Source organism: Lactuca serriola, chromosome 8, assembly GCF_051521515.1.
Source record: "Lactuca serriola cultivar US96UC23 chromosome 8, Lser_US96UC23_V15, whole genome shotgun sequence".
Taxonomy (NCBI): domain Eukaryota; kingdom Viridiplantae; phylum Streptophyta; class Magnoliopsida; order Asterales; family Asteraceae; genus Lactuca; species Lactuca serriola.
Window position 1 is genome coordinate 331,557,479 of NC_136415.1, and position 144,179 is coordinate 331,701,657.

The following is a 144,179-nucleotide window of genomic DNA, read 5'->3' on the forward strand; positions in this document are numbered from 1 at the left end:
AATAGTAGAAATGAGCCGAGTACCATACGCTTCCGTAGTTGGCTCAATCATGTATGCTATGACTTGTACTCGCCCTGATGTAGCCTTTTCTTGGAGCATGGTTAGCAGATATCAAGGGAATCCTGGCAGAGCCCATTGGATTGCGGTTAAGAATATCCTTAAGTACCTTCAGAGGACGAAATAATGGTTCTTAGTCCTTGGAGGGAGTAATGACTTGAAGGTGTGAGGGTATAGTGACGCCAGCTTTCAGACCGACAGGGACAACTATCGTTCACAATAGGGCTAGGTCTTTACCCTGAATGGAGGAGCAGTAACTTGGAAAAGTTCCAAGCAGGAAACCGTAGCTGATTCAACGTGTGAATCAGAGTACATTGCAGCAAGCGAAACGTCGAAGGAGGCAATATGGCTAAAGAACTTCATCGGTGATCTTGGAGTTGTACCTACCATAAAGGAGCCCATGGAGATTTTCTATGATAATGAAGGAGCGGTTGCCTTGACCAAGTAACCGAGGGATCATGGTAGATCTCGACATATCGACAGAAACTATCACTTTATTAGACATCGTGTAGAAGAAGGACAACTTGTAGTGAAGAGGATATCATCAGAAGATAACCCAACATATCCGCTTACGAAGGGACTGAGTAGGGTTAAGCACTTGCAACATGCTAGGAGTATTGGGCTGAAGGATGATATTAGTACAGATTAGATAGTAGTGGAAACATGTAATAGATAAATGTAATTAACATTTGATGATTAAATAAAAGAGTATTATTTATGAGTAATGTTACTGTCTTATGTTAATTGTTTAACTATTGTTTCATTTTGCATGTTTTGACTTCCAGAATAATTGAGTTTATTAAGAATAATCGAATTGTTCAAATTGTCCGCAATCGTTCATATGTTGGAGGTAGGTATGAATGAAGATTGTCATGAATTGGTGTGTAGATTGTCTAAATGGTATTAGACATAGCAAAAGTTTGCTGCAATGTTCATGAGTGCTTATGAAGTAGTTTTGAGCATTGGAACAAACCCGCGCTTGCTGGAATCACCTTATGGAATGTGATAAAAAGGATGATCGCAAGACGATAATATCATATAGTCTTAAAACCAAGATATTGTTGGATTAATGTCTAAGTCCATAACTATATTTGGTATGTACTTGACCCGACCCGGCATGGTCCATTTGGGTTGCACTTCACCGACACAATTTATATGGATAATCTTTTGAGAATAGTATGTTTATGATTAATATTAATATATTATAAGTTCTAATATATTAATATGGAATCATATTATTTAATTAGTATTGATCAAGAATTAATTTATAATTAATTAAGTGATCAAAAGGAACTAATTAAATATGGACTCTTATATATATGGAATGGACCAAGTTCATTTAGGTTGGGCTAAGCTTTCATGGATAGTCCATGGAGTGTTTAACCCATGGATCCTAGGAAATGAAAGGTCATGGGTATTAGGGTTTAACCCTAATCCTCCATACTATATAAAGATGTCTTTGGTTGGTGAAATTAGCACTAGTGTGGATACACTAAAGAAGGGCTAGCCAATTTCACTAGAGAGAACCAAGTAATCATATTCTCTAAAGTATTCCAAGGTGTCTTGGTGATTTGTGATTCCACTTGAGGCTTCCACACTATTGGGGCTAAGCTCTTAAAGCTTGAAGACATCAAGCTACATCAAGAGGTATGTATTCTATCTTGTTACATTCATAGTTTTTGTATGCTAGATTAGGATAATACCTTGGATGTTCTTATTTGCATGTATAATAGAGAAAACATAGATCCAAGGTATTTAGGGTTGCATGTACACTTAGGAAGTGTTAGAATGCTCAAAACCCAACAGTGGTATCAGAGCCACGGGTTGTTTTCTGTTATATTGATGCAAATATTTTATTTTCAAAGTTGAAAAAAAAAAGAAAAAAAACATGAAGTTTGTCAAATTTTAAGATAATTACTTGTTCTTGTGAAAAACTAATTATTTGTAAAATTTGAATAATTTGCTTTATGAGTTGAATGAGGTCAAATTTAATAAAAGATAAAATGATATGATTATTTTATTAGTTTTAAAAGTTTGATCTAAAGAGTTTTATTTTTTGAAACCTCCATAAGTTATGGATATGAAAAGGTTTAAAAAAAAGTTGATTCAAAATTTTTATGGAGTTACAAAATTTGGTGTTAATGTTTTAAAGGATTCCATAACTTAAGAATAAGTTATGGATCACCAAAAGTTTTTTGTGTTACCTTGTTTTATGAGTGAATTTAGATTAATGAATAAAATTATGTGATAGTTGGTTTTAATCCAAATTAATCTAAGAATTGATTCTAAAATGTGTTTTTGTAACTTGTCCTCAAGTTATATGAAAAGTCACATTTAAGAATCATAAAACTCATAAAAATTGGCAAAGGTTACAAAAATGAAGAGTCTAGTTCTAATTAAATGGTTTTATGACTTCATAACTTGTCCTCAAGTTATGGAGGACCAAGAGTCTCTTCATTTAATAAAATAAAAAAAGGTGTAACCTTAATTAATTCCATAAGTTATAAAATAAAGAAAAGTTAATTCTTTTATTAGTTTAAAGTCTTTCATAACTTGTCCTCAAGTTATGGAACTTGAAGAGTTTTTGGATTAAAACCACTTTAAACACATAAGTTATGGAATTAATTAGTTTTGAATAATTTCAAAACTTGCCCTCAAGTTTTGGAATTTGTAAAGTTTTCTCTTATGAATACTTTAATTCCAAGTTAGCCCTTAGAATTTTAAAAGTTAAAATTCAACCCTTATACTTTATAATATTATAAGTTAATAATATATATATATATATATATATATATATATATATATATATATATATATATATATATATATATATATATATATATAAGAGTAAAGTCAGTCTTACCGTTAGTACGCCTCATTCACGAAGCCGGTCTATAAGGTGGGTATAAGGTTGTTGCCTATAAAATGGCAACTTAATGGGTGTCCACTCTCACCCACCGCTTGCTTGACTGGTGGAGGGTCGTTAGCCGAACGGGTTTGACAGGACTAGAATTCTCCCTTCATTAAAAGTATTAATGATAATACTAAGTAACTAAACTCTTAATAATACCCAATCTTAGTTACTTAGGAAAAATGTGAATAAGGTGCTAACCCATGAAATTACACTTTACACTTTGTCTAAGTCGTTAGTGGAGCGTGTGTGGTTAACCGGCACACTAACTTGGACTTAACAAGGTAGGTAAAGGGTGACTTAATATTTATCATAGTATCGATGGAGCGTGTGTGGTTAACCGGCACATCGATTGAGGGGTAATTTATTAAGGGTACCAAGTGATTTGCATGGTTACTTCACACCTTGTTTTGTGATCCTCGGCATCACAGTCACAAAACCTGAAGGGCACACTCGAGATTGAAACATGCCTTTGAAAAGTTCAATGAATCTCAAAGATCTAGGAGTTTCAAAACCAATTAAAACCTAATAATTCATTTCGTTTATCTTGGTGGAAATTGGTGAATCGTCATTCACCTACCTTCAAATATTTTATAGCTTGGATTACGGCATACCTCTTCTAAGTTATAAAATAGTTTGTTGGGTCCTAGCCTTAATATTTCATATTGGGTGTCATATTAAGGACTTTAAATCAACTATCTTGAATATCTCCCAAAAGATGTCTGTAATAGACACCTATGATCTTCCCAAATCTAGTGAAACAAGGTTTCCTAAATGAAGATGATGTCCTTTGGAAATCATACTTCTTTCACCTCCTCCAATTATTCACCCCAACCCACAAGTTCTAGAAAAGTTTAAGGTCACTCAAGCCCTATTGGCAAGGCAAGGTCTAGGTGTGAGCACATCTTGGAGATGTAGTCACATATTGACAAGCCGGGAGAGTTGGGTGTCAAAGTCTTGAGAAAGTTGGTGGTTCAATCACTTTCTAAGTCACATAGTGAGTTCCTTTGGGACACCTATGAAACAGACTATGACAAGACCCTTAACGATCTTATCTATTTGCTAAGATCAACTTCCTAAAACTTTATGGACATTGACAATGATGACATTGGATATCCAGTAAAGCATTCTCTTCCCAATGGAAAGGGATCGGCCATAGTCAACTCGGTTGACCAAATGGTAAAGAGAAAAGCTAAGTCTATGATAGTCTCGTGTACCATTATCAAAGGGTCCATATGTTTATATTGTCAAGGGAAGGGGCATTGGTTGCGAAGCTGCCAAATTTACCTAAGGATGTTAAAGTCAATAAGTTTGACTCTACTTCAGGTAAAGACCACTATCTAACTCTGTTAAGTTTCTATTCTGAGATTCCTGATACATGATGTGACTGGGTCACATGGTGATGTTTTAAGAATCAAAGAAAAATGAAGAAACTTAAAGAAAGAATATGCTGAATCTGATGGCTTAGATGGATTTCTATCGCATAGTTTGAAGATCGGATTCTTGAGCAACTTCTTAGGAGTTATGAGATATTGCTTAGGAATAGATAACAACAAGTTTTCATATGGATTGTAAGGATAAGTTTTTCCGCAAAGTTTTAAAATAAAAGAAAATTTTTTTGATTTTATTTATTTTAAAATATCCTTACAATGGCTTTTGAGGAAAAATTGTTGCTTATATGATTCCATTAAAAGCAAGAGTGGAAATATGAAATTGATTCTTTCATTTGTGGTAATGTCTAGATTTACCAAATAAGGAAAGATTCTCATCACCCAAGTTTCAATTGGACCGGAACTTGGAATCATGCAAGTTGTATAGCATGATGAATGAGAACTTTCAAGTTTTGGAAAATTAAGACTAATTACTCGGCCACATGGATGTGTGAGTCAAGTAAAGGACTAAGGGATCGAGTACACATTCTTGTGCACTGATTAAGTCCACCACAAAAGATTGATAAGACTATTCGTCATAGTTTACTAAAGCTCAGTAAATATGATTATACTTACAAGCTTAAGTGGAACTCTGAGACATTGGAAAAGGTTCCAATGTATGGCAGGGCGAATAAGAAGAATCAAATTAGGCAGAAGGATAAAAGTTTCTTATATCTGAAAAGATGGGAGAGTACTTTAGTATCAGTTTTGTGATCATCTTAATGATTAAGAAACCATATCAAAATTAGTTCTCTAAGGAAATCTTAGTGCATTCTTATGACTAAGAAGAGGAACTTGAATTGTTGAAATGGTTAAATCAAGAAGATGAGTCATACTTCATTCCAATACAAGTCTTAGAGTCATACTCCAAGATTATCATTTGAGTGACATGTCTTAAAGAAGGTTTAAAACACTTGTCAAATGTAAGAGTAAAAGTTTTCTACTCTTGTACATTTGAAATTGGTAAGTTGTGATGTTTTGGATAAAACAAAGACCAACTTAGGCCAATTGGGTAAAGTGTTTTTCTTGATTAGAATCCGCACTATCTCTTGGATGCTTGACAAGGGAGTCTTATATGTCAAGAGGACAGTGGGAGTCTTAAAGGTCTTGAAAGTCTCAAGAAATAATCAAGAATAAAACCTGAAGTTCTTCACTAGCACACGACTTGAGGTTTATAACCTATCGTGTTGACATATCTGTGCCCATTCCAGTTAAAGTTGGCTTTGCATATGAGTTCTTAGAGTTCTCAGTTTGTTGCATAACAACTTGGAAGCAATGGTAGGCCCTTGAGCTGCCAGGTGGCAAGAAGTTAAGATTGAGTTCAATCCATATGGTTTTGGATTTGTCATTATCTTTGTCTTGTGATTATGGTTTGACAAATTCATATGGGTAGGAACTCATACACCATATAAATCTAAGTGTCATAAGGTTTCTCTCCGATTCATGAAAATGATGGTGAGGAAACGCTTTCACTAAGTAGATTTTACGAAGATATCAATTGTGTTATTTGCATTTTCAAAAGTCGTTAGTGGAGCGCGTGTGGTTAACCGGCACACTAACATGGACTTGTGAGAAATGGCAAATGCCTAAGCAATTGAGACCATGATTACGGTATCCCTTTTCATGGTTCTTGAAATTGCGTAGACACACAGGTGAGCTATCTACGGAAAGGGTGTATGAATCTAAATTTCAAACTGTCCAGCTGATTTCTGAGTACATGTCAAAGCTAGTGGGAGCATAAGTGTTATGCTAATAATCATCATGTTAGTGGGAGCATGATAATTATGATAAGTATTGCAAGTTAGCAATGTTAATTATAGAAAACAAAAGTTTCAATTGGGAAAAAGTTGTTTTGCTATAATTAAGGGAGAGGAAATTATGCTTCATCTCAAATCTATAAGCTTAGATCGTGAGGTTTTAATCATTTAGTCAAGGATATATATGAATTTCATGTTGGAATGGCTCAACATAAGGAAATTCTGTATATGGGTCCATTATTTGCGTTCTAAAATTCGATTATGATTACGGTATCCCTTTTCATAATCTGAATTATGAGAACTTGGCAAATTGAAATGGAAATATTATAGCAAAAGACTGGTTTAGTCTTTATGTAAGACATCATGAATCGTGTCCCATATGCTTCGGATATAGGATCGATTACATGTGCTATATTCATCCGTTCTAAAATTTTCCAAATGCCTGGGGCATTAAGAAGGGAAAAGGTTTAGAACTGGATATGACTAAAAGGATTAAACAATTGTCGAGGACAATCTAAGGTTTACCAAAGATTGGTTACTCAAGGACAATTAGAAGTATAGCGATAATTCTGGAAGGACCATATTGACATAATCTGTAAGGAGGCAACTCTTGTTCAGAAGTGATAGTCAAAATGGAATCTGGAAATGTTTCAAAGTTAGAATTTTCAATCTGTGTAAGATTAAGGAAACTTAATGCAAGAAGGATATTTCCAAGGAGTTGATCTCCTTTGGAATACTCTGTAATGATTGTTGCCAAGTCTTTATGACTTTGTGCATAATCATTACGAGAGGATCAATGCATATAAGTTTAGAATCAAACATATTTCAGTAAATGGCATGCATTTGGAATTCTTGCATTTGCGGTAAGGATTTGGGAGTGTGAAAAGAGAATCATTGAAGTTATGTTCAATTGATCTAGTTCACAAAGTAAGGATCATAGACAAACATAGTATGCATACTTGGTGTGTGGCATGACTAGTGTTTAAGAAAACATAGTGTACATGCTTGGAGCATGGGACAACTATTGTTTTAAATTCAAGAATAAAGTTGATAGCTGAAACAGTATACAATGAATAATGTGTAATCATATGGTGATAAATAAAAGGTGTTTTATTTATGTTCAAAGATTTGATACCATATTGGATTCAATTATTATTGTGTTTCACTTTGCATGTTTTGACTTCCCGAATAAACTAGGTTATTCTTCCGGAATGACTAAGTTATTCAAACCATCCACAGTCGGTCATATGTTGGAAGTAGATATGAATTAAGACTGTCATGGGTTGGCTTGTAGAGGTCTAAGGTGTTGGACAAAGGGCTACAACACTCATGAGTGCTCATAAGTTCTGAGTATTGGATTCAACCCGCGCTCATTGGAATCACTTCATGGATTTTATCACGAGTGATCATGAGACGATAATATCTTATATTCTTCAAACCTAGAGATATGAGTTGTTACTATGAGTTGGTTGTACATTGATTGCATGAAAACGCATTTGGTAAGTCGGTGCTATAAAACGTGCCTTTGTGTATGATTCAACAAGTAGTAGAACAAGCCATATGAGTCGAAGTTTATCCATTCCTTTTACCTTCGGGATAAAAGCGATATCTGTGGGCCCCTCGATGATTTGATGATGACAAATGGAAGTGCTCGGCCGGGCCAGGACTGATTTGATTTGTTCAATTAGTCAGTCGTCATAAATCGGAAATCGGGAAACAACAAATGGACAGAGAGAATGATTATGATCCATGTCTCAGTCCATATGATATCTAGAATGGAGGAATATATGATCCCTTATCTAATGGACAAGTTCGTTGACAAGATCAGAGTTCGACAGCAGCTTTAAGAGCTACGATTGCCAGTTAGGTTTGAAGTCATACGCAATAATAGTTTTAGACTTATCCAAGTGGGAGACTGTTGGATTAATGTCTAAGTCCATAACTATATTTGGTATGTACTTGACCCGACCCGGCATGGTCCATTTGGGTTGCACTTCACCGACACAATTTATATGGATAATCTTTTGAGAATAGTATGTTTATGATTAATATTAATATATTATAAGTTCTAATATATTAATATGGAATCATATTATTTAATTAGTATTGATCAAGAATTAATTTATAATTAATTAAGTGATCAAAAGGAACTAATTAAATATGGACTCTTATATATATGGAATGGGCCAAGTTCATTTAGGTTGGGCTAAGCTTTCATGGATAGTCCATGGAGTGTTTAACCCATGGATCCTAGGAAATGAAAGGTCATGGGTATTAGGGTTTAACCCTAATCCTCCATACTATATAAAGATGTCTTTGGTTGGTGAAATTGGCACTAGTGTGGATACACTAAAGAAGAGCTAGCCAATTTCACTAGAGAGAACCAAGTAATCATATTCTCTAAAGTATTCCAAGGTGTCTTGGTGATTTGTGATTCCACTTGAGGCTTCCACACTATTGGGGCTAAGCTCTTAAAGCTTGAAGACATCAAGCTACATCAAGAGGTATGTATTCTATCTTGTTACATTCATAGTTTTTGTATGCTAGATTAGGATAATACCTTGGATGTTCTTATTTGCATGTATAATAGAGAAAACATAAATCCAAGGTATTTAGGGTTGCATGTACACTTAGGAAGTGTTAGAATGCTCAAAACCCAATAGATATATGGTTTGTTATTTGTTAATTGGTTGTACATTGATAATGCGAAACCGCATCAGTAACTTGATGTTATAAATCGCATTGTTGTGTGTAGTTGATTAATGAATAAGTAAATGCATATAAGTCGAAGTTTATCTGTTACTTTTATCCTAAGAGGGTAAAAGCGATATCTCGGCCGCTCGATGATTTGATTTGACTTATGTGCCAGGCCCGGTCAGAACTAAATTGATGTGTTCGATTAAGTTCTATGTCAAATAAATCGGAGATCGAGAAACCAAATGCTAGAGAAATTAGTTCCATATAAATGTAAGCATGATATCTGAACAGAGGACTGTACGATCCCTTATCTGAAGGACAAGATTGATTAGATCAGAGTTTGACAGCGTCTTTGAGAGCTACGATTGCTAATCGGATTATACTTGTGTATATAGTTACTAGACTTATCCAAGTGTGTAACAACCCAAAGTTGTTCATCACCGAAATCCGTTCCGTGCGTAAAAATATGCCTTTATCGATTCATCTCGTTTTTGTTTTTGGGCTAAGTTATATAAACTTATAAGTTTATTTTACTCTTGTGAGTGTTCAAATCCATTTAAAAACTCATGAAAATGGCCCAAAATCATTAATTTGAAATTTCTAAATTCTATCCCGTCGAATTACGGAAACTTAATCGGGTGCGACCAAAAGCCCCGTTTAATGCCGGTATCGGGTAGAATTTCACCATGTCCAAGTTTTGGGACCTATATAAACGTGTTCAAGATTTCATTTGAAGCTTTTGCTTCATCTCTCTACTCTCTCTCTAACCTCTCTCCTTAACCAAGTTTAAGGGTCCAAAACCTCAAATTTAAGGCTTCTAATCACCAAGGTACCTTCCCTAACTTCTTATACAACCCCTCTATCCTTCAAATTCGAGTTTAAACCATGGATTAGGACCATTATCATGTGTTTACGGACCTACATCAGTCCTAGGCCATAAACTCATATAAATGGGGTTTTTTGAGCAACAAAACCCTTCCAAACCACAATTAGACCTTAGATATGGCTAGATGACTTAATGAAATGGACTTAGAATGCCTTAAAGCATGATTTAGAGCCTTGTTCATGTGTTTACGGTCCTAGAACATGCTTGGGCCGTAAACACATATAAAGGGGGTTTTTAAGCCCTTAAACCCGTCCAAAACTCCAATAAGGCTTAGATACGACTTGTAGAATTATGGGATTGGCCTTGGAACACATTGAACTATAATTTAGAGGAGTAAACTTGAGTTTACTGCCCAAGAACATGCTTGGGCCATAAACTCATATTCTTGGGGAGTAAACTCCTCTAAATGTGTTAAGATGCCACTTAAACACACCTTAAGCCTTGAGATAAATTCTAGAAGTGTCTACCATCAATTTAGAAGCCTAAAACATATAAAAATACCCTTTTTAATGATTTCATGGCCATGTGGGGGTTCATGGGCCGTAAACTCCAAAAATCATGCCAAAAGTCCCCTAAAATCCATACAAGGCTTGGGAAAAATCATTGGAATCACATGTGATTGTGTAAAGACCAAAACTTTAAGGATTGGATGTGAGGGGGGAGTTTATGGCCGTAAACTCCAATAAATGGTATTTAATTAAGTCTAAATTCATCCTAATGCCCTAGATAAATTTCTAGCTAAATTATCCTTGTATTTTGAAACCATTTTGCATCCAAAAGCACCCTCCATGAGTTCACGGCCGTGAACTCATGTGGATGAGGTATTTAGGGCAGTAAACTCCTTAAGGAGTTTACTCTTGAAGAGTAAACTCCATTCCCTAGTCATACAAGTCCTTAAATGCCACCCGGGTCCTTCCAAACACTTGTAATGGGGTGTTTCCGCGACTTGAAGTGTATGTCCTTAACAAATAAATTAATCAAGTCCTAATTAGATACAAATGTGTATCATTTGATAATCCATAGGAATCTTGTGCGTTCGCGAACCCAGATCTGACGTTTAGGATCCAAACTGATGCGTTTCTCAACCAGTGACTTCATACCCCTACCCTTTTTCAAATGTTTTCAGGGGGGAATAGAAGCAAAAATACAAGGAAATCTAGTACTTAAACGTATTTTCAGTTCAAATGTTTTACTTTATGTATGTTTCTAATATTGAAAATCGTGATAACTAATGCTTCGAATTGCAGGGTAAACTGTCAGACTAAAGTGAACATTTCTTTAAAAAGAGTTTTGAACTATATTACTTTTTGTAAAAGAAATCATATTAATCCTAACTATGACTAATAATAAACGAATACGAATATAACTAATACGATAGTACGAATACGAATAAGAATATGAATATAAACCAATAGGATAGTACGAATACGAATATAACTAATAGGATAGAACGAATACGAATACGAATACGAATACGAATACGAATACGAATGCGAATACAAATATAAATAATAGGATAGAACGAATACGAATACGAATACAAATGCGAATACGAATATAACTAATAGAATAGAACGAATACAAATACGAATAGAAATAGGACTACGAATGCGAAATAACGCCTTTTGATGACACCAAGACGTCGAATATACAGTTAGTGTACGCCTTGACTGTCACAAGAGTTTCGAATTTAATATGAAAGTACGCCTCTAGACATCTACTGAGTTTCGAGTACATTCGCCTTAGAATGTCGTCAGAGATACGAAAATACAACTAATGTACACTTTTGGAAATCACCAGAATAGTCGAAAATACTGTAATGTACGTTTCTGGCGAATCCAAATATTCAAAAATACAACTAAGTTAGTAGATGATAAACATTATAATGTAGGATTCTAAGAGTTTAGAATACTTAACTAATACTACAAGTATGGAAATTACTAGTACTTCAAAATCCAAACCTAAGAACCAACCTCAACACATAGGAAAATATGGGATTTTCCTAGGATAACGTAACAACTAGTAACGAAATTAGAAACGAATAGACAAATCATCACATAGGAAAATATGGGATTTTACTTGGGTAGCATAACAACTCATAAACGAATAAAGTAACAAACGAATAACTAAACTAATAGGAAAATATGGGATTTTCCTGGATTGACATAACAAACCGTTTTCGAATTTGTAACAAAAGATAACTAAACTGTTTTCATAAGAAAATATGGGATTTTCTTGAATATCAACTTTTCAGAAAGCAAAGGAAACTCTTTCATTTCAAAACTAAACCGCTTATGAACTCACCAGCTTTTTGCAAATTTTCAAACTGCTTGTATTCTCAGGTCAGCGTTAGATAGGTACACCGCTATCCTTTGGAGAAGACGGAGCTTTCCGAAGACTCGTCTTTGCTTTTGTTCATATGATATATGTATACAATACTTGTATAACTTTTCTTTCAAACAGATGTAAACAATATTATGTAATGTAATGTTTTGTGTTTACTGTTTTACTATGTGCATTGGATTTGATACTCAACGTGGAGTCAACCCCGTAAATGTTTCCGCCTTTGGTTTTCGGGGTGTGACAGATTGGTATCAGTGCCCTTGTTTATAGTGAACTAGTATACCAAAGCTTACATGGTATAAGACTATAAACATTAAGGGGTCTAAGTGCTCTGAACTAAAAGTATACTTTACAAATATAAGTATTTTCTAAAGTATACAAGTATACCGAACCGTCGAAATCCGTAACTACAAGTAGAAAAAAATATAAGTAAATGGGTGTTCTACACTGCGGTTAAACCTGGGCAGTTATGTAGTCGTGTCTAGGATCAATATAGCCTGGCTAACTATATTAATTCGAGACATGACCAACATGTGCTTGGGAGTGACTGTGGTATGCAGCATACCTAAAACTTACCCAATATCCCAAACAACGAGTCGTCGTTGCAGCGAACCATGAAATACTATGGGAGTATCTCTCGAGCCGATCCGTTGTAGAAGTTCTTATTCAAGCGTTGTTCCTTGATCATTTCTTTAGCAATAAATTATCTGCTTTGATAACTTCTTCCTGCTTTACCGCTTAATAGAATATATGTCTTAATGAGATATCCCCTGTTCCGTATCTCTTGATTTAATTCAGAGGACTTATGGTCCTCTCTTTCCTGGTTATTTTAGATTAAGATGCCTCTGAGGAAAAGACCTAGCTCAAAGACCAGCAACCCTCCACCGCCACCACCTCCTATTCAAATCGATCTGGAAACACTTCAGGCAGCCATTACTGCCACAATATCAGCCACCATGTCTCAACTAAACCCTAATGGTTCAGGGGTTGGTACCCAAACCCAAAACCTGGAAGGTAATCAGGGACACCGGAAGGAGTGTTCCTATAAAGACTTTATGAACGCAAAACCCATGTTCTTCGATGGCACAGGGGGTGTCATTGCTCTAACTCGGTGGTTAGAGAAAATCGAATCTATCTTCGAAATTTGTGCCTGTTCGGAATCCGACAAGGTGAAATTCGCCGCCTGTACGCTCACCGATAAAGCATTGATTTGGTGGAACGGCCGAGTGAAATCCCTGACTCTACCTGTAGCCAATGCTATGGGATGGGAAGTTATGAAGGAACTTCTGCGCGCAGAGTATTTCCCTCGGGGTGAAATCTAGAAGCTGGAGCATGAACTCTGGAACCTGAAGATGAAAGGTTCTGATATCGTCGCTTACACTTCAAGGTTTGACGACTTGGCACTTCTTTGTTTGGGGATGGTTACCCCGGAGAGCAAAAAGGTAGAAAGGTTCATCTGGAGGTTAACCCAGCCAACAAAAGGGAACGTTATAGCGGCAAAGCCAGATACCTATGACAGCGCCAAATGTCTAGCGCAATCCCTAATCGATCACAATGATGACCAAGAAGATGTAGACACCACACCCGAGCCAACAGAAAAGAGTGGCGAGAAAAGAAAGTTTTGGAAAAAGAAGAAGAAGAGTCAGTCTTCCCCGGAACCCTCGAAGAAACAGCATATAGTGGCAGTCCACGCTGCCACTACCCCTGTTGCTGTATCTGTTGTAGGTTCCTCAGCCCAAGCACCTGTCACCGGATATGCCGGTATCCTACCGTGGTGTAACCGATGTATCTACCATCATCGTATCCCTGGTCCTTGTCGTGCAAATTTTTGTAAGAGCTGTGGCCAAGAAGGTCATCTCGCGCAAAGCTACAAAACCCCAACCCAATCAACTAGTCAAGCTTCCGGAGCTGGTATCGGTCAAACTTGCTATAGTTGTGGAGAGGTCATGCATTATAAACGAAACTGTCCTAAGGCAGTAACATCTGGCAACACCGGGAGAGTCCTAACTATGGGACAAGAAAGGACAGCCACCGACCCCACCGTTGCCACAGGTATACTTCTCCTCGATGAATCTTGTACCTATGATCCTTTTCGATTCTAATGCTGAAAGAATTTGGTAAAATATCTTTCTAAACTAAATCCTTTGTTAGTAATCGAAACGTGTACCGTCGAGAGGACCAACCAGTGAGAAAGAGAACGTTAACGTCATACCCTTAGATCGTATCCTCAATTCGGATGATTATTCCTTTCCATTCGATCTAATGGCAAACTTTTCATGAAAAGCTTTGATGCGATCTTCAGCATGTAATGACTGAGTCTCATTCATGTGGTTATTCTTGTCTTCGAAAAGGTGTCGTCCTTCCGAATCTTTCCTCTGACCCGACTCACATGATTTTCGGCATTAAACCTAAATCCAACCTTCGCATCTTCGTGCATCAAAGCTTAGAAAGTTTCCCATGCATTCCTCATCCGTGTGATATTCGGGAAACGAAAAGTCTGCAACTCCTTCCCCAATGCCTCTCCCAAAAATTCTCGAGAATTCCTTCCAAACGTCTAGTTAAATCTAGTATCGATCAAATTCCTGGAACTACCTCGTAGCCGAACCTCCGGGAGGATGATGTATCCAATACAACGACCAGGACCTGATCACCACGAGTTCGTAGTGGTGCCCTTCGGTCAAAGCATTTTCCTTGGTTATGTAGATAAGCAAAGCAATTATACCCGTGATCCTTCCAAAAGCTAAGGCAATATGGAACTAGTCGGCACCAGAGATACCTATAGAAACCTGTAACTTAGTAACATTAGACCCTTCGCGATCCTTGTAGGAACGATTCCGTAACCTTCAAACTTCGGTTACCCTCGGAACTTAGTAACACCCATCTGGTACTTCATGTCTCGGTCTTTAAGAAGTATCTACCCAACGAATCAAAGACGCGTCCCGATAGTGAAGGTCCGCTGGAACGTCAAGTGGAGACCCGATTCCAATAGGGAGCGTGAAAACCCGGAGCAGCTGATCCATCCGTATCTCTTTTCATTTCATGATCTGTATCTAAATCTTTGAATTTCGGGATAAATTCCCTCTAACGGGGGGATAATATAACAACCCAAAGTTGTTCATCACCGAAATCCGTTCCGTGCGTAAAAATCCACCTTTATCGATTCGTCCCGTTTTTGTTTTTGGGCTAAGTTATATAAACTTATAAGCTTATTTTACTCTCGTGAGTGTTCAAATCCATTTAGAAACTCATGAAAATGGCCCAAAATCATTAATTTGAAATTTCTAAATTCTATCAAGTCGAATTACGGAAACTTAATCGGGTGCGACCAAAAGCCCCGTTTAATGCCGATATCGGGTAGAATTTCACCGTGTCCATGTTTTGGGACCTATATAAACTTGTTCAAGCTTTCATTTGAAGCTTTTGCTTCATCTCTCTACTCTCTCTCTAACCTCTCTCCTCAACCAATTTTAAGGGTCCAAAACCTCAAATTTAAGGCTTCTAATCACCAAGGTACCTTCACTAACCTGTTATACAACCCCTCCAGCCTTCAAATTCGAGTTTAAACCATGGATTAGGACCATAATCATGTGTTTATGGCCCTAGATCAGTCCTAGGCCGTAAACTCATATAAATGGGGTTTTTTGAGCAACAAAACCCTTCCAAACCACAATTAGAACTTAGATATGGCTAGATGACTTAATGGAATGGACTTAGAATGCCTTAAACCATGATTTAGAGCCTTGTTCATGTGTTTACGGCCTTGGAACATGCTTGGGCCATAAACACATATAAAGGGGGTTTTAAGCCCTTAAACCCTTCCAAAACTCCAATAAGGCTTAGATACGACTTGTAGAATTATGGGATTGGCCTTGGAACACATTGAACATTAATTTAGAGGAGTAAACTTGATTTTACTGCCCAAGAACATGCTTGGGCCGTAAACTCATATTCTTGGGGAGTAAACTCCTCTAAATGTGTTAAGATGCCACTTAAACACACCTTAAGCCTTGAGATAAATTCTAGAAGTGTCTACCATCAATTTAGAAGCCTAAAACATATAAAAATACCCTTTTTAATGATTTCATGGCCATGAGGGGGTTCATGGGCCGTAAACTCCAAAAATCATGCCAAAAGTCCCCTAAAATCCATACAAGGCTTGGGAAAAATCATTGGAATCACATGTGATTGTTTAAGGACCAAAAGTTTAAGGATTGGATGTGAGGGGGGAGTTTACGGCGGTAAACTCCATGTTTACTACCGTGAACTCCAATAAATGGTATTTAATTAAGTCTAAATTCATCCTAATGCCCTAGATAAATTCCTAGCTAAATTATCCTTGTATTTTGAAACCATTTTGCATCCAAAAGCACCCTCCATGAGTTCACGGCCGTGAAATCATGTGGATGAGGTATTTAGGGAAGTAAACTCCTTAAGGAGTTTACTCTTGAAGAGTAAACTCCATTCCCTAGTCATACAAGTCCTTAAATGCCACATGAGTCCTTCAAAACACTTGTAATGGGGTGTTTCCGCAACTAGAAGTGTATGTCCTGAAAAAATAAATTAATCAAGTCCTAATTAGATACAAATGTGTATCATTTGATAATCCATTGGAATCTTGTGCGTTCGCGAACCCAGATCTGACGTTTAGGATCGAAACTGACGCGTTTCATAACTGGTGAGTTCATACCCCTACCCTTTTTCAAATGTTTTTCAATGTTATTCAAATGTTTTTAGGGGGGGGGGGGGGGAATACAAGCAAAAATACATGGAATTCTTGTACATAAACATATTTTTAGTTCAAATGTTTTACTTTATGTATGTTTCTAATATCGAAAATCGTGATAACTAATGCTTCGAATTGCAGGGTAAACTGTCAGACTAAAGTCAGATTTCTTTAAAAAGAGTTTTGAAGTATAATACTTTTTGTAAAAGAAATCATATTAATCCTAACTAAGACCAATACTAAACGAATATGAATATAACTAATAGGATAGTTCGAATACGAATACGAATACGAATATAAACCAATAGGATAGTACGAATACGAATGCGAATACGAATGTAAATACGAATATAACTAATAGGATAGAACGAATACGAATACGAATATAACTAATAGGATAGAACGAATACGAATACGAATACGAATGCGAATACGAATATAACTAATAGAATAGAACGAATATGAATACGAATAGAAATAGGACTACGAATGCGAAATAACGCCTTTGGATGAAACCAAGACTTCGAATATACAGTTAGTGTACGCCTTGACTGTCACCAGAGTTTCGAATTTAATACGAAAGTACGCCTCTGGACCTCTACTGAGTTTCGAGTACATCCGCCTTAGAATGTCGTCAGAGATACAAAAATACAACTAATGTACACTTTTGGAAATCACCAGAATAGTCGAAAATACTGTAATGTATGTTTCTGGCGAATCCAAATATTCAAAAATGCAACTAAGTTAGTAGATGATAAACATTAAAATGTAGGATTCTAAGAGTTTAGAATACTTAACTAATACTACAAGTATGGAAATTACTAGTACTTCAAAATCCAAACCTAAGAACCAACCTCAACAGATAGGAAAATATGGGATTTTCCTGGGATAACGTAACAACTAGTAACGAAATTAGAAACGAATAGACAAATCATCACATAGGAAAATATGGGATTTTCCTTGGGTAGCATAACAACTCATAAACGAATAAAGTAACAAACGAATAACTAAACTAATAGGAAAATATGGGATTTTCCTGGATTGACATAACAAACCGTTTTCGAATTTGTAACAAAAGATAACTAAACTGTTTCATAAGAAAATATGGGATTTTCTTGAATATCAACTTTTTAGAAAGCAAAGGAAACTCGTTCTTTTCAAAACTAAACCGCTTATGAACTCACCAGCTTTTTGCAAATTTTCAAACTGCTTGTATTCTCAGGTCAGCGTTAGATAGGTACACCGCTATCCTTTGGAGAAGACGGAGCTTTCCGAAGACTCGTCTTTGCTTTTGTTCATATGATATATGTATACAATACTTGTATAACTTTTCTTTCAAACAGATGTAAACAATATTATGTAATGTAATGTTTTGTGTTTACTGTTTTACTATGTGCATTGGATTTGATACTCAACGTGGAGTCAACCCCGGAAATGTTTCCGCCTTTGGTTTTCGGGGTGTGACAAAGTGGGAGACTGTTGGAATAGTGTCTAAGGCTGCAACTATATTAGGCAAGTATTTGACCCGGTTGTGCATGGTACTTTTGGGTTGCTCTCACCATAGCAATTTGACAGGATGATTTATTATGAGAGAAGAAATATTATTAATATATTATGAGAATAATATAAAGAGTAATAATATTATTATTTGATTAATATAAGTCATAAATTAATTAAGAATTAATTTGGTGACTTAAAGAGATTAATAGAATAAAGCGGCATAAACTGTCAATTGTATGATAGTTGTACTTTGGGCTGTAAATCCCTTATGGATAATGGTGGACGGTTTTAAGGACTTTGAATAGGCCTAGAAAATCGTCCAAATGCTTATCATGAAGGGGATTGGATTGCTTAGGGCCTAAGCTATCCAATTAGGGTTTAAGGGTGAAACCCTAGGAGCCTCATTAGTATAAATAGACCCTAGGGGTCAAGGGAAATCGGCACTTGTGCTTTAGAGAGAAACCCTAGCCGATTTTGATCCGCACTCCTCTCTCTCAAATCATCCTCTTGCTAGTTGGTGGTTGTAAGCCATTAGAGGAGTGACAATTGTGACTCTAAAGCTCCAAGGACAAGAAGATCAAGCAAGTGATTCAAGGTATACTTCTAATTCTGATTTCATATTGTTATTATAGTCTATTAGCCATTAGAAGTCTTGGATTGAATGCATGCTTAATTAGAGAAACCTAGATCCAAGCATTAGGGTTGCATGTGCACATAGGAATGTTCATATGGCTAAAACCCATCAGCCCACACTATATAAATATAGAAGCCCATATTTAATTAGTAATATCTTTGACCTCTAAATTAATCCTAGATTAATTATAGATCAATACTAATTAAATAATACGATCTTATATTAATATATAGAACTTATAATATATTAATAAATCATAACTTGTACTATTGTCAAAAGATTATCCATAAATTGTTTGGCTGAAGTGCAACCCAAATGGACCATGCCGGGTCGGGTCAAGTACATACCAAATATAGTTATGGATTAGACACTATATCCAACATTCTCCCACTTGGATAAGTCTAATAACTATACTTGCAAGTATGACTTCAGGAACCGATCAGCAATCGTAGCTCTTTAAACTCTGTTGAAGTAGAACGCGCCATTTTAGATAAGTGATCATATAATCCTCTGTTCTAGATATCAGCCGGACAAATACATGGAACATGGTCTTAGTTATTGTCCATCATTTGTTTCCCGATTTCCGATTTGTTTGACATAGAAATTAAGTGAACACATCAATTTAGTTCTGACCGGGCCAGGTACATAAGTCAAAACAAAATCATCGAGGGGCCCATATATCGCTTCTAATCCTAGAAGGAACAGATAAACTTCGACTCATATGTTTGTTCTACCACTCATTGAATTACACACAAAAGCATGTTTTATAACATCGAGTTACCAATATGTTTTCGTACAATCAATGTATAATCAACTCATAAGTAACAAATCATATCTCTAGCTTTGGAGACTTATATGATATTACTGTCTCATGATCACTCGAGATAAAATTCCATGAAGTGATTCCAGTGAGCGTGGATTAAGTCCAATGCTAAGAACTTATGAGCACTCATGATTGTTGTAGCCATGTCGAACACCTTAGACCTCTGCAACCAATCATGACAGTCTTGATTCATATATACTTCTGACATATGACCGACTGTGGAGGTTTGAATAATATGATATACCAAACATAATTATTCTGGAAGTCAAAACATGCAAACGAAATATAGTAAACGATCGACAAGAGATAGCAACAATTTACTCATAAATAAAACACCTTTTATTCTTCATCTAATGTCAATTGCACTTTACAAATTTCATAATTTATCTAACTACTGAAACTTATATCATCCTTCAGCCCTATGCTACAAGCATGCTGGAGATGCTTAACCCTACTCAGTCCCTTTGTGAGGGGATCTGCTGGGTTCTCATCCGATGATACCCTCTTTGCCACGAGGATTCCTTCTTCTATTCGATGTCTGATGAAGTGATATTTTCTGTCAATGTGTCTGGATCTCCCATGATCTCTTTGTTCCTTGGCTAAGGCAACCGCACTATTGCCGTCACAGAAAATCTCCACTGGCTCTTTTATAGCTGGTACAACTCCAAGGTCTCCGATGAAGTTCTTTAGCCATATAGCCTCCTTTGTTGCCTCGCTAGCTGCTATATACTCTGATTCACAAGTGGAATCACCCACTGTCTCCTGCTTGGAACTCTTCCAAGTGATTGATCCTCCGTTTAATGTAAAGACCCAGCCCGATTAAGAGCAGAAATTATCCCTATCAGTCTGGAAGCTAGCATCACTATACCCTACAACTCTCAAGTCATCACTCCAACCGAGGGTAAGGACCCAGTCCTTAGTCCTTCGCAGGTACTTGAGGATATTCTTTACCGCAGTCCAGTGTGCCTTGCCAGGGTTCCCCTGATACCTGCTAACCATGCTCAAAGCAAAGGCTACATCAGGTCGAGTACACGTCATAGCATACATGATTGATCCTACAGCTGAAGCATAAGGTAGTTGACTCATTTCTGCTATCTCAACCTCAGTACTAGGGCTTTGTGTCTTACTCAATCCGGCATTACACTGAATGGGTAACTCACCTTTCATGGAGTTATTCATGTTGAATCTTTTAAACACTTTGTCCACATAGGTGCTTTGACTAAGTCCAATTAGTCTTTTACTCCTCTTTCTCAAAATCTTTATCCGTTGGATATAGGCAGCTTCACCAAGGTCCTTCATAGTGAAACACTTCCCAAGCCAGGACTTTACTTCCTGCAGGGTTGGGATGTCATTTCCTATGAGTAGTATGTCATCCACATACAGTACCAAAAAGCTGACTATGCTCCCACTAGCCTTGATATAGACACAAGATTCATCTTCACTCCTTGAAAAGCCAAATTCCTTGACTTTCTCATCAAAGCAAAGATTCCATCTGTGAGGTGCCTGTTTCAATCCATCAATGGATTTCTCGAGTTTACACACTCTATTAGGGTACTCTGTACTAACAAAACCCTCTGGCTGAACCATGTAAACATCTTCAACCAACTTTCCACTAAGGAAAGCGGTTTTGACATCCATTTGCCATATTTCATAATCATGAAATGCAGCAATGGCTAATAGAAGCCTAATAGACTTTATCTTGGCCACTGGTGAAAAGGTCTCATCATAATCAACTTCCAGAGTTTGAGAATAACCCATTGCAACCAGTCATGCCTTATAAGTGTGTACATTACCATCCATATCAGTCCTCTTCTTGAAGATCCATTTGCAGCCAACTACCTTATGATCAGGTACATGGTCAACCAAGTTCCAAACATGATTGTCATACATGGACTGTATCTTGCTATCCATAGCCTCTTTCCATTTAGCAGCCTCAGGGCCTGCCATGGCTTCCGTGTAGCTGTTAGCCTCATCCAGACCTACTAGTGTCTCATCACTAATAAGTGTCTCACCTTCTGCAGTAATATGGAAACCATAGTAATGCTCAGGTGCATTCCTAACTCTCGTGGAACGTCTAAGAGGTACAGACTCATCAATTGGCTCAACAGGAGTTTCCTCCTCAAGTTGAGGGCTAGGGTTTGAAGTTCCTTCACCACTTGACTCTTGAAGTTCTTCAAGGTCAATTTGCCACCCACTATCTCCTTGGCTTATAAACTCTCTCTCTCGAAAGACTCCTCTTCTTACTACAAAGACCACATTATCACTAGGTCAGTAGAAGAGGTAACCAAAGGATCTTTGTGGGTAGCCGATGAAAATACACCTCTCGCTTCGGGGTTCTAGCTTGTCACGAGTCTCGCGCCTGACAAAAGCCTCGCAACCCCAAATCTAGATGTGCTCTAGTTTAGGTACTTTACCAGTCCACATCTCGTGAGGAGTTTTGGAAACTTTCTTTGCAGGGGCTAGATTAAGAATATGGGCGGCAGTCTCTAAGGCATACCCAAAAAATGAGATTGGTAGCGAAGCTCGACTCATCATGGAACAAACCATATCCAACAAGGTTCGATTACGCCTCTCAGCTACACCATTCAACTGTGGTGTCCTGGGAGGTGTCAATTATGAGACAATCCCACATTCCCTAAGATAGTCGAGGAACTCTGAACTAAGATACTCACCACCTTGATTGGATCGAAGCATCTTAATGTTCATGCCCAATTGATTCTCGACTTCTTGTTTAAATTCCTTAAACCTTTCGAAAGTCTCTGACTTATGCTTGATTAAGTAGACATATCCATATCTACTGTAATCATAAGTAAAAGTCAAATAATAACAATTAGCATCCCTTGTGGCATGTTTGAATGGTCCACACACATCCATGTGTACAAGGTCCAACAACCCTTCACCCCTCTCACAAGAGCCTGTGAAGGGTGACTTTGTCATTTTTCCAAGTAAGCATGATTCGCAACTATCATCTGACTTTAGGTCAAATGACTCCCGTACTCCATCCTTTTGGAGTTGGCCTACGCGTTTCTTGCTTATATGCCCAAGACGACAATGCCATAATGATGCTTTATCCAAGTTATTATTATTAATAGAATCAATACACATCACATTATTTCCTAAGTTATCTACAACAGACACAGCTTCATACACACCATCACAAGGTAATGCTTTAAAATAAAGAACATTATTAAAGAAAGCATCAATAGAACCAACTTCATTATTAAATGAAAAGGTAAACCCTTGTTTATACAATGCATGAAAGGAAATAATATTTCTTGCCATTTCTGGCGAGTAACAACATTTATTCAAATCTAAATTTAACCCACTACTTAGCGACAAAGTGTAAACTCCAATCTTGGTGACAGGTGTAACTTTCCTATTCCCCATGATTAAGTTTATCCTTCCTTGCTCCACGTTCTCACTTCTTCTTAGTCCCTGCAAGTCACAACAAATATGAATACCATAACCGGTATCAAGGACCCAAGAATTAGAATGGGGTGAGTTATTATATATGATAGTGTAAGTACCTACATGGTTGGGTTTAACTTTCCCATCCTTCACATCTTGCTGGTACTTTGGGCAGTTCCGCTTCCAATGTGCCTTTTCATGGAAGTAGAAGCATTCAGCCTCTTTTGGGTCAGAAGAAGCAGTGATGAAACCTTTCTTGGTTCCACTTGAAGAAGAGCCATCAAGGGTCGTAACCTTGGTACCCTTCAAAGAACTCTTTCTCTTCTTTCCTCGTCCTTTCCTGATTGCCAAGACAGGGGCGGAGTTGGTAGGAGTAGGAGTAACGATCGCCTTACACTTAAGACCACTTTCCGCGGTCTTTAGTGTCCTTCAAGTTTGCTGAGTGTGACCTCTTCCTTGTTCATGTGGTATATCATGCGGAATTGATCATAACATGAAGGTAAGGAGTGCAAAATGATATCTATTGCAAGCTCCTCGGGGAAGTTCACATTTAGCTTTAGCAAACGGTCCAAAAATCTTTGCATTTTCTACATGTGGCTCGTGATGGGTTCACCATCCTTCATGCGAGTTGTTATCATGGAGGAGATGATTTCATACCTCTCTTGACGAGCACTTTGATGGTATCTTTCCATCAAGTCTTGGTGCATCTCATAGGGGTAGAAATCTTCATAGGATTTTTGTAGATCTGCGTCATAGTTGCCATCATGATGCATGCCACTTTGGTGGCATCCCTTTCATGTGCCCTAAACTCAGCGATCTCTTGTGGAGTAGCAACTGTCTCATCAATATCCTTAAGCTCCTTATGAAGGACATATTCCTTGTCCTCGTAGCGAGTAATCATTCTGATGTTTCTGATCCATTCATTACAGTTGGATCCATCAAAAGTGACTTTCCTACACAAGTTCATAAGAGAAAAGGAGCCACTAGGATTAGAGCCAGAAGCAGCGTTGTTTGCAGACATCTTGTAAGAGAAGAAAGAAAGGATTAGTTTAGATATAGAGATAGTCCTTAGTAAAACACCCAAATGTAGTATTAAGGCTAGGACCCAATCACAATATATTATACTTAGAAAAGGTATGCCGTAATCTAAGTAATAACATATTTTAAAGGTAGGTGAATGACGATTCACCAATTTCCAACAAAGTCGAAATATTAAAAAATATTTAATTTTGTTTTTTTTAGAAACTCCTAGATTCTTTTGAGATTCAATGAACTTTTCAAAGGCATGTTTCAATATCGAGTGTGCCCTCCAAGTTTTGTGACTGGGATGCCGAGCATCACAAAACGAGGTGTGATGTAACCATGCAAATTACTTGGTACCCTTAATAAATTACCCCTCAATTGATGTGCCGGTTAACCACACACTCTCCATCGATACTATGATAAATATTAAGTCACCCTTTACCAACCTTGTTAAGACCAAGTTAGTGTGCCAGTTAACCACACACGCTCCACTAACGACTTAGACAAAGTGTAAAGTGTAATTTCATGGATTAACACCTTATTCACATTTTCCTAATGTAAATAAGATTGAGAATTTAATAAAACATTTAGTTACTTTATAATATTCATCATCCTTTTAAAGAGAATTTATAAGTCCTTGTCTTACCCGTTCGGCTAATGACCCTCCACCAGTCAAGCAAGCGGTGGGTGAGAGTGGACACCCATTAAGTTGCCATTTTATAGGCAACAACCTTATACCCACCTTATAGACCGGCTTCGTGAATGAGGCGTACTAGCAGTAAGACGACTTAAATCTTATACATATAGATACATATATATATATATATATATATATATATATATATATATATATATATATATATATATATATATATATAAACTTATAATATTATAAGTATAAGGGTTGAATTTTAACTTCTAAAATTCTAAGGGTTGGAACTAAAGTTTTTTCATATGACTGTAACATCCAGAATTTCAGGTATTATATTTATTGATTTTTATTTTTAGTTTTGTGAAAGACTCGGCGAGTTGGTGCGTAGACTTGCCGAGTGGAGACGCGATTTCTCACCCGGATTAATGAACGGACTCGATGAGTCGCATTGGTGGACTCGGCGAGTCCGCGCTGTTTAATGAAACCCTAATTTCTCGGGTTTGGGGCCTGTTTAAAGGCCCTTATGGCCGTCATTTGTGCTCACTAGTCCCCAAAGCGAAACCCTAGTGAGCTTGAGCGTTTGAAGTGAGAGAAGGAGCCATTGTTAACCTTGGTGGTGTTGTCTAGCAAGGGAAAGGAAGCTATAGCCAGGAGGAAGCAAGAGGGTTAACTTCCTGAAGATCTGAGGTCCAGAACATCACGTTTGAGGTACTATTTTCGAACCCTTTTCTGTTAAGGTGATGTTCATGTTGATTTAGGGCTTATTGAGCCCTTTTGTGGCTAGATCTAGTGCTCCCTTGGTCCCTTAAGCGAGTTAGGTTCTGGATCTGGACCATTGGAGGTCCAGAGTGTCCCTTTGTCCAAGCTTTTTATGAATCCATGGAGGTTTTGGTTTGGGATCTTTGTGCTTGAGGTTAAAACACCATTTATGAGTCATTAGGTGTGATATGAGCGTCAAGACATGAACTTTACATGATAAATAAGCTTGAAAGGATTGGATCTATGAGTTAGTGGAACAAATCTGACCTCAGAAGGTCGTTTGGGGTTGTGCATGGAATGCACTCGCCGAGTCCATTGGCAGACTCGACGAGTTGGTGTGGGTTGTTCAGTGAATACGAACCAGGGGTTGAGTAACCGAGTTGGCTGAGTGACACGGTGATTCGGAAGGGACTCAGAGGAATCGTGTCCCCGTAGAGACTCGGCGAGTCCACGCCAGACTCGGCGAGTTGGGTTGACCGTTGACCATTGACCAGAGTTGACCGGTGTTGACTTGATAGGGTTAGTCAACCCTAGTTGGGAAAGTGTTAATTAGAGATGTATTGTGTTATAGGAGGACTATAGCTCGGGAGATCGAGCACCAGTGATTTTCAGGGATTTACGAGTTACCGAGATACGCGAGGTGAGTCTTCTCACTATACTTTACCTTGAGTAGGTAATTAGAGTGATGTGATATAGTGTTTGTATGTTATATATGTGTTATGTGTTGCACTACATTATTCTATGTGATTTATGTTGTGCATGTTTACAGAGTTAGAACTTGAGGGTTCATAGAGTTTGGGTGCACGGACCCACAGAGTTATAGCCTCGAGTGGCTAATATGTGTTATATGTGGTATTTTGGGAAACTCACTAAGCTTTGTGGTTACAGTGTTTGGTGTTATTTGTTTCAGGTACTAGTGAGGATCGCGGGAAGGCGCCGGCCTGATCAGTACACACACGGGATTTTTATGTCATGAGATCTTGGGAAATTGTTATACACTATGAATTTGAGTTTCAAACAATGATGTTTTTATGAATAATATATGAATTATGCTCTTATAAAATGCGAAAAAATGTTTTGAAATTTACGGTGTTACAAGTTGGTATCAGAGCCTTGGTTTGAGGGATTCGAGTACACCTTCGGGCGTATTTGAACTCAAACTGAGGATTTGAGGAATAATTTCAAAAAGAGTAAAAGGTTTTTTTAGAAAAACGCAGAGCAGAGTCGTGTGAACGATCAGTCAGCGCCCGAACGGTGATTTCCCAAGATACCCTTATATTATATGTTATGATATTCATATGATGTATTCTCATGCTAGAGTGGGCTAGGTACTCCTATTAGGACTAGAGTGGCCTGATTTGTGATGCCTTAGCCTAGGGAGAGGTGAGCTGCTATGAGATGCTTGAGAGTGAGTAGGTAGTAGCGAGGAGCTTATGAGAGATCTGTTACAGAGTGGATTATGCATAATAGAGTACTTGGGATTTGGGATCCGAAGAGGAGGACTTGGGGTGTATACTGATACGGTGCGGACAGTAGTATTGGGCCCGTACTACTGAAAACACCGGGGCGGTGTACAGTCCAAGTAAGAATCTTCGGATGCCAGGGATCAAGGAGGGATGAGTTATCGAGTGCGAGTATGCTCGAGAGAGTTTCTAATATATCGTATGTTGTTTTTCAGAGGTAGATAATGGTGAGGACACGTCGTATGCCAGAGAGCAGCGGGGCTAGTGATGAGGAGATCCGCCGGATCATCCATGAGGAGGTGGCTGCGGCCATCAGGGCAGAGATACCAGAGATGTTCGGGTCTATTAAGACCACGTTGACTGAGACTTTTGACGAGTGTTATGCCGCTCTTTCTGAGGCTGGTGTTGCGGCGGCCACCGCAGCCATTGCTACTGCTAGGCCGCAAGGGGCTGAGTCGTTGTTGTTCAGGGAGTTCAGCAACACGAAGCCACCAGAGTTTGACGGGACGCAGGACCCGATTGCAGCGATGCAATGGGTATTTGACATTGAGGGTTGCTTCTACACATGCTCGTGACCGGAGCATTTGAGGGTTCGGCTTGCGCTGAACCAGCTTCGCCTGGGGGCGAAGGACTGGTGGAAGTTCACGACAGCACACTATTCTCCAGCAGAGGTCGTTGCGGTGACCTGCGAGAGATTCACCACCATGTTTCGTGATGAGTACGTTCCTCCGGTGGAACGGGATCGGTTGGCACAGGAGTTTTTGACCCTCAAGCAGGGTACAGAGTCCGTTAAGGTTATCACAGGATGTTCCATGAGACGGTGTTGTTCTGCCCTGAGCACGTGTCTACTGAGCAGGCACGTATGAGCCGTTATTTGAGTATTTTGCGGAGAGATATTCGGGAGTTTGTGGCGAACTCCTCATACCGGACATTTTCCGAGCTTCAGGCAAATGCTCAGAAGAGGAAGATTGAGCTAGAGACTCAGGCTAGGGAGGAGTTGGAGTCTCAAGGGACGGATCGGCGGCCGGCACAGTCCCAGCCGACAGCGAAGCGGGCCAAGCCCGCTGATCCCAAAACAAGGAGCCAGAAGGGTCGCAATTGTGGAAAGTGCGTAAAGGGTCATGATGGAGTTTGTAAAGCTGGATCTTGCTACAAATGTGGCAAGGAGGGGCATATGGCTAAGGACTGCCCCAAGGGGTTTGCAGTGTGTTTTAACTGCAACCAGACCGGACACCGGAAGGCAGAGTGTCCGCAGTTGTGGGAATCAGCTCAGGGAGCACCTCAGGGATCTGCCCCTGCCGCCATCAGAGCTACCGAGATTCGGCCAGTGAAGGCCACGGCGCCGAGGGCACGAGGGAGAGCCTTTCATTTGACCACGGAGGAGGTCCGCGCATCGGCCGATGTCGTGGCTGGTATATATTCTTTCGTGTATTTATTTTGATGTTGAGATATTATGCTTATATTATGTTATGCATAGGTACTTTTCTTGTGAATTATGTACCTGCCTTGGTGTTATTTGACTCGGGTGCGAGTCGATCTTTTGTATCTTTGGCTTTTAGTCAGCATATCAGTGTTAGTCGTGAGGCATTGAGTCGGCCTCTGAGAGTTTCCATAGGTTACGAGAGGGTCATATATGCCATGGAGGTGATCCGTGGGTGCGTATTCGAGATTTTCGGTGTTGAGTTCCCTATTGATTTGGTTCCTATTGTGATGGGTGATGTCTGTGTCATAGTGGGCATGGACTGGTTGAGCAGATTTGGTGCGGTTATCGACTGCGAGCGGCAGCTGGTGACCATACGAGACCCTAGTGGGGGAGTTCTTACGGTGTACAGTGAGGGTACACGTTATGGGTCAGCGTTTTGTTCGGCCGCTAGAGTGAGGCAATGTCTACATCAGGGCTGTAAGGGCTTTGTGGCGTATGTGATGGATTCGCGGGTTGATTCAGAGAGGCCGAGGTCAGTTGAGGAGGTTCCGATAGTGCGTGAGTTCCCGGATGTATTTCCAGAGGAGTTGTCAGGTGTGCCTCCCGTGAGGCAAGTGAAGTTCAGTATCGATTTGGTTCCAGGGGCCACGCCTATCGCCAGGTGCCTTATTGCCTTGCACCTCCAGAGATGCAAGAGTTATCCTCGCAGCTTCAGGAGTTGCTGGGAAAGGGATTTATTCGGCCGAGCAACTCACCGTGGGGAGCGCCTATCCTTTTTGTGCATTGATTACCGGGAGTTGAACAAGCTAACAGTCAAGAACCGTTACCCGTTGCCGAGGATCGACGATTTGTTCGATCAGTTACAGGGAGCATCTTGGTTCTCCAAGATCAATTTGAGGTCTGGATATCATCAGGTAAGGGTGCGAGATGAGGACATCTAGAAAACAGCGTTCAGGACGCGTTATGGGCATTACGAGTTTGTGGTGATGCGTTTCGGGCTCACCAATGCCCCGGCAGTGTTCATGGATCTCATGAACCGAGTGTGCAGGCCGATGTTGGATCGGTTGGTGATTGTATTCATCGACGACATTTTGGTATATTCGAGGTCTAGAGAGCAGCATGAGGAGCATTTGAGGGAGATCCTCGGAGTTCTGAGATCGGAGAGGCTTTATGCCAAATTCTCCAAGTGTGATTTCTGGTTGCGAGAGGTCTAGTTCCTAGGGCATCTCGTTAACCAGAAAGGGATATTGGTCGACCCGGCCAAAGTTGAGGCAGTGATGAGTTGGGAGGTGCCAAGGTCACGCTCCGAAATCAGGAGTTTCTTAGGATTGGAAGGTTATTATCGGAGATTTATCAGGGATTTCTCTAAGATCGTAGTGCCACTCACCAGGTTGACCCAGAAGGGTGTCGCTTTTTCATGGGGCCCCGAGCAGCAGGCGTCCTTTGAGACGCTTCGCCAAAGGTTATGCGAAGCCCCGGTGTTAGCCCTCCCAGAGGGAATGGAGGACTTCGTGGTATACTGTGATGCGTCGATCTTGGGGTTGGGAGTGGTGCTGATGCAGAGAGGGCATGTGATAGCATACGCATCGAGGCAGCTGAAGCCTCATGCGACGAGGTATCCAACCCATGATCTTGAGTTGGAGGCAGTGGTGTTCGCCCTCAAAATTTGGCGTCACTATCTGTATGGGTTTTGGTGTACGATATACACGGACCATAAGAGCCTGAAGTATTTGATGGATCAGCCTAACCTAAATATGCGGCAGAGGAGGTGGTTGGATGTGGTCAAGGATTATGATTGTGAGATCATGTACCATCCGGGCAAGGCTAATGTCGTAGCCGATGCACTGAGTCGCAGGGCAAGGCTAATGTCGTGATGGCTCCGGTGTTGGACACCATTCGTGGAGCACAGGCTGAGGCCGTGAGATCGGAGAACCAGAAGAGTGAGCGAGTTGCTGGTTTGGTATCGGAGTTCGTTACCGATGGTCGGGGGATTATGACATTCCAGGGGCATATATGGGTACCGTTTGTGGGAGGGACGTGTACCATTTTGATGGAAGAGGTTCATCGGTCGAGATTCTCGATCCATCATGGGGCCACTAAGATGTATTTAGACCAGAGGAGAGAGTATTGGTGGCCCTGTATGAAGAGGTGCTTAACCTGTCGTAGGGTTAAGGCCGAGCACCAGAGACCGCATGGTAAGTTGCGGCCGTTGGAGGTTCCTGAATGGAAGTGGGAACATATTACCATGGATTTTATCACCAAATTGCCAAAGACTGCTAGGGAGTCGATGCAATTTGGGTGATTGTGGACAGGTTGACAAAGAGCACCCACTTCCTTGCTATCAGTGAGAGTTCTTCCGCAGAGAAATTAGCAGAGATGTACGTGAGGGAAGTGGTATCACGGCATGGAGTACGGATCTCGATTGTCTCAGACCGAGATGTGTGTTTCACTTCTAGATTCTGGAAGAAGTTTCACGAGGAGTTGGGTACTGGGCTGCATTTTAGTACCGCATATCACCCTCAGACTGATGGACAGAGTGAGCGGACGATTCAGACGCTCGAGGACATGCTCGGGGCATGTGTGTTGGACTTTGGGGGGAGTTGGGACACATATTTGCCCTTGGCATAGTTTTCCTACAACAACAGCCATCATTCGAGCATTGGTATGCCACCCTTTGAGCTGTTGTATAGGAGGAGGTGTCAGACCCCCATTTGCTGGGGAGAGGTCAGGCAGCATGTTATGGGTAGTACGGAGATTGTGCTGCAGACGACTGAACAGATACAGCAGGTCAGGGAGAGGTTATTGACCGCTCAGAGTCGTCAGAAGAGTTATGCGGACAGGCGCCGGTCCGAGCTCGAGTTCCAGGTCGGCGACCTTGTTCTCTTGATGGTCTCTCCTTGGAAAGGAGTGATCCGATTCAGGAAGAGGGGCAAGCTAGCGCCCCGGTATATTGGGTCGTTCAGAGTGATCGAGAGGGTGGGCAGGGTAGCGTATCTCTTGGAGCTACCTGCGGAATTGGAGCAGATTCATAATACCTTCCACGTGTCTCAGTTGAGAAAGTGTATAGCCGACGAGTCGGCGGTAGTGCCGTTAGAGGACATTTAGGTGGATGCGAGCCTGAACTACGCGGAGAGACCAGTTGCGATTGTGGATCAGAAGATCAAGGTTTTGAGGAACAAGGAGCCATCGGAAGGGATCCGAGTTGAACTGGGAGCCAGAGCGTGAGATGCGGGAGCAGCATCCGGAGCTATTTCAGGAATGAGACTTCGAGGGCGAAGTCAGATTCAAGTGGGGGATATTTGTAACATCCGGAATTTAAGCTATTATTTTTATTTATTTTTATTTTGAGTTTTGTGAAAGACTCGGCGAGTTGGTGTGTAGACTCGCCGAGTGGAGACGCGATTTTTCACCTGGATTAATGACCGGACTTGACGAGTCGCATTGGTGGACTCGGCGAGTCCGTGCTGTTTAATGAAACCCTAATTTCTTGGGTTTAGGGCCTATTTAATGGGCCTTATGGCTGTCATTTGTGCTCACCAGTCCCCAGAGCGAAACCCTAGTGAGCTTGAGCGTTTGGAGTGAGAGAAGGAGCCATTGTTGACCTTGGTGGTGTTGTCTAGCAAGGGAAAGGAAGCTATAGCCAAGAGGAAGCAAGAGGGTTAACTTCCTGAAGATCTGAGATCCGGAACATCATGTTTGGAGGTCCCTTTTGTGGCTAGATCTAGTGCTCCCACTGGTCCCTTAAGCGAGTGAGGTTCTGGATCTGGACCCTTGGAGGTCCAGAGTGTCGCTTTGTCCAAGCTTTTTATGAATCCATGGAGGTTTTGGTTGGGATCTTTGTGCTTGAGGTTAAAACACCATTTATGAGTCATTAGGTGTGATATGAGCGCCAATACATGAACTTTACATGATAAATAAGCTTGGAAGGTCTGGATCTATGAGTTAGTGGAACAGATCTGACCTCAGAAGGTCGTTTGGGGTTGTGCATGGAATGCACTCGCCGAGTCCATTGGCAAACTCGACGAGTTGGTGCTGGTTGTTCAGTGATTTTGAACCAAGGGTTGAGTAACCGAGTTGGGTGAGTGACTCGGTGATTCGGAAGGGACTCAGAGGAATTGAGCCCCTGTAGAGACTCAGCGAGTCCACGCCAGACTCGGCGAGTTGGGTTGACCGTTGACCATTGACCAGAGTTGAACGGTGTTGACTTGATAGGGTTAGTCAACCCTAGTTGGAAAAGTATTAATTGGAGATGTATTGTGTTATAGGAGGACTATACCTCGGGAGATCGAGCACTAGTGATTTCAGGGATTTACGAGTTACCGAGATACGCGAGGTGAGTCTTCTCACTATACTTTACCTAGAGTAGGTAATTAGAGTTATGTGATACAGTGTTTGTATGATATATTTGTGTTATGTGTTGCACTGCATTATTCTATGTGATTTATGTTGTGCATGTTTACAGAGTTAGAACCTGAGGGTTCACAGAGTTTGGGTGCACGGACCCACAGAGTTATAGCCTCGAGTGGCTAATATGTGATATATGTGGTATTTTGGGAAACTCACTAAGCTTTGTGCTTACAGTGTTTGGTGTTATTTGTTTTAGGTACTAGTGAGGATCGTGGGAAGGCGCCAACCTGATCAGTAAACACACGAGAGTTTTATGTCATGAGATCTTGGGAAATTGTTATACACTATGAATTTGAGTTTCAAACAATGATGTTTTTATGAATAATATATGAATTATGTTCTTATAAAATGCGAAAAATTGTTTTGAAATTTAAGGTGTTACAATGACTTTACTTGTTCCAAAACTTGAGGGCATGTTTTGTAAACTTTCAAAACTTTTTATTTCTTGTAACTTATGAGTTTATTAGGGTATTAAAAATGAAGACTCTTCATTTTTATAACCCATGTGTTCTTTTAATGGTTTTTAAACAAAGTTACTGTTGGTTTTTCCATAACTTGAGGACAAGTTATGGACTCCATTAAAACACATAATGATCAAGAATTAATCTACCACATAGGTTACAAATAATTCCTATGATCATCTAAATATCATAAGATCAAGAACATGAATATGAAAACTTTCATGAATCAAAAATTACACTTAACACTTTGTAATTTTGATAACAAGTTGTTGTAAATGAATGAGCAAAGACATTACACCATCTAAAAACCAGTTTTCAAGTACCAAAACAGTTTAGGGTAATGTTTCTAGTCCATTTCCACCAACTAAAGTCGAAAATCTGCATTCTGAGGCTCCTACTCGCCGAGTGCATGAACCTACTCGCCAAGTAGGATGAAGATACACATGAACTCGGCGAGTCACCCCATGGACTCAGCGAGTTCATCAGGCAGACAACAAGTTTTTCGACTTTTTCCAATATTTTGCATCAAGTATCAAACAAACAAGCCTAGGCTCTAATACCACTGATGGGTTTTGAGCATTCTAACACTTCCTAAGTGTACATGCAACCCTAATAAACCTTGAATCTATGTTTTTCTAAGATACATGCAAATAATTATTTTTCCAAGGTTCATATCCTAACTAGCATGGCATGGGGAACTTGAATCAAATAAAGCTAGTACAAATACTTACCTTGTAGTTGTAGTTGATTCCTTGGAGTTTGAGAGCCTAGCACCAATAGTGTTGATGCCTCAAATGGAAATCACCAATCACCAAAAACTTGGAACTTTGAGAGAATAGTCACTACTATCTTGAAATCGGCCCTTTTGCTTTACTCACCTCAACTAGTGTCCACTAGTTTGATTTCAAGAACCAAAACCTCCTTTATATAGTGTGGTGGATTAGGGTTACATCCATGTAAACCCTAATACCAATGTCTCTACATTTCCATGAGATCCATGGGTTAAAGCTCCAAGGAGTATCCATGGACTTTCCATGCAAGCCTAGCCCATTCCAAATAAGCATTAGCCCACACTATATAAATATAGAAGCCCATATTTAATTAGTAATATCTTTGACGTCTAAATTAATCCTAGATTAATTATAGATCAATACTAATTAAATAATATGATCTTATATTAATATATTAGAACTTATAATATATTAATAAATCATAACTTGTACTATTCTCAAAAGATTATCCATAAATTTTCCGGGTGAAGTGCAACCCAAATGGACCATGCCGGATCGGGTCAAGTACATACCAAATATAGTGATGGACATAGACACTATATCCAACACATTGCTCGTTTATGTAGAACTACCTCCACCACTGGAGCAAGCCTAGTTTGCTATAATTGTGGTGAGTTTGGGCATTATAAAAGATATTGCCCGAAAATGGAAATCAAGGAAAGAACTCGCGTCCCCATGACTCCCACTCGACACTTCACTTCCACCACCAATGTTGGTGCTGTCCATATATGTCACCGGTGCGATGAGATTGGACACTTCAAGAAGGATTGCCCGATAGCGAAGAACTCAGGTGCAGATGGGAAGATTCTCAGGAACACAGTTGCAGGAGAACCTACTCCCGAACCACGTTAATGTAATTTAGGCGTTTCGTTGTAACAGACTTATAAACTATCCGAAACTAGTGCAACTAGAGTCTTACCTTTTGCGAGATCCTGTCTGTATAGGGATGCTCGTGCTGCGTATACTTGTCATTTGTAGTATGCCTTATTCGCAGCATTAATCTTGTAGTAAATCTAAAAGTACTGTAACTCTGTTCATGGTTGCACGGTTGTGTTTGGTCTGTAAACGCCTTATGTTCAAATCTAATGTCTTTAAGTTTCCGTATGATCCCGACATTATCATACAACTAGATTCAATTTGATCCACACCATACCAGCTTCTCAAGTACATCTCTTTACCAGTAAATGTCTTTTTAGCGAAACCATCATATCGGAACACCGAAGTACTCATGCAAGGAGTACTTCTTAGTTCTTTTCTTTTTCCGAAAAAATCCACGAAGTACCACTCGTGCAGTACGTCAAGTTTAATCCAAGGATTCATGCGGTCGAGCTATCACTAAGGAATGTATACATTAGAGTGATATATAATCAAGGTTCTATAGGATTAGAATTGATGATTCCACTTTAACTTCTTTTTCCTCGATGGGATGTGAGCTTAAAGAAGAATCAGTTATTCGACTACCTTTCCAATCTTAATTATATACGACTCGTATAGATGAGATTGTGATTTTGAAACCATGTATGAATTCTAATATGAACTTCAGGATGGAGAACTGCCTAAGTCTACGAGTAATCGCATTGTCATGTGAACAAACTTAGAACCCAGTATGACTCATGTAAACAGATCGCCCTACAGCCTAAACACCTATAGAGAAACAAAAATAGTACAAACAACTTAGCGAACTACACATAAATAGAATTAAAAGACTAGGCTTCTCACCCTGGAGAACTCCGGTCTTATTCTTCCAGAGATCGACAGATTGCATCGTATGTACCTCGGATATCGAGGACTCCGTCAAGATTCTTCATTAGAAATCGTTATCTCTGCCTCGCATAGATGAAATGGAGATTCCAAGTGAGGGACCAAGTTCTTTAGGAAGTCTCACTCTGGGAACGGCTTAATACGCTTCGTAAAGCGTGGAAAGCTAAATCCAAGATAGATAGGACCTCCGAGATTCTTACCAGAATCGGTCCTATATCTCGCATACTAGATCTACCCCGCGAACTCAGTAACGTACATTCTACTCTTCGCGTCTCGATCGTGAAACCATACCTTTCCGTTAGGACTCTTGTAAGTCCACTCTTCGAGATCCTCACCTTCGTATTAGAACCGTAGTGACCCTCGACCGAGAGGTCAAGCGGACAAAGCAACACCGTCGCCAGTTAGTGAAGGTTCATTGGAATACCAACTGAGAACCCGATTTCACTTAGGAGCGCTAGAACCAATCGATTAAGAAGTTTCCACCTCACGACTCAATCATTCATACCTACTTCCTTATTTAAATTCTAATTTCGGGACGAAATTCCCTTTAAGAGGGGGATGATGTGACAACCCAAAATTTCCATTTTGAACAAACCATATCAAGCCAATAGAAGTTAGAACAGTTACAGTGAAATTCCAGACTTTGGGTATAAGTTTGAGTATTTAAGGATTAGCACTTAAGGAGATATTAGGAGAGTGGATGCACTAGGGTTTTGTGCAACATTGTTATTCCAATACTCTATGATATTAGAGTTCATTCCAGGAATAAAATATTTTCTGCCAAAAATCTCAGGACTATATATAGAAATCTGAAACATATTTATTCATTAGTTACATTTCTAACTAGAGAAAAGTCAAATTCTCTCTCACGGATCTTCGGGTTTTTATCCGAAATCGTGAGTACTTCTATCTAGTTGTATTATATAGCTTAGATTGTGTTTTATAACATCAAAATCAGATCAAAACCCCAAGATTTGGGAGTTTACCGCCCAAGAACACTTGGAGAGTAAACTCCTTTTTAAGGGCCAAAAGAGTGCCCAATGTCCCTCAAAGCCTTGGAACTCAAACTAGAAGCCACCATTACATGTTTAGACCACAAAATCAATTAGAAACAAAGGCTAGAAGTGAGTTCACGGCCAAGGATGTTCTTGGGCCATGAACTCCATTTTTATGTTTAGGACTAGCAAACACCTTTAGAACACCAAGAAAAAGGTGTTCACGGCCCAAGAAGTTCCAGGGTCGTGAAATCCAAGAAATAGTGCCAAATGGTGCTATAAACTCTCCTAAAGCCTTGGACAATTTCCTTGCTTTATTATTAGATAAATTAGGGACTTGAAAACACCACAAACACCCTCCCAAGGGAGATTACGGCCGTAATCTCCATGGGATATGGTCCATGGGCCGTGAACTCCTCAAAGGAGTTAAAAGGAAGCCCAAACACTTCTTTAAGCCTTGAAGCACTTCACCACTTAAGTTGTAATAATGTTAGGCTTCATTTAGTGACCCTATAGAGAGTTTACGGCCAGGAGTTTACTCCCCTGGGCAGTAAACTCCAACACATATGGTATTTTGACCATAAACTCCTATAAGAGGTCTTGCACTCCTTTGTTGCAACCCATTAGCCTCCTAGCACTTGTCCAAAGTGTTTTCCTTGCATTAGGATGTTTATACATGTTTAATTAGTGTTATAATCACTAATGAGTCAGTTCATTCATGAGTCAATACTTTCTAGAACATTACAGTACATTACTATACTATTACATAGATATGGTTACATGATCACACTTACATGAGTACAACTATATGATCACTTACATATACATAGGACAGACGTAACTAGGTGCTATAGCATGGAACAAGTTCAGGATCTAATTATACCGATGAATCACAACACGATTTTGATAGTTATATCGGGTATACATGATCATAGTAATGTGGTTGCTCACGGCTTGCATACATGCAGGGGTCGTGTGTAGGTCCCAAAATCCCTTTGACAGGGGAGCGTATAGTCTGGGGTCTAGACATCACATTATACCTTATCCCTCAAATAAGGTCATTCCAGTACAGTTGTAGTTCGACACTACACCATAGTACTATTTCATTTTCCCATTACATTCACTTCGTGAACATTCACACGACGCACGGTAATGTAGAAACTATATTTTTTGTTAATGATAGTCAGATTTGGGAAAATACACACTCTTACAAGAGACACACATAGACACTAGATGCCTTGGTAAAAGGCTATATATAGATCAGTTAAGTTTTGGTAGAAGACTCCCTGTTATAATAGTAGGAATCATAGGAATTTCTAGAGTTTTTCAAACGTTTACAGTTGTTTTACATACATTTTCAATACTTACAATTCATATACATACAAATTCTTACATACCAAATAAGACACTAAAATACTTATGATCTCACCAGCTTCAAAGCTGAAACTCGCTTTCAAAATTACTTGTACCCTCAGGTCATCAATAGACAGGTACCGATGCAAGGTTTAGAGAAGATGGAGCTCATTCAAGACTCATCTTTCATTTTGATTTATGCTTTAGTGTCTATTATAATTTGACAGAAAACACTTGTATAATAATTATATTATTAATGCAATGGATGATGTTGTTGCTTGTTTACTACATTTCATTGCTGTGATACTGTACATGACGTCCTCCGCCCCAGAACGTTTCTGCCGTTCTTGGTTTTGGGGTGTGACAAAGGACCTATGAGAAGCTGCACATATTCTAGGGATAAGGTGTTGAAGAGATTCAGCATGCAGGACTCCAAGATAGGAGAGTTACCCATCCAGAGTAACGCCAAATTGAGTATGACACAAAGCCCTAGCACTGAGGCTGAGATAGAAAAAATGAGTCGAATACCTTATGCTTTGGTTGTAGGATCGATCATGTATGCTATGATGTGTACTCGACCTGATGTAGCCTTTGCCCTGAGGATGGTTAGCAGGTATCAGGGGAACCCTGGCAAGGCATACTAGACAGCGATAAAGAATATCCTCAAGTACCTACGGAGGACTAAGGACTGGGTCCTTACCCTTGGTGGGAGTGATGACTGTTGGGTTGCACTTCACCCAAACGATTTATGGATAATTTTATGAGAATTGTATACTTATGATTTATTAATATATTATAAGTTATAATATATTAATATGAAGTCATGTTATTTAATTAGTTTTAGTCTTAAATTAATTATGAATTAATTTAGAGATTAAAAAGAAGACTGATTAAATTATGGGCTATTATATTTTATATAGTGTGGGAGCATACTCATTTGTTAATGGGCTAAGCTAATATGAAAGTCCATGGATGATCTATGGAGCTTTTAACCCATGGATCCTTGGAAAGGAAAAGACATGGGATATTAGGGTTTCACCCTAACCATGCACACTATATAAAGAAGCATATGATGCAAGAAATGTGACACTAGTTGTGTGAGACTTAGTGGTGGCCGATTTCATAAGAAAGTATACCACCATCAAAAGGTATGTATTTCTACTAGTAGTTTTATGATTCATAATCCTTATGCTATGCTAGTTAGGAAGAAACCTTGGAAATTATTATTTGCATGTATTTTAGAAGAAAACATAGATCCAAGGTTTATTAGGGTTGCATGCACACTTAGGAAGTGTTAGATTGCTCAAAACCCAATAGTGGTATCAGAGCCTAGGCTTGTTTTCTTGAATACTTGATGCAAATTGCTGAAAAATGTCGAAAAACTACATTCTGCATAGCAGACTCGCCGAGTCCATTCATGGTACTCGCCGAGTCCATGTGTATATTCAACCAACTCGCCGAGTCAGTTCATGCACTCGACGAGTTGGCAGGCCTGAGTGCAGATTTTTGAGTTTTAGTGTTGGAATTGGTCTAGAATCATTACCTTAAACTGTTTTGATCTTATAAAACTTGTTTTTGATGTGGTAATGATGATGGTGGACCTATTTCAAAGTTATAATCAAAATTTCAAGTTTATATGTGTTCATATGATTCTTAAAATTGTTGATGTGGATGTTCATGTTCATATGAGTTTGTTAGATCATAGGAATTATTTGCAAATTGTTTGTTAGTTAATTGTTGATCTTAATGTGTTTTAATGGAATTCATATTTTTTCCTCAAGTTATGGAATTCCAAAAGTTTTTTCTTTTAAATGTTTTTTAAGAAGTCATAAGTTACACTTTAGAAGAGTTTTCCTAATAAATGCTTTTATGGACATCATAACTTGTCCTCAAGTTATGGATTTCCAAGAGACTCTTCATTAAAAGTATTAAACACTTAATTAAAACTCATAAGTTATGAATATCCAAAAGTTTATGAATTGTTCAAAACTTGCCCTCAAGTTTTGGAATTCGTAAAGTCTCACACAAACTTTAATTCCATACCCTAGAAGTTTTAAAAGTTAAAATTCTACCCTTATACTATTATAAGACTAATGGTTAATTATTATATATATGTATAAGAACAAGTCGTTTTACCGTTAGTAGGCCTCATTCACGAAGCCGGTCTATAAGGTGGGTATAAGGTTGTTGCCTATAAAATGGCGACTTAATGGGTGTCCACTCTCACCCACCGCTTGCTTGACTGGTGGAGCGTCGTTAGCCGAACGGGTAGGACAATGACTTTAAATTCTCATTAAAAGTATAATGATTATTATAAAGTAACTAAATGTTTTATTTAATTCCCAATCTTAGTTACTTTAGGAAAAATGTGAATTTGGTGCTAGCCCATGGAATTCACACTTTGTACCTTACCAAGTCGTTGGTGGAGCGTGTGTGGTTAACCGGCACACTAACTTGGACTAGTAAGGATCACGAAGGGTGACTTAATGTTTTTCATAGATCAATGGAGTGTGTGTGGTTAACCGGCACATTGATTGGGTGATAATATTAAGGGTACCAAGTGAATTGGTATGGTTATTGACATCTTGTTTTGTGATCCTCGGCATCCCAGTCACAAAATTTGAGAGGGCACACTCGAGATTGAAACATGCCATTGAAAAGTTCAATGAATCTCAAAAGATCTAGGAATTTCAAATCCAATTAAAACCTAATAAATTATTTCGTTTTTCATGGTGGAAATTGGTGAATCGTCATTCACCTACCTTCAAATATTTTATAGCTTGGATTACGGCATCCCTATTCCAAATTATAAAATATTGTGTTGGGTACTAGCCTTAATATTTTATATTGGGTGTTATATTAAGGACTTTGAATCAACTAACCTGATTTTCTCCCATCATAGATGTCTGGTTCAGACAACTATGATCTTCCCAAATCTCTTGAAGATGGTGTCCCTCAACATCATGCTTCACTTCCTCCACCTCCTCCAATTATTCTCCCTCACCCACAAGTTATTGAAAAGTTGAAAGTCACTCAATCCCTATTGGCAAGCATAGTCTATGTGTGCTCAAATCTTGGAGATAAAGTCACATATTGACAAGCCGGAAGAGTTGGGTGTCAAAGTCCCGTGAAAGTTGGATGTTCAATCACTTTCTTAGTAACATAGTGAGTCTCTTTGGGACTACTATGAGACGGACTATGACATGACCCTTAATGATGTTATCTATTTGCTTGGTGTTATGGAATCAGCAATGATTTGGAACACCAGTAAAGGAAATTTGATTAAAAGAACAACATCCCAAGTCTTAAATGGACATTAACAATGGTAGCATTGGATATCTAGAAAATGATTTCTCTTCCTAATGGAAAGGGATCGGCCATAATCAACTCGGTTGACCAAATGGCAAAGAGAAAGGCTAAGTCTGAGATAGTCTCATGTGCCATTACCAAAGGGTCCATGTGTTTTGTTGCCAAAGGAAGTGGCATTGGTTGTGAAGCTGCCCTATTCACCTGAAAGGTCATAAGTGTTGGATTAATGTCTAAGTCCATAACTATATTTGGTATGTACTTGACCCGACCCGGCATGGTCCATTTGGGTTGCACTTCACCGACACAATTTATATGGATAATCTTTTGAGAATAGTATGTTTATGATTAATATTAATATGTTATAAGTTCTAATATATTAATATGGAATCATATTATTTAATTAGTATTGATCAAGAATTAATTCATAATTAATTAAGTGATCAAAAGGAACTAATTAAATATGGACTCTTATATATATGGAATGGGCCAAGTTCATTTAGGTTGGGCTAAGCTTTCATGGATAGTCCATGGAGTGTTTAACCCATGGATCCTAGGAAATGAAAGGTCATGGGTATTAGGGTTTAACCCTAATCCTCCATACTATATAAAGATGTCTTTGGTTGGTGAAATAGGCACTAGTGTGGATACACTAAAGAAGGGCTAGCCAATTTTACTAGAGAGAACCAAGTAATCATATTCTCTAAAGTATTCCAAGGTGTCTTGGTGATTTGTGATTCCACTTGAGGCTTCCACACTATTGGGGCTAAGCTCTTAAAGCTTGAAGACATCAAGCTACATCAAGAGGTATGTATTCTATCTTGTTACATTCATAGTTTTTGTATGCTAGATTAGGATAATACCTTGGATGTTCTTATTTGCATGTATAATAGAGAAAACATAGATCCAAGGTATTTAGGGTTGCATGTACACTTAGGAAGTGTTAGAATGCTCAAAACCCAACAGTGGTATCAAAGCCACGGGTTGTTTTCTGTTATATTGATGCAAATATTTTATTTTCAAAGTTGAAAAAAAAAACATGAAGTTTGTCAAATTTTAAGATAATTACTTGTTCTTGTGAAAAACTAATTATTTGTAAAATTTGAATAATTTGCTTTATGAGTTGAATTAGGTCAAATTTAATAAAAGATAAAATAATATGATTATTTTATTAGTTTTAAAAGTTTGATCTAAAGAGTTTTATTTTTTGAAACCTCCATAAGTTATGGATATGAAAAGGTTTTAAAAAAAAAATTGATTCAAAGTTTTTTTTTGGAGTTACAAAATTTGGTGTTAATGTTTTAAAGGATTCCATAACTTAAGAATAAGTTATGGATCACCAAAAGTTTTTTGTGTTACCTTGTTTTATGAGTGAATTTAGATTAATGAATAAAATTATGTGATAGTTGGTTTTAATCCAAATTAATCTAAGAATTGATTCTAAAATGTGTTTTTGTAACTTGTCCTCAAGTTATATGAAAAGTCACATTTAAGAATCATAAAACTCATAAAAATTGGCAAAGGTTACAAAAATGAAGAGTCTAGTTCTAATTAAATGGTTTTATGACTCCATAACTTGTCCTCAAGTTATGGAGGACCAAGAGTCTCTTAATTTAATAAAATAAAATAAAATAAAAAAAAGGTGTAACCTTAATTAATTCCATAAGTTATAAAATAAAGAAAAGTTAATTCTTTTATTAGTTTAAAGTCTTCCATAACTTGTCCTCAAGTTATGGAACTTGAAGAGTTTTTGGATTAAAACTACTTTAAACACATAAGTTATGGAATTAATTAGTTTTGAATAGTTTCAAAACTTGCCCTCAAGGTTTGGAATTTGTAAAGTTTTCACTTATGAATACTTTAATTCCAAGTTAGCCCTTAGAATTTTAAAAGTTAAAATTCAACCCTTATACTTTATAATATTATAAGTTAATAATATATATATATATATATATATATATATATATATATATATATATATATATATATATATATATGTATAAGAGTAAAGTCAGTCTTACCGCTAGTACGCCTCATTCACGATGCCGGTCTATAAGGTGGGTATAAGGTTGTTGCCTATAAAATGGCAACTTAATGGGTGTCCACTCTCACCCACCGCTTGCTTGACTGGTGGAGGGTCGTTAGCCGAACGCGTTTGACAGGACTAGAATTCTCCCTTCATTAAAAGTATTAATGATAATACTAAGTAACTAAACTCTTAATAATAACCAATCTTAGTTACTTAGGAAAAATGTGAATAAGGTGCTAACCCATGAAATTACACTTTACACTTTGTCTAAGTCGTTAGTGGAGCGTGTGTGGTTAACCGGCACACTAACTTGGACTTAACAAGGTAGGTAAAGGGTGACTTAATATTTATCATAGTATCGATGGAGCGTGTGTGGTTAACCGGCACATCGATTGAGGGGTAATTTATTAAGGGTACCAAGTGATTTGCAGGGTTACTTCACACCTTGTTTTGTGATCCTCGGCATCCCAGTCACAAAACCTGAAGGGCACACTCGAGATTGAAACATGCCTTTGAAAAGTTCAATGAATCTCAAAGATCTAGGAGTTTCAAAACCAATTAAAACCTAATAATTCATTTCGTTTATCTTGGTGGAAATTGGTGAATCGTCATTCACCTACCTTCAAATATTTTATAGATTGGATTTCGGCATACCTCTTCTAAGTTATAAAATAGTTTGTTGGGTCCTAGCCTTAATATTTCATATTGGGTGTCATATTAAGGACTTTAAATCAACTATCTTGAATATCTCCCAAAAGATGTCTGTAATAGACACCTATGATCTTCCCAAATCTAGTGAAACAAGGTTTCCTAAATGAAGATGATGTCCTTTGGAGATCATACTTCTTTCACCTCCTCCAATTATTCTCCCCAACCCACAAGTTCTTGAAAAGTTTAAGGTCACTCAAGCCCTATTGGCAAGGCAAGGTCTAGGTGTGAGCACATCTTGGAGATGTAGTCACATATTGACAAGCCGGGAGAGTTGGGTGTCAAAGTCTTGAGAAAGTTGGTGGTTCAATCACTTTCTAAGTCACATAGTGAGTTACTTTAGGACACCTATGAAACAGACTATGACAAGACCCTTAACGATCTTATCTATTTGCTAAGGTCAACTTCCTAAAACTTTATGGACATTGACAATGATGACATTGGATATCCAGTAAAGCATTCTCTTCCCAATGGAAAGGGATCGGCCATAGTCAACTCGGTTGACCAAATGGTAAAGAGAAAAGCTAAGTCTGTGATAGTCTCGTGTACCATTATCAAAGGGTCCATATGTTTATATTGCCAAGGGAAGGGGCATTGGTTGCGAAGCTGCCAAATTTACCTAAGGATGTTAAAGTCAATAAGTTTGACTCTACTTCAGGTAAAGACCACTATCTAACTCTGTTAAGTTTCTATTCTGAGATTCCTGATACATGATGTGACTGGGTCACATGGTGATGTTTTAAGAATCAAAGAAAAGTGAAGAAACTTTAAGAAAGAATATGCTGAATCTGATGGCTTAGATGGATTTCTATCGCATAGTTTGAAGATCGGATTCTTGAGCAACTTCTTAGGAGTTATGAGATATTGCTTAGGAATAGATAACAACAAGTTTTCATATGGATTGTAAGGATAAGTTTTTCCGCAAAGTTTTAAAATAAAAGAAATTTTTTTTGATTTTATTTATTTCAAAATATCCTTACAATGGCTTTTGAGGAAAAATTGTTGCTTATATGATTCCATTAAAAGCAAGAGTGGAAATATGAAATTGATTCTTTCATTTGTGGTAATGTCTAGATTTACCAAATAAGGAAAGATTCTCATCACCCAAGTTTCAATTGGACCGGAACTTGGAATCATGCAAGTTGTATAGCATGATGAATGAGAACTTTCAAGTTTTGGAAAATTAAGACTAATTACTCGGCCACATGGATGTGTGAGTCAAGTAAAGGACTAAGGGATCGAGTACACATTCTTGTGCACTGATTAAGTCCACCACAAAAGATTGATAAGACTATTCGTCATAGTTTACTAAAGCTCAGTAAATATGATTATACTTACAAGCTTAAGTGTAACTCTGAGACATTGGAAAAGGTTCCAATGTATGGCAGGGCGAATAAGAAGAATCAAATTATGCAGAAGGATAAAAGTTTCTCATATCTGAAAAGATGGGAGAGTACTTTAGTATCAGTTTTGTGATCATCTTAATGATTAAGAAACCATATCAAAATTAGTTCTCTAAGGAAATCTTAGTGCATTCTTATGACTAAGAAGAGGAACTTGAATTGTTGAAATGGTTAAATCAAGAAGATGAGTCATACTTCGTTCCAATACAAGTCTTAGAGTCATACTCCAAGATTGTCGTATGAGTGACATGTCTTAAAGAAGGTTTAAAACACTTGTCAAATGTAAGAGTAAAAGTTTTCTACTCTTGTACATTTGAAATTGGTAAGTTGTGATGTTTTGGATAAAACAAAGACCAACTTAGGCCAATTGGGTAAAGTGTTTTTCTTGATTAGAATCCGCACTATCTCTTGGATGTTTGACAAGGGAATCTTATATGTCAAGAGGACAGTGGGAGTCTTAAAGGTCTTGAAAGTCTCAAGAAATAATCAAGAATAAAACGTGAAGTTCTTCACTAGCACACGACTTGAGGTTTATAACCTATCGTGTTGACATATCTGTGCCCATTCCAGTTAAAGTTGGCTTTGCATATGAGTTCTTAGAGTTCTCAGTTTGTTGCATAACAACTTGGAAGCAATGGCAGGCCCTTGAGCTGCCAGGTGGCAAGAAGTTAAGATTGAGTTCAATCCATATGGTTTTGGATTTGTCATTATCTTTGTCTTGTGATTATGGTTTGACAAATTCATATGGGTAGGAACTCATACACCATATAAATCTAAGTGTCATAAGGTTTCTCTCCGATTCATGAAAATGATGGTGAGGAAACGCTTTCACTAAGTAGATTTTACGAAGATATCAATTGTGTTATTTGCATTTTCAAAAGTCGTTAGTGGAGCGCGTGTGGTTAACCGGCACACTAACATGGACTTGTGAGAAATGGAAAATGCCTAAGAAATTGAGACCATGATTACGGTATCCCTTTTCATGGTTCTTGAATTTGCTTAGACACACAGGTGAGCTATCTACGAAAAGGGTGTGTGAATCTAAATTTCAGACTGTCCAGCTGATTTCTGAGTACATGTCAAAGCTAGTGGGAGCATAAGTGTTATGCTAATAATCATCATGTTAGTGGGAGCATGATAATTATGATAAGTATTGCAAGTTAGCAATGTTAATTATAGAAAACAAAAGTTTCAATTGGGAAAAAGTTGTTTCGCTATAATTAAGGGAGAGGAAATTATGCTTCATCTCAAATCTATAAGCTTAGATCGTGAGGTTTTAATCATTTAGTCAAGGATATATATGAATTTCATGTTGGAATGGCTCAACATAAGGAAATTCTGTATATGGGTCCATTATTTGCGTTCTAAAATTCGATTATGATTACGACATCCCTTTTCATAATCTGAATTATGAGAACTTGGCAAATTGAAATGGAAATATTATAGCAAAAGACTGGTTTAGTCTTTATGTAAGACATCATGAATCGTGTCCCATATGCTTCGGATATAGGATCGATTACATGTGCTATATTCATCCGTTCTAAAATTTTCCAAAATGCCTGGGGCATTAAGAAGGGAAAAGGTTTAGAACTGGATATGACTAAAAGGATTAAACAATTGTCGAGGACAATCTAAGGTTTACCAAAGATTCGTTACTCAAGGACAATTGGAAGTATAGTGATAATTCTGGAAGGACCATATTGACATAATCTGTAAGGAGGCAACTCTTGTTCAGAAGTGATAGTCAAAATGGAATCTGGAAATGTTTCAAAGTTAGAATTTTCAATCTGTGTAAGATTAAGGAAACTTAATGCAAGAAGGATATTTCAAGGAGTTGATCTCCTTTGGAATACTCTGTAATGATTGTTGCCAAGTCTTTGTGACTTTGTGCATAATCGTTACAAGAGGATCAATGCATATAAGTTTAGAATCTAACAGATTTCTGTAAATGGCATGAATTTGGAATTCTTGCATTTGCAGTAAGGATTTGGGAGTGTGAAAAGAGAATCATTGAAGTTATGTTCAATTGATCTAGTTCACAAAATAAAGATCATAGACAAACATAGTATGCATACTTGGTGTGTGGCATGACTAGTGTTTAAGAAAACATAGTGTACATGCTTGGAGCATGGGACAACTATTGTTTTAAATTCAAGAATAAAGTTGATAGCTGAAACAGTATACAATGAATAATGTGTAATCATATGGTGATAAATAAAAGAAGTTTTATTTATGTTCAAAGGGTTGATACCATATTGGATTCAATTATTATTGTGTTTTATTTTGCATGTTTTGACTTCCCGAATAAACTGGGTTATTCTTCCTGAATGACTAAGTTATTCAAACATCCACAGTCGGTCATATGTTGGAAGTAGATATGAATTAAGACTGTCATGGGTTGGCTTGTAGAGGTCTAAGGTGTTGGACAAAGGGCTACAACACTCATGAGTGCTCATAAGTTCTGAGTATTGGATTCAACCCGCGCTCATTGGAATCACTTCATGGATTTTATCACGAGTGATCATGAGACGATAATATCTTATATTCTTCAAACCTAGAGATATGAGTTGTTACTATGAGTTGGTTGTACATTGATTGCACGAAAACGCATTTGGTAACTCGGTGCTATAAAACGTGCCCTTGTGTATGATTCAACAAGTAGTAGAACTGATGGGTTTTGAGCATTCTAACACTTCCTAAGTGTACATGCAAACCTAATAACCTTGGATCTATGTTTGTCTAATTATCATGCAAAGTTGAATTCCAAGGTTATATTCCTATCTAGCATACATGGGGAACAATTTTAACTTGAATCATAGATAGAATAACTTACCTTGTTGTTGCTTGTGTTCCTTGAAACCTTGTGAGCCTAGCACCCCAAGTGTGATGCCTCAAATGCTTCACACAACACCAAATGCTCTTGGAAAGACTCTTGAGATAACACACACTTGTCAAAATCGGCCAAGCCCTCTAGTTTCTTTTTTTCTAGCCGATTTTGGTGGAGAATATGATCCTTATATAGTGTTAACACATCTAGGGTTACACCATGTAAACCCTAATGTGTCATGACTCTTCATTTCCATGACCCATGGGTTTGTAACTCCCATGGAGCATCCATGGAGCATCCTATGGGTAGAACGCAACTTGATAATCCATGGAGCCTCTTAACCCACTATACAAGATATGGATGATTTACATAATCAACCCATATATTTAATTAGTTATCCTTTGATCACTTAATTAATTCCAAATTAATTCTTGATCAAACTAATCAAATAATATTATTAATATATTAGAACTTATAATATATTAATAATCTCCAAGTGTTATTTCTCTCATTTAGTCTAACCAATTGCATGGTGCCATGCAACCCAAATGGACCATGCTGGGTCGGGTCAAGTACAAGCCCGAAATAGTTATGGACTTAGACACCTTATCCAACAGTCTCCCACTTGGATAAGTCTAATAACTATATCTCTAGTACTTCAGGAACCGACCGGCAATCGTAGCTCTTTCAAGGTCTCTCGGAACTGAGAAGATGATGATACGACATTTAAGATAAGTGATCATATAATCCTTTGTTCTAGATATCAGCCGGACAAATACATGGAACATTGTCTTGCTTATTGTCCAACATTTGTTTCCCGATTTCCGATTTGTTTGACATAGAACTTAATTGAACACATCAACTTAGTTCTGACCGGGCCCGGTACATGGGTCAAAACAAAATCATCGAGGGGCCTAGATACCAGCTTCTAATCCAAGAAGGAACAGATAAACTTCGACTCATATGTTTGTTCTACCACTTATTGAATTACACACAAAAGTACGTTTTATAACATCGAGTTACCAATGCGGTTTCGTACAGTCAATGCATAACCAACTTGTAAGTAACAAATCATATCTCTAGGTTTGAAGACTTATATGATATTACCGTCTCACGATCACTCGAGATAAAATTCCATGAAGTGATTCCAGTGAGCGTGGGTTGTGTCCAATGCTCAGAACTTATGAGCACTCATGATTGTTGTAGCCTTGTCCAAGACCTCTACAACCAAACATGACAGTCTTGATTCATATCTACTTCCAACATATGACCGACTGTGGAGATTTGAATAATATGTTATACAAAACAAAATTATTCTGGAAGTCAAAACATGCAAAAGAAATATAGTAAACGATTGACAAGAGATAGCAACACTTTACTCATAAATAAAACACCTTTTATTCATCATCAAATGTCAATTACACTTTACAAATTTCCGGGTTATCTAACTACTAAAACTTATATCATCCTTCAGCCCTATGCTCCGAGCATGCTGAAGATGCTTAACCCTACTCAGTCCCTTCGTGAAGGGATCTGCTGGGTTCTCATCTGATGATACCCTCTTTGCCACGAGGAGTCCTTCTTCGATCCGATGTCTGATGAAATGGTATTTTCTGTCGATGTGTCTGGATCTTCCATGATCCCTTGGTTCCTTGGCTAAGGCAACAACACTTTCACTATCACAGAAAATTTCCATTGGCTCTTTAATAGCTGGTACAACTCCAAGGTCTTCAATGAAGTTCTTCAGCCATATCGCCTCCTTTGCTGCTTCACTAGCTGCAATATACTCTGATTCACAAGTAGAACCTGCCACTGTCTCTTGCTTGGAACTCTTCCAAGAAATTGCTCCTCCGTTTAGGGTAAAGACCCAGCCCGACTGAGAGCGGAAATTATCCCTATCAGTCTGGAAGCTAGCATCACTATACCCAACAAATCTCAAGTCATCACTCCCACCGAGGGTAAGAACCCAGTCCTTAGTCCTCCGCAGGTACTTGAGGATATTCTTTACCGCAGTCCAGTGTGCCTTGGCAGGGTTTGCCTGATACCTGCTAACCATGCTCAAGGCAAAAGCTACATCGGGTCGAGTACACGTCATAGCATACATGATCGATCCTACAGCCGAAGCGTAAGGTGTTCGACTCATTTCTGCTATCTCAGCCTCAGTGCTAGGGCTTTGTGTCTTACTCAATCTGGTGTTACTCTGGATGGGTAACTCTCCTTTCTTGGAATCCTGCATGTTGAATCTCTTCAACACCTTATCCAAGTAGGTACTCTGACTAAGTCCAATTAGTCTTTTACTCCGATCTCTCAAGATTCTTATCCCTAGAATATAGGCAGCTTCACCAAGGTCCTTCATAGCGAAACACTTCCTAAGCCAGGACTTAACTTCCTGCAGGGTTGGAATGTCGTTTCCTATGAGTAGTATGTCATCCACATACAGTACCAAAAAGCTAACTATACTCCCACTAGCCTTGACATACACACAAGATTCATCTTCACTCCTAGAAAAGCCAAATTCCTTGACCTTTTCATCAAAGCAAAGATTCCATCTGCGAGGTGCTTGCTTCAATCCATAAATGGATTTCTCAAGCTTACACACTCTATTAGGGTACTCGTTACTGACAAAACCCTCTGGCTGACTCATGTAAACATCTTCAGCCAACTTTCCATTAAGGAAAGCGGTTTTGACATCCATCTGCCAGATTTCATAGTCATGAAATGCAGCTATGGCTAACAGAACCCGAATAGACTTAATCTTGGCTACCGGAGAAAAGGTCTCATCATAATCCACTCCAGGAATTTGAGAGAAGCCCTTTGCAACCAGTCTAGCCTTATAAGTGTGTACTTTACCATCCATGTCGGTCTTCTTCTTGAAGACCCATTTGCACCCTACTGTCTTACGACCTGGTACATTTTCAACCAAGTTCCAAACTTGATTGTCATACATGGATTGTATCTCGCTATCCATAGCCTCCTTCCATTTAGCAGACTCGGGGCCTGCCATGGCTTCCTCGTAGCTGTTAGGGTCATCTTGACTTACTAGTGTTTCATCACTAATAAGTGTCTCACCTTCTGCAGTAATATGGAATCCATAGTAATGCTCAGGTGCACTCCTAACTCTCGTGGAACGTCTCAGAGGTACAGATTTGTCAATTGGCTCAACAGGAGTTTCCTCCTCAAGTTGAGGGCTAGAGTTTGAAGTTCCTTCACCGCTTGATTCTTGAATTTCTTCAAGATCAATTTGCCTCCCACTGTCTCCTTGGCTTATAAATTCTCTCTCTCGAAAGACACCTCTTCTTGCTACAAAGCCAAATTGTCACTAGGTCTGTAGAAGAGGTAACCAAAGGATCGCTGTGGGTAACCGATGAAAATACACCTCTCGCTTCGAGGTTCGAGCTTATCATGAGTCTCGCGTCTCACGAAAGCCTCGCAACCCCAAATCTTGATGTGGTCTAGTTTAGGTACTTTACCAGTCCACATCTCGTGAGGAGTTTTGGCAACTTTCTTTGTAGGGACTAGATTAAGAATATGGGCGGCAGTCTCTAAGGCATACCCCCAGAATGAGATTGGTAGCGTAGCTCGACTCATCATGGAACGAACCATATCTAACAAGGTTCGATTACGCCTCTCAGCCACACCATTCAACTGTGGTGTCCTGGGAGGTGTCAATTATGAGACTATCCCACATTCCCTTAGATAGTCGAGGAACTCTGAACTAAGATACTCACCACCACGATCGGATCGAAGTATCTTAATGTTCCTGCCCAATTGATTCTCGACTTCCTGTTTAAATTCCTTAAACCTCTCGAAAGTCTCTGACTTATGCTTGATCAAGTAGACATATCCATATCTACTATAATCATCAGTAAAAGTCAAATAATAATGATTAGCATCCCTTGTGGCATGTTTGAATGGTCCACACACATCCGTGTGTATAAGGTCCAACAAACCTTCACCCCTCTCACACGAACCTGTGAAGGGTGACTTTGTCATTTTTCCAAGTAAGCATGATTCGCAACAATCATCTGACTTTAGGTCAAACGACTCCAAGACTCCATCTTTTTGGAGTTGGCCTATGCGCTTCTTGCTTATATGTCCAAGACGACAATGCCATAATGATGCTTTATCCAAGTTATTATTAGTAGAATCAATACACAAAACATTATTTCCTAAGTTATCAACAACATATACAGCTTCATACACACCATCACAAGGTAATGCTTTAAAATAAAGAATATTATTAAAGAAAGCATCAATAGAACCAACTTCATTATTAAATGAAAAGGTAAACCCTTTTTTGTACAAAGCATGGAAGGAAATAATATTTCTTGCCATTCCTGGCGAATAACAACACTTATTCAGATCTAAACTAAACCCACTACTTAGCGATAAAGTATAAACTCCAATCTTGGTAACAGGTATAGCTTTCCTATTCCCCATGATCAAGTTTATCCTTCCTTGCTCCACATCCTCACTTCTTCTTAGTCCCTGCAAGTCACAACAAATGTGAATACCACAACCGGTATCAAGGACCCAAGAATTAGAATGGGGTGAGTTATTAGAAATGATAGTGTAAATACCTGCATGGTTGGGTTTAACTTTCCCATCCTTCACATCTTGCTGGTATTTTGGGCAGTTCCGCTTCCAATGAGCTTTTTCATGGCAATAGAAGCATTCAGCCTCTTTTGGGTCAGAAGAAGGAGTAATGAAACCTTTCTTGGTTCCACTTGAAGAAGAGCCATCAAGGGTCCGAGCCTTGGTACCCTTCGAAGATCTCTTTTCTTCCTCCATCGATTCTTCCCAATTGCCAAAACCGGAGTAGAGTTTTGAGTAGGAGTGATAGCAACCGACTTCCCCTTAAGACCTGATTCTGCGGTCTTGAGAAGTCCCTGAAGTTTGCTGAGGGTGACTTCTTCCTTGTTCATGTGATATGTCATGCGGAATTGATCATAACACGATGGTAGGGAATGCAAAATAATATCTATTGCAAGATCCTCCGGGAAGTTCACATTAAGCTTCAGCAAACGATCCACATACCTTTTCATTTTCTGCATGTGGCTCGTGACGGATTCCCCGTCCTTCATCATGGTTGTTATCATGGAGCAGATGATCTCATACCTCTCTTGTCTTGCACTTTGATGGTATCAAATCTTGGTGCATGTCATAAGGGTAGAAATCTTCATAAGACTTTTGGAGTTCCACTGTCATCGTGGCCGTCATGATGCAAGCCACTTTCGTAGCATCCCTTTCATGTGCCCGAAATTCAGCGATCTCCTGAGGAGTTGCAGTGGACTCATTAATCTCCTTAAGCTCCTTGTCAAGGACATATTCTTTGTCCTCGTAGCGGGTAATCATCCTGATGTTTCTGATCCACTCATTGAAGTTGGATCCATCAAAGGTGACTTTCCCACACAAGTTCATAAGGGTAAAGGAGCCATTAGGATTAGAGCCAGAAGCATTGTTGAAAGACATCTGAAGGAAAGAGGACAAGATTAGTTTAGATATAAAAGAGTCCTTAATAAAAACACCCAAATGTAGTATTAAGGCTAGGATCCAATCACAATATAATATAACTTAGAAGAGGTATGCCGTAATCTAAGCTATATCATATTTGAAAGGTAGGTGAATGACGATTCACCAATTTCCACCACGAAAACCGCAATATTTTAGTATTAGGTTTTTGAATGGTTCTTAGAAATTCCTAGATTCTTTGAGATTCAATGAACTTTTCAAAGGCATGTTTCAATCTCGAGTGTGCCCTCCAAGTTTTGTGACTGGGATACCGAGGATCACAAAACGAGGTGTGAAGTAACCATGCAAATCACTTGGTACCCTTAAAGTTTATCACTCAATCGATGTGCCGGTTAACCACACACGCTCCATCGATACTATAATAAACTCTAAGTCACCCTTTACCTACCTTGTTAAGTCCAAGTTAGTGTGCCGGTTAACCACACACGCTCCACCAACGACTTAATCAAAGTGTAAAGTGTAATTTCATGGAATAGCACCTTATTCACATTTTTCCTAAAGTAACTAAGATTGGGAATTTAATAAAACATTTAGTTACTTTATAATATTCATCATACTTTGAATGAGAATTAATAAGTCCTTGTCTTACCCATTCGGCTAACGACCCTCCACCGATCAAGCAAGCGGTGGGTGAGAGTGGACACCCATTAAGTCACCATTTTATAGGCAACAACCTTATACCCACCTTATAGACCGGCTTCGTGAATGAGGCGTACTAGCGGTAAGACGACTTTGTTCTTATACATATATATATAATTATTAAATCATAATAATATAAGTATAAGGGTTGAATTTTAACTTTTAAAATTCTAGGGGTTGGAACTAAAGTTTTAACTTAACTTTACTTGTTCCAAAACTTGAGGGCAAGTTTTGTAAACTTTCAAAACTTTTCATTTCTTGTAACTTATGAGTTTAATAGAGTAATAAAATGAGGACTTTTCATTTTTCCTAACTCTTGTGTTCTTTTAATGGTTTTTAATCCAAGAGACTTTTGGTTTTCCATAACTTGAGAACAAGTTATGGACTCCATTAAAACACATTATGATCATGAATTAATCTACCACATAGGTTACAAATAATTCCTATGATCATCTAAACATCATAAGAACAAGAATATGAATATGAACACTTTCAAGAATCAAAATCACATTTAATCTTTGTAATTTTGATAACTAGTTGTTGTAAATGAGTTAGAAAAGACATTACACCTTCTAAAATAAGTTTTCAAGTACCAAAACATTTTAGTGTAATGATTCTAATTCATTTCCAGCAACTCAAGTCGAAATTCTGCACTCTGTCGACCCTACTCGCCGAGTGCATAAACCTACTCGCCGAGTAGGTTGAAGATACACATGAACTCGACGAGTCCTCCCCATGGACTCGCCGAGTCCATCAGTCAGACAACAAGATTTTCGACTTTCTTCAACTTTTAAGCACAAATAACAAACAAACAAGCCTAGTCTCTGATATCACTGATGGGTTTTGAGCATTCTAACACTTCCTAAGTGTACATGCAACCCTAATAACCTTGGATCTATGTTTGTCTAATTATCATGCAAAGTTGAATTCCAAGGTTATATTCCTATCTAGCATACATGGGGAACAATTTTAACTTGAATCATAGATAGAATAACTTACCTTGTTGTTGCTTGTGTTCCTTGAAACCTTGTGAGCCTAGCACCCCAAGTGTGATGCCTCAAATGCTTCACACAACACCAAATGCTCTTGGAAAGACTCTTGAGATAACACACACTTGTCAAAATCGGCCAAGCCCTGTAGTTTCTTTTTTTCTAGCCGATTTTGGTGGAGAATATGATCCTTATATAGTGTTGACACATCTAGGGTTACACCATGTAAACCCTAATGTGTCATGACTCTTCATTTCCATGACCCATGGGTTTGTAACTCCCATGGAGCATCCATGGAGCATCCTATGGGTAGAACCCAACTTGATAATCCATGGAGCCTCTTAGCCCACTATACAAGATATGGATGATTTACATAATCAACCCATATATTTAATTAGTTATCCTTTGATCACTTAATTAATTCCAAATTAATTCTTGATCAAACTAATCAAATAATATTATTAATATATTAGAACTTATAATATATTAATAATCTCCAAGTGTTATTTCTCTCATTTAGTCTAACCAATTGCATGGTGCCATGCAACCCAAATGGACCATGCCGGGTCGGGTCAAGTACAAGCCCGAAATAGTTATGGACTTAGACACCTTATCCAACAAGAACAAGCCATATGAGTCGAAGTTTATCCATTCCTTTTACCTTCGGGATAAAAGCGATATCTGTGGGCCCCTCGATGATTTGATGATGACAAATGGAAGTGCTCGGCCGGGCCAGGACTGATTTGATTTGTTCAATTAGTCAGTCGTCATAAATCGGAAATCGGGAAACAACAAATGGACAGAGAGAATGATTATAATCCATGTCTCAGTCCATATGATATCTAGAATGGAGGAATATATGATCCCTTATCTAATGGACAAGTTCGTTGACAAGATCGGAGTTCGACAGCAGCTTTAAGAGCTACGATTGCCAGTTAGGTTTGAAGTCATACGCAATAATAGTTTTAGACTTATCCAAGTGGGAGACTGTTGGATTAATGTCTAAGTCCATAACTATATTTGGTATGTACTTGACCCGACCCGGCATGGTCCATTTGGGTTGCACTTCACCGACACAATTTATATGGATAATCTTTTGAGAATAGTATGTTTATGATTAATATTAATATGTTATAAGTTCTAATATATTAATATGGAATCATATTATTTAATTAGTATTGATCAAGAATTAATTCATAATTAATTAAGTGATCAAAAGGAACTAATTAAATATGGACTCTTATATATATGGAATGGGCCAAGTTCATTTAGGTTGGGCTAAGCTTTCATGGATAGTCCATGGAGTGTTTAACCCATGGATCCTAGGAAATGAAAGGTCATGGGTATTAGGGTTTAACCCTAATCCTCCATACTATATAAAGATGTCTTTGGTTGGTGAAATAGGCACTAGTGTGGATACACTAAAGAAGGGCTAGCCAATTTTACTAGAGAGAACCAAGTAATCATATTCTCTAAAGTATTCCAAGGTGTCTTGGTGATTTGTGATTCCACTTGAGGCTTCCACACTATTGGGGCTAAGCTCTTAAAGCTTGAAGACATCAAGCTACATCAAGAGGTATGTATTCTATCTTGTTACATTCATAGTTTTTGTATGCTAGATTAGGATAATACCTTGGATGTTCTTATTTGCATGTATAATAGAGAAAACATAGATCCAAGGTATTTAGGGTTGCATGTACACTTAGGAAGTGTTAGAATGCTCAAAACCCAACAATAAGGTTGATCAAGTCAAGAGGTTTGACTCTACTTCGGGTAAAGTCCACTGTCTAACTCTATTAAGTTCCTATTTGGAGATTCTCATTACATAATGTGAATGGGTCACATGCTGATGTTTTTAAGAATCAAAGAAAAGATAGGAAGCTTAAAGTAAGTATATGTTGATTCTGATTACAAAGGTGGGTTTCGATCGCATGGTTCGGCAATCAGAATTTTGAGTTGTTGCTTAAGAGTTATAATATATTGCTTATGAATAGATAACAACAAGGTTTTCATGTGGATTGTAAGGATAAGTTTTTCCGCAAAGTTTTAAAATAAAAGAAAAAAAGGGTTTTAATTTTATTTATTTATTTTAAAAATATCCTTACAATGGCATCTGTGGAAAGTTGTTGCTTATATGTTTCTAGTAATAGCAATATTGGAAAGTGGATTGATTCTTTCATTTGTGGTAGTGTCTGAATTTACCAAATGAAGAAAGTTTTTCATCACCCAAGTTTCAATTGGACAGAAACTTGGAATCATACAAGTTGTATTGTATGATGAATGAGAATTTTCATCTTTGAAAATTAAGACTAATTCTTTGATCACATGTATATGTGAGTAAATTGAAGGACTAAGGAATTAGGTACACTGGGTGTGCGCTGGTCAAGGTCCACCACAAAGATTGATTTGTCATGATTTACTAAAGATTAGTAAATATGATTATACTTATAAGGTTAAGTATAATTCTGTATCATTGAAAAGGTTACAATGTATGAGAAAACAAATGAGAAGAATCAAATTAGGTAGAAAGATAAAAGTTTCTCAAATCTAAAAGGATTGGAGAGTACTTTAGTATCGTATTTCATGATCATCTTAATGATTATGAAACCATATCACAAATTCATACTCTAAGGAAGTCTTAGTGCATTTTTATGGCTAAGAAGAGAGGTCATGAATTGTTGGTTTGGTTAAGATCGAGAAGATGAGTCATACTTCGTTCCAAAACAATTCTTAGAGTCATACTCCAAGATTGTAACATTGAGTGACATAAAGTAAGGTTTAAAACACTTATCAAATGTAGTGTAAAATGTTTCTACCCTTGTACATTTGAGATTGGTAAGTTGTGATGTCTTGGATGAGACAAAGACCAACTAAGACCAATTGTGTGAAGTGTTAGTCTTGATAAGAATCTGCACTATCCCTTGAATATTTGTTTTGTCAAGGAATGGTTCTTGACTGGGGAAACTTATATATCAAGGGGACAGTGGGAGCTTTAAAGATCCCGAAAGAGTTTCAAGATTTAATCAAGAGTAAAACCTGTAATTTATCACTAGCACACGACTTAAGGTTTGCAACCTATCTTGTTGACATAATTCTTGTTTCTATACCTACTTCCAATAAGTTGAATTTGCATGTGAGTTATCAGAGTTCAACTTGGAAGCATTGGTGGGCCTTGTGCTACCAAGGTGACAAGAAACTAAGATTGAACAAGTTTGTCACTAATCTTATCTTGTGATTATGGTTTTGACAAATTCACATGGATAGGAACTCATACACTAAAAATCTAAGTGTCATAAGGTTTCCCTCCGATTCATGAAAATGATGGTGAGGAAACGTGTCACACCCCAAAACCAAGAACGGCGGAAACGTTCTGGGGCGGAGGACGTCATGTAAGGTAATCACAACACAGTAAATGTAAATAAGCAAACAACATCATCCATTGCATTAAATATATTAATTTAATACATGCGTGTTCTGTACAGTTTTAGACACCAAAAATATAACGTAAATCAAAATAATAAAATGATGAGTCTTGAGTGCGCTCCATCATCTCAAAAGCTGGCATCGGTACCTGTCTACTGATGGCCTGAGAATACAAGTTATTTTGAAAGAGTTTATCAGCATTAAGCTGGTGAGTTCATAAGTAGTTTTAATGTAGGTGTCTGTTATCAAAAACGTTTGAACATGTCTCAAGTATAAGTTCATGTATGTAAGTGTTTGTAAAAGTTTGAATCTCTCAGAAAACCTATATTTTCTAAAATAGTAGCCTTCTACCAAGGCTTTAACTGTTTTGTAGGTTCGCTTGTTGTAAAAGTGTGTAAATTCCCAAGTGCAACTATCTTTTAACAAAATATAGTTTGTACGTTAAAATTCAAGGGAGGTTATCACCAAAAACGTGTAATGGGGAAATCAATGTAGTACTGTAGCTTAGTTTTATAGTGACTACTGCTGTACTAATTACCTTAACTGGATTTATATTAAGGTTTAATGTGATAATTGCACCATACTATCGACTGATAACAACGACATAAAGAACGGTCGTAATAACGAAATGACGTTTGGCACCTGCAGACCTGCAGGTCCGGCTGTAGCTAGCAGCAAGGTGTAGGATAGTCAATCCAGTATAGATCTATACACAAACTCAACGCTCTCCCTCCAAGAGAATTCTGGCTACAACTCGGGCCATGACATTTAAGGCATGCTCCGATACAGTGGATCACATTTGTTATCGTATTCTTGCATATGTGATGAAATGTTTCTCGTTCTAGTATAGTTGTATATATTCTCTTCCTAGTATAGACTCATGAATGAACTGACTCATTGATCTAGCAGTTGTAATAGTATGATTCTGTGTTACCCCGATGGTAACTCGCTAACGGTGCGTCTAGTACGTATGATTATGGAAGTACTTTTATGTCTATATATGTATATTTGATATATAATTAATATGGAAACGACCTTCGGATGGTCACCCGAAATCCCACCAGACCACATCCAAATCGAGGAAAAGGAAATAGGGTGGATGGCCTTCCTAAGCCCTTTAAACATTATTTATACATCTATACAGATATGGGCATTCAATTTATAATATAAAAGCATAAATAAGAATTTATAAGACATTTGAAACATAAGTATTATTTTTAAAGAAAGATCGACTTGATGTCAATCTATAAAACAATTTGAATGCATAGATTTGATTAAAACAGTTTAGGTATAAGGAACATTTGTTTAAATCACAGTTGTAGTATAATTTGAAAAGTAAATGGGTTTGGAAAACATTTTGAAGTAAAACAGTTTGATAGACAGTTTGAACAGTGATAAAGTCACTATTTTCCCTAGTTATTAATCACATGTGATTAATGCAATCACATGTGATTGAAGCAATAACTATAAGTATTTAACTTGTATTCCCCCCCCCCCTTGAAAGCATATAAAAGAATTTATAAAGTATTTAAAAGGTAAATTAAGGGGTATGAAACTCACTTGATTGATTGAAGAAAGCGAGATGGAAAACCGGGCAGAGTTTCGTCTTGGAAAACGGATTTTTCTCGGGATTCTCGGGAATCTCGGGAGTAAAATCGACCCTCAGGACTTGAGCAAAAAGACCAGAGCTTCGGGTTTGAACGGGCACGGAAAACGAGGCAAGATTGTGAGAGAAAAGAGAGAAGTGAACAAAATTTTCGGAAAGCCTCGCATTCTATTTATAGGAAGGCTGAACCGCCTTGGTACGCGGGGCGTACGCTCGTACGCAGCACGTACGCGTACGCCATGCATGACCGAAGCCTCGACTGCCTCGGCTTCGGATGGGACGAGTTGCTGGGTACGCGGGTCGGATGGGACGGCGGGTCGGACGGGACAACGGGTCGGACGGGTCGGATACTTCGGACGGGTCGGATGCCTCGGATAGGGCGACGTGGACGATCAGAGGCCAAGTCTCTCGGGTACGCAGGGCGTACAGGGGTACGCAGCGCGTACCCGGATGAGGACGCTGACTCCTCTTCGGATAAGGTCCGAAATTTTGAATTAAATAAATATATAATTTATTTAATAAACTTCAAAAATTCATATCTTCTTCATACGAACTCCGTTTTCGATGGTCTTTATATCCACGCGTAGGCGAGACTATGCTCTACAACTTTCGTTTAGACTCTGACGGCAAATTCCGAAATTATTTTTTTATTGTTTATTTTAAACTCATCGTGTTTAAGGAATTTCTTTGAAAATTCATAACTTCTTTATCTGATGTCGGTTTTTGCCAGACTTTTTACCGCTGGAATACCATAGTCGAGACCTTCGATTCTCGTTTAGGTCATTCCGGCCAAAAGTCGCTCGATCTCCTATTCGAGTTTTTAGCTGTCTGTGGCTAAGGCGAACTTGGAAAAATCATAACTTCGCTATATGAAGTCGGATTTGGACGTTCTTTTTATGTACGATCATGGTTCAAAGGCTTTTAAACATAGAAGGAAATTAAATAGAACTTTTTGTACATTTTATTATGAAAGTAAATTTTATTACTCAAAAGTAGTTATAAAACATGACCCTTTTTGGTCCTTACAAAGAGTTGAAATATCGGGTTGTCACATCATCCCCCCGTTAGAAGGAATTTCGTCCCGAAATTAGAATTTTATGCACGTTAGAAATTACAAATAGCTAAGCAAAAAGGTGAGGGTATTTCAGTTTCATCTGATCCTCACGTTCCCAAGTGAATTCCGGTCCTCGCTTGGCATTCCAGCGAACCTTCACGATAGGGATACGGCTTTGCTTTGTCTGCTTGACCTCACGGTCCATGATCTCTACAGGTTCTTCCACGAAGTTGAGGCTCTCGTTGATTTCGATCTCGTCGAGTGGGATTACAAGAGTCTCATCAGAGAGACACTTTTTCAAGTTAGATACGTGGAATGTAGAATGTACGTTACGAACTGCGTCTGGTAGTTCGAGTTTGTAAGCTACGGGGCCGACTCTTGCAAGAATCTCGAAAGGCCCTATGTACCTCGGATGAAGCTTTCCACACTTGCCGAAACGTATCAAGCCCTTCCAGGGTGAGACTTTGAGGAGGACTCGGCCTCCCACCTGAAATTCCAAAGGTTTCCTTCGTTTATCAGCGTAGCTCTTCTGTCGGTCTCTAGAGGCTTTCAATCGTTCACGGATCTGAACGATTTTCTCTATTGTTTCCTGAATGATCTCCGGACCGGTGAGAGTACTGTCAGAAGTTTGCCCCCTGGCTAATTGGGTATCACCCACCTCAGCCCAGCACAGAGGGGATCTGCACTTACGGCCGTAGAGAGCTTCAAATGGAGTAGCCTTAATGCTCGCGTGATAACTGTTATTATAGGAAAACTCGACAAGGGGTAAATGAGTATCCCATGCCTTCCCAAAGTCAATCACGCAGGCTCGTAACATATCTTCCAGAGTTTGGATGGTCCTCTCACTCTGTCCGTCGGTCTGTGGATGGTAGGCTGTGCTCATTTCTAGCCTCGTTCCTAGGGAATGTTGTAGTGATTGCCAAAATCTCGAGGTGAACCTACTATCTCTATTGGAGATAATGGAAATAGGTACACCATGTAGCCGTACGATTTCCCTAATGTATGTTCTCATAAGTTTGTCCATCTTGTCGGTTTCTTTGATAGGCAGGAAGTGTGCAGACTTGGTCAATCTATCAACGATGACCCATATGGTGTCAAGTCCAACTGTCGTCTTGGGCAACTTGGTTATGAAATCCATAGTGATCCGCTCCCACTTCCATTCCGGGATCTCTGGTTGTTGTAGTAAGCCAGAGGGCTTCTGGTACTCGACCTTAACCTTTGCGCAAGTAAGGCATTTACTTACGAAGGTAGCAATTTCCGCTTTCATATTAGGCCACCAGTATAGCTTCTTAAGATCCAGATACATCTTATCTGAACCTGGGTGGACGGAATACCGAGTGTTGTGCGCCTCGGTCATGACCAAGTCTCGGAACCCACCGTGTTTCGGTGTCCAGATCCGGTTCATGAAATATAAGGCTCCGTCACCCTTGGCTTCTAAATTCTTGTCCATTCCTCTAAGGGATTCATTCGTCACATTTTCAGGTTTCATGGCTTCAAGTTGAGCCTCCTGAATTTGCCTAGACAAGTGTGAATGGAAGGTTATTAACAGCGACTTGATCTTGCGACCAGAATATTCCTTCCGACTTAGGGCGTCTGCTACTACGTTGGCTTTACCCGGATGATAACGAATATCGCATTCGTAATCACTGAGTAGCTCGACCCACCGTCGTTGTCTCATGTTGAGCTCCTTTTGATCGAAAATGTGTTGTAAACTCTTGTGGTCGGTAAAGATAGTGCTCTTCATTCCATACAAGTAATGTCTCCAGATCTTTAGAGCAAACACCACTGCTCCTAGTTCAAGATCGTGGGTCGTGTAGTTAACCTCGTGTGTCCTCAATTGTCTCGAGGCGTAGGCGATGACCTTACCTCGCTGCATCAGAACACACCCGAGCCCTTGATTCGATGCATCGCAATAAACTACGAAGTCTTCTATTCCTTCGGGAAGGGATACTATTGGTGCGGTGCACAAGGCTCGTTTGAGCGTTTGGAACGCTCTTTCTTGTTTCTCTTCCCAGTCAAAGGCCACGCCTTTCTGGGTTAGGGTTGTAAGAGGTTTCGCTATTCGAGAGAAGTTCTGAATGAATCTGCGGTAGTAGCCAACGAGACCTAGAAATTGACGAATTTCTGTAGGCGTCTTCGGTGCTGACCAGTTCTCAATGGCTTTAATTTTGGATGGGTCCACGTGGATTCCCTCTTCGCTTACTACGTGTCCTAAGAATTCAACTCTCCGGATCCAAAATTCACATTTCGAGAACGTCGCATAAAGCTTCTCTTTTCGTAAAGTCTCTAGAATTTGTCGCAGATGATCGCCATGTTCTTTCTTACTTCGGGAGTAGATCAGGATGTCGTCAATAAAAACGATGACGAACTGATCCAAGTAGGGTCGGCATACTCTATTCATCAGATCCATGAAGACTGCGGGCACATTGGTCAATCCGAATGGCATCACCACGAACTCATAATGTCCGTAACGAGTTCGGAAGGCGGTCTTCGGCACATCCTCCTCTAGCGCTCGTAACTGATGATATCCGGATCTAAGATCAATCTTAGAAAAATAGTTTGCCCCTTGCAGTTGGTCGAATAGGTCATCTATGCGAGGCAGAGGGTAACGATTCTTGACCGTCAGTTTGTTGAGTTCTCTGTAGTCAATACACATACGGAAGGATCCGTCCTTCTTCTTAACGAACAAGACCGGTGCTCCCCAAGGTGAGAAACTCGGTCTTATAAATCCCTTGCTGAGCAGTTCGTTAAGTTGACCAGAGAGTTCCTGCATCTCAGCTGGTGCTAAGCGGTAGGGCGACTTGGCTACTGGGGCAGCTCCTGGGACTAAGTCGATTCTGAACTCGACTTGTCGTTGCGGAGGTAACCTGGGTAGTTTTTCTGGGAAGACGTCAGGGAAGTCGCTCACTACAGGGATGTTCTTTAGTTCTTTCGTTTCGAGGCTCGTGTCGACGATGTGAGCAAGGAATGCATGGTATTCCTTACGCAGGTATTTCTGTGCTTGAATACTTGATATGATGCGAAGACTTGCACCGGGTTTCTTGCCATAGACTATAAGAGTTTCGTTAGACGGAAGGTTTAGACAGACTGCTTTCTCGAAGCACATGATGTCGGCACGATGAAGGCTTAACCAGTCCATGCCAATGATAACGTCGAAACTTTTTATTGAGACTGGCATGAGGTCGATTGGAAACGAATGGTTATCTAGAGTTAGGGTACAACCTAAGTATATGCTACTCGTGTTTTCAGTTTTTCCATTAGCCATTTCTACTGTGAATAGTTCTTTGAGTGCGTGCGGTGGTTGATTAAGCATGCGAGCAAATTTATGGTTTACGAAGCTTCGCTCCGCTCCACTATCGAACAGAATGCATGCATAGGAGTTATCGAGGAGGAACGTACCGGTCACCACTATCGGGTCAGCAACTGCTTCCCCGTTCTCCGATTCGAGTTTTTAGCTGTCTGTGGCTAAGCCGAACTTGGAAAAATCATAACTTCGCTATATGAAGTCGGATTTGGACGTTCTTTTTATGTACGATCATGGTTCAAAGGCTTTTAAACATAGAAGGAAATTAAATAGAACTTTTTGTACATTTTATTATGAAAGTAAATTTTATTACTCAAAAGTAGTTATAAAACTTGACCCTTTTTGGTCCTTACAAAGAGTTGAAATATCGGGTTGTCTCAAAACGCTTTCACTAAGTAGATTTTATGTAGATATCAATTGTGTTATTTGCATTTTCAAAAGTCGTTAGTGGAGCGTGTGTGGTTAACCGGCACACTAACATGGACTTGTAAGAAATGGAAAAGGTCTAAGAAATTGAGACTATGATTACGGCATCCCTTTTCATAGTTCTTGAAATTGCTTAGACACACATGTGAGCTATCTAAGAAAGGGTGTATGAATCTAAATTTCAGAAGTCCAGCAGATTTCTGGAAATATGTCAGAGCTAGTGGGAGCATAAGTGTTATGATGATAATCATCATGTTAGTGGGAGCATGATTATTACGTTTAGTGTTGCAAGTTAGCAATGTTAATTATAGAAAACAAAGTTTCAATTCATGAAGTTGCAGGGGTTGAAAAGTTGTTTTGCTATAATTAAGGGAGAGGAAATTATACTTCGTTTCAATTCCAAAGCTTAGATTGAGATTTTAATCAACTTTAGTCAAGGACATATATATGAATTTTATGTCTGAATGGTACGACTTAAGGAAATTCTATATATATTGCGTTTTCAAAATTCGATTATGATTACGGCATCCCTCTTCATAGTTAAATTTGGAAAACATGGCAAATAAAAAAAATATACTGTAGCAAAAGACTGGTCTAGTATCATATCTTTATGTCAAACATCATGAATCGTGTCCCATATGCTTCGGATATAGGATCAATTGCATGTGCTATAATATTCATCTTTTCTAAATTTTCCAAATGCTTAAGGCATTGAGAAGGGAAAAGTCTAGAACTGGATATGACTAAAGTGATTAAGCAATTGTCGAGGACAAATCTGAGGTTCGCCAAAGATTGGTTGCTCAGGGAAAGTTGGAAGTATGATGTAAGTTGTCGGATAGGACCGTATTGACATGTTCTGAAAAGAAGTAACTCTTCTTTGGAAGTGAGAGTCAAAATGGGACTATGGAAATGTCTCCATAGGTGGAAGTTATTCAATCTATGTAAGATTAGAAAACCTTAATGCAAGAAGGATGTTCAAAGCAATGTACTTTGAATATGAGACTTCCGTTCCATAGAAGTTGACCTTCTTTGGAATACTCTGTAATGACTGGTGACAAGGTTTTGGTGACTTTGTGAATAATCATTACAAGAGGAACATTGCATAAAAGTTTAAAATCTAACTGATTTTTTTGGTAAATGATAGGAATTGGGGATTCTCACATTTACAATAAGGATTTGGGATTGTGAAATGAGTATCATTGGAATCATGTTCAATTGATCTACATCACAATGTAAGGATCATAGACAAACATAGTGTGCATACTTGGAGTATGGCATAACTATTGTTTAGAAAAACAAAGTGTACATGCTAGGAGTATGGGACGACTGTTGTTTTTTATTCAAGTCTTAAGTTGATTGTTTGAAACATTATACAATGAATAATGTGTAATCAATATGGTGATAAATAAAAGGTGGTTCTATTTATATTCAAAAGGGTTCTGACACCATAATGGATTTGATTATTATTGTGTTTCACTTTGCATGTTTTGACTTCCAAAATAGCTAGGTTATTCTTTCCGAATGACTAAGTTATTTGAACACTCCACAGTCGTTCATATGTTGAAAGTAGGTATGAATCAAGACTGTCATGAATCGAGTTTGTAGATGGCTAAATGGGTTTAGTCATAGCAATGGTTGCTACAACATTCATGAGTGCTCATAAGTTATGAGTATTGGAATAAACCCACGCTCACTTGTATCACTTCATGGAATTTATCTCGAGTGATCGTGAGACGGTAATATCATATAAATCTTCAAACCTAGAGATATGAGTTGTTACCTATGAGTTGGTTGTGCATTGATTGCACGTAAATGCATCTGTAACTTGATGTTATAAAACGTGCCTTTGTGTACAATTCAACAAGTAGTAGAACAAGCATATGAGTCGAAGTTTATATGTTCCTTCTAGAAATAGAAGCGATATTTGGGCCCCTCGATGACTTTGTTGTGACCTATGTACCGACTGGTCAGAACTAAATTGATGTGTTCGATTAAGTTCTTTGTCAAACAAATCGAAAATCGGGAAACAAACTGCTGGACAATAAGTACGACGTTGTTCCATGTATTTGTCCGGCTGATATCATGAGAACAGAGGATTATATGATCACTTATCTAAAATGGCGCTTCATAGTTCAACAGAGTTTTCGAGAGCTACGATTGCTGGTTGGTTCCTGAAGTAACATACGCAAATATAGTTATTAGAGTTATCCAAGTGGGAATCTGTTAGATAAGGTGTCTAAATCCATAACTTATTTGGTACATACTTGACCCGGCCCGGCATGGTCCATTTGGGTTGCACTTCACCCAAACGATTTATGGATAATTTTATGAGAATTGTATACTTACGATTTATTAATATATTATAAGTTATAATATATTAATATGAAGTCATGTTATTTAATTAGTTTTCGTCTTAAATCAATTATGAATTAATTTAGAGATTAAAAGAAGACTGATTAAATTATGGGCTATTATATTTTATATAGTGTGGGCTAATACTCATTTGTTAATAGTCTAAGCTAATATGAAAGTCCATGGGTGATCCATGAAGCTTTTAACCCATGGATCCTTGGAAAGGAAAAGACATGGGTTATTAGGGTTTCACCCTAACCATGCACACTATATAAAGAAACATATGATGCAAGAAATGTGACACTAGTTGTGTGAGACTTAGTGGTGGACGATTTCATAAGAAAGTATACTACTCTCTCAAAGTTTTCCAAGTGTTTGTGGTAATTTGTGATTCCATTTGAGGCATTCACATTATTGGTGCTAGGCTCTCAAACTCCAAGCAATCAACCACCATCAAAAGGTATGTATTTCTACTAGTAGTTTTATGATTCATAATCCTTAGGCTATGCTAGTTAGGAAGAAACCTTGGAAATTATTATTTGCATGTATTTTAGAAGAAAACATAGATCCAAGGTTTATTAAGGTTGCATGCACACTTAGGAAGTGTTAGATTGCTCAAAACCCAACAATGACTTGAGGGTTGTAGGGTATAGTGATGCTAGCCTTCAGACTGATACGGATAATATGCGCTCTGAGTCAGGCTGGGTCTTTACCCTAAACGGAGGGGAAATTTCTTGGAAGAGTTCCAACCAAAAGACAGTGGCTAATTCCACTTGTGAATCAGAATATATTCCAGCTAGCGAGGCAGCAAAGGAGGTGATATGGCTGAAGAACTTCATTGGAGACCTTGGAGTTGTATCAGCTATTAAAGAGCCAATGGAAATTTTCTGTGATAGAGAAAGTGTTGTTGCCTTAGCCAAGGAACCAAGGGATCATGGGAGATCCAGACACATCGACAGAAAATACCATTTTATCAGTCATCGAATGGAAGAAGGACTCATCGTGACGAAGAGGGTATCATCGGATGAGAATCTAGCAGATCCCCTCACGAAGGGACTGACTCGGGTTAAGCATCTCCAGCATGCTCGTAGCATAGGGCTGAAGGATGATATTAGATTTAGTAGTTAGATAACCTCGAAATTTGTAAAGTGTAATTGACATTAAATGATGAATAAAAGGTGTTTTATTTATGAGTGAACTGTTGCTATCTCTTGTCAATCATTTACTATATTTCTATTGCATGTTTTGACTTCCAGAATAATAATGTTTGGTATATCATATTATTCAAACCTCCACAGTCGGTCATATGTCAGAAGTAGGTATGAATCAAGACTGTCATGATTGGTTGCAGAGGTCTAAGGTGTTGGACATGGCTACAACAATCATGAGTGCTCATAAGTTATGAGCATTGGAATCATCCCACGCTCACTGGAATCACTTCATGGAATTTATCTCGAGTGATCATGAGACGGTAATATCATATAAGTCCTCAAACCTAAAGATATGATTTGTTACTTACGATTTGGTTATGCATTGATTGTATGAAAACGCATTGGTAACTAGATGTTATAAAACGTGCTTTTGTGTGTAATTCAATGAGTGGTAGAACAAACATATGAGTCGAAGTTTATTTGTTACTTCTTGGATTAGAAGCTGATATCTGGGCCCCTCGATGATTTTTTTTGACCTATGTATCGGGCCCGATAGGAACTAAGTTGATGTGTTCAATTAAGTTCTTTGTCAACCAAATCGGAAATCGGGAAAAAAACTGCTGGACAATAAGTAAAACATTGTTCCAAGTATTTGTATGGCTGATATCTAGAATAGAGGATTATATGATCACTTATCTTAAATGGCGTATCATCATCTTCACAGTTCCGAGAGACCTTGAAAGATCTACGATTGTCGGTCGGTTCCTGAAGTACTTGAGTTATAGTTATTAGACTTATCCAAGTGGGAGACTATTGGATAAGGTGTCTAAGTCCATAACTATTTCTGGTAAGTACTTGACCCGACCCGGAATGGTCCATTTGGGTTCCATGGCACCATGCAATTGGATAGACTAAATGAGAAATAAAACTTGGAGATTATTAATATATTATAAGTTCTAATATATTAATAATATTATTCCATTTGTTTGGTCAAGAATTAATTTAGAATTAATTAAGTGATCAAAAGATAACTAATTAAATATATGAGTTGATTATGTAAATCATCCATATCTTGTATAGTGGTCTAAGAGGGTCCATGGATTATCAAGTTGGGTTCCACCGATAGGATGCTCCGTGGATGCTCCATGGGAGTTACAAACCCATGGGTCATGGAAATGAAGAGTCATGACACATTAGGGTTTACATCGTGTAACCCTAGATGTATCAACACTATATAAGAGTCCAATTCTCCACCAAAATCAGCTACACATATGAAACAAGAGGGCTAGGCCGATTTTAAGAAGTGTGTATTCTCTCAAAAGTCTTTCCAATAGCATTTGGTGTTGTGTGAAGCATTTGAGGCATCACACTTAGGGTGCTAGGCTCACAAGGTTTCAAGTAACATAAGCAACAACAAGGTAAGTTATTCTATCTTTCATTCAAGTTAAAAATTGTTCCCCATGTATGCTAGATAGGAATATAACCTTGGAATTCAACTTTGCATGATAATTAGAAAAAAATAGATCCAAGGTCATTAGGGTTGCATGTACACTTAGGAAGTGTTAGAATGCTCAAAACCCATTAGTTACAAAAACACATTTTAGAATCAACTCTTAGATTAAATTGGATTGAAAACAACAATTTCACATAACTTCCTATTAATCTAAGCAACTCATAAGAACAAGATAATTCAAATCACACTTTTTCATGTAATTAGCCTAATCACTAAACTAGGTCAAAACATGAATCTATTGACAATTATCTTTGAAATTGTATTAGCATGAACATTAGCACATCAAAAAAAGTTTATAAGTCCAAAAACATCTTACGGTAATGTTCCTAGTCCAATTCCAGCCAAAACAGTCGAATATATGATGTCTGGGGGTCCAACTCGTTGAGTGCACGAATCAACTCGGCGAGTTGGATGCATTCTGCCTTGGACTCGGTGAGTCCATCCATGGACTCGGCGAGTCTGCTGGGCAGACAGCATCAAAACTCGATTTTTCAGCTACTTTTCCAAGTATAACAAGAAAACAAGCCTAGGCTCTGATACGACTGTTGCGTTTTAAGCATTCTAACACTCCTAAGTGTACATGCAACCCTAAATACCTTGGATCTATGTTTTCTCTATTATACATACAAATATGAACATCCAAGGTATTATAATAATCTAGCATACAAAATAATGAATATAACAAGATAGAATACATACCTCTTTGATGTAGAATGTCTTCATGAAGATTGAGTGCCTAGTGCCTCATGTGTGACACCTCAAATGGTTCACACTACACCAAATACACTTGGAATAACTTGAGTGAATTCTACACTTCATGAAAATCGGCTAGCCCTTCTATTACACACACTAGTGGCCGATTTTGGTGAATAATATGATGCTTATATAGTGTGTTACAATTAGGGTTACACCATGTAAACCCTAATTGTCATGAACTTTCATTTCCATGACCCATGGGTTATGTAACCTCCATATAGCATCCATGGAGCATCCTATGGGTTTAACCCGACTTGATTATCCATGGAGCTTAGGCCAACTATATAAGTTATGGATTATTTTCACAATCAACCCATATATTTAATTAGTCTTCTTTTGATCACACAATTAACTTAAATTAATTCTTGATCAATACTAATTATATATTATTATCCTTATTATTAATATACTAGAACTTATAATATATTAATAACAATAAGTGTCTTATTTCTCTCATTTAGTCTATCCAAGTGCATGATGCCATGCAACCCAAATGGACCATGCCGGGTTGGGTCAAGTCTTCCCAATTATAGTTATGAACTTAGACATTAATCCAACAAAGTTTTCATATGGATTGTAAGGATAAGTTTTTCCGCAAAGTTTTAAAACAAAAGGTAAATCTATTGATTTTATTTATTTTAAAATATCCTTACAATGGCATTTGTGAAAATCTGTGTTGCTTATAAGACTCCGTTAAGAGCAAGAGTGGAAATATGAATTTGATTCTTTCATTTACGGTAGTGTCTAAATTTACCAAATAAGGAAAGAATCTCATCACCCAAGTTTCAGTTGGATAGAAACTTGAAATCATGCAAGTTGTATAGCATGATCAATGAGAACATTAAAGCATTGGAAAAATTAAGACTAACTACTTGTTCACATGGATGTGTGAGTCAAGTGAAGGACTAAGGGATCGGGTACACGTTCTTGTGCACTAGTCAGACTCCACCACAATATATCGATAAGACTATTCGTCATAATTTACTATAGCTCAGTAAATATGGTTATACTTACAAGCTTAAGTGTAATTATGAGACATTGGAAAAGGTTCCAATGTATAGCAGAGCGAATAAGAAGAATCAATTTAGCCAGAAAGATAAAAGTTTCTCAAATCTGCAAAGATGGGAGAGTACTTTTGTAACAGTCCGGATTCCCAGGTATTATTCATTTATTTATTTTTGGTAAATTGTGAGGAGACTCGGCGAGTTGGAGCCTAGACTCGCCGAGTATGATCGCGGATTTGGACGCGGGTTCGCGTCCGGACTCGGCGAGTCCACACTGTTTAATGAAACCCTAATTTCCCGGCCTTGAGCCCTATTTAAAGGACCTTATACCCCTTCATTGCGGCTACCTGCGACCTTGAGAGAACCAGAGCATCTGAGAGTCCTTGTAAGTGAGATAAGAGGCCATTATTCACCATTTTTGTGTGTGTTTGCAAGAAATGAAGAGGAAGGCCAAGCTAGGAGAGTTGGGGAGCTTGGATCTACTTTCATTTTAGTAGAGGAAGCTATTTGAGGTAATATTCAGAGCTTATTCTCGTGTTTTTATGGATAGGGTCAAATCTAGGGTTTCTTCATGCCTTGTTTGCCTTGTAATTGGAGTGTGAGAGGTCCCATGGGGAAATGGTACCTAGATCTGGACCTTAGTAGGTCCAGAGAGTCCCTAATGCTCTGCTTTATGCCTTTCCTTTTGAGTTAGGGGCTTAGGTTGCCATTTTAGATTTCATTTCACCAAAAGAAGCCTTGTAGGCGTTGCATGGTAGCCAAGATTATGACTTTACGTGATGAATGTGCTTGGGAGGGCTAGATCTATGAGTTGTTGGAGCGGATCTGACTTCAGGAGCGAGATTGAGTTGATGCATGGCATGGACTCGCCGAGTCCGAAGAACAGACTCGGCGAGTAGCATGAAGATTGTCCTTAACCACTCAGCGAGTGGTCTTGCCAACTTAAGGGGTTGACTCAGTGAGTCAGGGAGAGTTGGAGAGGGTTGACAGATGGACTGAGTCGAGCTGGAACTCGCCGAGTTGTTCTTGAGACTCGGCGAGTTGAGTCGTGGTGGCCCCGCGATTCATGCCAGGTGGAACTCGTCGAGTCAGGGAAGTACTCGACGTGTCAAAAGAGGATCCTAAGGAGTCAGTGAACACGTATAGACTCGTAGAGTCGCTCTAGTGCACTCGCCGAGTCCGGTCAAAGTTGACCGTTGACCGTTGGCCATAGTTGACCAGTGTTGACTTGATAGGGGTAGTCAACCTTAGTTGAGAAAGTGTTAATTGGAGATATATTGTGTTATAGGAGGATTATAGCTCGGAGGATGTAGCACGAGTGATTTCCGGGATTACGAGTTATCGAGATATGCGAGGTGAGTCTTCTCACTATACTTTACCTTGAGTAGGTAATCAGAGTTATGTGACAGAGTATTGGTATGCTATATGTATGTTATGTGTTGTACTGCATTATTTCTATGTGATTTATGTTGTGCATCTTAATAGAGTTGGAACCGGAAGGTTCCTAGAGTTAGAACCAGTGGGTTCACAGAGTGGGGTCTACGGACCCACAGAGTTATAGCATCGAGTGGCTAATATGTGTTATGTGTGGTATTTTGGGGAACTCACTAAGCTTTGTGCTTACAGTGTTAGTGTTGTTTGTTTCAGGTACCAGTGATGACCGTGGGAAGGCACCGGCTTGATCTGTACACACGCATGGGATTTTTATAATATGTGATCTTGGGATTTTTGTATGATATGGATTGGAGTTTTAAAACATTGATGTTTTTCTGACCCTCAACCAGGGTACTGATTCTGTTACGGCGATTACCAGGATGTTCCATGAGAGGGCGATGTTCTGCTATGAGCACGTGTCCACCGAGCAGGCACGTATGAGCCGATACCTGAGTATTTTGAGGAGAGACATTCGGGAGTTCGCAGAGAACTCCTCGTACCGGACATTTGCCGAGCTTCAGGAAAATGTCTGGAAGAGGGAGATTGAGCTAGAGACTCAGGCCAGGGAGGAGGTGGAGACTCAGGGGAGCGATCGGTTACCGGCACAGTCTCAACCGGCAGCCAAGCGGGCCAAGCCCGCTGATCCCAAACCAGGGAGCCAGAAAGGCCGCACTTGTGGGAAGTGTGGCAAGGGTCATGATGGAGTCTGTAGAGCGGGATCTTGCTAAAAGTGTGGCAAGGAGGGGCACATGGCCAAGGACTGCCCCAAGGGGTTTGCGGTGTGTTTTCACTGCAATCAAACCGGACACCGGAAGGCAGAGTGTCTGTAGTTGTGAGGATCATCTCAGGGAGCACCTCAGGGATCTTCCCCTGCCGCCATCAGAGCTACCGAGAGTCGGCCAGTGAAGGTCGAGGCGCCGAGGGCACGAGGGAGAGCTTTTCAGCTGACCGCGGAGGAGGTCCGTGCAACGGCCGATGTCGTGGCTGGTATGTATTCTTTTGTGTATTTATTTTGATGTTGAAATATTATGCTTATATTATGTTATGCGTAGGTACTTTTCTTGTGAATTCTGTACCTGCCTTGGTGTTATTTGACTTGGGTGCGAGTCGGTCTTTTGTATCTTTGGCTTTTATTCAGCATATCAGTGTTAGTCGTGAGGCGTTGAGTCGGCCTCTGAGATTTTTCCATAGCTGAAGAGAGGGTGATATATGCCATGGAGGTTCTCCGAGGGTGCGTAGTCGAGATTTTCGGTGTTGAGTTCCCGATTGATCTGGTTCCTATTGCGATGGGTGATGTCTGTGTCATTGTGGGCATGGACTGGTTGAGCAGATTCGGTGCGGTTATCGACTCCGAGCGACAGCTGGTGACCATACGAGACCCTAGTGGGGGACGTCTTTTGATGTACGACGAGGGTACACGTTCAGGATCGACATTTTGTTCGGCCGCTAGGGCGAGGCAGTGTCTACAGCAGGGCTGTAAGGGTTTTGTGGCGTATGTGATAGATACGCGGGTGGATTCCGAGAGACCGAGGTCAGTTGAGGAGGTTCCGGTAGTGCGTGAGTTCCCGGATGTATTTCCCGAGGAGTTGCCGGGCGTGCCTCCTATGAGGCAAGTGGAGTTCAGTATCGATTTGGTTCCAGGGGCCACGCCTATCGCTAAGGTGCCTTATCGCCTTGCATCTCCAAAGATGCAAGAGTTATCCTTGCAGCTTCAGGAGCTGCTGGGGAAGGGGTTTATTCGGCCGAGCAGCTCGCCGTGGGGAGCGCCTATCCTGTTCGTCAAGAAGAAGGATGGTTCACACCGGATGTGCATTGATTACCGGGAGGTGAACAAGCTGACGGTCAAGAACCGTTACCCGTTGCCGAGGATCGACGATTTATTCGATCAGTTGCAGGGAGCATCTTGGTTCTCCAAGATAGATTTGAGGTCTGGATATCATCAGGTGAGGGTGCGGGATGAGGACGTCCAGAAGACAACGTTCAGAACGCGTTATGGGCATTATGAGTTTGTGGTGATGCCTTTCGAGCTCACCAATGCCCCGACAGTGTTCATGGATCTCATGAACCGAGTGTGCAGGTCGATCTTGGATCGGTCGGTGATTGTATTTATCGACGACATTTTGGTATATTCGAGATCTAGAGAGCAGCATGAGGAGTATTTGAGAGAGGTTCTCGGAGTTCTGAGATTAGAGAGGCTTTATGCCAAATTCTCCAAGTGTGATTTCTGGTTGCGGGAGGTCTAGTTCTTAGGACATCTCGTTAACCAGGAAGGGATACTGGTCGATCCGGCCAAGGATGAGGCGGTGATGAGTTGGGAGGTGCCAAGGTCACCCTCCGAGATCAGGAGTTTCCTAGGGTTGGCAGGGTATTATCGGCGATTTATCAACGATTTCTCTAAGATCGCAGTGCCACTCACCAGGTTGACCCGGAAGGGTGTAGCTTTTTCATGGGGCCCCGAGCAGCAGGCCTCCTTTGAGACACTTCGCCAAAGGTTATGCGAAGCCCCGGTGTTAGCCCTCCCGGAAGGGATGGAGGACTTTGTGGTATACTGTGACGCATCGATTCTAGGATTGGGGGCAGTGCTGATGCAGAGGGGGCATGTGATAGCATATGCATCGAGGCAGCTGAAGCCTCATGAGATGAGATACCCCACCCATGATCTTGAGTTGGGGGCAGTGGTGTTCGCCCTCAAGATTTGGCGTCACTACATGTATTGGGTTCAGTGTATGATATACACGGACCATAAGAGTTTGAAATATTTGATGGATTAGCCCAACCTAAATATGCGACAGAGAAGGTGGTTGGATGTGGTCAAGGATTATGATTGTGAGATCCTGTACCACCAGGGCAAGGCTAATGTTGTAGCCGATGCACTGAGCCGCAGGGAGGAGAGCACCCCGTTGCGGGACGTATGTTTGAGATTGACCATGGTAGCTCCAGTGTTGGACACCATTCGTGGGGCACATGCCGAGGCTGTGCGACCTAAGATGTAGATGTAAGAGCGGGTTGTTGGTTTGGTTTCCGAGTTTGTTACCGATGGTCGGGGGCTTATGACATTTCAGGGGCGTATCTGGGTGTCGTTTGTGGGAGGAACGCGTACGGTTTTGATGGAAGAGACTCATCGGTCGAAACTTTCGATCCATCCTAGGTCCACTAAGATGTATTTGGACCTGAGAAAGGAGCATTGGTGGCCCTGTATGAAGAGGGATGTTGCGTGGTTTGTTGAGAGGTGCTTAACCTGCCGTAGGGTTAAGGCCGAGTACCAGAGGCCGCATGGTAAGTTGCAGCCATTGGAGGTTCCCGAATGGAAGTGGGAACAGATCACCATGGATTTCATCACCAAATTGCCAAGGACTGCCAGAGGAGTTGATGCAATTTGGGTGATTGTGGACAGGTTGACGAAGAGCGCTCATTTTCTTGCTATCAGCGAGAGTTCTTCAGCAGAGAAATTGGCAGAGGTGTATGTGAGGGAAGTGGTATCTCTGTTGGATTAGGTGTCTAAGCCCATAACTATAATTGGTATGTACTTGAATTGATAGCAACACAGTCCTTTTGGGTTGCCCTCAAACCTAGCAACCGGACAAGGAAATTATGAAAAGAGAGATATTAATTTATTATAAGATTAATAAATTAATATAAATGAATTTATTAATATGTTATAAGATTAATATATTAATAAGAAATCATTTTGTTTAATTAATTGTTAGCCAGAAATTAATTAGAATTAATTTTGGGGTTAAAAGAATTAATTATAAAGTGCAGGGACTAGTTTGCAATTATCTTATGGTTGAGTGGAAGGCTCCAGAACCTCCTTGGAAGGAGGTGGACGAAATCTATAGGGGAAACCCTAAGGATTTCGTCCAAGGGGGCTTGGATAAGGCCTTTGGCTTTGCTTAGGCCCTAAGCAAGGAGCATTAGGGTTTTTCCTAAACCCTAGACCCCTCAACTATATAAGGAGCCTCCTGGTTCACATTTTGGTCACTCTTTCTTTGGAATAAACCATTGGGTCCGAAAATTGCATACTCCCTCTCTCTCCTTCTACTTTCCTTCTTGCTAGTTTGGGTGTGGTTCCATTAGAGGCATTACACTTGTGGTGCTAAGCTTCCAAGAAGATCAAGATCAAGATCAAGGGAATTATCAATTGTTTACTATAAAAATTGAAAGGTATGTAATTACTAAACCCTAGTTTGTTAATTTTGAAATTAGCCTCTCTCCTCTAGGGTTCTTATTTTGCAATTCAAAGTTGTATGTTCAATAGCTAAAACATAGATCCAAAGTAGGTTGCATGTGAACTTAGGAATTGTATTCTAGGTTATTTGTTTTACCTAAAACCCATCAGTGGTATCAGAGCCATTGTTGTTTTAAATTGAATTGCTATAATAGCTGAATTGCAAATTAGGGTTTATATCCATTAAACCCTAAAGGCCAAAATTTTCGATTTTAGGGTTTTGGTGCAAAGGGTTTTCGAAAACCCTAGCCTCCATGAACCCTAGTCGAAATTAGGGTTAGGGTTTCCAAAACCCTAGCCTCCTCCCCTTGTAATTTCGAAATATGCTCCCCCTTTTAAGGTTTCTTTGTTTTGGATAATAGTTGCCTTATTGGATAATTGAGATCAATAAGGAAATTATCCTATCCCCATATTTTCGAAATCTAGAAGGGATATGGATTAGGACTAAATTAAGTGTTTAATTTAATTAGATAATCCTTACTAGATTTAATTAATTAATTAAATGTTAATTAATAGACAAATATTAAATCTAGTTATTTGGTTGAGAAAATTAAGGAAATTATCCTATCCCCATATTTTTGAAATCTAGAAGGGATATGGATTAGGATTAAGTTAATTGATTAATTTAATTAGATAATCCTTAAAAGATTTAATAAATTAATTAAAAGTTAATTAATAGATAAATATTAAATCTAATTAATTGGTTTACTTAAATTTAAAATTTAATAGTTTAAATTTCGAAAAATTTATATAAACCCTTGGAGTTTTAAAATGTTTTAAAACACACCTTATATATATTATAATTAAAAGTTAAATATTATATATGTATAAGAATATGGTCAGTCAAATTGCTAGTATGCCTCATTCACGAAGCTAATCTATAAGGGGGGTATAAGGAAACTGTTGGATTAATGTCTAAGTCGATAACTATATTTGGTATGTACTTGACCCGACCCGGCATGGTCCATTTGGGTTGCACTTCACCGACACAATTTATATGGATAATCTTTTGAGAATAGTATGTTTATGATTAATATTAATATGTTATAAGTTCTAATATATTAATATGGAATCATATTATTTAATTAGTATTGATCAAGAATTAATTCATAATTAATTAAGTGATCAAAAGGAACTAATTAAATATGGACTCTTATATATATGGAATGGGCCAAGTTCATTTAGGTTGGGCTAAGCTTTCATGGATAGTCCATGGAGTGTTTAACCCATGGATCCTAGGAAATGAAAGGTCATGGATATTAGGGTTTAACCCTAATCCTCCATACTATATAAAGATGTCTTTGGTTGGTGAAATTGGCACTAGTGTGGATACACTAAAGAAGGGCTAGCCAATTTCACTAGAGAGAACCAAGTAATCATATTCTCTAAAGTATTCCAAGGTGTCTTGGTGATTTGTGATTCCACTTGAGGCTTCCACATTATTGGGGCTAACCTCTTAAAGCTTGAAGACATCAAGCTACATCAAGAGGTATGTATTCTATCTTGTTACATTCATAGTTTTTGTATGCTAGATTAGGATAATACCTTGAATGTTCTTATTTGCATGTATAATAGAGAAAACATAGATCCAAGGTATTTAGGGTTGCATGTACACTTAGGAAGTGTTAGAATGCTCAAAACCCAACAGTGGTATCAGAGCCACGGGTTGTTTTCTGTTATATTGATGCAAATATTTTATTTTCAAAGTTGAAAAAAAAAACATGAAGTTTGTCAAATTTTAAGATAATTACTTGTTCTTGTGAAAAACTAATTATTTGTAAAATTTGAATAATTTGCTTTATGAGTTGAATTAGGTCAAATTTAATAAAAGATAAAATAATATGATTATTTTATTAGTTTTAAAAGTTTGATCTAAAGAGTTTTATTTTTTGAAACCTCCATAAGTTATGAATATGAAAAGGTTTTAAAAAAAAATTGATTCAATGTTTTTTTTGGAGTTACAAAATTTGGTGTTAATGTTTTAAAGGATTCCATAACTTAAGAATAAGTTATGGATCACCAAAAGTTTTTTGTGTTACCTTGTTTTATGAGTGAATTTAGATTAATGAATAAAATTATGTGATAGTTGGTTTTAATCCAAATTAATCTAAGAATTGATTCTAAAATGTGTTTTTGTAACTTGTCCTCAAGTTATATGAAAAGTCACATTTAAGAATCATAAAACTCATAAAAATTGGCAAAGGTTACAAAAATGAAGAGTCTAGTTCTAATTAAATGGTTTTATGACTCCATAACTTGTCCTCAAGATATGGAGGACCAAGAGTCTCTTCATTTAATAAAATAAAATAAAATAAAAAAAAAGGTGTAACCTTAATTAATTCCATAAGTTATAAAATAAAGAAAAGTTAATTCTTTTATTAGTTTAAAGTCTTCCATAACTTGTCCTCAAGTTATGGAACTTGAAGAGTTTTTGGATTAAAACTACTTTAAACACATAAGTTATGGAATTAATTAGTTTTGAATAGTTTCAAAACTTGCCCTCAATTTTTGGAATTTGTAAAGTTTTCACTTATGAATACTTTAATTCCAAGTTAGCCCTTAGAATTTTAAAAGTTAAAATTCAACCCTTATACTTTATAATATTATAAGTTAATAATATATATATATATATATATATATATATATATATATACATATATGTATAAGAGTAAAGTCAGTCTTACCGCTAGTACGCCTCATTCACGAAGCCGGTCTATAAGGTGGGTATAAGGTTGTTGCCTATAAAATGGCAACTTAATGGGTGTCCACTCTCACCCACCGCTTGCTTGACTGGTGGAGGGTCGTTAGCCGAACGGGTTTGACAGGACTAGAATTCTCCCTTCATTAAAAGTATTAATGATAATACTAAGTAACTAAACTCTTAATAATACCCAATCTTAGTTACTTAGGAAAAATGTGAATAAGGTGCTAACCCATGAAATTACACTTTACACTTTGTCTAAGTCGTTAGTGGAGCGTGTGTGGTTAACCGGCACACTAACTTGGACTTAACAAGGTAGGTAAAGGGTGACTTAATATTTATCATAATATCGATGGAGCGTGTGTGGTTAACCGGCACATCGATTGAGGGGTAATTTATTAAGGGTACCAAGTGATTTGCATGGTTACTTCACACCTTGTTTTGTGATCCTCGGCATCCCAGTCACAAAACCTGAAGGGCACACTCGAGATTGAAACATGCCTTTGAAAAGTTCAATGAATCTCAAAGATCTAGGAGTTTCAAAACCAATTAAAACCTAATAATTCATTTCGTTTATCTTGGTGGAAATTGGTGAATCGTCATTCACCTACCTTCAAATATTTTATAGCTTGGATTACGGCATACCTCTTCTAAGTTATAAAATAGTTTGTTGGGTCCTAGCCTTAATATTTCATATTGGGTGTCATATTAAGGACTTTAAATCAACTATCTTGAATATCTCCCAAAAGAGGTCTGTAATAGACACCTATGATCTTCCCAAATCTAGTGAAACAAGGTTTCCTAAATGAAGATGATGTCCTTTGGAAATCATACTTCTTTCACCTCCTCCAATTATTCTCCCCAACCCACAAGTTCTTGAAAAGTTTAAGGTCACTCAAGCCCTATTGGCAAGGCAAGGTCTAGGTGTGAGCACATCTTCGAGATGTAGTCACATATTGACAAGCCAAGAGAGTTGGGTGTCAAAGTCTTGAGAAAGTTGGTGGTTCAATCACTTTCTAAGTCACATAGTGAGTTCCTTTGGGACACCTATGAAACAGACTATGACAAGACCCTTAACGGTCTTATCTATTTGCTAAGATCAACTTCCTAAAACTTTATGGACATTGACAATGATGACATTGGATATCCAGTAAAGCATTCTCTTCCCAATGGAAAGGGATCGGCCATAGTCAACTCGGTTGACCAAATGGTAAAGAGAAAAGCTAAGTCTGTGATAGTCTCGTGTACCATTATCAAAGGGTCCATATGTTTATATTGCCAAGGGAAGGGGCATTGGTTGCGAAGCTGCCAAATTTACCTAAGGATGTTAAAGTCAATAAGTTTGACTCTACTTCAGGTAAAGACCACTATCTAACTCTGTTAAGTTTCTATTCTGAGATTCCTGATACATGATGTGACTGGGTCACATGGTGATGTTTTAAGAATCAAAGAAAAGTGAAGAAACTTAAAGAAAGAATATGCTGAATCTGATGGCTTAGATGGATTTCTATCGCATAGTTTGAAGATCGGATTCTTGAGCAACTTCTTAGGAGTTATGAGATATTGCTTAGGAATAGATAACAACAAGTTTTCATATGGATTGTAAGGATAAGTTTTTCCGCAAAGTTTTAAAATAAAAGAAATTTTTTTTGATTTTATTTATTTTAAAATATCCTTACAATGGCTTTTGAGGAAAAATTGTTGCTTATATGATTCCATTAAAAGCAAGAGTGGAAATATGAAATTGATTCTTTCATTTGTGGTAATGTCTAGATTTACCAAATAAGGAAAGATTCTCATCACCCAAGTTTCAATTGGATCGGAACTTGGAATCATGCAAGTTGTATAGCATGATGAATGAGAACTTTCAAGTTTTGGAAAATTAAGACTAATTACTCGGCCACATGGATGTGTGAGTCAAGTAAAGGACTAAGGGATCGAGTACACATTCTTGTGCACTGATTAAGTCCACCACAAAAGATTGATAAGACTATTCGTCATAGTTTACTAAAGCTCAGTAAATATGATTATACTTACAAGCTTAAGTGTAACTCTGAGACATTGGAAAAGGTTCCAATGTATGGCAGGGCGAATAAGAAGAATCAAATTAGGCAGAAGGATAAAAGTTTCTCATATCTGAAAAGATGGGAGAGTACTTTAGTATCAGTTTTGTGATCATCTTAATGATTAAGAAACCATATCAAAATTAGTTCTCTAAGGAAATCTTAGTGCATTCTTATGACTAAGAAGAGGAACTTGAATTGTTGAAATGGTTAAATCAAGAAGATGAGTCATACTTCGTTCCAATACAAGTCTTAGAGTCATACTCCAAGATTGTCATTTGAGTGACATGTCTTAAAGAAGGTTTAAAACACTTGTCAAATGTAAGAGTAAAAGTTTTCTACTCTTGTACATTTGAAATTGGTAAGTTGTGATGTTTTGGATAAAACAAAGACCAACTTAGGCCAATTGGGTAAAGTGTTTTTCTTGATTAGAATCCGCACTATCTCTTGGATGTTTGACAAGGGAGTCTTATATGTCAAGAGGACAGTGGGAGTCTTAAAGGTCTTGAAAGTCTCAAGAAATAATCAAGAATAAAACGTGAAGTTCTTCACTAGCACACGACTTGAGGTTTATAACCTATCGTGTTGACATATCTGTGCCCATTCCAGTTAAAGTTGGCTTTGCATATGAGTTCTTAGAGTTCTCAGTTTGTTGCATAACAACTTGGAAGCAATGGCAGGCCCTTGAGCTGCCAGGTGGCAAGAAGTTAAGATTGAGTTCAATCCATATGGTTTTGGATTTGTCATTATCTTTGTCTTGTGATTATGGTTTGACAAATTCATATGGGTAGGAACTCATACACCATATAAATCTAAGTGTCATAAGGTTTCTCTCTGATTCATGAAAATGATGGTGAGGAAAGGCTTTCACTAAGTAGATTTTACGAAGATATCAATTGTGTTATTTGCATTTTCAAAAGTCGTTAGTGGAGCATGTGTGGTTAACCGGCACACTAACATGGACTTATGAGAAATGGCAAATGCCTAAGCAATTGAGACCATGATTACGGTATCCCTTTTCATGGTTCTTGAAATTGCTTAGACACACAGGTGAGCTATCTACGGAAAGGGTGTATGAATCTAAATTTCAGATTGTCCAGCTGATTTCTGAGTACATGTCAAAGCTAGTGGGAGCATAAGTGTTATGCTAATAATCATCATGTTAGTGGGAGCATGATAATTATGATAAGTATTGCAAGTCAGCAATGTTAATCATAGAAAACAAAAGTTTCAATTGGGAAAAAGTTGTTTTGCTATAATTAAGGGAGAGGAAATTATGCTTCATCTCAAATCTAAAAGCTTAGATCGTGAGGTTTTAATCATTTAGTCAAGGATATATATGAATTTCATGTTGGAATGGCTCAACATAAGGAAATTCTGTATATGGGTCCATTATTTGCGTTCTAAAATTCGATTATGATTACGGCATCCCTTTTCATAATATGAATTATGAGAACTTGGCAAATTGAAATGGAAATATTATAGCAAAAGACTGGTTTAGTCTTTATGTAAGACATCATGAATCGTGTCCCATATGCTTCGGATATAGGATCGATTACATGTGCTATATTCATCCGTTCTAAAATTTTCCAAATGCCTGGGGCATTAAGAAGGGAAAAGGTTTAGAACTGGATATGACTAAAACGATGAAACAATTGTCGAGGACAATCTAAGGTTTACCAAAGATTGGTTACTCAAGGACAATTGGAAGTATAGTGATAATTCTGGAAGGACCATATTGACATAATCTGTAAGGAGGCAACTCTTGTTCAGAAGTGATAGTCAAAATGGAATCTGGAAATGTTTCAAAGTTAGAATTTTCAATCTGTGTAAGATTAAGGAAACTTAATGCAAGAAGGATATTTCCAAGGAGTTGATCTCATTTGGAATACTTTGTAATGATTGTTGCCAAGTCTTTATGACTTTGTGCATAATCATTACGAGAGGATCAATGCATATAAGTTTAGAATCTAACAGATTTCAGTAAATGGCATGAATTTGGAATTCTTGCATTTGCGGTAAGGATTTGGGAGTGTGAAAAGAGAATCATTGAAGTTATGTTCAATTGATCTAGTTCACAAAGTAAGGATCATAGACAAACATAGTATGCATACTTGGTGTGTGGCATGACTAGTGTTTAAGAAAACATAGTGTACATGCTTGGAGCATGGGACAACTATTGTTTTAAATTCAAGAATAAAGTTGATAGCTGAAACAGTATACAATGAATAATGTGTAATCATATGGTGATAAATAAAAGGTGTTTTATTTATGTTCAAAGATTTGATACCATATTGGATTCAATTATTATTGTGTTTCACTTTGCATGTTTTGACTTCCCGAATAAACTAGGTTATTCTTCCGGAATGACTAAGTTATTCAAACCATCCACAGTTGGTCATATGTTGGAAGTAGATATGAATTAAGACTGTCATGGGTTGGCTTGTAGAGGTCTAAGATGTTGGACAAAGGGCTACAACACTCATGAGTGGTCATAAGTTCTGAGTATTGGATTCAACCCGCGCTCATTGGAATCATTTCATGGATTTTATCACGAGTGATCATGAGACGATAATATCTTATATTCTTCAAACCTAGAGATATGAGTTGTTACTATGAGTTGGTTGTACATTGATTGCACGAAAACGCATTTGGTAACTCAGTGCTATAAAACGTGCCTTTGTGTATGATTCAACAAGTAGTAGAACAAGCCATATGAGTCGAAGTTTATCCATTCCTTTTACCTTCGGGATAAAAGCGATATCTGTGGGCCCCTCGATGATTTGATGATGACAAATGGAAGTGCTCGGTCGGGCCAGGACTGATTTGATTTGTTCAATTAGTCAGTCGTCATAAATCGGAAATCGGGAAACAACAAATGGACAGAGAGAATGATTATAATCCATGTCTCAGTCCATATGATATCTAGAATGGAGGAATATATGATCCCTTATCTAATGGACAAGTTCGTTGACAAGATCAGAGTTCGACAGCAGCTTTAAGAGCTACGATTTCCAGTTAGGTTTGAAGTCATACGCAATAATAGTTTTAGACTTATCCAAGTGGGAGACTGTTGGATTAATGTCTAAGTCCATAACTATATTTGGTATGTACTTGACCCGACCCGGCATGGTCCATTTGGGTTGCACTTCACCGACACAATTTATATGGATAATCTTTTGAGAATAGTATGTTTATGATTAATATTAATATGTTATAAGTTCTAATATATTAATATGGAATCATATTATTTAATTAGTATTGATCAAGAATTAATTTATAATTAATTAAGTGATCAAAAGGAACTAATTAAATATGGACTCTTATATATATGGAATGGGCCAAGTTCATTTAGGTTGGGCTAAGCTTTCATGGATAGTCCATGGAGTGTTTAACCCATGGATCCTAGGAAATGAAAGGTCATGGGTATTAGGGTTTAACCCTAATCCTCCATACTATATAAAGATGTCTTTGGTTGGTGAAATTGGCACTAGTGTGGATACACTAAAGAAGGGCTAGCCAATTTCACTAGAGAGAACCAAGTAATCATATTCTCTAAAGTATTCCAAGGTGTCTTGGTGATTTGTGATTCCACTTGAGGCTTCCACACTATTGGGGCTAAGCTCTTAAAGCTTGAAGACATCAAGCTACATCAAGAGGTATGTATTCTATCTTGTTACATTCATAGTTTTTGTATGCTAGATTAGGATAATACCTTGGATGTTCTTATTTGCATGTATAATAGAGAAAACATAGATCCAAGGTATTTAGGGTTGCATGTACACTTAGGAAGTGTTAGAATGCTCAAAACCCAACAGAAACTGCCTATAAAATGGTAGTTGAATGGGTGTCCACTCTCACCCACCGCTTCCTTGATTAGTGGAGGGTCGTTAGCAGAACGGATTTGATAGGACAACTACATCTCATTTAAAGTATAATGTTATTAAAGAAAGTACTAGAACATTATTTTACAAAATCCCAACTCTAGTTACTTAAGGAAAAATGTGAAAAGTATGCTAATCAATGAAATTGCACATAATGCTTTATTGGTCGTTAGTGGAGCGTGTGTGGTTAACCGGCACACTAAAAGGCACTAATAAAGAGTAGTAATGGGTATCTCATAATTGTCATTTTGATGGAGCGTGTGTGGTTTACCGGCACATCAATAGTTAATGATAAAGACAATGAGGTTACCAAGCACATTTGCATGGTTATTCACATCTTGTTTGTGATCCTCGGCATCCCAGTCACAAATAGAAGAGCATAATCCGAGATTAAAACATGCCATTGAATAGTTTCAATGTATCTCAAAGAATCTAGGAGTTTCCAATACATTTAAAATTAAACCTTCTTTTTCGGCTTGATCTGTACACACGCATGGGATTTTTATAATATGTGATCTTGGGATTTTTGTATGATATGGATTGGAGTTTTAAAACATTGATGTTTTTCTGACCCTCAACCAGGGTACTGATTCTGTTACGGCGATTACCAGGATGTTCCATGAGAGGGCGATGTTCTGCTATGAGCACGTGTCCACCGAGCAGGCACGTATGAGCCGATACCTGAGTATTTTGAGGAGAGACATTCGGGTGTTCGCGGAGAACTCCTCGTACCGGACATTTGCCGAGCTTCAGGAAAATGTCCGGAAGAGGGAGATTGAGCTAGAGACTCAGGCCAGGGAGGAGGTGGAGACTCAGGGGAGCGATCGGTTACCAGCACAGTCTCTGCCGGCAGCCAAGCGGGCCAAGCCCGCTGATCCCAAACCAGGGAGCCAGAAAGGCCGCACTTGTGGGAAGTGTGGCAAGGGTCATGATGGAGTCTGTAGAGCGGGATCTTGCTAAAAGTGTGGCAAGGAGGGGCACATGGCCAAGGACTGCCCCAAGGGGTTTGCGGTATGTTTTCACTGCAATCAGACCGGACATCGGAAGGCAGAGTGTCTGCAGTTGCGAGGATCATCTCAGGGAGCACCTCAGGGATCTTCCCCTGCCGCCATCAGAGCTACCGAGAGTTGGCCAGTGAAGGTTGAGGCGCCGAGGGCACGAGGGAGAGCTTTTCAGCTGACCGCGGAGGAGGTCCGCGCAACGGCCGATGTCATGGCTGGTATGTATTCTTTTGTGTATTTATTTTGATGTTGAAATATTATGCTTATATTATGTTATGCGTAGGTACTTTTCTTGTGAATTCTGTACCTGCCTTGGTGTTATTTGACTCGGGTGTGAGTCGGTCTTTTGTATCTTTGGCTTTTATTCAGCATATCAGTGTTAGTCGTGAGGCGTTGAGTCGGCCTCCAAGAGTTTTCCATAGCTGAGGAGAGGGTGATATATGCCATGGAGGTTCTCCGAGGGTGCGTAGTCGAGATTTTCGGTGTTGAGTTCCCGATTGATCTGGTTCCTATTGCGATGGGTGATGTCTGTGTCATTGTGGGCATGGACTGGTTGAGCAGATTCGGTGCGGTTATCGACTGCAAGCGACAACTGGTGACCATACGAGACCCTAGTGGGGGACTTCTTTTGATGTACGGCGAGGGTACACGTTCAGGATCGACGTTTTGTTCGGCCGCTAGGGCGAGGCAGTGTCTACAGCAGGGCTGTAAGGGTTCTGTGGCGTATGTGATAGATACGCAGGTGGATTCCGAGAGACCGAGGTCAGTTGAGGAGGTTCCGGTAGTGCGTGAGTTCCCGGATGTATTTCCCGAGGAGTTGCCGGGCGTGCCTCCTGTGAGGCAAGTGGAGTTTAGTATCGATTTGGTTCCAGGGGCCACGCCTATCGCTAACGTGCCTTATCGCCTTGCACCTCCAAAGATGCAAGAGTTATCCTTGCAGCTTCAGGAGCTGCTGGGGAAGGGGTTTATTCGGCCGAGCAGCTCACCGTGGGGAGCGCCTATCCTGTTCGTCAAGAAGAAGGATGGTTCACACCGGATGTGCATTGATTACCGGGAGGTGAACATGCTGACGGTCAAGAACCGTTACCCGTTGCCGAGGATCGACGATTTATTCGATCAGTTGCAGGGAGCATCTTGGTTCTCCAAGATAGATTTGAGGTCTGGATATCATCAGGTGAGGGTGCGGGATGAGGACGTCCAGAAGAAAACGTTCAGAACGTGTTATGGGCATTATGAGTTTGTGGTGATGCCTTTCGGGCTCACCAATGCCCCGAAAGTTTTCATGGATCTCATGAACCGAGTGTGCAGGCCGATGTTGGATCGGTCGGTGATTGTATTTATCGACGACATTTTGGTATATTCGAGATCTAGAGAGCAGCATGAGGAGTATTTGAGAGAGGTTCTCGGAGTTCTGAGATTAGAGAGGCTTTATGCCAAATTCTCCAAGTGTGATTTCTGGTTGCGGGAGGTCTAGTTCTTAGGACATCTCGTTAACCAGGAAGGGATACTGGTCGATCCGGCCAAGGATGAGGCGGTGATGAGTTGGGAGGTGCCAAGGTCACCCTCCGAGATCAGGAGTTTCCTAGGGTTGGCAGGGTATTATCGGAGATTTATCAACGATTTCTCTAAGATCGCAGTGCCACTCACCAGGTTGACCCGGAAGGGTGTTGCTTTTTCATGGGGCCCCGAGCAGCAGGCCTCCTTTGAGACACTTCGCCAAAGGTTATGCGAAGCCCCGGTGTTAGCCCTCCCGGAAGGGATGGAGGACTTTGTGGTATACTGTGACGCATCGATTCTAGGATTGGGGGCAGTGCTGATGCAGAGGGGGTATGTGATAGCATATGCATCGAGGCAGCTGAAGCCTCATGAGATGAGATACCCCACCCATGATCTTGAGTTGGGGGCAGTGGTGTTCGCCCTCAAGATTTGGCGTCAGTACATGTATTGGGTTCAGTGTATGATATACACGGACCATAAGAGTTTGAAATATTTGATGGATTAGCCCAACCTAAATATGTGACAGAGAAGGTGGTTGGATGTGGTCAAGGATTATGATTGTGAGATCCTGTACCACTAGGGCAAGGCTAATGTTGTAGCCGATGCACTGAGCCGCAGGGAGGAGAGCACCCCGTTGCGGGACGTATGTTTGAGATTGACCATGGTAGCTCCAGTGTTGGACGCCATTCGTGGGGCACATGCCGAGGCTGTGCGACCTAAGATGTAGATGTAAGAGCGGGTTGTTGGTTTGGTTTCAGAGTTCGTTACCGATGGTCGGGGGCTTATGACATTTCAGGGGCGTATCTGGGTGTCGTTTGTGGGAGGAACGCGTACCGTTTTGATGGAAGAGACTCATCGGTCGAAACGTTCGATCCATCCTAGGTCCACTAAGATGTATTTGGACCTGAGAAAGGAGCATTGATGGCCCTGTATGAAGAGGGATGTTGCGTGGTTTGTTGAGAGGTGCTTGACCTGCCGTAGCGTTAAGGCCGAGTACCAGAGGCCGCATGGTAAGTTGCAGCCATTGGAGGTTCCCGAATGGAAGTGGGAACAGATCACCATGGATTTCATCACCAAATTGCCAAGGACTGCCAGAGGAGTTGATGCAATTTGGGTGATTGTGGACAGGTTGACGAAGAGCGCTCATTTTCTTGCTATCAGCGAGAGTTCTTCAGCAGAGAAATTGGCAGAGGTGTATGTGAGGGAAGTGGTATCTCTGTTGGATTAGGTGTCTAAGCCCATAACTATAATTGGTATGTACTTGAATTGATAGCAACACAGTCCTTTTGGGTTGCCCTCAAACCTGGCAACCGGACAAGGAAATTATGAAAGGAGAGATATTAATTTATTATAAGATTAATAAATTAATATAAATGAATTTATTAATATGTTAAAAGATTAATATATTAATAAGAAACCATTTTGTTTAATTAATTGTTAGCCATAAATTAATTAGAATTAATTTTGGGGTTAAAAGAATTAATTATAAAGTGTAGGGACTAGTTTGCAATTATCTAATAGTTGAGTGGAAGGCTCCAGAACCTCCTTGGAAGGAGGTGGATGAAATCTATAGGGGAAACCCTAAGGATTTCGTCCAAGGGGGCTTGGATAAGGCCTTTGGCTTTGCTTAGGCCCTAAGCAAGGAGCATTAGGGTTTTTCCTAAACCCTAGACCCCTCAACTATATAAGGAGCCTCCTGGTTCACATTTTGGTCACTCTTTCTTTGGAATAAACCATTAGGGCCGAAAATTGCATACTCCCTCTCTCTCCTTCTACTTTCCTTCTTGCTAGTTTGGGTGTGGTTCCATTAGAGGCATTACACTTGTGGTACTAAGCTTCCAAGAAGATCGAGATCAAGATCAAGGGAATTATCAATTGTTTACTATAACAATTGAAAGGTATGTAATTACTAAACCCTAGTTTGTTAATTTTGAAATTAGCCTCTCTCCTCTAGGGTTCTTATTTTGCAATTCAAAGTTGTATGTTCAATAGCTAAAACATAGATCCAAAGTAGGTTGCATGTGAACTTAGGAATTGGATTCTAGGTTATTTGTTTTACCTAAAACCCATCAATCTCGACATAGGATGCCGATCTGGATTGTTTCAGACCGTGATGTGCGTTTCACTTCCAGATTCTGGAAGAAGTTTCATGAGGAGTTGGGTAATAGACGGTCAGAGTGAGCGGACGATTCAGATGCTTGAGGACATGCTCCGGGCATGTGTGTTGGATTTCGGGGGTAGTTGGGATGCATATTTGCCTTTGGCAGAGTTTTCATACAATAACAGCCATCATTCGAGCATTGGTATGCCGCCCTTTGAGCTGTTGTATGAGAGGAGGTGTCGGACCCCCATTTGTTGGGGAGAGTTGGACAGCGGGTGATGATCAGTACAGAGATCGTTTAATGAAACCCTAATTTCCCGGACTTGAGCCCTATTTAAAGGACCTTATGCCCCTTCATTGCGGCTACCTTCGACCTTGAGAGCACCAGAGCATCTGAGAGTCCTTGTAAGTGAGATTAGAGGCCATTATTCACCATTTTTGTGTGTGTTTGCAAGAAAGGAAGAGGAAGAGCAAGCTAGGAGAGTTGGGGAGCTTGGATCTACTTTCATTTTAGCAGAGGAAGCTATTTGAGGGAATATTCAGAGCTTATTCTCGTGTTTTTATGGATAGGGTCAAATCTAGGGTTTCTTCATCCCTTGTTTGCCTTGTAATTGGAGTGTGAGAGATCCGATGGGGAAATGGTACCTAGATCTGGACCTTAGTAGGTCCAGAGAGTCCCTAATGCTCTGCTTTATGCCTTTCCTTTTGAGTTAGGGGCTTAGGTTGCAATTTTAGATTTCATTTCACCAAAAGAAGCCTTGTAGGCGTTGCATGGTAGCCAAGATTGTGACTTTACGTGATGAATGTGCTTGGGAGGGCTAGATCTATGAGTTGTTGGAGCGGATTGACCTCAGGAGAGAGATTGAGTTGATGCATGGCATGGACTCGCCGAGTCCGAAGAACAGACTCGGCGAGTAGCACGAAGATTGTCCTTAACCACTCAGCGAGTGGTCTTGCCGAGTTAAGGGGTTGACTCAGTGAGTCAGGGAGATTTGGAGAGGGTTGACAGATGGACTGAGTCGAGCTGGAACTCGCCGAGTTATTCTTGAGACTCGGCGAGTTGAGTCGTGGTGGCCCCACGATTCATGCCAGGTGGAACTCGTCGAGTCAGGGAAGTACTCGATGTGTCAAAAGAGGATCCTAAGGAGTCAGTGAACACGTATAGACTCGCCGAGTCGCTCTAGTGCACTCGCCGAGTCCGGTCAAAGTTGACCATTGACCGTTGGCCAGAGTTGACCAGTGTTGACTTGATAGGGGTAGTCAACCTTAGTTGAGAAAGTGTTAATTAGAGATATATTGTGTTATAGGAGGATTATAGCTCGGAGGATCTAGCGCGAGTGATTTCCGGGATTGCGAGTTATCGAGATACGCGAGGTGAGTCTTCTCACTATACTTTACCTTGAGTAGGTAATCGGAGTTATGTGACAGAGTATTTGTATGCTATATGTATGTTATGTGTTGTACTACATTATTTCTATGTGATTTATGTTGTGCATGATTATAGAGTTGGAACTGGAAGGTTCCTAGAGTTAGAACCCGTGGGTTCACAGAGTAGGGTCTACGGACCCACAAAGTTATAGCCTCGAGTGGCTAATATGTGTTATGTGTGGTATTTTGGGGAACTCACTAAGCTTTGTGCTTACAGTGTTAGTGTTGCTTGTTTCAGGTACCAGTGATGACCGTGGGAAGGCGCCGGCTTGATCTGTACACACGCATGGGAGTTTTATGATATGTGATCTTCGGATTTTTGTATGATATGGATTGGAGTTTTAAAACATTGATGTTTTTATGAAATTTAAATGAAAATGTTTTTATATTATGCGAAAAATTATTTTGAAATTCACAGTGTTACAACTTTAGTATCATGTTTTAAGACCATCTTAATGATTTTGATACCTTATCACAATTCATCCTCTAAGTGCATTATGAGAGTTAAGAAGAGGAGTTATGAATTGTTGAAGTGGTTAAATCAAGAAGATGATTCATACTTCGTTCCAAAAACAATTCTTAGAGTTATACTCTAAGATTATAACTTGAGTGACATGTCTTAAAGAAGGTTTAAAACACTTAACAAATGTAAGAGTAAAAGTTTTCTACTCTTGTACATTTGAAATTGGTAAGTTGTGATGTTTTGGATAAAACAAAGACCAACTTAGGCCAATTGTGTGAAGTGTTTGTCTTGATTAGAATCCACATTATCTCTTGAATATCTGACAAGAAAGTCCTATATGTCAAGAGGACAGTGGGAGTCTAAAAGGTCTTGAAGGTCTCAAGAACTAATCAAGAATAAAAACCTAAAGTTCTTCACTAGCACACGACTTGAGGTTTATAACCTATCGTGTTGACATATTCTGTGCCCATTCCAGTTAAAGTTGGCTTTGCATATGAGTTCTTAGAGTTCTCAATTGGTTGCACAACAACTTGGAAGCAATGGCAGGCCCTTCAGCTTCCAGGTCGCAAGAAATTCAGATTGAGTTCAGTCCATATGAGTTTGGATTTGTCATTATCCTTGTCTTGTGACTATGGTTTTGAGTATTCAGATGGATAAGAACACATACACCATTAGATCTAAGGGTCATAAGGTTTCTCTCCGATTCATGAAAATGATGGTGAGGAAACACTTCCGCCAAGTAGATTTGAATTAGATAACAATTGTGATATTTGCATTCTCAAACTCGTTAGTGGAGCTGTGTGGTTAACCGGCACACTAACATGGACTTGTGAGAAGTGGCAAAGGTCTATATAATTGAGACTATGATTACAACATCCCTTTTCATAGTTCTAAAATTGTTTAGACACACCTGTGAGCTATCTAAGATAAGGTGTATGATATTGATAAAGTTTTATCAAAGCAATCTATTATCAGAAATTTGAACTTTGGTAAGAAAGTCAATAAAGTATTGTTTTTTTTCTAGAAGTTCATCTGATTTCTGAGTACATGTCAAAGCTAGTGGGAGCATAACTGTTATGCTAATAATCATCATGTTAGTGGGAGCATGATAATTATGATAAAGGTTGCAAGTTAGCAATGTTAATTATAGAAAACAAAAGGTTTCAATTGGGAAAGAGTTGTTTTGCTATAATTAAGGGAGAGGAAATTATACTTCATCTCAAATCTAAAAGCTTAGATTAAGGTTTTAATTGTTTTTAGTCAAGTATATATATGAATGTTATGTTGGAATGGCTCAACATAAGAAATTTCTAATATATGGGTCCATTATTTGCGTTCTAAAATTTGATTATGATTACGGCATCCCTTTTCATAATCTGAATTATGAGAAATTGGCAAATTGAAATGAAAATATTATAGCAAAAGACTGGTTTAGTCTTTATGTGAGACATCATGAATCGTGCCCCATATGCTTCGGATATAGGATCGATTACATGTGCTATATTCATCCTTTCTAAAATTGTCCAAATGCCTGGGGCATTAAGAAGGGAAAAGGTCTAGAATTAGATATGACTAAAAGGATTAGACAATTGTCGCGGACAATCTAAGGTTTACCAAAGATTGGTTGCTCAAGGACAGTTGGAAGTATAGTGATAATTCTGGAAGGACCATATTGACATAATCTGTAAGGAGGCAACTCTTGTTCAGAAGTGATAGTCAAAATGGAATATGGAAATGTTTCAAAGTTAGAAATTATTCAATCTGTGTAACATTAGGAAACTTAATGCAACAAGAATGTTTCCAAGGAGTTGATCTCCTATGGAATGCTCTGTAATGTTTGTTCTCAAGTCTTTCTGACTTTGTGCATAATCATTAGAAGGGGATCAATGCATATAAGTTTAGAATCTAACAGATTTCAGTAAATGTCATGAATTTGGAATTCTTGCATTTGCAGTAAGGATTTGGGACTATGAAAAGAGGATCATTGGAGTTATGTTCAATTGATCTATTTCACAAAGTAAAGATCATAGACAAACATAGTATGCCTAATTGGTGTATGGCATGACTAGTGTTTAGAAAACATAGTGTACATGCTTGGAGCATGGGACAACTATTGTTTTAAATTCAAGAATAAAGTTGATAGCTGAAACAGTATACAATGAATAATGTGTAATCGTATGGTGATAAATAAAAGGTGTTTTATTTATGTTCGTAGGTTTTGATACCATATTCGATTCAATTATTCTTGTGTTTCATTTTGCATGTTTTGACTTCCAGAATAAACTAGGTCATTGTTCTGGATGACTAAGTTGTTCAAACCATCCATAGTCGGTCATATGTTGGAAGTAGATATGAATTAAGATTGTCATGGGTTGGCTTGTAGAGGTCTAAGATGTTGGACAAAGGGCTACAACACTCATGAGTGCTCATAAGTTCTGAGTATTGGATTCAACCCGCGCTCATTCGAATCACTTCATGGATTTTCTCACGAGTGATCATGAGATGATAATATCTTATATTATTCAAAACTAGAGATATGAGTTGTTACTATGAATTGGTTATACATTGATTCCACGAAAACGCATTCGTAACTCGAGGTTATAAAACGCGCCTTTGTGTATGATTCAACAAGTAGTAGAACAAGCCATATGAGTTGAAGTTTATCCATTCCTTTTACCTTCGGGATAAAAGCGATATATGTGGTCCCCTCGATGATTTAGTGATGACAAACATAAGTGCTCGTCCGGGTCTGGACTGATTTGATTTGTTCAATTAGTCAGTCGTCATAAATCGGAAATCAGGAAACAACAAATGGATTGATAGAATGATTATAATCCATGTCTCAGTCCATATGATATCTAGAATGGAGGAATATATGATCCCTTATCTAATGGACATGTCATTTGATTTGTTCATAGTTTGACATCGGCTTTAAGAGCTACGATTGCTAGTCGGGATCTTGGAGTCATACTTGAATAATAGTTTTAGAATTATCCAAGTGGGAGACTGTTGGATTAGGTGTCTAAGCCCATAACTATTATTAGTATGTATTCGACCCGAGAGTAGCATGGTCCATTTGGCTTGCATATCATCAGGACAATTTGTTAGGATGGGCTTTTGAGAGAAGTTTATTTATGGTTTATTAATATATTATATGTAATAATATATTAATATGAAATCATATATTTTAATTAGTATTGATCAAGAATTAATTTGGAATTAATTTAGTGGTCGAAAGAGACTAATTAAATCTACGGGGACTAATTATGAATTTTAGTTATATTTATATGTGTTGGGCTTATGATCCATGTTGGACCAAGTTTATGTATGGATACATAAAGAGTTGGGCCACATGAACCATGGATCATAAAACCCATGGGTATGGATTCGGGTTATATCCATGACCCTAGAAATCCCAGATATAAATAGATACTTCATTGCCCAAAATCGTCACTTGTATCTTTTTAGAGTTCATGGTGTTTTTTGTGTGCATGTAATTCTCTCTCAAGTTCATCCTTTGTCCATGGTGTGTTGTGATTCCATTTGAGGCTTCCACACTATTAGGGCTAAGCTCTTTAAGGCTAAATACACCAAGAATTCAACCTCCATCAAAAGCTATGTCATGCTAACTAGTATATTATATTTTTATGTTAAATGCATGCTAGTTGTAAGATTAATACCTTGGAAACCATTTGCATGTATAATTAGTGAAAACATAGGTCCAAGGTATTTAGGGTTTTATGTGCACCATAGGATGTTGTAGTATACCAAAACCCTACAGTAAGTCTGCAGGTGTAGCCGTAGCATTCAGTAGCATCCAGATAGTGTTAGAGTGTTGTAAGTCTTTGGCTGTAGCGGTAGCGTTCACTAGAAGCCAGATAGTGTTAGAGTGTTGTAAGTCTGTAGGTGTAGCTGTAGCATTCACTAGCAGTCAAATAGTGTTAGAGTGTTGTAAGTCTGCGGGTGTAGCCGTAGCATTCACTAGCAGTGATATAGTGTTGGAGTGTTGTATGTCTGCGGGTGTAGCCGTAGCATTCACTAGTAGTCAGATAGTATTAGAGTGTTGTAATTCTGCGGGAGTAGCCGTAGCATTCACTAGGTTAGTAGACAGCATGAGTCCGTGGTCAGGACGCGGGAAGGAAAGTAGTACCCACCAGTTCGGGTGTATCAGTGAGGAGATGGAAATCCACGAAGTAGATTTCAGAATTATCTGGATGGATTAGACCTAGTTGAGCCATAGATAAGATTGTACGTCTGTCACTGCAGTTTTAAGATCGAGGAAGCAATGGATTGCTTCAGGTTACTTGTTATATAAGGCTACAATTGGTCATGTAGAAATCACGTTTAGCCGCAATTTGCTGACATCAGGATTGGACGCTCGGACCTAGTGGCTGGATCAGGAGGTTGTTAGAGCCTTAGTGACATGATAACTAGTGGCAACTAGTTCCAGAGAAGGATTTTGTTTGGAAGTCGTGGGAGGCGACTAAAACAGGGAGTCCTTTGGCCCCGTAGCCAGGTTAGAACCCGATATTTCAGATGACTGACGAATGAATTGAGACCAGGAAGATCTCAAGAGATGTTGGAAAGCAGCCATGTAACAACATGCGGTTCCAGGGAATCAGTGTTTCTGGTGGTCAGTGTTCAGGAAGTTCGGTGTTTTAAGCAGTTCAGTGTTTAGGCAGTCAGTGTTTCAGGCAGTTAGTGTTTCAGGCAATTGGTGTTCAGGCAATTCAGTGTTTCAGGCAGTCAGTGTTCCAAGCAGTTCAGTGTTTTCAGGAAGTTCAGTCTTGGATTTTCATTGATTGCTTGTGGAGTGGCAAGTCACTCATAGCACGATTATCTGAATTATGGCTAAGTATATGTGAATCACAGAGATAAGTGGATCTGTGAATTCTGTTGTTCTAGTGGGAACTTGGGGTAGTTAGCATGAAAGGAACGGATTAAAGAAGAGGACAAAATGAGTTCCAACCTTGCGAGTTGCTCGAGTTATCGTCATGTATGGAAAAAGGGAGGATAGCTTGGCACTGGTAGAGGACCCAATGAATTATTGTGGTATATAACTTTTATAAGTCACGAAAGTGTGTTCCTGTCAAGAAGGGGACAGTATCATCCGGTTATACTTGGTTATTTTGTGTTGACTTTGAGGCCGGTGGTTGGCATGGAGTTTTGGCAAGGATTCCAAGCGAGAAGAAGTTAATTTTAAAAATGGGTGCAGTGGTAGGGTCTGGAAGGACATGAGTTATTTAGGAATTCGGAGACTGCAGTGCAAGTGGTTAGTTCGGAAGCGTATACTATAGTAGGCTTTGAGGACAGCCTAATTTAAATGGGGGAGAGTTTTAACATCCCAAGCTTCAGAAGTTTGAGTTAAGGCCTTAAAGTGTAAATTGAAGAAGGGACTCGACGAGTAGGTATACTTACTCGCCGAGTCGGAGCGGGTTTTGGGTCGTGAATTAAGTGACCAACTCGCCGTGTCGGAAGCTGGACTCGACGAGTTGGTGCTGGAATGAGAAAAACCCTAATCTCGAGGGTTGCACCTTATTTAAAGAACTTATGTCCTTCTCTCAGCCTCCTTATTGCCTTTGAGAACCAGAAAACCCTAAGCTCACGTGTGTGAGGCCTTTGGAGGGAGATTGAATCTTTGGAAGTTGTTTCTAGTGGAAGAAACTTGAAGATCAAGAGGGTTTGCATCAAGAGAGTGGTGTAGATCTAGAATCTACTTCATTTTGGGCACATCTTGGAGGTAATAAGTTGTTACCCTCCCTATTTTGCATCTAGATCTATTCAAGAATGAGATTTGCGGCCATTTTGGTATGTTTGAGATCTATTTCGGGTTTGGATTTAGATCTGAGGTTGCTACTCCAGATCTAGACTTGTGTTGGTCTTGAATGTCATAAAGAATCAGTCAAAGAGTTGTTGGTAAAGCCCATTTGTCTTAAGCTCTAGCCCTATAGTCATTTGGACCTTTAACTCCTTGGTTTCACGTAAAGTTTGCAACTTTACGTAAGGGCTATGCCCTAAAAGAGTTGATCTACAATTTGGAGCCCCTACATGGCTCAAAAAGGATCGATATGGATGAAGGACTATAGAGACTCGGCGAGTTCCTTGGGTGGACTCAGTGAGTCATATTAAGATGGGCATGGACTCGACGAGTTGGAACAACAACTCGACGAGTCTGTTGAAGATTGCCTTGGACTCGACGAGTCTGTTCTTTGACTCGGCGAGTCAGGTGGCAGAACCCCAACCTCTTCTGGTTATGATTCAGAGTAGTGAGTTGAGTAGTGATTCAGTGAGTTGGGTGGGATAGGACTCAGAGAATGTTGAACTCGACGAGTCTTGGGGTAACTCGGCGAGTAGAGTCAATCGGAAGGTTGACTTTGACTAGGACTTTAACCAGAGTTGACTTAGTTGACCTCGGGAGGACAGTTTAGTCTATGTGTTGTTATTGGTATTGGTTGCTCAGGGAGCTAGTGGATCAGCATTTCGGAGAGTTGTTTTTTAGCAGCCAGAGGGTTATCGGCCGAGTTCAGCAGTTCAGGTGAGTTTCCTTCCTTTAGGAACGGGTCTACGACCACAATACCGACCCGTCTAGTTAGCAGTAGTTCAGTGTGCTTGATGTCATGGTGATTCAAGCATGTTTTTTTGTTATGTGTTTTGGACTTCGGTTCGATAGAGTATACTATCTCTTTCGTTTAGATATCTAAGGCTATAAGTTGTTTATAAAAAAAATCACTTTTACGTTACGCGGCGTCGTGTCAGTTTAGTCGTAAAACTTCGACGGGTTATAACTTCTTCGTTATAAGTCGGATTTCAACGTTCTTTATATGCACGAAATCCTTGTAACATATACTATAGCTTTGTTAAGATTATTACACTAATTAATCTCCTATCAAAAATTCATTTTTTATGCTTATTGCCTCTAAATTGACTAGTCCGAAACTGTGAGAGTTACATTTATCTCCCCTTTAGGATGATTACGTTCCAGAGTCATCAACAAGACAAGTCTTGTATAAGGAATCCATACGTGTACGTTGCAAATCTGATGGATCCAAATCAGTAATCAATGAAATATCAGGAATCAAGTAGAGTGTAGAGTGTTGAAGGAGTAGAAGAAGAATAATATCAAGCATGCACACATCTATTGCTCATAAATGTCAAGTACGCCTTGAAAACACACATAAATAGACATCACTCTTCTTGCACAAAGACACATAACTTTTATACTAACTATAGCCGCACACTAGTGTGCATCCGCACACACATGTGCGACCGCACACACCGTGTGCGTCCGCACACACGTGTGTAGCCGCACACACACACAAGCTTATCTAACCGATACCACCACACCATATACTATCAACCTACCAAGATCTATAAAAAAAAAAGAATGCTTAGCTCAAACCACAAAAGTATAGCCTTTCAATCTCCACCTTGGTTTGAGGCTAGCATAGACTTGGTCTTCATTCTCCGGGCTTCTTAAGCAGCTTCATATTAGACTTTCCCATAGATCCCATCCAAAGATTCCCATTTATGATTGTGGCGACCATTCCAGAAAATTCTTTTGCAGCAGCCTCCATAGCATCTTTTCGGAAAATGATTTGGTGACGAGACAGAGTACATATATCCTTTTCTCTAAATCTGAGAAGATCCTTAGCACTGATCAGCCTTAGAACTTGTTCTCTATCCTTGAATTTAATGGCAGCAGTGGCAGTTTCATCATCAAACGCCCAAAATTCCATATTGTCAAGGTATCGCTCATGAAAATGTTGAGGGATAGGAATTTCCTTGAGTTGTTTGTTGTTGGCCATAGAATAATCTTCATGGGCTGGCCTGATTCATGATCAATAATATCCTTATCCTTTCTATACAGGGCTTTTGCAGTCTTTATCTTTGGAAAGTTTTCCTTAACCTGCCTGTCAAGAAATCTTTTAAAATTTGACGCGTTGGGATCTTCTGAAGGATTATGAAATGGGTCTCTTGAAAGTTCAGCAAGATCAACTTTTGTCCACGAGTTGAAATCATGAACACTTTTGTAATACTCAGGGACACCAGAGTTCCTATTTACAGCCCACATGTTCGACTCGGGATCAAAAGCCCACATTCGGATTCCGGATCAATCTCCATACTCGTCACCAAACTTTTGCTTTATGAGATCAGTCACAGTCAGCACAGGATCTTTAGATTTGCGATTTTCATTCGAGTTTTTCATGAAACGTAATCCATCGCTTTTGCTGGCAGTGACGGTTCTTTTCCCTTGCTTGGTCGTGATGCGAGATCTTGTATTTTCTCTTTATCAAACCCATTAACAATGGTAGTTGTTCTTGGAGGAGATGTATCAACTGGAAAATCGTCTTCTGTGGATTGGGTGGGAGCCACATGAGGATCTACAATTCCGTGAGGCTGCTGAAACAAAGCTTTGACTTTGTCACCAAAAGCATCATACATGATATTCTTCAGTCCATAGTAAAAAGGTGTTAAAGAACCAAGATTTGTCTGCAGATCTGTAATATGTTTCGTCTTCATTTCATCTCTTTCTCGGAGCTCAACGATATAAGACTCGTGTTGATCCAGCAAGATGTTCTTTTCTATAATTTCTTGTCTGAGAAAACCGATTTCTTCATGAAGTTTTGACACTGAAGTCATATCATCACCTGAATGTTCTTACTCGAAAGATATAACTTTCCCCACGAGGAAGAAATTGGACTTTTCTGAGCTAGGTACTTGGCCAACCTGATAGAAGCTTCATCCAGTGACGGCCTTGAAGGAGAATACTCTGGAATAGATGATGAACCACCTGCTTCATACATTGTGCTCGTGCCTTCTTCTACCGGTATTGGTGGAGTAGAGACTGTGTTGGTGGTAACCGTAGATGAGACTGTTGGTGCTTGGCTTACAGTAGAAAATCCCTGCCTTGGATCTAATCGTCTTCTTTTCAAAGGAGATAGGGAGGTTTCAAGCTGTGTTGATTCACTTAACAATGGAGCAGAAGTAGAGACATATGATACAGAGGGAGGAATCTCTGAAACCACATCTCTTGGACCTGAAGAGACCTCCATAGGTTTTGAAGAGGAAAGAAAAATTTTGAGAGCACTAACATCTTCCCCAGTCTCGGTTGCTGGTTGAGCAACTTCATTGACCTTTTTAAAGCACCTACTGTCGAATCCTGGTAGTGGACCAAACTCATCATCATCAAGATTAAGTTCAATACTCGAGGGGACATCATCACTAATCACAGTAAAATCTAGCTCTTTCAGAAAATCATCATCACCGCTGAAGTCCTCATCTCCTGCCTCTTGATCAAAAATTCCTTCAACATGTACGTCGTGTAGGTGGTAATGTTCCTCAGCCACAGTTGCTGCCGGAGAAACATGAACTTCTTCATTTTCTGGCTCTGAAATTGAAATCACAACATCTTCAATTGCTGCTGGATTAGAAAGATTGTTTGATTCCGATTGATCACTATCGTCAGCAAATATTCCAAATTTAATCAAAGGAAATTTTCCTTCGAATACAAATTTTCCAGCTCTTTTCTGTTTCATTAAGCCAAAGGCACTCAGACCAATAGACTTGAGATACAGTGTTTCATTTCCCCTTTCAATCTCAGGATGCATGACATTAAAGACGATTTGAAGAAACCTTGGGTACAACAAGAACTTTTCCCACTTTTTTCCTTCAATATTGAGAATCAATTCATGTAGAATAAATTTTGAAAAATAGAATTCAATCCCTGACGCCAAGGCTGCAATAGCTCCTGTGTTGAAGAGAGAAATCTCGTTGGGACCTAATCTCCTTGAGGAAATACAGCTCACAAACACATGAGCCAAGTACTTCCAGCAAGGAGGTAGTAATTTCTTGATGGTAGGAGGAAACGATCCTTCATAACCCATATGGTCCAGGACATTTTGGGTTTGTTCCGGATCAATTTCCATGGAGAATTCAGGTCTGTCATTGATGAGCAGCAATTCTCGAATGACATGTTCTGTTATCAGGATCTTCTTGCCATAAACAGTTGCCTCAAGATATTCCTCTTCATTGTCATATGTCTTAACAATTGCGCTTCTCCAAAATTCCTTGATCAAGCTTTGATAAATCACCGGACCAGTCGTGAAAGCAGAGACCATGCAACATTTTCTTAAACAATCAATGATGAATTTGAGATCATTGTGAGCAGCCGGAGGATCTTCTAGAGAAATGGCTGAATTGTGGACCTTTGCAAACTCAAGATCTCCCATGTTGACCTGAAAAAAACAAGTATTCATTAGTGCATTTAATAATAAGATATTTTCAATTATTAATTTTTAAAGAAATTTATTAATCTTGGGCATACATCCATACACCAATATCCGGCCACACACAGAGTGTCCAACCGCACATAGTGTATAGCCATACATGATTTCAAACAATTCATGGCTACCCGCACACGAGGATGTGTGCAGCCGCACATGTCACTAGCCGCATACAGGGATGTGCAGCCGCACACGGTTCAACCGCACACCGGTGTGTGTAGCCGCACACGGGGGTGTGCATCCGCACACGGTTCAGCTGCACATGGCGTGTGCAGCCGTACACACACAGTCGAAAACAAAACCTTCAATTAACCACTATTTCATGATCGATTTTGCATAAGAATCATATTGTGGGTGTCGATTTAGCAGTTCTTACAGTTATTAAGCTTCAATTTTTGAAAAAAATGATGGATTTGGGTTTTTGTAGAGAGAGAGAAAGCAAGAGACGAGTGCAGTTGATTTTTTTAAAGGAAGATAAACAGTGTTGGAATTGAACCGCACACCTCCCTTTTATACATCCTTCACTTGGGCTTCCTTTTGCCATTAAAATCACTAGTCCAATACTCAAAATTTTTAAAAAATAATTCATTTTGAGGATTAAATGAACTAAAATAAAATAAAATAAAACATTTAATTCAAAACTAAATTTAATCCTCTAACTTGAAATTTATTAACCTTTTGTGATGTGGGATCAAAGTTGGTAGACAAACGTTTTCCATTTATCAGTAGCTGCCCTTTCATGAATAAATTTGGTCGATCGCCTGTATTGTGGTCCACTTAAGCACGAAGAATTGTGACAAAATTTGGACATACTATAAGTGACAAGACAAATTGATCGTATGTTCCTAGATAAAACTTCATAAGGACCATTCATCTGACGACGACAAAGGATATTGTTGTCCACCTAAATTGAGCAGCGAGATCTACAGACAATCTAGAATTGTTCAATTTTAGATATACTAGAACATGTTTCTCGATTCCTGATATACCCCAATAATCAAGAACTTCCCAGTCACAAAACTTGGAGGGCACACTCGAGATTGAAACATGCCTTTGAAAAGTTCATTGAGTCTCAAAAGAATCTAGGAATTTCTAAGAACCAATTAAAAACCTAATATTTATATTTCGTTTTTCATGGTCGAAATTGGTGAATCGTCATTCACCTACAATTCAAATATGTTATAGCTTCGATTACGGCATACCACTTCTAAGTTATAATATATTGTGATTGTTTCCTAGGCTTAATATTACATTTGGGTGTTTTATTAAAGACTCTCTTAATATCTAAACTAATCTTGTCCTTTTCTTTTATATGTCTTCCAACAATGCTGCTTATGGCTTTAATCCTAATGGCTCCTTTACCCTTATGAACATGTGTGGTAAAGTCACTTTTGATGGATCCACTTCAATGAATGGATCAGAAACATCAGGATAATTACATCGAGGAAAAGTAAAACCACAGTTCTAGATACGGGTTCTTTAGTGTGACTGGTGGATTCTCATGTATATCTCCCTGCTCAACCTATCCAAGCGTCGTATTGTCAGGCTAAACGGATCTATCTAGGTCAATAATTGTCAACTCATTTGATTTATTAAGTTCATCTTTTCCTAGTCAAGCCCATTAAATTCTTCGTGGCCGCCAGCGCATCGAACACAGAGCCTAGACAATTCAGCTTGTGTACCTTACACAGATCCAAATTGTATGTTATCACCTTTTGATATCACTTCCCAACACATCATTACACTGAAATATTTTTGATTTTTCTGTTTTTTTATTATTATTTTAATTTTACAATTTTTAATTTTTGTTTGGATTTTTTATTGTTTTTTATTTTCTAATTTTTTGTTTGATCTTTTTTTTTGATTTTTTTGTTTATTTCTCCCCTAAATTTGTGCATGGAAGAGAATAAAAATAAAAATGCGCAAATTTAAACTAACCTAAACAAAAATTAATCCTCAAAACGAATCATTTTCAAAAAGTTGACCAGCACATCAAATCGAGCTTTGTTAAACGGCTTGGTGAACAGACCCGCTATATTATTATAAGAGCACACATGCTCTAGTCGAATGAGCGAGCGCTCATAACATTCTCTAATAAAATGAATTTTGATGTCAATGTTCTGTGTTTTTGAGTTCTGGACCGGATTTTTAGCAATTTGAATCGCAGCCTCATTATCACAAAATATAGGGGTTTCTTGAAAATTCAAATCGTAATCCAATAGATGATGTTGGATCCATATGACTTGAGAACAACAGGCAGACACAGCTACATATTCTGCTTCTGTTGTTGAGGTCGAAACAGTATGCTGCTTCTTGCATTGCCAAGACACCATCCTATCTCCAAGAAAATGACATCCGTCTGAATTCGATTTCCTGTCAAGCTTGCAACCACCATAATTGCTGTCTGCAAAAGCGTAAAGGTCAAATTCAGAATTTTTCGGATACCAAAGACCCAATTTCGGGCTGCCTTTGATATACCGAAAAATCCTTTTAACAATAGTAAGATGAGTCAGTTTAGGATTAGCCTGGTAGCGCGCGCATTGACAGACTGCAAACGTAATGTCTGGGCGACTCGCGGTCAGATACATCATTGATCCAATCTTCGATCGGTAGTATGTTTTATCTACGGATTCACCTTCAATATCAGGAGTTAGCAGAGGTCTCTCCGCCATGGCCGTGGAAGCAATTTTAGCATCTCTGAACCCGAACTTCTTGACCATATCATCCACATATTTGGCTTACCGAATAAGGATCCCGGCTGAACACTGTTTGAACTGAAGCCCCAAAAACGTGGTCAACTCCCCCAATGAACTCATCCCGAACCGCTTTTTCATGACGTCCTTGAATTCTTTGCAAAGCTGAGGACTCGTCAACCCGAAGATGATATTGTCGATGTATATTTGGACAAGAATCTGGTTTGAACCGACATGTTTGATGAATAGGGTCTGATCGATGGTGCCGCAGGAGTAGCCATGATCGAGGAAGTGCTATGTAAGTGTAGCATACCAGGCTCTGGGAGCTTGATGCAATCCATACAAAGCCTTTTCTAACTTGTAGACTGTTGGATAAGGTGTCTAAGTCCATAACTATTTCTAGTATGTACTTGACCCGACCAGACATGATCCATTTGGGTTGCATGGCACCATTCAATTGGATAGGCTAAATGAGAGGATTAACACTTGTGGTTTATTAATATATTATAAGTACTAATATATTGATAATATTATTTAATTAGTTTGATCAAGAATTAATTTAGAATTAATTATGTGATCAAAAGATAACTAATTAAATATATGGGTTAATTATGTAAATCATCCATAAGTTGTATAGTGGGCTAAGAGGCTCCATGGATTATCAAGTTGGGTTAAATACATAGGATGCTCCATGGGAGTTACAAACCCATGGTTCATGGAAATGAAAGGTCATGACACATTAGGGTTTACATGGTGTAACTATAGATGTGTCAACACTATATAAAGAACCCATTCTCCACCAATATCAGCTACACAAGAACAAGTGAGGGCTAAGCCGATTTTTCAAGTGTGTGTATTCTATCAAAAGTTTACTCCATTTCATTTGGCATTGTGTGAAGCATTTGAGGCATCACACTTGGGGTGCTAGGCTCACAAGGTTTCAAGGATCATAATCAACAACAAGATAAGTTATTCTATCTTTCATTCAAGTTAAAAATGTTCCCCATGCATGCTAGATAGGAATATAACCTTGGAATTCAAATTTCATGATAATTAGACAAACATAGATCCAAGGTTATTAGGGTTGCATGTACACTTAGGAAGTGTTAGAATTCTCAAAACCCATCAGTGGTATTAGAGCCAGGCTTGTTTGTTGATTTTTTGTGCAAACTGCTTGAAAAAATCGATTTTCTGTTTCCTGCTCGTATGAACTCATCGAGTCCAAGGGGGACTCGACGAGTCCATGAATAAATGCAAGCTACTCGTCGAGTTTGTTCTTACACTAGACGAGTAGAGGCTATAGTTTTCAGAATTTCGACATTTGTTGCTGGAAATAGACTAGAAACATTACCCCAAACTGTTTTGGTGTTATAAATTACAAGTTTTTAAGTGTAATTTTTGATTCTTGAAATGTTCATATTCATGTTCTTGAACTTCTGAAGATTAGATGATCATATGAATTGCTTGTAACCTTCATGGTAGTTTAATTCATGATCGTAATGTGTTTTAATGGAGTCCATAACTTGTCCTCAAGTTTTGGAAAACCAAAAGTCACACTTTTATTAAATCCATTAAAAGAACACAAGACTTATAAAAATGAAGAGCCTTCATTTTTATTACTCAATTAATTCATAAGTTATAAGAAATGAAAAGTTTTGAAAGTTTACAAAACTTGCCCTCAAGGTTTGGAACAAGTAAAGTTTTGATTAAAACTTTAGTTCCAACCCTAAGAATTTTAAAAGTTAAAATTCAACCCTTAGACTTTATAATATTATAAGTTAATAATAATATATATATATATATATATATATATATATATATATATATATATGTATAAGATCAAGTCGTCTTACCGCTAGTACGCCTCATTCACGAAGCCGGTCTATAAGGGGGTATAAGGTTGTTCCATATAAAATGGAAACTTAATTGGTGTCCACTCTCACCCACCGCTTCGTTGATCGGTGGAGGGTCGTTAGCCGAACGGGTAGGACAAGGACTTATAAATTGTCATTAGAAGTATGATGAATATTATAAAGTAAGTAAATGTTTTATTATATTCCCAATGTTAGTTACTTTAGGAAAAATGTGAATAAGGTGCTAATCCATTAAATTACACTTTACACTTTGTATAAGTCGTTGGTGGAGCGTGTGCGGTTAACCAGCACACTAAATTGGAGTTAACAAGGTAGGTAAAGGGTGACTTAAGGTTTATCATAGTATTGGTGGAGCGTGTGTGGTTTACAGGCACATCGATTGAGTGATAAACTTTAAGGGTACCAAGTGATTTGCATGGTTACTTCACACCTCGTTTTGTGATCCTCGGTATCCCAGTCACAAAACTTGGAGGGCATACTCGAGATTGAAACATGCCTTTGAAAAGTTTATTGAATCTCAAAAGAATCTAGGAATTTCTAAGAACCAATTAAAAACCTAATATTTATATTTTGTTTTTCATGGTGGAAATTGGTGAATCGTCATTCACCTACCTTTCAAATATGTTATAGCTTGGATTACGGCAAACCTCTTCTAAGTTATAATATATTGTGATTGTATCCTAGCCTTAATATTACATTTGGGTGTTTTATTAAGGACTCTCTTAATATCTAAACTAATCTTTTCCTTTTCTTTTAGATGTCTTCCAACAATGTTGCTTTTGGATTTAATCCTAATGGCTCCTTTACCCTTATGAACTTGTGTGGGAAAGTCACTTTTGATGGATCCAACTTCAATGAATGGATCAGAAACATCAGGATAATTACCCACTATGAGGACAAAGAATATATAGTCGACAAGAAGCTTAAGGAGATTGATGAGACCACTACAACTCCCCAGGAGATCGCTGACTTTCGGGCACATGAAAGGGATGCTACCAAAGTGGCATGCATCATGTTGGCCACCATGAAAGCAGAACTCCAAAATTCCTATGAGGACGTCTACCCTTTTGAAATGCACCAAGATCTGATGGAAAGATATCATCAAAGTGCACGAGAAGAGAGGTATTAAATCATCTGCTCCATGATAACAACCATGATGAAGGTCGAAAAGTCCGCCATGAGCCACATGCAGAAATTGCAAAGGTATGTGGATCAGTTGCTGAAGCTTAATGTGAACTTCCCTGAAGAGCTTGCAATAGATATCATTTTGCACTCCTTACATTCGTGCAATGATCAATTTTGCATGACATATCACATGAAAATGAAGAGGTCACACTCAGCAAACTTCAGGGACTCCTCAAGACCGCAGAAACAGGTGTTAAAGGTAAGTCGATTGTGAACACTCCTACTCCAAACTCCGCCCCTATTTTGGCAATCGGGAAAGGTAGAGGGAAGAAGAGAAATAGCTCTTTGAAGGGTACCAAGACTAGGAACCTTGATGGCTCTTCTTCAAGTGGAACCAAGAAAGGTTTCGTCACTCCTTCTTTTGGAAGCGGCACTGCCCAAAGTACCAGCAAGATGTGAAGGATGGGAAAGTTAAACCCAACCATGCAGGTATTTACACTATCTTATCTAATAACTCACCCCATTCTAACTCTTAGGTCCTTGATACAGGTTGTGGTATTCATATATGTTCTGATTTGCAGGGACTAAGAAGAGGTGAGAATGTGGAGCATGGAAGAATAAACTTAATCATGGGGAATAGGAAAGCTCTACCTGTCACCAAGATTGGAGTTTATTCCTTATCGCTAAGTAGTGGATTTAGTTTAGATTTGAATAAATTTTGTTATTTGCCAGAAATGGCAAGAAATATTATTTCCTTTCATACATTCTATAAACAAGGTTTTACCTTTTCATTTGATAATGAAGTTGGTTCGATTAACGCTTTCTTTAATAATGTTCTTTATTTTAAAGCATTACCTTCTGATGGTGTGTACGAAACTGTATATGTGGTTGATAACTTAAGAAATAATGTATTGTGTATTGATTTTGTTAATGATAATAACTTGGATAAAGCGTCATTATGACATTGTTGTCTTGGACATATAAGCAAGAATCGCATAGGCCAACTCTAAAAGGATGGAGTCTTGGAGTCATTTGACCTAAGGTCAGATGATAGTTGCAAATCATGCTTACATGGAAAAATGACAAAGTCACCCTTCACAGGTTCTTGTGAGAGGGGTGAAAGTTTACTAGATCTTGTACACACGGATGTGTGTGGACCCTTCAAACATGCCACAAGGGATGCTAATCATTATTATTTGACTTTTACTAATGATTATAGTAGATATGGGTATGTCTACTTAATCAAGCATAAGTCAGAGACTTTCGAAAGGTTTAAAGAGTTTAAACAGGAAGTCGAGAATCAATTGGGCAAGAGCATTAAGATGCTTTGATCCGATCGAGGTGATGAGTATCTTAGTTCAAAGTTCCTCGACTATCTTAGGGAATGTGGGAATGTCTCACAATTGACACCTCCCAGGACTCCGCAGTTGAATGGTGTGGCTGAGAGGCGTAGTCGAACGTTGTTGGATATGGTTCATTCCATGATGAGTCGAGCTTCGCTACCAATCTCATTTTGGGGGTATGCCTTAGAGACTGCCGCCCATATCCTTAATCTGGTCCCAACAAAGAAATTTGCCAAAACTCCTCATGAGATGTGGACTGGTAAAGTACCCAAAGTAGACCACATCAAGATTTGGGGTTGCGAGGCTTTCATGAGACGCGAGAATCATGATAAGCTCGAACCACGAAGCGAGAGGTGTATTTTCATCGGCTACCCACAACAATCCTTTAGTTACCTCTCCTACAGACTTAGTGAAAATGTGGTCTTTGTAGAAAGGAGGGCTGTCTTTCGAGAGAGAGAGTTTATAAGCCAAGGAGACAGTGGGAGGCAAGTTGACCTTGAAGAAATTCAAGAGTCAAGTGGTGAAGGAACTTCAAATCCTAGCACTCAACTTGAGGAGGAAACTCTTGTTGAGCCAATTGATAAGTCTGTACCTTTGAGGCGTTCCACAAGGGTTACGAATGAACCTGAGCATTACTATGGATTCCATATTACTACGGAAGGTGATACACTTATTAGTGATGAGACACTGATAGGTCTGGATGAGCCTAATAGTTACGCGGAAGCCATGGCAGGCCCTGCGTCAGCCAAGTGGAAAGAGGCAATGGACAGCGAGATACAGTCCATGTATGACAATTAAGTTTGGAACTTGGTTGAGAATGTACCAGGTCGTAAGACCGTAGGGTGAAAATGGATCTTCAAGAAGAAGAGCGAAATGGATGGTAATGTACACACTTATAAGGCACGACTAGTTGTAAAGGGTTTCTCATAAACTCCGGGAGTTTATCATGATGAGACCTTTTCTCCAGTGGCCAAGATTAAGTCTATTAGGGTTCTGTTAGCCATAGCTACATTTCATGACTATGAAATTTGGCAAATGGATGTCAAAACTACTTTCCTTAATGGAAAGTTGGCTGAGGATGTTTCCATGAGTCAGCCAGAGGGTATTGTCAATACAAAGTACCCTAATAGATGGAATCTTTGCTTTAATGAGAAAGTCATAGAATTTGGATTTTCTAGGGGTGAAGATGAATCTTGTGTATATGTCAAGGCTAGTGGGAGTATAGTTAGCTTTTTTGTGTTGTATGTGGATGACTTACTACTCATAGGAAATGACATCCCAACTCTGCAGGAAGTTAACTCCTGGCTTGGGAAGTGTTTCTCTATGAAGGACCTCGGAGAAGCTTCCTATATTCTAAGGATAAGGATCTTGAGAGACCAGAGTAAAAGACTAATTGGACTTAATCAGAGTACCTACTTGGATAAGGTGCTGAAGAGATTCAACATGCAGGACTCCAAGAAAGGAGAGTTACCTATCCAGGGTAACACCAGATTAAGTAAGATACAAAACCCTAGTACTGAGGCTGAGATAGCAGAAATGAGTCGAATACCTTATGCTTCGGCGGTAGGATCGATCATGTATGCTATGACGTGTACTCGACCAAATGCAGCCTTTTCCTTGAGCATGGTTAGTAGGTATCAAGGGAACCCTGGCAAGGCACACTGGACTACGGTAAAGAATATCCTCAAGTACCTACGGAGGACTAAGGATTGGGTCCTTACCCTCGGTGGGAGTGAAGACTTGTGAGTTGTAGGGTATAGTGATGCTAGTTTTTAGACTAATAGGGATAATTTCCGCTCTCAGTCAGGCTGGGTCTTTACCTTAAACGGGGGAGCAATTTCTTGGAAGAGTTCCAAGCAAGAGACAGTGGCTGATTCAACTTACGAATCAGAGTATATAGCAGCAAGCGAGGCAGCAAAGGAGGCGATATGGCTGAAGAACTTCATTGGAGACCTTGGAGTTGTACTAGCTATTAAAGAGCCAATGCAAATGTTCTGTGATAGTGAAAGTGTTTTTGCCTTAGCCAAGGAACCAAGGGATCACGGGAGATCCAGACACATTGATATTAAATACCATTTCATCAGACATCGAATAGAAGACGGACTCCTCGTGGCAAAGAGGGTATCATCTGATGAGAATCCAGCAGATCCCCTCACGAAGCGACTGACTCGGGTTTAGCATCTCCAGCATGCTCGGAGCATAGGGTTGAAGGATGATATTAGATTTAGTAGTTAGATAACCTTGAAATTTGTAAAGTGTAATTGACATTAGATGATGAATAAAATGTGTTTTATTTATGAGTAAAGTGTTGCTATCTTTTGTCGATCGTTTACTATATTTCTTTTGCATGTTTTGACTTCCAAAATAATTATGTTTAGTAAATCATACTATTCAAACCTCCACAGTCGGTCATATGTCGGAAGTTGGTATGAATCAAGACTGTCATGGTTGGTTGGAGAGGTGTAAGGTGTTTGACATGGCTATAACAATCATGAGTGCTCATAAGTTCTGAGCATTGGACTCAACCCATGCTCACTGGAATCACTTCATGGAATTTATCTCGAGTGATCGTGAGACGGTAATATCATATAAGTCTTCAAACCTAGAGATATGATTTGTTACTTATGAGTTGGTTATGAATTCATTGTATGAAAACGCATTGGTAACTCGATGTTATAAAACGTGCTTTTATGTATAATTCAATGAGTAGTAGAACAAACATATGAGTCGAAGTTTATCTATTCCTTCTTGGATTAGATGCTGATATCTGGGCCCCTCGATGATTTTCTTTTTTGACCTATGTACCGGGCCCGGTCAGAACTAAGTTGATGTGTCAATTAAGTTCTTTGTCAAAAAAAATCGGAAATCGGGAAACAAACTGCTGGACAATAAGTAAGACATTGTTCCATGTATTTGTTCGGCTGATATCTAGAACAGAGGATTATATGATCACTTATCTTAAATGGTGTATCATCATCTTCTCAGTTCCGAGAAACCTTGAAAGAGCTACGATTGATGATCGGTTCCTAAAGTCATACTTGCAGTTATAGTTATTATACTTATCCAAGTGGGAGACTGTTGGATAAGGTGTCTAAGTCCATAACAAATTTTGGTATGTAGTTGACTCAACCCGACATGGGCCATTTGGGTTGCATGGCACCATGCAATTAGATAGACTAAATGAGATAATTAACACTTGTGGCTTATTAATATATTATAAGTTCTAGTATGTTCATAGTATTATTTAATTAGTTTGATCAAGAATTAATTTAGAATTAATTAAGTGATCAAAAGATAACTAATTAAATATATGGGTTGATTATGTAAATCATCCATAACTTGTATAGTGGTCTAAGAGGCTCCATGGATTATCCAGTTGGCTTAAACCCATAGGATTCTCCAAGGATGCTCAATGGGAGTTACAAACCTGTGGGTCATGGAATTGGAAAGTCATGACACATTAGGGTTTACATGGTGTAACTCTAGATGTGTCAACACTATATAAGGAGCCCATTCTCCACCAAAATCGGCTACACAAGAACAAGTGAGGGCTAGGCCGATTTTTCTAGTGTGTGTATTCTCTCAAAAGTTTACTCCTTTTCATTTGGTGTTGTCTCAAGCCTTTGAAGCATCACACTTGGGGTGCTAGGCTCACAAGGTTTCGTGGATCATAATCAACAACAAGGTAAGTTATTCTATCTTTCATTCAAGCTAAAAATGTTCCCCATGTATGCTAGATAGGAATATAACCTTGGAATTTAACTTTGCATGATAATTAAAAAAACATAGATCCAAGGTTATTTGGGTTGCATGTACACTTAGGAAGTGTTAGAATGCTCAAAACCCATCACATACGTGATTAGGAAGTTTGGAGTTAACGAACCCAGGGGGTTGGTCAACATAAATCTCCTCCTTTACCTTACCATACAAGAAAGCTGTCTTTGCGTCCATTTGGTATACAGTGAAGTTCATGTGAGAAGCATAAGCAAGGAAGATACGGATAGCCTCCAAGCGCGCGACCAGAGCAAAAACTTCTGTATAATCAAGACCTTCTACTGGTCTGAACCCACGGACGACGAATCTCGCCTTATTTGTTACAATTACACCCAAATCATCTTGCTGGTTCCGAAACACCCATCTAGTGTCGAGAGATTTCTTGCCTTTAGGGAGCTCCACCAACTACCAAACCCCGAGCCTTTCGAATTGACTAAGCTCGTCATGCATGGTTGTGACAACCCGAAATTTTCATTCGGTCAAACCCTAAATGTCAATCACTTCATATTATAAGTCAAGTTCACTTTTATTTGTTTTTAGGAAATTAAAGTTCGTTTGATTATTTTAATAATTAATCTTTAAACGAAAGGGTGAACGGATGGGCCGTCTCGGGTCTTGAAACTTCAAAATCGCGAATACCACGTAGCTCAGAAGTTCACGGCCAAAATATTATGTTTGGACTTTTAGTTCATTTCAAGCTTCCACAAAGTAAGTACTTCTATCCTAGAGTCTTTTTAAGCTTGCTATAAATCTTAATATCAAGGAAGTGTTCCAAGAACACCAAGAACAAAGTGTTCATGGTTTTGGGAGGCTCCCAAAACCGTAAACACCAAGTAAGGTGCCTTAGGGTGCCTAGATACTTCACAATGACTTAGGGACTTGTCTAGATCCATCCTTGATGAGTTTATCACACAAAAAGTACAAAAATCTCACATTTATATGTGTTTACGGTTTGGGGATCTCCCAAAACCGTAAACACCCCAAAAGGTGTATAAATGTCCCATATTTATTCGTTATGCCTAGAATCTAACCTAGACTATTAACATGATGAGCTAAGGATTTGAAAACCCCCAAATACCATAAAACTTATGAGTTTACGGTAGTAAACTCAAAGGAAAACGGTAAAGGGACCGTAAACTCCATTTAGGAGTGAAATGGTGCCCTAGTTCCTTCCATGGTCACATACATCAAGTAGAAAAGCTTCTAGGGACTCTTAAAGCTTCAAACAACAAATGGTCACAAAGGGGGTGAGCTTACGACAGTAAACCCAAGGGTTTACGTGTTGGATAAGGTGTCTAAGTCCATAACTATTACGGGCTTGTACTTGACCCGACCCGGCATGGTCCATTTGGGTTGCATGGCACCATGCAATTGGATAGACTAAATGAGAGAAATAACACTTGGAGATTATTAATATATTATAAGTTCTAATATATTAATAATATTATTTAATTAGTTGATCAAAGAATTAATTTGGAATTAATTAAGTGATCAAAGGATAACTAATTAAATATATGGGTTGATTATGTAAATCATCCATATCTTGTATAGTGGGCTAAGAGGCTCCATGGATTATCAAGTTGGGTTCTACCCATAGGATGCTCCATGGATGCTCCATGGGAGTTACAAACCCATGGGTCATGGAAATGAAGAGTCATGACACATTAGGGTTTACATGGTGTAACCCTAGATGTGCCAACACTATATAAAGATCCCATTCTCCACCAAAATCGGCTAGACATAAGAAACTAGAGGGCTTGGCCGATTTTGAGAAGTGTGTGTTATCTCAAGAGTCTTTCCAAAAGCATTTGGTGTTGTGTGAAGCATTTGAGGCATCACACTTGGGGTGCTAGGCTCACAAGGTTTCAAGGAACACAAGCAACAACAAGGTAAGTTATTCTATCTATGATTCAAGTTAAATTTGTTCCCCATGTATGCTAGATAGGAATATAACCTTGGAATTCAACTTTGCATGATAATTAGACAAACATAGATCCAAGGTTATTAGGGTTGCATGTACACTTAGGAAGTGTTAGAATGCTCAAAACCCATCATTACGACCGTAAACCCTCTTGGTTATGACCACAAAACCGTAAACTCCCTAATGGAGTTTACCTTGAACCCCAAACACACTAGCCCTTCCCTACAACATTTAGATGCAATCCTTGAGACTTCTAACACTTGTATAAGGTGTTTAGCACGTCCTAGGGTGTCTTGACTTTGTTTATTAGTTATATATCATGTGTACATATATAGTCATAAAGGTTCTTCCAGTCCATTCGATACCCTTGGGTAGCAAGGGTATCACTTGTAAGTTACAATAGGGGTAGCACAGGAGGATACTAATCCTCTTACTAGAACAATCAAACATACAATGAGTCAGTTCATTCATGAGTCAGTACATTACTATACATGCTAGATAAAGAGAGAACATATATTACAGCTAGCACACGCAGAACATTTCAGTACATATAGGCTAGACAGAGAAAGAGTACACTTTCAGTTAGCACATTCATTACATATACATTTATGCAGTTATGTGAACCATTGAGCGGCTCATGGCACTTCCTGCCATGACCGTTTTTGTATCCGGAATCTCCTTAATTGGGGAGTGTATGAGTTTGTGTATAGATCTATACTGGATTGAGTATCCTACACCTTTTTGCTCGCTACAGTGGGACTTGCAAGTCTACGAGTGCTAAATGTCATTTGTTACGACGTCTTACATCGTCGTTTTACTAGAGTCGGTAGCAGGATACAGGTCGATCACATGTTACTTTGAACACCTTTTGATTTAAGGTAGTTAGTACAACGATAGTCAGTTATTACAAATACTACGGTACTATAATATTTTCCTATTACATTCACTTCGTGAATATTTGCACGATGCACGGTAATGTAAAAACTAAATTTTTGGTTAATGATAGTCAGAATTAGGAAAACACACAGTCTAACAAGAGACACACGCACAGACACTAGATGCCTTGGTAAAAGGCTACAATTAGTAGGAAACATAGGGTTTTCTAGGAGAGTTCAAACATTTTACATAACATTATACAAAACATCTTACGGAACATCATACAAATGATTTCATACAAACACAGACATTAATATACCTATGATCTCACCAGCTTTAAGCTGATACTCGCTTTCAAAATAACTTGTATTCTCAGGTCACCAATAGACAGGTGCAGGTGACAGGCTTTTGAGAAAATGGAGTTCGTTCAAGACTCATATTTTATTTTGATATGTATATTTTGGTGTCTATATAACTTGACAGAACACACATGTATGAAATTATATTATTAATGAAATGGATGATGTTGTTGCTTGCTTACTACTATTCATTGTTGTGATACTGTACATGATGTCCTCTGCCCCAGAATGTTTCCGCCATTGATGGTTTTGGGGTGTGACAGATTGGTATCAGAGCATTGTTTATAGTGAATTGAGTGTATGAACCCATAAAAGATATACTAACTATAAATACATTGGGATTAAAATACTCTGAATAACAGTTTATACTTTAAACATTTAAAATATTTAATTAAGTATATGTGCCTGCATTCATACTAAAATCAGTGTCACTAAGATTGTACAAAAATATTACGATTGTTGGGCAACACAATTAGACTTAGAGACATATGGTCAAAACTGGGAAGATATAGCCTATTCAACTATATTATCCGAGGGTTGACTAGCAAGTGCCTAAGTGTGGTTGTGAGGTTGCAACAAGTCTAAAAACTTACCTACAACATCGCAATGAGAACAATTGAACCTAAACTTAAAATACTATAGGAGTATTTTGGATTACTATAAGTTACTTATGTGCTAGATTCTTATACCTCCCTTTTCGCGTAGATTTAATGGCTGGATTCCACATTCCCGGAGACCCGTACTATCCTAACCACGCCAATGCAGGATGGCTAGAAGATGAACCTGAAGATGATTACCCAATTCCTTTGGATGATCATGAAGCTGAAGGCTTTTCTGATGGTTCTGACTCAGAGCCAGAAGTCAACAACCTGCCCCTAGATGATCAAAACCCTGACCCTCGTCCAACATTTCAAGGACCCACACCTCTGTGGGCAACAAACTTGAATACATGGAGCCATGAGGAGGGTCAACCCATTACCTACAATGGAGACAAAAGTTTCTATAACCTTACGAATGGAGGTTCCGCTTACAGAGTCCTACCCATCATGGTTCGTAAGATTTCTCGAAACACGATCCTGGGTCAATCATCTATCAATTGAGTCTTCGAGATTGATGCCAACAATGGTGTTAACACTATCCACATTCGCCAACTAGAATCTGCTCTTGAAAGGGGTCTGGTTCACAATGCAGCTCTTTAGAGGGAACTCACTGAAACGCGAGCTGAAGTCAGAGAACTTCGAGCTCAACAAGCAAGGGCTTACAGGCGCATGAGGGACATAGAACATCTTCTATCGGGATCAAGAAATCACTCTGGTAGTTCTCGTCGCCGATATATTCTCACCAACTTCCCTCTTTTGGATATAACCTAGTTATGTAAACTCTGGTCTAATTCTCTATCTTGTAAATCGTAGGCCTGGTAGGTCTTGGTTAGGTTGTAATTCTGTCAAAATTTTCCCATTTTGGTTGATGTAAGGCCTATTTGTGTTGGCCGTTTTTCCCGAACTTGTTACATCTGTAATTCCAGTAATATTGACAGGTACCTAATCTTATGGGAATTATTATCCAAATGTGATCATCTATTAGTTCTAGATTTCCATTCAATCATATCGTTTGGGCTATGGAGAGTTAGTCCATGAGTAATTCTCATCAATCCTTCCATTGAAATCTTATCAATGTTTCATCTTCATAAACTGTAGATCAAAGATGTCGCCACCTCCTCCACCTCCTCAACCACCTACTCCTCAGTTCGACTCGACAACCTTAAAGGCTGCTGTTGTGGCTACAACCATGGCTCAGTATCATTCATCTGGTTCTAACGGAGGAGGAACCCCTGTTCAGTCTATCCAGGTTGAAGCTCATGTGCGCTCGAGAGAGTGCTCCTATAAGGACTTCACGAACTGCAAGCCATTGTCCTTCAAGAGGACTGGCGGAGTCATTGCCCTCTCGCAATGGTTCGAGAAAACCGAAGTGGTTTTCGAAATTTGCTCTTGTTCCGAGGAGAGCAAGGTGAGGTTTGCTGCTTGCACCTTCGAAACTAAAGCCCTAACATGGTGGAATGGTCATGTTAAGTCACTATCTCTTATAGTGGCTAATGCGATGGGATGGGAAACTTTGAATGACCTCATGATTGAGGAGTACTGCCCGAGGGGCGAGATATAAAAGTTAGTGGAAGAGCTATGGAGCCTAACCATGAAGGGCTCCAATGTAGTCTCCTACACCGCCAGGTTCTGTGAACTGGTGGCCCTCTTTCCCAACATGATTCCTTCCGAGGGAATGAAGATCGAGAGATACATATGGGGACTGGTGCCCCCACACCAGGGAAATGTTTTGGCATCACACCTAACTACATTTGATAGTGCCAAGCGATTGGCACAATGGCTCATAGATCACGGGGTTCGGACCCCAGCCGCAACAACTACCTTGGCCATCTCAGAACCTGGAAAAACCGCTGACTCCAAGCTGAAGTTTTTGGATGACAAGAAGAAGGCTAAGGCTGCCAAAAGGCAGCAGGTCGTGGAAGTACATGCTGCGATCGCACCTGCCGCTGCTACTCCGGTAAAGCAGTACGCTGGAAGATTGCCTAAGTGCAACAAGTGCAACTTCCATCACGTCGGCGCATGCCAGGAGATGCAGTGTCTGAACTGCAACGGGAAGGGGAACACAGCTGGTTTCTGTAAAGCTCTGGAGAAGCTAATCAACCAAGCCCCCGGTAGTGGAGTGGGCCAAACTTGCTATGGATGTGGCGAGGTAGGCTACGTCAAGAGAAACTGACCGAAGGCAGGGTTTTCCGGTGGAGTGACAAGAGTTCTGGCCATAGGCCATGAGGAAGCGGTTGCCGACCCAAAAGTGGTCACTGGTACGTTCCTCCTCGATAACTCTTATCCATGCATTCTATTTGGTAGTGGAGCGGAGAGGAGTTTCGTGAAACAAAAATTTGCTCATTTACTTAAGCAAAAATCACGAGCACTTACTGAACTGTTCACTGTAGAAATGGCTAATGGAAAGACAGAGAGCACTAACAGTATATTCATAGGGTGTACCATAACTTTAGATAACCATTCATTTTCTATTGATCTTATGCCAATCTCAATTAAAAGTTTCGACGTCATTATCGTCATGGATTGGTTAAGTCTTCATCGTGTCGATATCATGTGTTACGAAAAGGATGTTCGCCTTAATCTACTGTCTGGCGAAACCTTAGTAGTTTATGGCGACAAACCCGACATGAACCTTCGTATCATCTCGAGCATCCAAGCTCAGAAATTCTTGCAAAAGGAATGTCATGCATTCCTTGCTCATGTGGTCGATGTGAGCCAAGAAACGAAGGACATTTAGAACATTCCAATAGTACGTGATTTTCCCGACATGTTTCTAGAAGAACTCCCAGGATTACCTCCACAACGTCAAGTCGAGTCCCGAATCGACTTAGTTCCATGGGCTACCCCAGTAGCCAAATCGGCCTATCGTCTAGCACCTACAGAGATGCAAGTACTATCAGGTCAACTTAATAAACTGCTCAGAAAGGGCTTTATAAGACCAAACTTCTCACCCTGGGGAGCTCCAGTCTTGTTAGTCAAGAAGAAAGACGGATCGTTTCGTATGAGCATCGACTACAGGGAGCTCAACAAGCTGACGGTCAAAAATCGTTATCCGTTGCCTCGTATCGACGATTTATTTGACCAACTTCAACGGGCAAACTTCTTTTCAAAAATCTACTTGAGATCCGGATATCACCAACTATGAGTGCTAGGGGAGGATGTTCCAAAGACAGCCTTCCGAACTCGTGATGGGCACTACGAATTCGTAGTGATGCCGTTCGGATCAACAAACGCGCCCACAGTATTCATGGACTTAATGAACAGGGTGTGTCGTCCTTACTTGGATCAGTTCGTCATCATCTTCATCGATGACATACTTATCTACTCTCGGAGTAAGGAGGAGCATAGTCAACATCTGCGACACGTCCTCGAAACATTAAGTTCGGAGAAACTTTACGCGAAGTTCTCGACATGCGAATTTTGGATTCGACGAGTCGAATTCTTAGGGCACGTGGTTAGCAAATAGGGAATACACGTGGACCCTTCCAAAATCAAGGCTATTTAGAACTGGTCAGCACTGAAGACGGCTATAGAAATTTGTCAATTTCTACGCCTCACTGGCTACTATCATAGGTTCATTCATAACTTCTACCGCATAGAGAAACTTCTTACAACACTGACCCAGAAGGGCGTGGCCTTTGACTGGGAAGAGAAACAGGAAAGAGCATTTCAAACACTCAAACGAGCCTTGTGCACCGCAACAATACTATCCCTTCCCGAAGCAATAGAAGACTTTGTTTTCTATAGCGATGCGTCAAATCAAGGACTCGGATGTGTTCTGATGCAGCTAGGTAAGGTCATCGCCTATGCCTCGATACGGCTAAAGACACATGAGGTCAATTACACGACCCACGATCTTGAACTAGGAGCAGTTGTGTTTGCTCTGAAGATCTTGAGACGTTACTTGTACGGAACGAAAAGCACTATATTTATAGACCACAAGAGCTTACAACACATATTCGACCAGAAGGAGCTCAACATGAGACAACGACGATGGGTCGAGCTCCTCGGTGATTACGAATGCGAAATTCGCTATCATCCGGGTAAAGCCAACGTAGTAGCTGACGCCCTGAGTCGGAAGGAATATTCTGGTCGTCGAGTCAAATCATTGACTATGACTATCCATTCACACATGTCCACACAAATTAAGGCAGCTCAGCTTGACGCTTTGAAGCCTGAAAATGTGGTGGGTGAATCCCTAAGAGGGATGGATAAGAACTTGGAGGTTATGGGTGGCGGAGCTTATTATTTCATGGACCGGATCTGGACCCCGAAACTCGGTGGTTTCAAAGACTTGGTCATGAACGAGGCGCACAACACTCGATATTTCGTGCACCCGGGATCAGATATGATGTATCTGGATCTCAAAAAGTTATACTGGTGGCCTAACATGAAATCAGAAATTGCTACCTTCGTGAGTAAATGCCTTACTTGCGCAAAGGTCAAGGTCGAATACCAGAAACCCTCCGGTCTAGTACAACAGTCTGAGATACCAGAATGGAAGTGGGAACGGATAACTATGGATTTCATAACCAAGTTGCCCAAGAAGACAGGTGGACTTGATTCCATATGGGTCATCGTCTATAGACTGACCAAGTCTGCACACTTCCTGCCGATCAAAGAAACAGACAAGATGGAGAAACTTACAAGAACTTACATTAGGGAGATTGTAAGAGTGCACGGTGTTCCCATATCCATTATCTCGGACAGAGGTTCTGGTAGTCGTTAATAAGTTCCCTAGGAACTAGGCTGGACATAAGTACAACCTACCATCCACAGACCGACAAGCAAAGTGAGAGAACTATCCAAACCTTGGAAGATATGTTGCGAGCCTGCGTGATAGACTTCGGGAAAGCATGGGATACTCATTTACCCTTTGTCGAATTTTCCTACAACAACAGTTATCACACAAGCATAAAGGCTGCTCCATTCGAGGCCCTCTATGGCCGAAAGTGCAGATCCCCTCTGTGTTGGGCTGAGGTGGGTGATACCCAGTTAGCTAAAGGACGAGTTCCTGAAAGCACTCTCACAGGTCCGAATATCATACGGGAAACGATGGAGAAGATCGTTCGGATCCGTGAACGATTGAAAGCCTCTAGAGACCGACAGAAAAGCGACGCTGATAAACGTAGGAAACCTTTTGAATTCCAGGTGGGTGACCGTGTTCTATTGAAGGTCTCACCCTGGAAGAGCTTGATATGCTTCGGAAAGCGTTGAGAGCTAAATCCAAGGTACATAGGGCCTTTCGAGATTCTCGCAAGAATCGGCCCGGTAGCTTACAAACTTAACTTACCGCGCGAACTCAGTAACGTACATTCTACCTTCCACATATCGAACTTGAAAAAGTGTCTGTCCAACGAGACTCTTGTTATTCCACTCGAAGAGATCGAGATCAACAAGAGCCTCAATTTCGTGGAGGAACCAGTAGAGATCATGGACCGAGAGGTCAAGCAAACGAAACAAAGTCGTATCCTTATCTTTTTGCTTAGTTATTTGTAACTACTTTATTTGCTTGGACTTTAATTTCAGGACGAAATTCCTTTAACAGGGGGATGCTGTGACAACCCGGAATTTTCATTCGGTCAAAACCTAAAAGTCAATCACTTCATATTATAAGTTAAGTTCACTTTTATTTGTTTTTAGGAAATTAAAGTTCGTTTGATTATTTTAATAATTAATCTTTAAATGAATGGGTGAACGGATGGGCCGTCTCAGGTTTTCAAATTTAAAAACCGCGAATACCACGTAGCTTAGAAGTTCATGGCCAAACTTTTATGTTTGGGTCATAAACTACCCCCAAAAACTGTAAACTCATGCTTAAGCAAGAGTTTACTCCCCAAAGTACCTCACTTGTTACTTTCACTCTAAAGAGTAAACTCCAAACACTTTCAATTATCATCCCGGTTATCACCTGATTTCCCGACAACGTGAGTATTTCTCGACTTGATTAGTTGATGTATCATAACTACTAGTGATTATACATCTTTTCATCCACCCATTTTCGTGTTTTGATTAGATTTCCAAAATACCAAGAACACACACTAGTGTTCTTGGACTTGTAGTTCATTTAAAGCTTCCACAAAGTAAGTACTTCTATCCTAGAGTTTTTTTAAGCTTGCTATACATCTTAATATCAAGGAAATGTCCCAAGAACACCAAGAACAAAGTGTTCACGGTTTTGGTAGGCTCCCAAAACCGTAAACACCAAGTAAGGTGCCTTAGGGTGCCTAGATGCTTCATAATGCCTTAGGGACTTGTCTAGATCCATCCTTGATGAGTTTATCACACAAAAAGCACAAAAATCTCACATTTACATGTGTTTAAGGTTTGGGGATCTCCCAAAACCGTAAACACCCCAAAAGGTGTATAAATGTCCCATATTTATTCCTTATGCCTAGAATCTAACCTAGACTATTACCATGATGAGCTAAGGACTTGAAAACCACCATGTACCATAAACCTTATGAGTTTACGGTAGTAAACTCAAAGGAAAATAGTAAAGGGACCTTAAACTCCATTTTAGGAGTGAAATGGTGCGCTAGTTCCTTCCATGGTCACATACATCAAGTAGAAAAGCTTCTACGGACTCTTAAAGCTTCAAACAACAAATGGTCACAAAGGGGGTGAGCTTACGACCGTAAACCCAAGGTTTTACAACCGTAATCCCTTTTGGTTATGACCTCAAAACCGTAAACTCCCTAATGGAGTTTTCCTTGAACCCCAAACACACTAGCCCTTCCCTACAACACTTAGATGCAATCCTTGAGACTTATAACACGTGTATACAGTGTTTAGCATCTCCTAGGGTGTCTTGACTTTGTTTATTAGTTGTTTAAAGACTAATTGGATACATATATGTGATATTATATGTTAACTAGGATCATAAAGTGTGTTCAAGACTTCACTTGACACCTAGCAATCCTACATCTTCTGTTCATCCGTACCACTCACTACAGGTGAGTTCATACCCCTTAATCGATGGTTTAAATGTTTTTGAATGCTTAATGGGGGGGATAAAAGTTAAATACTTATAGTTATTACATCAATCACATGTGATTAATAACTAGAAATCCATTGGTTTTTCTTACTGTTCAAAATGTTTATCAAACTGTTTTGCTTCAAACTGTTTTACAAGCTATGTTACTTATCAAATACATCTACTTAAGTTGTTATATACTTATTATCAAATGCATGACTATATATGTATAGTTATATAAGCAATGTTTAAAAGGCTTAGGAAGGCCAGCTCACTTTATTTCCTTTTCCCCGTTAGGATGTGGTCTGGTAAGGTATCGGGTATCCGTCTAATGGTCGTTTAAATATTAGCTATATATCATGTGTACATATATAGTCAGAAAGGTTCTTCCAGTCCATTCAATACCCTTGGGTAGCAAGGGTGTACTTCCATGTTCATACGTACCAGTTACATCACTAGTAAGTCACCATAGGAGTAGCACAGGAGGATACTAATACTCTTACTAGAACAATGAAACATACAATGAATCAGTTCATTCATGATTCAGTACATTACTATACATGCTAGATAAAGAGAGAACATACATTATAGATAGCACACGCAGAACATTTCAATACATATAGGCTAGACAGAGAAAGAGTACACTTTCAGTTAGCACATTCATTACATATACATTTATGCAGTTATGTGAACCATTGAGCGGGTCATGGCAATTCCTTCCATGACCGCTTTTGTATCCCGAATCTCCTTAACTGGGAGCGTATGATTTTGCATATAGATCTCTACTGGAATGACTATCCTACACCTTGCTGCTCGCTACAGTGGGACTTGCAAGTCTACGGGTGCCAAATGTCATTTCTTACGGCATCTTGCATCGTCGTTTTACTAGATTCGGTAGCAGGATACAGGTCGATTACATGTTACATTGAACACCTTTTGTTTTAAGGTGGTTAGTACAATGGTAGTCACTTATTACAAATACTACAATACTATAATATTTTCCTATTACATTCACTTCGTGAATATTCACATGATGCATGGTAATGTAAAAACTAAATTTTTGGCTAATGATAGTCAGAATTGGGAAAACACACAAACTAACAAGAGACACACGCACAGACACTAGATGCCTTGGTAGAAGGCTACAGTTTGTAGGAAACATAGGGTTTTGTAGGAGACTTCAATCATTTTACATAACATTGTTCAAAACATCTTACGGAACATCTTACAAATGCTTTTATACAAACACAAACATTAATATACTTATGATCTCGCCAGCTTTAAGCTGATAATCGCTTTCAAAATAACTTGTATTCTCAGGTCACCAATAGACAGGTGCAGGTGACAGGCTTTTGAGAAGATGGATTTCGTTCAAGACTCATCTTTTATTTTGATATGTATATTTTTGTGTCTATATAACTTGACATAACACACATGTATGAAATTATATTATCAATGCAATGGATGATGTTGTTGCTTGTTTACTACTATTCATTGTTGTGATACTGTACATGACGTCCTCCGCCCCAGAATGTTTCCGCCATTCATGGTTTTGGGGTGTGACAATGGCATCAACCCAGTTGGGCTCATTCAAAGCCATTTCGACATTTTTGGGCTCTATTTGAGAAATAAATGAAGAATAGAGACACGTGTTGACGTCTCCACTCTGGCTTCTCGTTCGAACAGCGTCGCTCAGCTGGCCAACGATGTTGTCTATTGGATGATCGCGCTGTATGCGAGAGGGAATTTCATGACTGATGTCATTGAATGTGACAGGAAGATTATGGATATTAATGGTTCCATCATGTGTGGAAGAATCCACGGTAGATGTATCGGCGTCATGTGGTGGATTTGCTACAAACTCATTTGTGATTTGTTTAGGAAAAAGAAGTTCCACTAGATTTTGAGTGAAAGCGGAAGCATCTTGGTTCATGAAGTCTCTTCCAACTGGAGTTAGAGGAGTAGCATCGACATCTGGAGCAGCTTGTGGTGTTGCAGACTCTGGAGAAGCAGTTGAAACAGATGACTCCACCGGAAGATCAGTAGTAGAAACCAATGGCGGTCTGTAGACAACCTCTTCCTCATCATCTTCAATTGTAGTCTTCGAGCCAGAGGTAGACCCAGGCTGGTTATCAGATGACACATAAAAGGATTTGAATAGAGATGTGTAGTCAAATAGCCAATCAGGACCCACCCTAGCGTCTGTCTCATTCTCTTCAAGCCAACGAACATCGAAAGACTCTACAATTTACTTCATCTTCTTGTTGTATACCCAGTAAGCAATATGAGCAGCGTAACCAACAAAATAACAATCATTAGCTTTAGCATTGAATTTTGGGTTGGATTCCATTTGAAGAAGGGTGCAAGGGTACCAAATACTCAGAAATGGCTGACAGATGGCTTGTGTCCATAGAGAAACTCATACGGTGTCTTCATCTAGGCTTGGTTGATCAGGACACGATTTTGAACATAACAAGTTCTGTTGATCGCCTCCGCCCAAAATAAAACTAGAAGTTTAGAATCACAAAAACATCATCCTTGCAGCGTCTTGCAGTGTTCGATTCCTCTGTTCAGCAACACCATTTTGTTGTGGTGTTTGGACGGAGCTAAATTATCGCACGATCCCTTTCTCAGTGCAAAAATGGTCAAGAACAACATTCTTAAATTTGGTTCCAATATCTGTAAGAAGCGCTTTCACTCGGTGGTTGGTTTGGTTCTCGATCATCACAATGAACTTCTTGATAAGATCGACGATCCCAGCTTTGTTGGACAAAAAGAAGACCCACACAAAATGAGAGAAATCGTCTATCACAACGAGAAAATATGAATTTTGATTGATGCTGAGGACATTGACCAGACCAAACAAGTCCATATGCAACAATTGGAGCACCTGACTAATGGAGTTGACCTGCTTTGGCAGATGTGGTTTCCGATGGTTTTGCCTTGAGCACAGGAAACACATTTCTCAAAAGTAATAAAATCTCTGACGGGCAAACCACAAACCATTTCTTTCTTAGCAAGACGATTCACATTCCTTGCATTTGCATGGCCAAGTCGACGATGCTACAACATTGCATTTTGTTCTGAGACATTGGAAAAGAGACAAGTGACTTCATCGGGTACATTGTTGTTCATGTCAATATTATAGGCATTCCCATCCCGCTTTGATTTTACGAGAATCGATTCCTCTGGAATGACAATGCCCGGCTTTAAGATCAGACATTCTTTATCGGTGAAGTGAGTTGAATAGCCTTTGTCGCAAATCTGGTATACGCTCAACAAGCTATGCTTTAATTCAAGAGTATAGTTAACATTCTCAAAACTTAGCACTCCATTTGAGAAAGTTTCCTTCTGAGTTATCTTTCCGCCTTCTCCACCCGTGAAGGAGACATATCCCCCATTAAATGTTTGAATGTCACACAGTTGGGATATATCTCCAGTCATGCGCGGGGAGCAGCCGTTGTCAACATACCAAGGTCTGATGACATTCCTCCGCAACTATCCCCGCACGATGAGCGGAATCATTTAGTTTTGGGGACCCAGGTCATCACCGTCCTGGGTTGACCCTTAACTTTCACAAATTAATTTTTCAAATTTTCTTTTCCAACATTTACAGAGTAGGATGATGACTGGTCAGATTTTACTTTTGCCACCCATTTATATTTAGGTTTTGTAACAATTTTCTTTTCAGTTTGCGTTGAGCAGAAGAATTTTCTGCTTGAAGAGTTTAAAGATCCTGGCCTACTCTTTGACGAAATCGATTTAGATTTAGCTTGAGTCGATTTTGGCAAGCTGTTTGTGAATTTATGAAAAAACTGTTTGTCTTTTTGAAAAACTGCTTTTTTCTTATTTTGTTTTGCTTTCCAGTCAGCATCGCGAGATCGAGTTCTTGAGGACTTTCTAATTAAAGACCGTCCTCTAGACTCATTCTCTACCTTTTTTGTCAAGTGATGCACAAACATTCGGCTAAAGTAATTTCTAGCAATGTGACCAGCAGTACCACAATTAAAACAAATATATTTATTATCATTGGATTGAGTACTGCTCTTGTTAGATTTCTGGTGTTTATTACGTTTTCTAGCATTTTCACATTTGCAGGAACATGTACTAGAAGGTGTGGCAAACGTGGAAGATGTAGAGGAATTCAAATCAGATTTAGCAATTTTATCCGAAACTACACCACTGTTTTCAGAATTATCAGTCTGAAACAACACACCACCAGAAATAGAAATGTTAGTGTTTGAATTTATCACAGACTTGTCACAGAACTCAACATCAAACTTAGACACATAATTATTTGACTCAAACTTTTCAGAATTGTTTGAAGCATGATACGTGATAGGGGGTGACGTGGCACCACCAGAATTGGACACGTGGCAACACCAGAAGGCTGCCACATTCCCCAACTCGGTGAGTAGGTCCTCTAACTCGGCGAGTCCATCAGTCAGCAACCCTATAAATAGAGGTGTCGGGCATTCCAACTTCCTCACACCTCACCCTTCAACTTTCTCTCTCTAGTTTCTCTCTCTAACCTCCCTTAAGCCCCCTAAAGTCTAGGTAAACTCCCTAGCACCCGAAGGAAGTTCCGAGGCTCCCGGAGTCCCAAGAAAAGAGCCTTTCGGCTCGGGATCACTGCTCCAGCGAAGCACAGTTTTCGAGAAAACCCGCTGTAAGTGAGATACGCCTAACCTATCTTTAGTATAGCTTATGTTTCATTATAGTAATGTTATTAGGTCCTTAAAATAATTATTTGGGCTATTATTATGAGTTATATAAGTATCGTTTAATGCTTATATAACAGTAATAATAGTCAGACTATTCATTTGTCGTGGTTATCGTTAGACTAAACCGTAGTGATATTGATACTAGGTTTTATCGAAGGAAAAATTGTTTTGAAAGTATCGAAGCGCTGTCCGAGTGATGAGTCACCACCTTTCAAGTGAGTGCATGGTCGCTTTCATCTTTCACATATATATGAAGTATTTAATATAAATTACGTGTTGTGAGTGCATAGTCCATTTCATGAACATGATTTTAATACAAGTATTGATTGAAGTATTAATTATACGTTTATGTGCGAGTTAATTGATGTTGCCTGAAATATATGTTAAAGAACATACCTGATTATATATGATAATTTAGGATAAAGAGTAGACCTAAATTAATTATGAGGAATATTGGGTAGTATTTTCTTACTAGTACAAGTCAGTTATACTCAGAGAATAGAACTTAATATATGTCATTTATCCGAGAGCATGGATTAGACACAGTCATTTTCCCTAGTCCGAGAGTATGGATTGGACATAGTCAACTGTCATTAATTCGGGGGTATGGATTAAGACATAGTTAGTTGTCCTTAGTTCGGGAGTATGGATTAAGACATAGTCATTCGTCCCTAGTCCGAGAGTATGGATTAGGCATAATCATTCTTCATTAATCCGAGAGTATGGATTTGGCATAACCATTCGTCATTAATCTGAGAGTATGGATTAGGTAAAGTCGTTCATTTCTAATCCAGGAGTACGGATTAGGTAAAACGGTTAATCTTAGGTTTGAGAGTATGGGTAGTCTCGTTGTGAGGACCGACGGGGGTGGGATAAGAGTTGCTTACACATATATGGTGAAATTGTATATTTTGTGAGTTCTAAATTATATATATGATATAACATTGTGGGATTGACCTATTTACTCACCAGGTTTCCCAACCTGAGCCACACAGTTTATTTATATCACAGGTGTTGATATGAAGTCACATTACACTGAGAGATTAAGGAGATATAAATCACTACTGATAATGAATGTAAGTTTTGTTTATGCTTATGTTTCTGATTTTTATAAAAAGGGTACTCTGAATTTTATAAAGCATAAACAAAATCGGTCTTTTCTGGCCGTGAAAATGGGGATGTCATAGTTGGTATCAGAGCATTAGTTTAAGAGAAGAAGCAATAACTATTTATTTCTAGACTTAAACTTAGAATGCTAAGAGATGATTGTGAGGAGTGTGTCAAATATATTTTAGGAAGTACACCTGAATAGACACAAGCACTAGCTTAATTAGGGGAGATGCCTAAAATGTTTTTATGTGCTAAATGATTTGTGATGCTTTATGCTATTGTTTGATAGGATCTATGGTCTGTTGCCGAGGATCTGGAAATTTTATGTGTTCAGATTTCAAAACGTTTAATTACGTTGTTAGAACTGGCATGTAACTTTTCGGAGTAATAAGGATGAATACGCGTCCAAATCTTCCTCTATTTATATTCTCGTCTCGATACACCGAACGCCTGCTTTGGTGCGCAAAACATCATGGTGAAGACTCGTAGTGAATTGATTAAATGGAGGAAATGAGAAGGCTTACGATAGTGAATGGTACCTATCATAAGATATCGTAAGAGTCATATATTGCCTTTAGAATGTGTCTTGTAGGGTTTCAAAGCACTCCATGGATGATGGCAATGGGCCCCTTTGATGAATTCTAGGTTAAAAGCCCAAGACTTGTCTTTTCCCTATAGATAGTCTTATATTATTCATTATTAGGGTTAAGAGTGTGAGGCAAAATGTAGCCGCCACGTGAGGTTTCTTATGTAGTGTTAGATTCTTTAGTCTATGCTTTAAGTGTAATTTATTCCTCATATTTCAATAAATCGAGTGATCATTCGACATATTCTTCATTATTTGTGTTTGTTCTTATTTTCCGCATCTTGTTCATCAAATCACAATTAGGGTTTCAATCCCAAGAAGTAGTATCAGAGTGGGTCTTTGAAAATCTATTGATTTTTGAAGTATCGGTTCTTGATTTGATGATTTTCTGCACAAGTTACTGAAGATTATTGGTGTTTTGGTGGTTTGGAATCAAAGATTCTTGTTCAAGAAACTGTTCATGGAGATTTATGAATTATGCTACTGTTCATCTGGTCGATTGCCTCGTAAATCAATTTCTTTTGATTTGGGCCAAAGGTTTTGCTCATTACTGTTCATGATTTTTTTTTCAGCCCTAATATCATATCACAGAGTTTCCATTTGCGTCATTTGCTTTTGTATCTCTTTTGTTCACTACATCCATATGTTCGACCACTCATGGTTTGTCTCAATTAACAATCGATGATTATGTCTTGATCGACTGAAGATATTAATATTCTTGATAAGTTACTGTTCGTCAAACATTATCGTTATTGTTCATTTGATTCAATTTGAAGCCTAAATCACTTTCTGTGTAATCGATTCAAGCTCCTTCTGAATCGCGTTTCTCGTGATGTCGATCTTTCATCATATTTATTCTTCATTTAATTGATTTATGTTTTACAATCAAATCATTTTCATCTTCAAAATCAGTTAGCGATTCGTGGATTTATCCAGACTTGTCATTCAACTGAGATTGTCGACTTCTTCATAAGTATGAATTCATTTCAAATAGTCGATGAATCTGTTGATGCTATTTGTATATCACAAATATCTCAAGAATCGGTGATATGAGCAACTGATTTCTATCGATTATCAATTATCATTCCGAAGTGGTTCGTATTTGTTGAATTTGGTGATCTAGGTATGAAGAATCTAAATCTGAAAGATCTTTTAGTTTGTATTTCAAGAGTGAAAATGTCACTAGAATCGATTGCAATGGGAAACTGATTTCGTGATTGTATTGATCCGAGGATGTCAATTTTGGCATTTGTCAATAATCAGTCTTAATGGTCCAAGAAACAAAAGTCAAAATTAAAAGTTATGGAGATTGAATCGGTTCGCTATAAGGTGGTTCTCGGAATCGAGCATGTGTTTGGATGGGGCTTGACCACTTGCGAATGAAATCGGGACTAAATTGGAAGAACATTGGTGAACAGAAAAGTGAAGATCGGTGTGAAATCCTTATCTGCGATCAGAAGCGAACCTATGATTGGGTTCGTTTGTCAGCCCTTGGAACGAAAGCACTTGGAACAAAAGAAGGATGAACCGAAAGCGAAAGGAGTTTCGCCTGATGAAGCTTGATATGGAAATAAGAAACGAACCGAACGTTCGGTTGTGTTCGCTTCAGGTGAATAAATGGCGGTCTTGAAACGAACTTAGGTTCGGTTGCTTGTACTTGAAACGAAAGTATGATTTGCGGGTATTAATTTTGGGGTCTCGCATTTGTTCCAGTCGCGCATCCCTTTTATCAGGCGTCTAAATTGGGGAAGAAGATATCAAGTTACATTAATGGTCCCTGAAACTTCAACGAAATGACACTTTTGGTCCCTATTGTTTTCACATCTTGGCGATTATGGACGATTTCCAGATTTTGTCAGAAATTAAGGGGAGTATTGATGCAGAATTACAATTTCAGTCCCTATTTTTCAGCAAGTGACAATTTCAGCCCATTTTTCGAAAAATTTGCAATTTTAAGGGCTGGTGAACAGTTTTGGATTTTTCAACGCTCAAATTTTTTCGTGAACAGAAAAATAAAGATTCCATCAAGTCTTGGCGGTTCGGAAAATCGTTTTTTTTATAACGTCAAATTTTCACGATTTTTTCGGATTTTATACTTCATTGTGTATATCTTTTTGTCGCGGGGGAGCATAGTAAATTTTTATCCATTCAAGATCATTCTCATGACCATTTGAAGGCTTTATAATCATGTTTTTGATTATAAATCGGGGGAGAGTTTGGTATGGCCATTCGAAATTAGATTTGTGACTTTTCAAAGTTGAAGATTTTTGATAAAGCTTGTGGGAGAATTATGAAGGTAGCTTTTTCAACAGAAGTTCTTCATCGAGCTCTACTAAAGTTTTTACAGAGAAGTATCCTTTACAGCGGAAGTTTTTCCTCGAGCTCTGCTAAGGACTTGTTATATCTCCGACTTGTTGTATTTTCTCGATCAAGTGGCGTTACGAATCTTAAAGTTTGGGTTGTTACATGATATTTTTTGATGGCTTATATCATTAGCTTATTTGAAGATCATTGTGACTTGGAGGGGGAGCTCTTCAAAGACAAGAAGTGATTCAGTTTCTTTGTTCTGAAATGGGTTTTATGGCGGGTTTGGTTTTCATGAAGATTCTTTGGGATTACATTCGAAAATGAAGTTTAAAGACATTACTTCAGTGCTTGATTTATATATCCTAGAGCCCGTGTTTGAAGACTATTGAAGAATCAAGATTCGTGGATTGCTTCATATATTCCTCGTTGTAGATCTTTTTATTTGCTAGATGCTTGTTTTGGAAGTTAAAGCAGTGTCATCCATTCCATACTTTGAGGGGGAGATTGTAGGGTTTCAAAGCACTCCATGGATGATGGCAATGGGCCCCTTTGATGAATTCTAGGTTAAAAGCCCAAGACTTGTCTTTTCCCTATAAATAGTCATATATTATTCATTATTAGGGTTAAGAGTGTGAGGCAAAATGTAGCCGCCACGTGAGGTTTCTTATGTAGTGTTAGATTCTTTAGTCTATGCTTTAAGTGTAATTTATTCCTCATATTTCAATAAATCGAGTGATCATTCGACATATTCTTCATTATTTGTGTTTGTTCTTATTTTCCGCATCATGTTCATCAAATCACAATTAGGGTTTCAATCCCAACATGTCTAATAAATAATACGTCTAGTACGGGAGAAGTACACTTTCGATTAGCAAAAAGAAAGATTTTTGGTATAATCCATAAAGTTATCCCATTTTCTGACAACCGAGTTGAAGCAGAACGGATGATTGAAGATACACATGGAAGAAGTCCTAGTAGAGTCTAGGGAAAATTTTATGATTATTTAGACATATATACATGTGTTAAATTCTTTATTTTGTGATAATGACTTGGGAAAACTGCGAGACAATACTTGGGACGAGTATGGGTAGGTGTGAATGGTAGTAGAGGCCTATACTACCGGAAGCACAGGACTCACACTTGGATCAGGGAAAGTCACAAGGTTACCAAGGAGCTAGTAATTGATTCCATTTTAATCAAGTATGTCGTTACCATCGTTTCGGTAATGACTAACAAGATGATTGTTATTCCGACCCTAGTGGTCATATCAAATCGAGTCCAAGTAAGAAGAATATGCAATGTTGTTCCGAGAACCAAGTTCGATGTAGCACCTGACTTAAGCCGGAAGAATTAATCAAAGAGATTAGTAGGGGTGTCATGAAAATTGCTTGTATCTAGAAATGATACTTTTTAAGATGTGATTTAGAACATGAAGGAAGGTATAGTCTGTTCTGGAATTTGACTCTAAGAGACCTGAGTCTAAGCTTTGCAATATACGATGATAGGTCATTAGAATATGATACATCGATCCATTATAGTAATAAAATAATCTTATCTTAAATTTGTTAAGAATAAGAAGAAGTCTCTGATAAATTGCAAGTTTGTGACATGAAGGTCATGATTGAAAGTGTAACAAGACATAGAGAACGGGTGCAAGATCAAGCACCGCTTGTAGTCAAGAAGACAAGGAGTTAGATACTTATTCGAAGAAACATAGAAAGTTACGTTTATTACCTAGGATGAAGAGATAATGTATGGAGTCATCATGTGAGCCCAGTTTCCTTGATGATTCCGGGACATAATCATCCTAAGGGGGAGATAATTGTAATGCCCGTAGATCCGGGCTAGTCAATTTAGGGAGAATAGGGGTCGAAAACGACTTTTCGACAAAAGATTATTTAGAATAAATAATATTAATAAAGTTGTAGAATATGTCTCAAGGTTTCCGTACATATAAAGAACGCCAAAATCTGAGTTATAATGAAGAAGTTATGGTCCGTCGAAGTTTTACGGCAAAACCGACACGACACCATGAAGCGTAAATAGTAAATTTATGATGGAGAGACTTTTAGCCTTAGCAATCTAACTGAAAGTTGTAGTATATGTTAAACCGAGAACATACAAAAAAGAACGCCCAAATCTGACTTTGTATGAGGAAGTTATAAATTTTCTAAGATTTGGCTTAGTAGTGCACGACCCGAAACTCGAATTTTAGTTCGAATGGTTTTTGGCTTACGCGAACTAAATGAGAGTTGAAGATATAATTAATAGAAACTCAACGGTAAAAAGAAAGACGAAAATGGAGTCCGTATGAAGAAGTGATGAATTATTCGCGGTCATTTAACAGTCTAAACGCCTCCTACTGTTAAATTTGATATCGGTTGAGAATTAGCCAACGAAGTCTAAATGAAAGTTGTAGATCTTCATTTTACATACGCGTTGAAAAAATGAACATAAAAAACCGAGCTCGTATGCGAGAGTTATGGTTTTTCTAAGTTTGAAGGCTGATACACGATAAGGGGTGACGTGCCACCACCAGAATTTGACACGTGGCAACACTAGAAGGCTGCCACATGCCCCAACTCGGCGAGTAGGTCCTCCTACTTGGCGAGTCCATCAGTCAGCACCCCTATAAATCGAGGTTCCGTTCATTCCAACTTCCTCACACCTCACCCTTCAACTTTCTCTCTTTAGTTTCTCTCTCTAGTTTCTCTCTCTAACCTCCCTTAAGCCCCCTAAAGTCTAGGTAACCCCCCCTAGCACCCGAAAGAAGTTCCAAGGCTCCCGGAGTCCCAATAAAAGAGCCTTTCAGCTCGGCAACGCTGCTCCAATGAAGCCCGGTTTTCGAGAAAACCCGCTGTAAGTGATACTAGGATTTATTGAAGGAAAAATTGTTTTGAAAGTATCGAAGTGCTGTCCGAGTGCTGAGTGACCACCTTTCAAGTGAGTGCATGGTCGCTTTCATCTTTCACATATATATGAAGTATTTAATATAAATTACGTGTTGTGAGTGCATAGTCCCTTTCATGAACATGATTTTAATACAAGTATTGATTGAAGTATTAATTATATGTTTATGTGCGAGTTAATTGATCTTGCCTGAAATACGTGTGAAAGAACATACATGACTATATATGATAATTTAGGATAAAGAGTAGACATAAATTAATTATGAGGAATATTAGGTAGTATTTTCTTACGAGTACAAGTGAGTTATACTCAGAGAATAGAACTTTAGTATATGTCATTTATCAGGGAGCATGGATTAGACACAGTCATTGTCCCTAGTCCGAGAGTATGGATTGGACATAGTCAACTGTCATTAATTTGGGGGTATAGATTAAGACATAGTCATTTGTCCTTAGTCCGGGAGTATGGATTAAGACATAGTCATTCGTCCCTGGTCTGAGAGTATGGATTAGGCATAATCATTCGTCATTAATCCGCGAGTATGGATTAGTCATTCGTCCCTAGTCCGAGAGTATGAATTAGGCATAACCATTCATCATTAATCTGAGAGTATGGATTAGGTAAAGCCATTCATTTCTAATCTGGGAGTATGGATTAGGTAAAACAGTTAATCTGAGGTTTGAGAGTATGGATAGTCTCGTTGTGAGGATCGACGGGGTGGGATAAGAGTTACTTATACATATATTGTGAAATTGTATATTTTGTGAGTTCTAAATTATATATATGATATAACATTGTGGGATTGAAATCCCTATCTACTCACTAGGTTTCCCAACCTGACCCACTCAGTTTATTTATATCACAGGTGTTGATATGAAGTCACACTACACTGAGAGATTAAGGAGATATAAATCACTAGTGATAATAAATGTAAGTTCTATTTATGCTTATGTTTCTATATTGATGATCACACCCCAACGTTTTAAAATAAATAAAAAATACATTTCTTCGGAAATGCTTTGATAATGTATTTATCATGTTTTTCTGGCAACAAATTCCACAACATTTTTATAGAAAGGGTACTCTGATTTTTATAAAATAAATAAAAAATACATTTCTTCGGAAATCGGACTTTTCTGGCCGTGAAAATGGGGATGTCACACCCTTGTAATTGATTTTCAAGTGTTTCTCCCAGGACATAGTTAAACATATTGAACTTCTGGTGCATCATGTCTTGGCGACTTCGTTTCATGTCTTCGTTGCCTTCATAGACTTCTATCAGTGCTTCCCACAAAGCCTTTGCTGATGTATACTCACGGAATCCTTGAGCAATTTCCGGAGATAATGCCATGGTAAGTGTAGCAAGAGCTTTTTCTTATTCCTTGACTCTTTCAAAATCATCATCAGTGTAGTTTTCAACTTGTTTGTCAGTTATGGTGCCGTATTCCAATGTTGTTGTGATACAGATCGGTCCTCTCAAAATACTTCTCCAAATTTTAAAATCCTTCATCTTGATATATTTTTCAATTCGATATTTCCATTCAGGAAATCCTTCTGCTAACAACAATCGGGGAATTCGAGTAGTGGTGCCCATAATAGCATCCAAATCATGATTAGCAGACATGCTTTGAGATTCCATGTTTTAGAAACTAACAAGACTTTGTTAATTTGTGATGAATGTAACTGCACACACTGCAACTGCACACAACAATAGTACACACTGACCACACACACACTGACCGCACACACTAACCGCACACACACTAGCCGCACACCTGGCTGCACACTCTAACTGCACACCTGGCCGCATACGGTAACCGCACATCTTCAATACCTTCAAACACACACCTTCAAATTCTCCAACTGCATGCCTTCAAACTCCAACCGCACACCTTCAAACTCCAACCACACACCTTGAAAACTCAACCGCACACACAAAAACACAAGATTTTGAATGATTTCTGATTTCAAACTTTGTTAAAACTAGTAATTAGCAGTAGTTTCTTGATCAAATAGTATAAATGCACTTCAAAAACAGCAAAATTGCTCAACCACACACTCTAAAATGCTTCAAATTGATACTAAATTGGATCTGATACCAATTGTAAGTCCCAAATCTGATGGATCCAAATCAGTAATCAATGAAATATCAGCAATCAAGTAGAGTGTAGAGCGTAGAAGGAGTAGAAGAAGAATAACATCAAGCAAGCACACATCTATTGCTCATAAATGTCAAGTACACCTTGAAAACACACACACATAGACGTCGCTCTTCTTACACAAAGACACAGACCTTATATACTAACCATACCCGCACACTAATGTGCAGCCGCACACACACGCTAGATTATCTAACAGATACCACCACACCATATACTATCAACCTACCAAGATCTATACAAAAAGAATGCCTAGCTCAAACTAGAAAAGTATAGCCTTTCAATACGTTATTTATTCATCCTAGGTAATAACCATAACACCTATGTCCTTTCAAATAAGTATGTAACTCGTAGACTTCTTAACAGCTGGCGGTGCTCAATATTGCACCCGCTCTTCATACTATATTGTACTTTTAATCGTAACATTCAAGTTACAAACCTAATATTTATTAGAGACCCCTGTTCGTTCTTAAGTAGACTTAACTTAAGATAAGTTCTTTACTTTGATTATTATAACAGACGGATGGGTCATGTTCTAATGACCTCTCATCATATGATGCAACTCTTTGAATAAGATATTTTTGAGTTAGATTCCATATTGGAAGATACCTTCCTTCATAACGGTGATCGCGATACTTCTATTGATCGCTTCAATTATCTTTTACTTCAATATTTGGGCTTAAGTCAGATGCTACATCGAACTTGGTTCTCTAAACCACATATCATACTCATCTTAGTCGGACTCGATTTGATATGACTACTAGGGTTAGAATTACAATCATCTTGTTGTTCATTACCGAATTGATGGTAACGACAAATGACAAAACAAAATCAATTACTAGCACCTTGGTAACCTTATGACTTTCATTGATCCAAGTGCGAGTAGTATAGGCCTCTACTACCTTTCACACCTACTCATACTCATCCCAAGTATTATCTCACAGTTCTCCAAGTCACCATACAAGAATTTCACATAGTCATTCAACACATCGGATAACATAACTAAGGTTTATATTATTTCATGAAACGATTACATAGATGTTCAATTTCACCCTTGTTGAGTTCTGAATGTTGTGTCTTGGGCTCGGTTTGGTTAGCCTAGTTTTGTAACCGGTTTGGGCCTGTCCAACCATGCTTTGTTTTATTTCTATGGTTTTAGTATTTAAGGTGCATGCATGCATCATTGTAAGGATCAATTGAATAATTCTCTTTATCGAATTGTAAACCCTAGCTCCTCTCTATAGTGGAAGTTCTTAATCGAGCTTTGCTGAGGCGTGACTACATTTGAATCATTCAGCATTATCTTGATTCCATCTTGTGTTCATTGTTTTGTTTAATAAAATTGTTTGTTATTCTTTGATTAACCTGTAAAAGATGTAAACGATCTTAGAGATTTTATCTCATCAATTGGTATCAGAGCAGGAGGCTGTGTAATTCATACACATCGCTTCTGTTGAAGAAGTTATTAGGGTTTTCCGCATTGATTGATATTGATTGAGCTGTCATTCCACATTGGTGTATCTCATTAATTATCGATCTTGCCCTAATGAGAAATTACAAGTATGATGTTAAGAAGGTTATCGATCAAACATTATCACAATGTCTATGGAAGATTTACAATCAAATCCGATCAATATCTCCAATAGTATTGGATCGACGACAAGGATTCCAATCTTGTATACTCAGGATTATGAAGTTCGGATGCACCAAGATTATGTAATCGGTTCAGAAGATAATGTGTATTTGATGTGCGAAGCAATCGCAATTGGTTCGTTTGCTCTCTCAAGCACTTTAAGAATAATCAAAACGCAAAAGGAGTATAACGAACTACTCGCCGATGTGAAGGAAGTTGCTCAAGACGAAAAACAAAAATTCCAATGCAACATCAAAGCATTAGGGATGATTAGGTTCCCTTTGCAATTAGATACCTTTCGGTTAGCAAGCTCTTGCACTACAGCAAAGGAGATATGGGATAGGCTGAAGGAATTATATTCTACTGATGAAGATCTGGAGCATTCGATTCAAACTCTATTACTTTCTGAATTTGGTGACTTCAAATAGAAGCCTAAAGAGAAACTTATTCAGGCGTTTGATCTATTTTATCATCTTCTTAGTAAGACGATAAAGCATTGAATCGAATGAAAGCTTATTAAGCAGAAGCTTACCTTCATGTATGGTCTTAGACCCGAATGGATGGCAGTTATATCTACTATGAAGGCACAACAAAAAATTAAATCCTATTCTTTGGCGAAGCTGGTGGAAATTCTGAAGTCTCATGAGAGTGTTCTGTCAAAGGAAACGAATGCGGTTTCCAGCTTGGATTCGTTAGCTCTAATCTCCAAAGGAAAAAGTGCAATTGAAGAAGAAGAAGAGTTAGATCTTGTTGAATATGATCTAACTGGTGAAGAATACGCTTTGGTAGTGTCCAATTCGACAAAGTTTATCAAAAGAATGTTCTCCGCCAATAAGAACCAAAATTGGCAGGGAAGTTATAGTTTTGAAAAGGTGAAAGAGGAACCGAAGATGGTTTCTAAGACTGAAGAATCGAAGAAGGAAAAAAATATTGGAGGTGACTCAGGTTTCGATTGCCATTATTGTGGAGGAGATAATCATTTTGCTAAAGATTGCATGTTGAGGAAGACATCCGAAAGGGCTGACGAAGACGATGAAGAAGCGAACCTCCTAAGACGATTGGAGGAGATCAAGAAAAAGAAATTAGCAACTAAGAATAATACCATGAGTGCTTTAATTGTGCAGGGTACTGGTGATGATGATGATTTTGGTGGAGTTCAGGTGTGTTCCACAGATTCAGAGGATGAAGAAATAAGAAAGCCCACTCATGGCAGGGCTCTGCTGGTGAAAGAAGAAAAGGTTGAGGGAAGATGTTTGATGGTGACGGCTGGTGTCATCGATGCGAGGATACACAACCTATGGTGGACTAGATAACGAGAAGGAGTGAGAGGACAGATGTTTCGCTGCAAAACCTATTAGTGCGCAGATCAACAAATGCGATGAGTTGATCAAGAAGGTACAGACTATTCTTATTTCTCTGAAAATACCCAACACAAACTATGAAAAGCAACTAAATGGATTAAAATCTAAATTTTCTAGTTTAACAGGTAGTGTTACCCAAACTCGTGTCACAAACTCTAACCCGACTGATCAAATTAGCAGGGTATCATCGAAGAGTTAGGATAGATGAATCTGGATTGAGCAAAAGGAGAAGGAATTAATTAGGTCTAGGGATGAAACAATATATTTGCAATGAGACAATCTTACACTTTTAAAACAACAAAATGTTTTTTGTTTGATTGCTAAAATACTTTATTTTAATATTACTCAGTTACATCGCGATTGTGAAATAGGAAAGAAGATACATAACATTATTTTACCCTTCCTTGAGCTAAAGGAGGATGAAGTCGATGCCGAAGCTTACAACTGTGAAAATGTTGTATCTTCTGATGAAATATCTCCCACCTACAAAATTGGTCTTGACAAAATAGAGACCTACATAAAGTGAAAAGACCATAAGGACATGCTAAAAATCTGTTGGATGAAACGACGAACTAAAACTGAGAACCGAGACTGTACAAAATTTTGACTCATTGAATGACAAGTTGAGTTCAGAAAATAAAATTGATGTTGAAAATGCATCTGAACTTAATGAGGATGATGAAATGAGTGAAATCTCTGTAGAGGATGAGGTTGACTGCTCATAATTTGTCAAGAGCAAAACTGAAAACCACAAAAATCTCATATCTGAAAATTTAGTTGAGTTTTCTCGTATGTCCAAACATAAGACCAACGTACTTACAGAAAAAGCAGTTGTATACCAAAAAGTCCAAACTACTCCTAATCAGGTCTATAAGGTTACTGGAGTAATTGAACATCAAATAGCCGAACTCACAGCGTTAGTAAACGAAGATAATGTTGATGGTTGTCATGAATTCTTCTGGTCTGCTCCAATTGACAACGCTGATGAAACTAGTGGCCTATCAGAGAAAACATCCTAGAAAGTTAAGGGGGGGTATGTGGCAGAACCACTCAACAAGGCTGGCAATTTTGATGTGCCAGGCACTAGTGGTACAAAAGAGGTTCGAGTCGAACAAGTCAAAGAGGCAAGCGAAACCTCATCTCTAAAGAGCAAAACACATGCTCAAATACTGAAGCAGAAGCTAGCATCCACAAGAACCCGAAACATGTGTCGGAATGAAAGTACAAACAGAACTTGAGATGTAAGAAAAATATAACAGGAAGGAAACAATTTTGGCGATCCCAGAATCCTCATTACGTTAGGTATGAAAAGACAAACAAGTCGCAAGGAGAAACAAGAGCCAATTCCACTTCAAGAAATCAGTCTCCCTCACATGGGAAGAACAACCGAAACAAGGATTTCGGCTACTACCATGAAATCAACCAAAGGCATAGGTTTGGATCACAAAGTCACAACAACTGAAAGGAAAGTTTCGGGCATCAGGTGATAAACAACCGAAAGGGTACTTTCGGTCCCCAAAGTAAAACATACCGAAAGGGTAATTTCGGTCCCCGAGGCAATGACAACCAGAAGCAAGCTTTCGGTCCACATCATGTAAGCAATCGAACGGATGGGTTCGGTCCCAAGTCCACTTGTGAGAAGAACCGAAGGGTAAGTAGTTCCCGTTCTCAACCATGGAAGAGCAATAACCAAAGGTCTAACTTTGCTTCTAAATATACTTCTTCTTATTCTCGTTCTCACTCAACAAAAGATTCAAAAGGGAAAGGAAAGCTCTTTCCAAAAGATGAAAGACGCCTAAAAGAAACCCGAAAGCATGCAGACGTCAAAACCATAAATCCTACGTCTAAATCAAATGAGTCCAAATCGAATAAAATCAAAGTTTTTACTGTCAAGAGAAAAGATCAAAATACATTAATAAAAAGAACTTATCTGATTGATATTTCTCTTACAAATCCCTATTCTGTAAAAGGCTCACAAGAACCCAAGAAGCTTTGGGTTCCTAAATCTGCTTGATGTTTTGTAGGTTATTCGTGACGAGAGGTTAGACGAAGAATGGTACATTGACAGTGGCCGCTCCCGTCACATGACAGGAAGAATGGAAGAATCAAAGGCTATGGTATGATTACAAATGTTGACTTCTCGATAAGAAAGGTAGCATACGTTCAAGGACTGCAGCACAACCTCATAAGTGTCTCACAACTGGTGGTTGGTACCGGTTTAAAGGTTTCCTTTGATGACGAAGGCTCAAAAATTGTTGAAAACAAGTGAAATAATATTATGCTGAAATCGAAGCGAAAGGGAGAGATGTATCCTCTAAATCTCAATCCAATTCGAGGGAAACCAACTGTTTTCCTGTTAACCAAGGCACACTCAGACGAAAGCTAGTTATGGCATAGAAGGCTCTCACATCTCAATTTCAAAGACATCAACTAGCTGGTGCTTAGAGATCACGTTCGAGGTCTTCTTGTTCTAAAATTTGACAAAGA